Source organism: Emydura macquarii, unplaced genomic scaffold, assembly GCF_026122565.2.
Source record: "Emydura macquarii macquarii isolate MOO-44397 ecotype Brisbane River unplaced genomic scaffold, CSIRO-AGI_Emac_v2 contig_1353, whole genome shotgun sequence".
Classification (NCBI taxonomy): domain Eukaryota; kingdom Metazoa; phylum Chordata; order Testudines; family Chelidae; genus Emydura; species Emydura macquarii.
Genome location: NW_027131490.1, coordinates 2,236,719 through 2,354,245, shown reverse-complemented (window position 1 = coordinate 2,354,245; position 117,527 = coordinate 2,236,719). Strand labels below are relative to the sequence as shown.

At 40.2% G+C, this 117,527-nt stretch overlaps 3 protein-coding genes across 11 annotated transcripts; 2 read left to right on the top strand and 1 right to left on the bottom strand.

Moving 5' to 3' along the window:
• Window positions 1–1,252: 1,252 nt before the first annotated feature.
• TMEM156 (transmembrane protein 156) lies at window positions 1,253–29,715 on the top strand. The gene is given in 9 exon segments (XM_067551561.1): window positions 1,253–1,352; window positions 6,747–7,016; window positions 8,667–8,702; window positions 8,705–8,734; window positions 8,737–8,928; window positions 10,937–11,047; window positions 14,686–14,784; window positions 20,871–20,959; window positions 28,479–29,715. Coding segments are annotated over 8 exon segments (924 nt in total). The 3' UTR covers window positions 20,957–20,959; window positions 28,479–29,715.
• Window positions 28,284–78,340, bottom strand: FAM114A1 (family with sequence similarity 114 member A1). Of its 4 annotated transcripts, none has more exons than XM_067551557.1 (15): window positions 78,318–78,340; window positions 73,883–74,226; window positions 71,426–71,513; window positions 70,657–70,776; window positions 70,384–70,490; window positions 66,206–66,340; window positions 63,670–63,822; window positions 59,255–59,378; window positions 50,037–50,122; window positions 48,364–48,543; window positions 46,923–47,062; window positions 45,533–45,605; window positions 42,815–42,868; window positions 28,732–28,799; window positions 28,284–28,342 (listed from the first exon to the last, which is right to left on the bottom strand). In XM_067551557.1, the coding sequence occupies exons 2-15, from the start codon at window positions 74,216–74,218 to the stop codon at window positions 28,303–28,305; spliced, it is 1,704 nt and encodes a 567-aa protein (XP_067407658.1). In that variant the 5' UTR covers window positions 74,219–74,226; window positions 78,318–78,340; the 3' UTR covers window positions 28,284–28,302. The 4 variants fall into 4 exon arrangements, with proteins under 4 accessions (XP_067407658.1, XP_067407659.1, XP_067407660.1 ...); XM_067551558.1 differs by having other exon boundaries at window positions 50,037–50,119; XM_067551559.1 differs by lacking the exons at window positions 28,284–28,342; window positions 28,732–28,799 and adding an exon at window positions 37,165–40,343.
• A 3,210-nt stretch (window positions 78,341–81,550) lies between these two features.
• On the top strand, window positions 81,551–90,881 carry LOC137155365 (toll-like receptor 6). Of its 6 annotated transcripts, XM_067551551.1 has the most exons (5): window positions 81,572–81,622; window positions 84,828–84,886; window positions 85,029–85,129; window positions 86,296–86,354; window positions 87,741–90,881. In XM_067551551.1, the coding sequence occupies exon 5, from the start codon at window positions 87,808–87,810 to the stop codon at window positions 89,779–89,781; it is 1,974 nt and encodes a 657-aa protein (XP_067407652.1). In that variant the 5' UTR covers window positions 81,572–81,622; window positions 84,828–84,886; window positions 85,029–85,129; window positions 86,296–86,354; window positions 87,741–87,807; the 3' UTR covers window positions 89,782–90,881. The 6 variants fall into 6 exon arrangements, with proteins under 6 accessions (XP_067407655.1, XP_067407652.1, XP_067407651.1 ...); XM_067551554.1 differs by lacking the exon at window positions 84,828–84,886 and having other exon boundaries at window positions 81,551–81,622; window positions 85,036–85,129; XM_067551550.1 differs by lacking the exons at window positions 81,572–81,622; window positions 84,828–84,886 and adding an exon at window positions 84,500–84,535.
• Window positions 90,882–117,527: the final 26,646 nt, after the last annotated feature.

The following is a 117,527-nucleotide window of genomic DNA, read 5'->3' as shown; positions in this document are numbered from 1 at the left end:
TTTCACCTTGGTAGCACTGTTAAAAAAACAGCACATGCTTTGGTTTGTAATCTTATTGCTTAAACTCAATAAACCAATAAACATATTTTATTTAAAAAGTTCTATTTGATAAACCTCTCTTAACAGAATCTTACCATACTAAGAATATCACTTAACTTCCTTCTCACTTGCTAAATTTCTGAGAAAACTAGATAGTGAGAAGGAAATTTCAGATCTCTTTCTGATTCTAACTTCAAGAGCATTGCTTCATTTTGACAATGTTCAATATTTAATTTGCTGTGGAAGAAGATCTGTATCAGAAGAGAGATTTCTGAGCTAATTAAGCCCTACGTACAGTATGTATTCTATGTTTAAGTCAAACTGCTTGTTTTTACATATGCATTTTTCAGAGGTATTTTTATGTAGGCTATCCATTTTATAATAATTTTTCTCATAGTCTCAGCTGTATTCTAGAAAGAAATTATGGAATCTCATTGTGGTTGTCATAATGAAAGATCTGTCTTTAACTGAAAGAGAAAGTTTATGCTGTAAAATGATCACTACAGTGTATAGAAATAATGGCAGTTTGTCCTATTTCTCTTTCTACACAAAAAGTAAGATAATACACACATAAAACACTGCATAAGGTGTTAACATACTTGTTAGCTTTTAAGGATAAAGTAGTGCTAATATTGCACTCAGCTCACACCTTAATTATGTTTACTACATCACTTGTTTGTTGTAAAACATAATATCATAATGACATTTTGTTTCATATAAAATTCTCTCTCCCCACTCCCATTCTCTAACAATCTATATGTAAATACATGCAATAGTAAAACTTCTGCACTAAGGGTATGCTTCATTTTCTTTTATCTTTTTGGGCAAATGAGAACAAGATCCCTTCACAGCTTGTACTCATTTAGATCATTTGTTTAGCTGGTATATGAAGTGGCCATTAGAGTTTGATGTTCTTAACAGAAAACTATCCTGAATAATGAAAAAGTTTCTAGGCATGATTCTCCTCTCACTTATACCATTTTATATATAGTTTACCTTCATTGTATTCAGTGGCCATACTCATTTACACTAGTGTAAGTAACCAGAGAATCTGGCTTTCTGACACTTAATTTAAAAAAAAATTAAAAAAAAAAAAAAAAAGCGGCAAGTCTTGCTAGAAAAAGGAAATGAGTAAGAAATATTTTGCATACGACCAACACTAAACCAGGAAGGAACTTCTAATCAGTATGCTAGTTGAGAACTCTTCAGTGACATGTGCTTGACTATGAAAAAAGCAGATCTCCTGAAATTATTAATAGCAATAATTATCATGTTCATTGTAAGTTTACCTGAATTTTTCAAAACCCATGAAGGTGAGTGATCAGCTTTAAAGAATGAGAGTTCGTCTTTATTTTAAGGTCAGATTGCAGTTAAAGAATTCACGTGTACTTTCCCAGAGGAGCTGATTGTGATGCAATTTTCTTACTGATAGTAAACTTTACAAAATGTATATGAAATATGTCACTTCAATTAACTTTTTGTTTATAATAGTTAATGATATGTATTAATTATGAGGAATATTTGTCAAACAATTACATATATCACAGTCAGAAATATTGTAGATATTTACATTTAATTGATGTAATTCTTGTCTTTGGCAGGGTTTTTCTATAGAAAGTAATTGCTTGTTAGAATTATAACTATTTGGAACTTATTGCACCCAAAAGACACAAAAATGTTTGTAACACTTGTAATATTATTGCATTCAGAGGACATGAAAAATATTTAATCCTGTTGAAGACATTATCACAGTAGTATGTATGTAATGGTGAACTGAAACAAAATAGTGCAGAATGGGCAGAACTGAGTGAAGTAAGTCTCTTAATATTAATCCAAATATAATTTGATGGGTATAGAGGTCAATACTGAGAGTTGAGAGAATGAGAAAATGTGTGAATAAGATATATATTAATTGTTGTACCATCATTTCAAAATCCATAGGTAGGTTAATATTAAATTTTACAGTTTTTTTATCAGTATTCCAAAGTAGGACCTTAAGGAGAAAAACACGATAACAAGAAAAGTGTCCATCTGATAAAGATGGTTCATGTCCCTGAAAGGCTTTGCATTAATTTTTATTGAAAAGTGGTAGTCAGTAAAAGCTCTGAAAGCTAAAAATATATCCAGGTTAGGAAAAGTTAATTTAATTTGAATTTACATTTTCATTTACCAAGCAAGAATTAATTTGATTCTAACTCAAGAATAAGGATGATAATCTGTACTTTACAAAATGACAAGATCAATGGGCTGCTTTACGTTTTCAGGTATGGTAGAAGGCATAAGCAAAGTTTGTAGGTTGCCATACCTAATGTTTTACCTCTATGTAAAAGTAGCTAAAGTGCTAAATAGTAATCAAATTGTATAACAGATTGCACAAATATACAGTGATAACATATATGACAACACAAGATAAAGTGTTGACATTACATCAGCATTATGTAATAACCTTATTTTCAGTTGATTTTTGCATATATCATTCCTGTTTAGATAACACTGCATGATATAACTGATGCAACCTCAAAAAATTTGTCATTTTGTAGATGCTGAATTTTAATGACAGTGTCTGTAAAATTAGAAGGCCCAGTTCTGCCTTAAGTTCTGCACAGAGGATTTCAGAGGAATTAGAGCAAAGTATATAAGAAGCAGAATGCACCACAAAAATCTATCTAGGAATTTTTAAACTACCTACCCCATGTTGTCTGGATGCTCTCTAAAGTATGTACCAAATGCTGAGCTCATGTAGGAGGGTGTAAATATATTGGAATCACCAGCCTGGAATACAGCATCTTTGAATTTGGCCCTGTGTGAGTACTCAGAGCTATATGGGCATTGTTAAAAATCTTTAGGAGACTGCTCTTGTTTTGAATTTTGTTATAAACCTGAACCATGCAGATGTTTGCCAAGGTTCAGTTGAACCTTTGGCAATTTCAAATTAGGTGTGTTAAGGTACAGAAATACTCAGTTAAAGCACCAAACAACCTTAACTCTGCCGTGTAGTGATACCATGAGGGAAGAAAAACAAGAAAAAAATCTAATGTGTCTTTAAAAATCGGTTTAATCTAGTCTCAGGTAAGGACTAATATGACCACAAAGACTAATATGCATCAATCATAATTGTATAGCTATTGCATGGCATCACTACAGGGCAGAGTAGCTTCTGTTTGGGTGCCTTAATTATGTATTTCTATATCTTACATGTTTGTATTTTTTTTAGTTTAACCTTAACTCTGAATTTCCTGGATCTGTAACACTTGTTTTGAGCATAATCACAACATCCATGTAATGTGTTTTACCTTAACTTATTAATATATATTCTCAACCTTAACTCTACCTTAATGTGTCTGAGACAGTGGAGCCTTCTTTCCTTAACTACAATATATTTCACTATCTTAAGAAAGCATCATGAACTAAAGGCATATCCTGTCACCACCCTTTTGTGGAAATGCAAGATCTAAATAAAGCAGCAACACCGTGCAGTTCTACTGCAAATCAGGGGGTCAGTTAGACTGTGGAAAGGTGATGCAGGAGACACAAGGCAAACTCCACGAGAGTGGAGGGAGGGCAGCAGAGACAGGGGGGCACATGTTACAATCTTGCCCAATACCCCACTGTTACCACTCTGTTGCAAGTGGACCTAGTCGCTGGGTCCTGTGAGCTTCTAAGCCAAATGGGTCTTGGATAAAGTCTAGTCACTGCTTTTCAGGTTAATCCCTCTAGTTTAACCCTGTCAGGGACTGTGTGGGAAGGAAACAAGGCACACTGGCAGAACTAAGTGAAATTTGGAATTTCCATCTGTGGGAAATTCTGACATTTCTACATTTGTTTTTTTTATTAAAGAGGATGAAAAGTTGAATTTTAGAAACTTTTCATGGAATGGAAAAATCTGAAAAATTTAAATGAACAAATGTCTGAACATTTCATTTTGACATTTTCAATCAAAACAAAATATTTCAACACTCACAAAATTGAAATGTTTCATTTTGGTTCGTTGATATTATCTCAAACGCTTCATGTCAAGCCATTTCCACATTAACCTGTGTTTCCTTATGGTGGCACATTGCATTATGGAAGATGTAACTCAGCAGTGAGCCTGGCCCAAAGGGGATAATAGGGATATCAGAGTCCCAAGCATCTCCCATAATGCATCCAGAGACATATGACTCCCATGATGAACCACACAGTTCTGCACCACTCAGAGGGAAATCAGTGCATAGGCTTATAGGAGGGATGAGGCCCCGCTCATAGAAGAGAATGGGGACCAGAACTACAACTCCCATGAGGTAATGCTACATAATATGAAAATATAGTTTAATGTTTTGTTGAACTTATTCAAAAAGAAACCCAACTAAAAATGATATATTTAATTGCAATTTTCTTGATGGAAAATTTAAATTTTTCAGCAAAATCAACATTTTCCTGAAGAAAATGTCAGTGTTGCACAAACTTCATTTTCCATTGGAAAATCATTCTGATGGAAAATTCCTGAACAACTCTAAACATAGGCTTAGCAAAAGAATTTCTTAACCACAGAAATTTTACTCTTAAAGCACTCAAGAGCTACAGATCTTAGAAAGCAAAATAAGAGTCCTAAGATACACCCGCCCCTGACCTGACCTCACCTCTTCTCATGAATCAAAAGTTTGTCAGTGATTTAAGTTAGGGAGAGTCTCTCCTGCTCTTTCTTGTCTGCCAATCCTTTTTATATGTAGTGATGGTTGCTCCCCCCTCCACTGCATACAGCAGCCTCAGTTCTTATGTAGGCCTCTGTCTCTCTGCAAAGTATTCCTCTAGGGACCTCCAATCTTCCTCCATGGTTGTCCTTCCCCACTCCTCGGACACTTTTGTGGAAAGTCAATTGTTCCAGGGGGATGGGTATGGGCTGGTAGTTGAGAAACAAAGTTGATGGCCGTAGATTGCAGTCTTGTTGGCTTCTCAGTAATAGTGCTTCAGTGAGGTGATAAGCCCCTTTCCCTGTTAGGGCAGCTACCTGGAATACATAAGAGGCTGCCCTCAGGTAAATGTAGTTGTATGTTCAGCACATAATACAAAATGGAGTTCATAATCTGATACAGACATATCTCACTCTGATATAGTACCACAAACTACGTGGACAGAATACCTATGTAAAAGATGTGTAGCAGAGAATAGCCATTAGTATAGCCTAAAAACTGAAGAAGTAGCTTTGAGGTGGCTGCACAGACGTTCAGCATCCTAGCTCCAGGATGGAAGGAATATCTAATTTTCTCCCCCTACACATTCTCACATAGATTCTCCTCACAAAGAATTTTTACTAGGCATTTACCTAGGCAGACAATAAGAATTTGTCTCCATGGGTCCACATCACTATGACTGTGAAATTGTGGAGAGATCATGGACATTTAGAAGAAAACCTTCAACTTGCCTAAGGAAAGGATAAGGCCCTAAATTTTGTATTTTTAAATTTTTTAATAGTATTATAACAAATCATTTTCTTATTTTATGTGCATACTATGGTATTTTAGAAATCACTTCATTTTGTTTTTATGAGATATTATTTACTCTCCAATCTACTGTCACTAAAGAAGTGAAGGTAATTGACTTTGCATTCACTGTAGGATGTCATTTCTTTATCCTGTCTGAAATCCTTCACTGAATTGATTCTGAGGCTAGTCCCCCTGGATGCTAGCACAGATGGCCTATTGCAACTGTCAGGCTACAATAAATGTTGGGCCAGTTAAGGGATGTATTTTCATCTCTATACATGAAAATTTATGAGCATATAACTCCCATTAGTGCTAATGGGAGTTAGATACTTAAATCCCTAATTCATGGAGATGAAAATATATATCTAAATTGGAAGGTGAGCTACTGTAGTGTGGGTTCCTGCATCATGATCACAAACAGAGTGATTATTTGGTTGCTTAAGAAGTTGGTGTTAGATACTAGTATTTTTTGCTCTTTAATTATTTTCAGATTTAAAAAAAATATTTTAAGATAAGTGCAAGTTCAAATATAAAAGCTGTACAAAAAGGCTTTAATGATTACTGTGGAAGAGAATAGAAAAAATAAAAGATTCATCGTATTCCTTAATAATATATATTAGAATAACTTTGTATCATTGTCCAAGTGGAACTCATGCACTCTAAGTAAAACCAGAGAATACCAGAAAAAAGGAGGTGAAATAGGAGATAAAATTGGTGGATGATTTTTATACGTGCTAGAGTACATAAAAGCTGTAGTGTGGAGGTTTCAGGTATATTGTATATAATCTTGCCTTATGAGAGCATTATCTTTGGAGACAAGTTTAAATTTGATTACTGCTGTTCTTCAACATAATCACAATGATTTATTGTAACCATGTAGGTTTCTGACAAACTTCCCCTCTGTAAATATTAAGGGCTTCATCTTTTTTCAAATATGATCAAATCCTAAGAGCCTTGGAAGAGGAATGTGTCCAAATACAATTATGAATGCAGGTTACTGTTAGAAGAGATTTAGTATTATTGAGCAATAAAATCCAACATGTAGGATGTGAGAGGCATTCTTCATTCACACTCTCCCATTATACAATATGTTCAATATGCTGCCAGAACTCTGAGAGAAAGTATGTGTTTCACAGTAGTATGCTGAAAGGATATCTTTCTTTATACTTATGCTACGTATTTTACTATGTGCTTCCAATATTAACATCCTTACAATATAGAACTGTCTTTATTTTTGTTTTACAGCAAGCACTATAATTATATCATGCATGGATGCTTGTTCATTAAATAAGGTTACCTTTCCACTCTGTGCTTTTAACAATTTTTCTGAAAGCTTCCTGCAACAAGGAAGTAAAAAACAGACTGTCTTTTTGAAGGTCTTTGTAAATCACTCTGATTTTCAAAATACAAGTATTTGCCAAGCCTCCAAGAGTGAAGTGCAACCATGTATTTTAAACTCAGCCTGTGAATCTGAGGACGACATGAATGTTGTTCACCAGGAACCAAGATCTGAAGGTAAAGAAAGAGAATAGGGGGGAAAAAGTTCTTAGTTAGAGGTAGTTAATTACACTTACATAAGAGTTATTCATTTTTTACCAGTTAAAAGGTCATGAAAATGTGAAACGCTTTATCCTGATTCTTTAATCATAAACTCCTGGAAAATGGTGTGAAACGGTGTGAATATTGTTTTTTGGCCTTAGCAACTTATTTTTGCATTGCTACAAAGTGCATAATTAGCGCCAAATTCTGCCCCCAGATACATAGAGTGTCATGAGTGCAGAATTTGGATTTAGAGCTAAAACTTGTCTTCTACTGTGTTGTGGCCTCATCAAAAGGCTACTGAAATCAAAAGGAGTCTTTCCATTGACTTCAGTGGGCTTTACATCAGGCCGGTGGTGTAGAAGGGAGAAGTTCTGGGAAAGTGCATAGAAATCCTCTTTTCCTCCTCCTATCTATTCCAGCAGCCAGGAAGAATACATGCATATGTTCTTAATTTATACCATGATATATTTCTAAAAGTTTACATCTGTCCATCCTCCCCAACTTCTGCTTAAATCCTTACTTTGCCCTTAAAGGGCTGTATCCAGTTTTCATGCAGAACTTCTTATTGATTTCAATATGGAGCTCTACTATGGAATACAATTAATCAAAAGATAGTTAAGATAGTTTTCCTATGGTGGAAGGGGACATTGAGAGGACATATCTGGAAAATGGCTTTGAAGATAGGATAATAAAACAAATAAAACAAAAAATGATTAATAATAATAGATCATGGTACAGTATAAGCCTCCTGCAAGACGCTGGCTTGGCTGGATTCACTAAAGGAAGCCATGGAGAGAGACAGCGATTTCTGGTGCTGACGGCCCAGTCTTTCTTTCCTCGGGGCCTGGGCGACTAAAGCAGCCATTCCCAGGAGACTGATTACAGGCTGGGGCATAGACCAGAACTTGTGACTCCATGACACAGGCAAAAGCCAGAATAGGACCCTGAATGAGCAAGTCCCAAGTCTAAGATATTGTTATCATTTTCAAACTGCATGTGTAAAATTGGATCCTCTACAAAGTAGTTCCTTGTACAGATGTGGAGAATCACTAAATAAAAGGATATGGGACAAATTCTGTTATCATATTCACTTGTGCACCCTACTTATTTTGACAGAGTTATGTGGATGTTATTGAGGGGAAAACTTGTTCTATGTTGTTGGCATTGAGGAAGCCCCATAGCTTGAATCACTTAAAATTGGACTGGGCAAAGATCTAGAAAATATTCTGAAATGGCCAGGAGATGGACTAGATGACCTAATATGCCATGTCCAAGCTCAAATCTCTATGACTTTCACATATTTTTTCCGAGTTTAATGTTGGTCTGTGTTATCTCTGATTATGACAGATACCAAAAAAACCGTGGCATCTGGTAAATAAATAAATAAATAAAGTAATTAGCATTTACAAGGAAAACACATTTTGTATAGCAAAATCAATACAACTTAGATCCATTCAGAATGCTTACCATGACATATCTTTTTGTCCATGTTACTTCTAGTCACTAATTATGAGTCTCTCTATTTATTTATAGGAATGGGGGGTTAGTAGTGAGCTATAGTACTTTTCTTTCAAAGTACAATGTGCTATATAGCAGATCTTAGTGTTTTTTATTTATTTGTAGTTCCAAAAATGAGAGGATCATTAAAAATGAAAGCAAAAATTTTATTTCTTTCCATAAACATTTCAATTTTATGTGACCTGTGTGAATGAAGAAAGTGAGCAGTATAACACCTACTATATACTGGAAGTCCACATTAGAAATTCTACAACCAGAAGAGGAAACACTACAGAAGAAAACATAAATCACTCATGTACAGCAGCAGTGATGGAAGATCAAAATGGCTGTATAAATATTTCACAGCAACTACAGACTTATGTTGAAAGTAAGTTATGAAAAGGAAATCAGATGGGAAATCAAACACTGAACCAATGTGAATCTTATGCTAAGGAAGGAAAACTTCCAATAGGCAACCTCAAGGATGTCCCATAGGCAACCATAAACAACTGTTTGAAAGTATTCCCCCAAGAATTGAGTGCAATTTTTATCAGCCTTTAGTGAAAGGCCATCTCTTTTAGGCAACTAATGGTCTTTACTTTAAGTAGTACCTTATCATAGATTTTGCTGTATATTTTTGGAAATAACCCAAGAACACTAACATCTGTGCATTTGATTAACATTTTTTGGCTTATGGTTCAGAGATGTATTGAATTTGTGTTTAACAAGAATTGATTTTTCTTATTTTTCGTTAGTTGTTTGTTTTTTCCTCTAAAGTTTTTGGCATAGTCCATCTCCCTTAGAAGTAAATGGCAAAATCCCTGTTGACTTCATGGGAAAAAGATCATATTGCAATGTCAGCATCATGATACAAGGTTTCATTTATACTCTAAGTCTACTGTACTCCAGGGAGAAATCTTAGGCCAGTTAATGAAGACAATCTCGTTGTGAAGACACTCTTTTCCCAGAGGGTAGCCTGTCAACCCTTTACATTTCTTTTTGTGCTGTATGGCCCTTTTAGGAGTCTTTCCTGTCTGATTGCCTGTCACTCTCAATGTCACAGAACATTTGCCAATAGGAAATTGGTGAACTAAAATATTGTGTTTATTATTTATTTAAGTATTGAAAATTCTAAATTGTAAGTTGGCTATGTCTTCATAGGGGAAAAATAGGTGTGTTTTTCACTTGAGTTAGCTAACTCAAATTAACTAATTTAGAGGTAAAATCCTAGTGAAGATAAGGCAACTTGTAGTTTTCACACAACTTAGCAGGTTGAGTTAAACACTAGGCTCCCTCACTGTCTTTAACTTGATGTGCTAACTTGTGTTAAAACTACAAACTGTTATATCTTCACTAGAACTTTACCTCAAGTTAATTAACTCATCTTGAGAACATTTTTTTTTCCTTGGGAGGACAAGGCATAAAGTTTGGGAGATGGCCAGAGCATCAGCGAAATAAAAATCAATAAATACATGGTAGCCAGGTGGGGAAGAGCCACAAAATACTGCCTTTTGGAAGGAGACAACCTAGGTGACTGCATAAGGCTGCCTCTCAGGAGCAGTTTATCCCAGAGAATTAGGGGCCATCAAAAAGAACCATCTTGTTACTGACTGGATTTCCCTATGGCTTCTCAGTTGTAGCTGAGTAGAGGATCCAGAGGGACTTAATATAACTCTAAGCTATTTTAGGTACTGAACCAATTTCCATATGGAACTGCAGTGGATTTTTGCAGCAGATATTTCCACACAAAACAGCCTCTCTCCCATGCTTGTCCTGTACCCAAGATGCTTTCTCCCAATAGAGCCCTAACAGATGGGATTCCCCAGGAGGTGGCTCTTGGAAGTGGCACTTGTATCCCTTTTTGCATAAGCAAGAGGATTTTCATAAGCAGCATGTTCCTCTCTCTCTTTTATATGCAGAAGGACTATCAGGTAGTGGCCACTAGCATAGGTATATGTTGTACATTGGGCAAGTTCCTTCTATTTCCCATCAAAATATATGCTTTTTTTTTTTTGTTTATTTAACACCCCCTCACATGTAGATATTGACTTGTGCAGCATCTTCTCATTGGCAGAGTCACATAGAATAATTTACACAATTTAGATGAGTTATTAATTCACATATTTTGCTTAACCATCTCCGACATGCACTGTGCTACATCCAGCTGAAGATGAAGCTTAATTCCAGACAAATCCTAATGCTTCTGAATGGCAGGGAGTATAGAACAGAGAGGAAAAGTGGGGGTTTTTTTGTTTTTGTTTTTGTTTTTTCTTTTGTAAGCCACTGAGATACACTGGTGATGGGCCTGGTGTAGATATCTAGACAGAATGATGGATGACTGAAAAATAATAATTTCTTGCTTTATTTTCTCTCTTCTCCTTTTTATTTTATAACAGATCCAATGTGTATGCCAAAGATCATTTGGCTTGTTCTGGTTCCATTTGTTTTTGTGCTTACAATCATTATGGTTACCTACAAAGTATTCCAAGAAAACAAAAAACACATCAGTAAGTAATGAAGGGTGAAGCTATATAAATTTAAATTCATATACATTTTAAAAGGTACATTCATCTTTGCAATAGGCCAACCCCTTATTTATTAAAGCAGTTTAAACAATTATGTTTTAGTTGTAATGTGCGATACAATTAAATAATTGCATACAGGGGATTGGAAGGCTCAGGGGCTTGATAATGTAATCTTTGATCACAGGTTCAAATCCAGCACAAACTGGCAGTGACTAAAATATGTTAGCATCTGACAGGTGCCTGGCGGCCTATGTGAAATGAGCTGGTGGTCTCAGTCCAGTTTTAGGAGATAGGAGACCGCAATTAACACCCTTTTTCAGAGTGTCAACAGAGAAGTCAAAGACTGAATAGACATAGAAATTTAAATATCCTCTTGCTCCTCAGGATGATCCCTGCAAGTCAGGATTGAGGCAAATTACTAGGTAGATATGATGAAGCATGCAGTGCAGCTACCTATTCTGAAGATTGGTAATCCAGATTCAACCATGGTACAGTGCCACAGAGGTCAACTGAGTTACATGTGCTTACACTGAAGTGGTATTTGGGCCAGATGGCACTTATTTTCAGTGCTGTTAATTCAGCACCTTGTGAGCATTTTGGGTGTTTAAGAAAGCATTTACTATGCTACAGAAGAATTTGTCTTGAGTTCAAAGATCAAAATAATTTTCTAAATAGTATCTTCAACACGATGGGCTAAATTCTGGCTGCTGCTGCTGCTCCCAGATGAGATCAGTTAGCGTAGAGGTTACATAGGCAACTACCTCCCTCCCAGTAACACAGCACTCCATTGAGAACTAGACTTTTGGGCAAGCAACACAATGCCTGCACCTACCAACACTCTTCTGTACTGAAGAGGTGTGGCCACAGGGCTCTGGTACCGACAGGCCTTTGTTCTCTGTGTGACTACCAGAACTCTGAGGCAAGCAGGTGCAGAGGGGAGAAAATACTGCTCCTTTCACCAGTATGTAAGGAGTGTTAGTGAGCATGCTTCCACCACACAGTGCTCACTGAGGTATCTGCCCAAAACAGGAAGGATGCCTCCGAGCACTAGCACTCAATTTTTATAGCTTTGTACTCCCCCAGTACTCCAGCACTTAGCAAAACCAAAATTTAGCCATAGGAATAATGAAAAAATTATATAATTTTTGTGCCGTTAGCCATCCTAACTCTGTGCTCAGTCAGCCATTTCTGGAATGAAGATACACTGTAGGATTCTGGCTTTAATCATAACAAGAGGAAGAAAAATACATGCATGGAAAATATTTCTATTTAAAGGTGAACTGAAAGATTATTTAAATAAATAAGCACAAGAGTTGTCTAATATCCTAAATCTGTAGCAAAAGACTTGGGCAAACTTACAAATCAGGAAAGACTATATTTTAAACTAAATACTTTAAAAATTATTTTATCTTTATTTCTTGCTAGAACCTGAGTCAGAGGTATTTTCTTCTTTTTTTTAAATACAAAAAAATACAACCCAGAACCCAGAACTCATGTCCTAGTTGGTAAACTAAAACTAGTATCTCCTGTAGTTTAATATTAAAATAATTTTAATTGTAATTTTAAGATTATTTATGCATTTTATGGATTTAAGAGTAAGGTTTTATAGCCTTTGGATCATAACCTATGATTTTAATGCATATATTTCTAAGGTAATTAAACAATTTTTTATATTTATTCTTAAACAACTCAGTCCATCTTTAATTATGAGTTTCTCAGAATTTTCAAGGACATAATCAGTGAAGAAAAATGTTATTTTTAAGTTTCTGAGCTTCCAATTACTGATTTGCTTCTAGAATATAATTTCCATGAACTGAGAATTATGATTTTAATTAGTTAAATCTGGTGTTGTATTTCATTTAAAAAAACTACATTAAAAGAATGTTAAGGTTGCAAAGTCAAGCACACAAAAGTTAGAAAATGCCAGAATAAGATTGCCTGTTCAATCTGAATTTCACCCTCTTGTGCATATGTCTTTAATTACATAATCATATACTATTCTTTCCACAAGATCCCTGCCTTATTCAGTGCACTGGAGGACAGTGCTCAGGGAATGAGGCAACTGTTCAATATTTTTATCCTCATAATTCAATTAGTGGTTTCTGTCTTATTACTGCATATCATCAAAAGCATGCAATTAATACAAAAGTATTCATTTCCTTAAGGGCTTTTCTTGGGTGCTCCTCACCATAATATTTAAGTGTCTCACAAACATTACAGAATTTATCTTCAAGCTGAGATATGAGTGTATTAGTATATTCACTTTATGGATGGCAAAATTGAGGCAAAGACTTTCCTGAGGCCATAAATGAATCAGTGGTAAAGCCAGGATTAGAAATCAGGACTTCAGGCTCTCAACATTCCAATCATTTCTCCAGACTGCTCTACCACTGTCAGCTGTGCAGTCACAGCTCCCAATTGACTTTAGTTGCTGTTATGAGTGCTCAGCACTTTTGCATATCAAACCTCGCATGTCTTTAGCTGGATATTCAGAAAATGAGGAACACACAATTAGAGGCTATCTGTCAAAATTTTGGCTTTAGTGCTTTCCTTACCATCACATAGGTGTACTGCAGCAAAAGCAGGGATAGAGCTGAATTTTTCTGTGGAGCATTCACCTGCCTTGACCTGAAGACAACCTTTTCTCTTCCTGTATTCTCTTTGCCTTCCTCTCTACATACCTTCAAATTTCTAGACTGAGCAAATGAGGCAGGGCTCATGCAAACAGCTTAGGTCACTATACAATCCTGAATCTCCCATTTCCCAACTTTGGAGTGCTTGATTTTGTAAATTAAGGTTAATTTAATTATGGATATAATTTCCAAGGGTTTTTTAAAAGGTAAAACCAAATTCTGTTAGGGAACCGTAACAACCACCCATAACACATCATCAGTAGGGATGAACGCTGAACCATCAGCATTGCAACATAGTTTGAACTACAGAACTAATCACGTCAGCCTATAGCAAAAGCAGGCCATCTACCTTGATAGGGCATAGGGAAGGATGATTGCTAAGACCAGGTGTTGGATCCAAAAGGTGGTCAAGGGGAGCTCTGCCCAGTTCTCTCTCTCCCCATCTCTCCCTGAGAGGGATGAGTTGTGTGGTTCCTTCTCCATGTGGTGCTCTCCTAGAAGGGAACAGGTTGCTGGGTTCATGAGGCAAGACTGCTACAGGAAGCTCAGCCTGACTCTTTCTCTTCTGCCCCCAGAACTCCCAGTGCAGTATGTGATCCTTCTGCTTTGACAGTGGTTTGGGCCTGCCCTTAGATTAGAATATTCATGTTCAATTATTATTTTGGCAGGCTGCCAAGGTTATCCTGAGGTACATATATGATTGAAAAGAAAAGATAATTTTCAAAAGTCAAACCTGACTGGAATTTCACTGGACAATGAAAAGTCTGGCACCAGGGTTTTCTCCTGGCCCATTTTCCCAGTCTTGCTGTAAACAATGGAGACATTAAAGCAACTCCAAAAAAAAAAAAAAAAAAAAAAGGCACAAGGCTCTTTTATAATAGAAAGTGTTAGGCAACCGAAATATAGGGGTTGCCATGAACTCTCCTAGTAATGAGTAATATATATGTAATAATGCAGCTGAAGATCAACTATTTTTGTTTTCATCAGTTAGCAAATATAGAGCAACAGCAGCTTCTGTTATCCAGCAAAAAGACTGCAAACACTCAAGAGAATCTACACCTGCTAACAGTATTCAACTCCTTTCGGGTGAGTAATATATAAGCAAAATAAAAACCTAACAAACTCTGAAACAGAGAAAGACCTTCCAAGACATTCTGTCTTAAACCGTGTATTTTGTAGAATTCTCACTACATCTTTCACAACGTCTCTTCTGTCCTGCTCTAGGATCTCAGCAACAATGATATCATGACCACTTCTTGTTCATTTGCTCCATTGCTCAGCTATGCTCATTGAAGTCCAGGGGATTTTTGCCATTGGCTTCAAAGAGAACAGGAGGAACATGTCCATTGTTAAGCATGTTTTCCTAATATGTAATCTAAATACTTCTTTCCTTTGTTTCAAACAATTTTTCCTTGTTCTACCATCTTCTGAGATTCTGAATAACTCCCTTTATGTATTTTATTTAATTTGTACAGTTTAACAGTCTGTAATCATATCCCTGCTGAATCACCTTTCCTAGATGATAAATATTTAGCTATCTCAAGTTCCTCATATATTCTAATCCTAATATGTTGCCCTCTTATCTATTTTTTCTAGATTTTGTATTTCCTTCTGGAACTGTGGGTAACTGAAACACACATCTGTGTTTTACATGTGATCATTCTATATATAAATCTAAGAAGGCCAATAACTTTGTTTAGCAACTGCATTGCACTGAGTGCTCTTATTTAGGACCAGATCTTCAGATTTCAATGGGAGTTAGGTGCCTAAATACCTTTGAGGATCTGAGCCTTAGTATCTTACTTCTGCCCTTAGGTCTTTCGTGGATTTCCTGCTTTCTAATTAGCAGCCTCCAAATGATATTTTTGCTGTTTATTTCCTATACCTGTCTTATTGTTCAGTGTTTGCACAGCGCCCAGCACAATAGGATACTGGTCCAGGATTGGGTTTCCTAGATGCTTTGATATTACAAATAATAATTATAATACCTACCAGTATTGCCTTGCATTTGTTAACATTGAATTGCAAGCCTGTTTGGTAAGAAGTGGGAGATGGCTTAAGGTTGGGGAACTGTTCCTTCCTATGCTGGGAGCTGGTTTTGGGGAAGGAAATAACACCGCCCTGACACACCAATATAGAGGAGTTGGTTCAGTGACAGGAATGAAGGAATTGGTTCCTGCATGGGAGTAGATTGGGAAGACGGGAAGAAATAACCAGTTTGGGTGAATGCCTGCAAAGAGACAAAAGGGGAGGGAAACAAGTCCTTGTTACCAGTGCTTCTATCACAGCAGTTTAAGGAGCTTGTGGTTAGGACTGTGAGGTTAGCACTGAAAGCTAGAGTCACAATCCTTATAGTGTTTGTAATGAAATCAAGCTGAAAGAAATCAATGTGAGCAGGCAGGCCAGGTATATAAACGTGGTTTAAGAAATTAAAACGCAATTGTATGACAGGCATAGATTCTGAGGATTCTCTACAAAAAGAGGAACATCATGTATATAAAAGCAGAATTTGTGTCATCCCCTGACTGATAAGCACTCTATCCTCAGCTCAGCAAACAAATTAATCCCCATGTCATGTGGAAATAACTCTGGGTCAAATCCTGCAGACTTCAGACGTGCCACAGAAGGCTTTACATTGATGTGACTTACTGTGAGGCATGTCCTAGGCATGGAAAGTCCACATAGGATGTCTCTACTCTTCTTTTGTGCCATTGAACAGGAGTTTGGGGCATACCTGTAAATGTCCCTCATGTCATGTGAAGGCATTCAGTTTAGTTCCAAAGTTACCTCATTCCCACACAAATTTGGCATCCTCTCACTTTTATTGTTGAAAATTATTTATATCAGAAAAAGAACTGTGAAACTGTGGTCATAGAATGACTTATGTATGCAAAGGGAATGCTGCTACAACTTTTAAATTTCCTGCATCAATAATTTGTTGTGTTCCTCATTTTGGGTCCCTCGTCATACATTGCATCCACATCTGGACCTTGGCAGATAAGATATTCTGGTCTGTGGCTCCATGACTTTGCAAACTCCCCTTGACAAAAGCACACATTAACGGATCGATTAGGAACTGTAGTAGCAACCATGAAACTGTGGGGCTGGTGTTCTGGAGTTTGGCAAAGGGGAAAGATTTCATTCCTTCCACCTGCACAAAACCCATTGATATGGCGTCAGGCAGGAATCAGTGTTTGACCTTCTGAAAGTACGTTATTATTGGCCCAGGGAGAGACTGGTGCATGGCTCAATTTAATGCAGGGTCACAACATACCAAACTGAGGGGGTTATTAAACTTGGTAAAAAATATTTGCTGCACAAAGGGAAAGTATTGCCCTTGGCTCTGAGTATTATTGATACTACTGGAAAAGCCATACCCTTTAATAAATTCCATGTAATTTGGTTTCCTTATCTTTTTTATAGATTACCACAAACCAGCAGTTCTCTGAAATAGCTGTAAATGGCAAAAAAACAAATGACAAAGTCAGCAAATGCGAAAGTAGTTTTTAACCTGTCTAGACTTGGGCACCTCACCATTCATTCAGCATATTAACAATAGCCTTGTCTTGTCAATTTCTTCAGCAGTTACAAAAGTCTCAATAATTTCTCCCTTTAATCCAGTAACTTGTGGCATTTCAATCTTACCTAGAAAAGAGTCGATAGCTTCCTGTCTGCCTGAGCACTCCTGGGAATACAATTTATACTCCCAAGTTGTAGAGAGCTGGCTAACTTTAGAAAATGTATTTATGAGCTCATTATTTTCATCCCTCAGGAAAGGAATCTGTCTCTGAAATCTTTTGTCTTAAGTAGCTCTCACTAAAAACGTTCTTGTTTTATCACCATACTCACAATAGCATTGTTTAGCTCTGTATGTCTAAGGGCTTTTTGGAATATTTTATGAAAATTCCAGTGTAGATGTATGATGTTGGAGAAGAAAGAACACAATATTGATCTTAATGTGATGCTCCTCCCACTCCAGGCTACCCATTTGACAGAAAAGTTTCATGCTATTGAACTGCTTTTACTAACACTATGGGACTGATTATGGAGCCATTCACAGGTTTCAAACCACATAATTCCATTGACTTGAGTGAAGTTACTCCTGGTTTGCACCTGAATAGCAAGCAGAATGAAGACCATATGGAAAGAAATGCTGTTTCTCTTAAGCACTAGATTTATGATCTGCCGTTGCCAGAATGGATTATAAATATCTACTATTGCCATTATCTCAGAGAGCCATGCTTTGACTCATTACATATTAGGATACATTCTCCAACTAGCTTGTTTTGCTCATGACAATGCAAAGTTAACTTTAATGAGTTTAGGACGTTTTGGTATGTTTTCTTTTAATGATGTTATGATGCTCCTGGCTTTCAACGTTATCAAATGAACATTCATGTCATAGAAACTGATGACAGACTATGAATAAATCCCAATAATGTCACTGAGTATAACAAAAACCATTACGTAGACACAAATATGTAACTGAGAATTCAATATCTTATGAATTGCAAGGTATTCATCCACATTTACACTGCTCATCTGAATTTTTGGGGCTATTTATCTAATTCTTTTATTAAAATAAACATAGCCCAGGACTAGACTGGAATAAGAATAGTACATACAGTAACCAAGTAAATCAATGAAATCCTGGCCCTTAAAATATAAAAGATTGAACTCTACATTTAAACAGTTAGAGACACTAATTCAAAATTGACTCCAAATTCAATTTTGTAAAATCAAAATTTTGCAAACCTAAGGCCAATAGAAGTTTTGCCTGTGATTTTTTTTATTCCAGTGGCAGCAGCTATTTTAAACAAATAAATATTAACCTTAAGTGTTTGCAAGCCAAGCAGCACAATATTAAGAAACTGATTATATAAAATAAAGGTAAAAGTGATTTAATTGACTTTCTTTGTTCAAACTGGAGGAAATGCAAAAGTAAACAAGCAATATGAATAGTGGAAAAGAAACTGGAATATTTAAAACTCTTTCCATTTTAATTTTAACAACCTATGACATTAGTAACATGGTAAATGAAATGACTTGTTTAATATTTGGGTACTGAATTAATAGTGACCCCTAATACAATGAAGGGCTGGATTATAACTTTACCAGCTAGCCTGAGTAAGGGGCAGCATGTCACTGCCTTGCACAATCTGGTCAGGAATCTGAGAATCAAAACCTGGTGCTTCCCCTTCTGTGCTGGCTTTGAGGCATTGGCTAGTGTATTGAGGAATAGACCCTGCCCACTCCCCACCTGTGTCCGTCCACATCCTGCCCATCTGTGTGAGAGAAGTAGCAGCCTGGCTACTCCTACATGTAGACTTTGAAGAGGTGGGTAGCCCATGAAAGCGCGTAAAGGGGCTCAGTGGCGACAATGTACGTAAATAACTGGACAAGACACATTACAGTCAATCATTAGAATTTCTGCATTGTTTCCCTTTTTGTCCTATTAAAAGGATAGTTCCTGATCTCTGACATTAGAGAAAATAGTCCAAATCCTCCCTAAGTTATACCTGTGTAACTTCATTTAAGTCAGTGTGGTGTAAATAAGAGCAGAATTTGGCTCAATGTATTGAACAGTATTGGCATTCCAGGGAACACGAAGTCCAGGCCTACCCGTCCTGTCTATTCTGCAGCATTCCTTCTCATTGAAGAAGGCAGGCAGGATGCAATCATTTGCAGTGTTAAATAGACGTGAGGACTAGTTAAAAAGGAATTTTTTTTTTTAATCTTGACCAAGTAGAGCACCATATATTTGATTCTGTTCCTCAGTTAATATTTGACATAGCTGAGTAGTTGTCTCTTCTTCTACAGGTAGGTGAGTAATACTGGGGAAAAAAGCAAATCTCGTCACAATCTTTACAACAGACCTCCCAGCTTCAAAGACATGACATTTAGGCAGAAAAGTGTGAAATCTAATGACTGCTTTGGGTTTATTATTGTGTTTTACAAGGCACGATAAAAAAATCTTTGGGTCCAAGGCAGTTTCAGATCAATTTCTTATATAGTCTACATGTGATTTCAGCTGCCCAGGTCTGACAGTTATAGCCACAGACAACAGGACCAGAACACTGGTCTAATGTACCTATCGGGTCATTTCTCCATTTGATATGCAGGCATAACAGTGGGTGTTACACTTAGACTCTGAAGGGAGAATGGACCTATATTCACATTTTCCCCCAGATCCCTTTGAGGATGAAATGAGATCTTAAATGGAATTCCATTGTGGTTTGTCTCACATCCCCAATTCTGTTTTAACCTTGCTTTTCGTATTCAATTACTTAGACGTGAGAGCTAAATTTACTTTCTAATTATATTCACAAAGAGGGGAGGCGTAATAAGTAGCGTGATTTATCCTCCTCCTTGGAATCTATAGAAGCCCCTTTGCAAATTTGGACGGGTTGTTGCTAGACAGGGTGTGGGTGGATCTGGAGTTAAGATACTATCTGCAACATCAGTCCAATTCAGATCGCCAGAAAATGTATCATATCAGATAATGCTAATCTCTTGAGTATTAGCTTATGTAGAGTTCCCAGGAAGCTCTAATTCTTTCATTTCCTAATGGCTCAGACTCCTTACATGGGCCCTATCAAGGTGTCTTGTCTATAGGGTAGCTCCAATGCCAGCCTGCTTGGGGTGTTCATGTACCCCTTCACTGCCTGCACCATTTGCAGATGTATGCATTTGATCTCGACAACTGTGTGATTCCTGGTAGCATCCCATGCTCCCCCTATGGCCTCAATAGCCTTTGAATATCATGCCTCTGGCCTCTGTGGGGTGGTTGCTCAATCCTCCCATATGGATGATGCTCTGGAAAGTTCCCAGATTGAAAGCTACAGAGTTTTCTGTTTACCTCTAGCTAATCTATGGCTTTATATGTAGGAGGGCTTGATTTAGCCCTGAATTTACTCTTACTAAATGTTTCTGTATTTTCATTCTGAATACAATTTTCAAGAGTTCCTAAGTGACTTAAGCATCTAAAATCCAGCTGACTTTCAATGGGATTTAGACCCCCTAATAATGGAGTTTTTTAAAAATGTGCTTAAGCAGATTAGGTGCCTAAATCCCATTGAAATCAAATGGGAGTTAGGTGCCTGAAGTGTAACATTCCTCAGATGTTTTTGCTAGTTATTAATAGGGATTAAAACTATTTTCTCTTTTAACAGAGATCACCCGACACCCCTCAGCTATCACATACCTAACAGAGAGACTGCCTGCAATTCCTGAACATGAGCATTCTCATCAGGTGTAGGAGGTAAACAAATACCTTAAACCTCTCAAATGATTCTGCTTTCCCATCTATTGTTAAAATCAACAGATTAACCACATGCAATATGTACTCTAAATAAATTACATCCTACTTCTGGCCAAGGTGCAGGTGGTGAACCTGAAAATATGTTACATGAGCGTTAGATGGCAGGAAAACAAAATCAATTTTTCTTTTGGCAACAAGACTGATCAATAAACTAATTTTTTAGTCTGTTAAACGCTGGTTGCCCCTGAAGACTTCAGCAGAAACCTTGGCATTATTTCTGTGATATGGAGCAGTGTGTCCTGGATTTCAGAATCAAGCCAACAGTTGTTTCTGACAAGGAGTGAGGCAATGGGAACCAATGAAAGCAGCAGGTGAAACAATTTGCTCATGAGTCCTGAAAAGAACCATGTGTTTGAAAAAAAAAAAAAATTTGCTGAAAAATTCAAACAGCAAAGAAATCCACCATTAATTCACTTTGACCATAATGCAGCAGTTAGCAGAAATGACTGAAGATGTGGGTTTCAATCAGAGGTGGGCCCAAAGAGTGGAGTTCAGAATCACTTTCAAACTTCCTCAAAGTTCAGAAGCATCTGGATTTAGGGTACTAATTCTAATCTCAATAGACATGGAAACAAACAGACAAGTCTGAAAAGATATACATACTGAAAGGTGTTTTTAATGTCTGAAAATGAAATGGATTGTATTTGAATAAGTAAAAACAAAATACTGATACAAAGTTGCATAGAAAAAAGGGCCTACAGATATTTCCGCAGAATTATGTCATTGTATATGGAAAATTTCTTAGGTTAAAAGCTTAAGAAGATCATTATTTATTTATGTACGTTAAGTCTGATGCAGTCCTACAGAAAGGATATACTTTTGATTTATCATATGGATTTATTAGAAAAATGTATTTACTAAAATACAATTTGACTTCAATAAGTTGAGGTGGACCCACAGACAAATCAGTTTGCGAATTGAAAACACTGTGAATTAGTTGCAGAAATAAATTTTTAAAGAACTATGGTAGGAGACAAATGAGCTAATGACATAACAAACTCACTGGAGAGCCCGATTATGCTTTGATTCTGAGTGAGACTAGCTGGGTCATTGGCCAGGATAATATAATACTTAAAAAATACTGTGCACTTATGTGATGCTTTTCATTCATCATGTGATTTATGAAGATGGAAAAAGTAACACTCTCACCAAATGGGGATACTGAGGTAGAGAAAGGTGAAGTAACGTGTTCAAAGACACACAAAGTTAATAGCAAAGATAAGACTAGATCTCAGGTCTTCTGAGTCCTAGACCATTGCCCACTAGATGCTATGATACCAGCATAGAACAAAATGTATTTGCCTTTTCCCCTGTGCAAATACTCCCCTCTTCAGAATCACACCCACCTTCTCTGTTCAGCATTTCCTTTCCCCTAGGGTCTGCTCCCAAATATACATGTCCTCAATGTTAGTTGTCTCGTTTTCAGATCCCCAGCCACACATTTGCTCCTTCAGAGAGACACTTTTCTCTCCTCTCTGCAGCGCGGGCACACACCGAGGTCTAGCATTTAGTTGTGGCTAGGAATTGTCCCTCTGGACTTTCCAAGGCTGCAGTAGTATCTATGAACTGAGGGGTAATACTCAGTTTCATATCACTGATCCAGAGACCACACTTTAGATCTGCTCTAGTGTCAGTTTTAAATGTGACTTCAGTATTATTGCTAATTGAACTCACCTCATGCTCCCTTGGCTTGCTAGAATAAAATGGGCTGGGAAAGAATGATTCAAGAAAGAATGATGAATTCTTGTGCCCTAACTTCTTTCTATTCCCCTATGTGTAGATAAAGAGCAAAATGGCTTGTCTTTTTGCACTTGCAAATTTTGGCAATCCAGGCTGAGCAGTTAGCTCTACATGTATGCCCTTTGGCACTGAGTGCTTTTAGGGCATCATTTCTGAATTTGGGGTGATTTATTGTGTTGTGATTTACTCTATTGGGGAGCAGATTGAAAATTTTATTGTGTGTCTGCTGCCAGTCCAGTTTTCAGACACTCTCCTCTCCCTATAACAGAGCAGCTATCCTGCCCCTATTTCCAGGTAGCAGAGGCCTCATTGCGTGTATATACATGGTGTAACTCGGGGTAAAAATTACTCACAGCAAACACCAACTGGTGTTCAGAGGGGAAGTGTGCCTATTCTCCATCCCCATAGCAACACCTTGGGGTGGGGAGGCTACTGTTGTTATCTGTGGTACCAGCTTAGAGGAACTTAGAGGAAAGAGATACAGATAAGTTCCTGGTTCTTGTCACAAAGCCCCGGTTCTTGTTGCTGAACTCAGATCTTGCTAATGCCTTAGTGTAAAGCATTTGTCTTGCTAATACTTAGGGACAAGTCAATAGCGAATGACACAAACTTATCCCATACACACTGGCAGTGTCTGCAGATATGAGATTTTTCCCTTCTAGGTAAGAGAGACCTGTTGGGTAAATGCTGTAGATATACTGCTAAAACTGTGCCCCTGCTCTTTTATATGTACTGTTCGTTACTTCTCATTTGTTACTGCCATTGGTAATATCCTTGCTTTCCCTTTTATTAAATTTATTCAGGGTGGAGTCTCTGATTTTATTTTATTACAAACGTCTGACTGTCACTTGCTAAATTTGTGTGCTCCACCTTAGCAAATCATGTTTTTTTTTAATTTTCCTAGAGCACACTACTTGTATGTCCAAGTCTGTGAGTGTTTGAGCTACATTTTTACTTAGTCAAGAAACACACCTAAAGTTTACCTGAAGCTGGCTTTTATTACTGTCCAAAACACCTAACAGAAGGGCTTGATCCAAAGCCCACTGAAGGCTATGGAGTCTTTCCATTGTCTTCAGAAGGCTTTGGATGAGTCCCATTATGCAGTGTTTATCTCTGCTGACATGCTGAATACAATCGGGCTGTCTCACTGAAGTTAACTCAACTGGTAACAAATGGTTTAATAAAGGTTCACCAGCTTCCAACACTGCAGCTTTCCTATATATATATATCTGTGTCCCAAGCAAACACTTCCTATTAGAGTTCATCCAATCTATCTATGGTATTTCAGGGCACTCATCACCATACTGTCTGAGTGCTGCAGTTGGGAGTCACCCCTACCTTTCATGTAATGTTGACACTATCCATTAAACTCCTTACCAGCACCCAGCCAGGAAAAATACAGGCCAAGCATCCCACATATTGAGGCAGTTCTCTTCACAACACCTCAATAGCTATTTATAAAAGGGCATTCCTGCCTTGTAGTGCTACCTTCTGACTGAGTATAGCAGTGCAGTCCTGCCTCAGTTTCCCCTGCTCTCTCAGGACCCTTTAAGAACTGTCCATGGTCTAAAATTATAAGGCAAAATTTCCCTTTCTAGGGTTCTACTTTATTAAGCCCAAATAAACTTGATATAAAGTCTCTTCTACCTTACATCAAAATAAGTCTCCATGGCCTGCAGTTTCTCCCCTTGGGTTCAGAGGTTGCATAGCCCTCCTTACTTTCAGCTTGTGATTCTGGGTCTTCAGCCACTCTACATGTAACACTTTCCCTTACCTCCCTGGACTAAGAGAGGTCTACAGATAGCAGTTGTTCCTCTGCTCCTGTTTCCTATTCCCTTCTGGATCTTTCTAGAGACCAGCTGCCCTCTGTCAGGCCCCATCAAGGCTATTTATTAATGAGGCACAGGTGGACTGGACCAGTTCCCTGTTAAAGGACCCAGTGCAACCTGTGACAGAAACTCTCCAATCCCATGGTTGCAGTATAAGTACCCAGATAGATACAAGCATGTGGCAGAACTGTTACAGCACCCTCTTCAGCACCTCCATCTCAAAGTGGGTTGGGCTTCTGTCCCATATAAGGGGAAGTAGCATCTTATTCTTAGAATCAAAAGGAATATTGAGACATTTAAGAGAGATCATGAAAAAGGCATATAAAAAAACCCAACTTTAAAAAAGAAAATATCATTTGGGAAATTAAAACCAGACATGGAACGGACAATTCATGAATGAAATCCTACAATTTACCTCTGAAAAGAGCAATATCCTAAGGACAGCTGGAAACAGAGATGTTTTTTTATAAAAAATGTGCCCATTCATTTTTCTTGCTGTTAGATTAAATTCACATCACATAAATCAGTATTACTGAAAATGTTTTATTTACTACATCTGTCTCTGCAATAAAAGCTCCAAGGGCAGGAGGGGATAAACTTAGTGTCCTGTCTAACATATGTTCTCTTAATAAAGTAGATTGTAATGTCCAAGGTTGTCTGAGGGCTATTGTGGGGGCACACAATATTTACTCTCTTTTCCTACATCATTCTGGCACCATCAGTACTTTACATTGCAAAGTGGTCTGAGATCCCTTAGATATGAACAGAGCTTCAATTTATTATTTCTACAGTGTCATGGTTGTTCATGGTGCTTCACAGTTAAATAAAACAGGTCACAATCAGGTCACAAGGAGTTACAATCTAAGTACCTGATAGTGATCAGTTTGTAGGACTGAGGTCTAAGATAGATTCAGCACAGTTAGGGATGATAAACAAAAAGAGGATATGGTTGTAAGAAAGATGAAACTTATTATAGCAAAGATAATCAGAAAAGAGAACCTGATTCTTTCCCTCATGTAAAATATAATGATAGCATGAGGGAGCAGAGCCTTGCAGGTGTGGTAGGGCAGAGATCAACTAGAATCATAGAATCTTAGGAATAGAAGGGACCTTGAGAGGTCATCTAGTCCAGTCCCCTGCACTTATGGCAGGACTAAGTATGACCTAGATCATCCCTGGAAGGTGTTTGTCTAACCTGCTTTTAAAAATTTCCAATGATGGAGATTCCACAACCACCCTAGGTAAGCAGTTTATTCCAGTGCTTACCTATCCTGACAGGAAGTTTTTCCTGATGTCCAACCTAAACCACCCTTGCTGCAATTTAAGCCCATTGCTTCTTGTCCTATCCTCAGATGCTAAGGAGAACAATTTTTTCCCCTCCTCCCTGTAACAACCTTTTATGTACTTCAGAAGTTCCACAGCCCTCCTTACTTCAGGCCTGTGGTTCTGGGCCTCCAGTTCTGGACAATTAACTGAGAGGAGTGAGTTATATAAAATCCCAAACCTTATTCTATTTAATTTTGATCGTCTTCTTCTTTGCCATCTTTTTTTAAAAGGAACACTAGCAATCTAGCTGTGTAGGGCCTGATCTAAAGCCCATTAAAATCAATGGGAGTCTTTTCATTGTCTTTAGTAGGCTTCAGATCAGGCCCCTCCTGCATTACTGGAAAGCATTCAGATACCATAGTTATAGATTTAGTATGAGAACATTAATAGAATAGGTAACTAACAATAAAATTAATTAATGTAGTTTCAAATAGACTCCTGCCTGCATTTCCCTGTCAGTTTTTGAGGTTGTGGTTTTAAAAGCACATCTTCCTATTAAAAATAAAATCTTTCTTTTCCTTGCCTCTGAGTAAAAGACTCACTCAAACAGCAAGATAAAATGATTAATTAATTATACAGGTAAAACAGTGAAGCTGACAAATCACAAGTGTACAAACTAAACATACTGGTGATAGGGGAGGAGATAAAAATAATCTTTAATGTCTGTTTTAGGAATCTTAAATGTTATTTGTAAAAAATGGTAGGCAAAATATTCAGACAAAAATATGATTTTTAGGTTGATGTCTCTTTGATTTTCATTTTGATCCCCTTAAAATATAAAGTGCCAGTTAAACTATATAAATTTTGTACTGTATTGCTATATTGGCATAATGCTATGGTTAAATGTTAAGGGTGTGTGAAGTGAGACTGAAAGCAGTGACTTTTAGTGTCTGTAGCATTGGATATGCCAATTAGCCATTTTTGCAAAGTGTTGCCTTTTTATGTTGCCCTCAATACCTGCATCCAACTCTCTGGACACAGATTCAAGTCAGCATATGGCCCCAAATATTGTAATGAAAGCATTACGGGCAAATAATTTACATATTTATTTTCTAAATATCAGAGGGACAAGTTATTTTCTGCCTCATTATGGATTTAACATGTAAATTAAGTTTTTAAACCCATTATGTCTGTCAGTGTAATATTGCTTGTAGCGTCACAGGTTGCTGAGTATGTTTCAGAATATTTTGCACAACTAGCAGCCTCTGTTCAAAACACACACAATACAATGTGCTTTCCTCCACATCTTAGGATCCATCAGAGATTTAGGAGCTTTTAAAAGAAGGATTAAGTCTTTAGATTGCTCTGGCTGCAGGACTGCCTGATTTGGCTGCAATGGGCACTACACAAACAGTTAAATTGTTGTCTTCCATTAGTTGGCACCAATTTTTGATGCATTCTGTCCTGCTTACATTTGTCATTTTTTAGCTCACCTCAGCAGCTGCTGCATCCAATATGAATTCCCACCCACAGAAATACTTTTAACAAAAGCTCCTATGGGATAATGTGAATGAGAAATAATGTCAGGGAGACAGATGCTCTAGCTGGGAGCCCAGCCAGGTTAACTGCCAGAATGGGAGGCAGACCGCCTTTTGCTTTGTCACACAAGGTGAGAATATGAGAGACAGAATTTTTGACCCTCCTTCTTGACCGTCATGCAAATGTCTCAAAACTAACGATGGGCTTGATTTAGCTCTGGACATTTTCAGAGCTTGGTGTTGTCAGATATGGGGTTCTCCTTTACCTCATTAGCAAAAAGATCTAGCTATCAGGTCTGGATCATTTTCTGCAGCCCAGCTTCCCAAAGTCTGGCAGTGTGACCTTGCTCATTGAATATTAGACGGACTTTCTTTCATTTGCGAATGAGGAAATGCCTGCCCTCATTTAATTATTGACAAGCCTGTTCCTTGGCATGCTGGTACACTAGATGAGGGTGGGATTTAATTCCTTCTTCAATCTTCCACTTGTTTGCTGCTCTTTTCCTCTCACTAGTTGATTTGGTCCCATTTTGCTATCATTTCCTCTTTCAAAAGGGTGTCGCAGGTTATACTCACTTATCTCCAGTAGGCACCTATTAATTCTCAAAAATATCCCCAGAATCCTCTGCACCAGCTGCAGTGATGCATCAAGGAACTGCCTTGGCAGTCAACATAAAGGATTCTGGTATTCACCTGAGTCATAAAAAAAACACAACTGAGCAGACACCTAGAAATCTTTTTTTAAATTTGGATGGGGGAAATATTCATACGCAGAATCTCTATAGTCAGGACAGAGCAGTTAGGGACTGGCTGCTGGTGGATAGTGATCACAGAACCATCAGGCCATCAGAATTCTCTGGTTATTGATTTTGCTTCTGTCTGAAGCACGTCCTCCATTTTGATTTTTTCATTAGAATTTTTTTTTCTTTTGTAATAAAAAGGAAAATTCCCTACAAGGAAGTTAGAAGAAAACTTACATTTATGAAATACTTTACCACGTGATTCACTAAACAAAGTAAAGTAAATAAGAAATGGCTCTCCTTTTTCTCCCACACCCTTTTTATCTGGTATTTTCTTCAATTTCAGGCATTCATGAAATATAATTGATATCCCACGAAAGAAGCCATCTTCATTTCCAATATATCCTTCATGGCTGCATTATCCACATTTTAACCCTGAGAATGCCAGGAGCTTCAGTTAACAGGATTTTTTAGTAATCATAACCACTTGGTTTTAAAATATGAACAATGGCTAAACTGATATAGTGTTGTAGTATCAACCTCAGTGGGAGACTATAAATTTCATATCTATTTTGGGTTCATTCAGGATTTATACTTACTCATAAAATTGAGAGATTATCCTTGCTGTAATTTCTTTCCAGCTGAGAAGAAACTCATTTTGTAGTCTCTATGTGATAAAAATCAGACTGTTTTAAATGGAAAAAAATGTATATTTTGATGCAACATGGACGTTAATTTGTGTAATGTATAGATCACAATGATCCTTAAAAGGTGTGGTCTCTGGCTGCTGACGAAGAAGCAGAAAGGGTCACATCAGTGGCTAAATCTTGAAGTTTAATGTGAACACAATGGAAATTTTGTAGTGAAGTCAATGAGAGTTTTGCAAGCACAAAAACTGCAGGATCTTAATGGGTTAAGGGAAAAATATTGATAAATACTGCAGATTTGGCTTCAAACTACAAAACCAATTTTTTTTAAACAACTCATTAGCAGCACTAAATGGATTTGGTACTGCTTGATAAATTGCAATCCTATTTTTGTACTAGCTTAGGTCATTAGTATTCAGACTCATTATCTCCTGAAACTTTTCCTTACTTTCCATTTATTACTGTTCCTCTGAGTGTAGTGGAGCTGTTTGGGCTGAGCAAGGTCCCAAACTCATTCTGTGCTTACACATTATTTGTGGGTACAATTTAGCCATAAATTACAAGCAAGAGACAGAAATTGCAGAGCCAGGGCTTCAAACTCCCTTGTGCTAAATCCATCAGGATGAACAGATTGTAAACTGCCCATTGCAAATATGATATACAGCAATTTAGCATCATGTTAATACTTCATAACCTCCATCTCTTACATTTTATATGGTTCTTCCCTCCAGAAGCTTTCTGAAATTGCTTTTCTAGTCATTATACTGTACCAAGCAGTTCAGATTTAATAGGAACAGTTGTGAACATTAGTTTTTGAATGGCTGAGCCAATATGAAAAATTTTATATCTAGATGGATAAACTTGAAATATTTATTTCTACTGTTTGTATCATTGTATTACAAAAATACAGGAAAAAATCTAGAGTTTTTGAGTCTTTGTGGGTTGATATGTTTAGTTGTAATAACGTTAAATTATTTAGAAATGGCTTCTTAAATATAGTATATAAAATAAACCTTTGCCTCAATTTGTTTTGGTTTTCTTTATTGAAAATGGGTAACTTACAGATGGAAGAGTGATGTTTAGCTCATCTTAAATCAATGACAGATTGGTAATGCTTTTCTAGTGAAGATTTAAATGCTTCAAGGTATGGCACTTTCACTGTTTTCTTTAGGAGACTACTCAGTAATCTTACTGTCAGGAATTTTTTCTTCATATAAGCCTATTTTTTCCATAATTTAATTCCATTACTTTTGCTTATACCCAATTATACCATCCTATACAATTCCTCCTCCTCCCTCCTTGGATGCCCATGGGCTAAACTATAATTTATGTAGATATTTGATTTCCTCGTCAATTCATCCATACCTTTTTATTGCTCTCCTCCAAATTGTCTGTATCTTTCTAATACTGAAGTGCTCATACTTGATCACATTATTGCAGGTGTGCTATCACCTGGCTTGTGATGAGGATGACTATTACCATCTTCCTCTGTGATGCCTCTGTGTAGGCATCTCAAAATCCATATCACATTGCAAATGCATATATAATATACAGGCTACTGTTATCTCTTTGTGTTGGGAATTCCTTTAAAAACACCAATATCAAACAGAAACTGAGAAGATCTAGTAACTTTCTATCGCAGGACTTCATCTCCCAGTGACTGAAATTTACCTATTTTACATCCTGGCATGTGAAAATTCCTCTTTCATGTGTGCCAAACTATAGGCAAGGACACCAGTGGAAGAATGGAGAGGCAGCAGGTTATCAGACGCAGCAAAAAATAACAAGAAAATAATGCAATTCTCTCAGAGCACACATGACATATTCTTAAGGAAGTGCAACGAAGGAGTGTGTGCAGGGATGTGCACAAGTTTGTTCAATCTGCTCTTCTTGATGGGAGGTACCTCCTGCCCAAGAGGTTCCTGCTCCTTTCACTTTTTCATCTTCATATTTAAAAATAACAGTTGGCTCTATTGCTGTTGGTCTGAGCACCAATGCTTTAGTCATCAAGGGGAAGTCACATGTGATCTCTTGAAAATAGGTAGGACCAGCTCTGTTTAGAGCTGTGCAAATAGCAGGTTTTTCAGTTCACTGGATGAACTGAAAAACTGGGAAAAAATTGTTTTGGGTTGATTTGAAATGAAATTTTTTGAAATTTTCAGCAAACTGAAAAAGTTGGGGGGAAAAATGTTTCAGATGAATGAAACATTTCATTCAAACTGAAATGAAATGATTCATTTTGTTTGACTATTTTACCCTTTTAAAATTAAAACAAAAATGAACCAGAAGTAAAATCTGAAAGGAAAAGTCATTTCCAGTTGAAAAATCCAAACATTTTTATATTTTCAAATTTTTGTTTTTGACCAAAACAGTTCAGTGATCAACATGCATTCTCAGCATGTTTCAGTCAACCTGAATCTGCATGTTTTGGTGGAAAAAAAGTTTTGCTTGAAAAATTTTGTCCAGCTCTACTTTTAATGTAACAGCCAATTTCTGAGTGCTAATGCTTCCTAAGCTACCCTTTGCATATGAGTTGTTGAAGAACAGGATCCAAAGAGATCTGAAGCACCCTGAGTAGAGTTGTGTGTTGACATGCTCAAAAATGAGATTGAGATGTCTCCACAAATGTTTAAAAATTCTAACTGAATTACACAGTGCCTTACTCTTTGGTGCTGGAGTTCAGCTCCACAGTTAGATTCCTTTTGTTGACCTCATCTTGACAGAAAAAGAGGAATTGATCACAGAACTAAAAATTAATGGTAGCTTAGGTACAAATGATGATGACTGGATCACATTTATAGTGTGCAACAGTCACACACACACACACACACACACACACACACACACACGGTGCTTTAAAAGGGCCACCTTCAAAAAGCTGAAAACAATTATGAGCCAAATCAGCTGGGAGAAAGAATTTAATCAGAAAAATGTGAACGGTAATTGGGAATTAGTTATGAACACTTTACTAAATGCCCTAAAAGCCACAATTGAGGAAGAAGACTATATTGCTTTAAAAAAAATGACCTGGCTTAGAGGGGACAGGAAGGCAGTTATAAAAAAATGTAACAAATGTAATAAAGAGGAAGCTGACAGTAATGAATATAAATCAGAAGCTAGGAACGATAGAAAATTGATAAGAAATGTAAATGGATACAAGGAGAAATCTATAGCCAGAAGAGTTAAGAACAATAAGGTGTCTTTAAAGTATATTAGGAACAAAAAGTTTCTTAACTATGGTATTGGTCCATTACTAGATGGCTATGGGAGAATTATCAACAATGCAGGAAAAGACAGAAGTGTCCAATAAATATTTCTGTTCTGTATCTGGGAAAAAATAGATGTAGTTTCATCATATGATAACAGTGTCCATTCCACTAGTATTTCAGGAGGATGTTAAACAGCAGCTACTAAAGGTAGACATTTTTAAACCAGAAGGCCCAGACAGCATGTATCCAAATGTTTTTAAAAAGCTGGCTGAGGAACTCACTGGATCATTAATGCTGATTTTCAATAAATCTTGGAAGACTAAAGAAGGTCCGGAATATGGGAAGAAAGTATATGTTGTGCTAATATTTAAAAGGGTTAAGCAGGATGACCCTGGTATTTATAGGCCTATCAGTGTGACATCAATCCCCGGCAAGATAATGGAACTGATATGGGACTCTGTTAATAAAGAATTAAAGGAAGCCAATCAATATCAGTATATGCAAAATTGCCTATCAAAATAACTGTCAAATTAACTGGATATTTATATATATATTTTAAATGAGATTACAAGTTTGGTTGATAAAGGTAATAATATTGACGTAAAAAACTTAGGCTTTTGTAAGTTGTTTTACTGGTACCACACAACATTTTCATTAAAAAAAAACTAGAATGATATAAAATTAACATGGCATTGTAACGGGGTTTACCAGGCCTTTTGAGGACCCCTGCTGGAGGTCTTGTGGTCCTACCACACCCTGCCCCAGAAAAGGATGGGGAAGGTGGGTCTTCCAGGCCAGTCTAGAAAAACTACAGAGAAGCAGCCAATCAGAGCACAGCAGGCTCAGTTAAAAGGAGCTGCAGGGCATGAGCAGGTCAGTTCCTGGCTGATAGGGGAGAGGAACTCTTCAGGCAAGGAGGTATGGGAGAGACCCTGCTCAAACAGGGAACAATCAGAGGGAACCCAATGGCTGTAACCTCTGAGGTAATGGGTGAACGTGATGGGACCATTGGGCAGCAGCAGCAGCAACTAGTATGGAAAGCAGTATGTGGCTGCTGTTTATAGTCCCTGGGTTGGGACCTGGAGTAGTGGGTGGGCCTGGGTCCTGCCATTGGGGAAGTGGCCTAAGCCCAGAGGAGTGGATAAGGCTCTTTTAGAAGCCCAAGCAAAGAGCTGGAATTTAATGGGCTCAAGGATGGGGCTGAGGACCCTGGGAAGGGCACAGATTGTCTGATGAATGCTTTGTTAAGCACCCACTGTAAAGGGACTAACCTTAGGAAGTGAGCTGGCTGGAGAGCTGGGATGACAGAGAACCACTGAGGACAAAGAATCTCCAAGGAGAAAGCCCTGGGAGCAGTGTGCTCTCTAAAAGGGCAGGGATGGATGTAAAGCTAGTCTGGAAGGGGATGAGAACTGAGTCCAGAGACAGGGCTGCTGATACCAACAAGGGTACAGCGATAGTCCTTGTTGGACCTTTGTTATCCTGGAAAGGGTTCATCCATTTTAGATGATGTGTGAGTTAGCTGGAGGACTGAGCCACTGAAGACCCATCTGATGAGGGTACGAACCCACTGAGGATGCCAGGAGAGAAGAGGGCAGGATTTCACCCGGCTGAGGAGGTGCTCATGAGAGGTAAGTGCATCCTGTCACAGACACACAATAAATGGATCAAAATCGGGCTGACAGGTCTCCTAATTCCCCATTTACAAATATATTATCACTAAACAGGTTTTTTTCTAGTGGGGTCCCATAGGGATCGATTTTTGGCCCTGTGCCTTTTAACCAATTTTATCAATGGCCTGGCAGAAAACATAAAATCATCTGTGATAAAGTTTGCAGACGATGCACACTGGAGGAGTGGTAAATAAAAAAGAGGACAGGTCATTGATACAGAGCAATTTGGACCGCTTGGCAAGCTGGGCACAAGCAAACTATGTGTGTGTTAATATGGCTAAATGTAAAGATATATGTGTAGGAATAAAGGTGGTAGGCCATACTTACATGATGGAGGACTGTATCCTGGGAAGCAGAGACCCTGAAAGATTTTGTGGTCATGATGGATAATTGGCTGAACATGAGCTTCCAGTATGGCTGAAAGGGCTCATGTGATCATGGTATGCATAAATAGGGGACTCTCAAGTAATAGTAGAGAGGTTATTTTACCTCTGTATTTGGCATTGGTGTGACTGCTGGTGGAATACTGTGTCCAGTTCTGGTGTCAACAATTCAAGAAGGATGTTGATAAATTGGAGAGGAGTCAGAGAAGAGCCATGAGAAGGGTTAAAGGATTAGAAAACCTGCCTTCTAGTGATAGATTTAAGGAGCTCAATATATTTAACTGAACAAAGAGAAAGTGAAGGGGTAACTTGATTAGTCTGTAAATACTTACATGGAAAACAAATATTTGATAATGGGCTCTTCAGTCTAGCAGAGAAAAGTATAGAATGCTCCAATGGCTGGAAGTCGAAACTAGACACATTCAGATTGGAAATAAAGTGTACATTTTTAACAGTGAGGATAATTAACCATTTGAACAATTTACCAAGGGTTGTGGTAGATTCTTTATCACAGGCAATTTTAAAATCAAGATTAGATGTTTTTCTAAAAGAGATGCGCTAGGAATTATTTTGGGAAAGTTCTATGGTCTGTGTTATGCAGGAGGTCAGACTAGATGATCACAATGATCCCTTCTGGCCTGGGAGTCTATGAACACTTTGCAGTCAAATGCACCTTCAGCCCATTGTGCACATGAGAAAGAACTGTCATTTATTTGGGAGTAGTGTCCTCATGCTTTTCTTTTTCAACAGCAGCAGCTTTCATTCATAGTTACAATTAGCCCTTGTTAAGGTTTCTTTACAGTTTATGCACTTTACTATGGGAATAGTCTCCTTAAGTTCATGGGGGGATGGGGATGACAATTGAAAACCAGAATAAATAGAGCTCAACTCCAATGCAGAATCTTCTCAAAAGATGGTAATGGGACATGATCCTAAGGAGATCGAAGTGGGAAAACTCCTCTATTGCTGAGATTTTTAGCAGATCTGCCCTTGGGCGCAGAGGGTTGGAGGTTAAATATGATAGGGTAAGACAGCACTGCAGATCAAGTTTGATCAGTTCCTTGAAAGTAACTGATAGGTTTGATTTCTTTGAATGTTCTGACCTTTGCCTCATTTTCTTCAAACTCATGCTTGATTTTTGTTTTTCATCAGAAAGACTGTGTCTCAGATCCTGCTGGAACTAATTAGATGTCGTCTCCATTATTTTGAACAATGTTGTTAAGCGCTTTAAAAAAAAAAGTCTCCTCTGGTACTGTCATCAAAAAAAAAATCTACCCTTTGCCACAGATCACGTCCTTTTTTCCTTCCTTCCCCACCCCTGGTCTTGTGAATACAGCTGAAATTATGGTTAGCTATTTTCATTTTAATTCCACATTTACACACAATCATCATCAACATCAATTATAGCAATATTATTGATTAGATATATTGAGTCAGCTATCAAAATAATGCAAATACCTCGGTCCTATGATAAGAATGTTATTTTAATGCTCATTCTCAGTAACAGTTTGATTTTTAGGTAAAAGGAATATATTTGTTTAAAGTCCAGAGGGCTTTCCAGTCAGATTGCAAACATTTCTAAGTAGGTCAGATTAATTGACAGTGTCACTTTAAGCCTTGCTCTGGAGATGGCTTTAAAAAGATCTCAGAAAAGTCCTTACCCAGGCTTTCCATTCCTTTGAGACCAATAGAAAAGACAGGGTTGTCGTTTTGAATTAAAAATAGAATGTCTAATAGATACTACTGCTAGTGAGTAACTGTTCATGTGATTAAAAAGTGCTTCTGTGAGTCAGGCAAAGGTAAAAGTTCTCTGTGTCAAACAGGACTCTTTTACCTTTCAGACTCATTAAAGTTGTTATGAAGTCTGACCTGCTGATGACACTGGCATTAATAGAACATCTAAAATGCTGTTGGCTGCAATCATTTATTACAAGTAAAAACGAAAGAGGTATGTTTTACAATTTAGAAAAAGATAATCAGTGGATAATCTCAGAGACTTCAAAAAAATGAAGGAGGCAGTTCCTTTGTTCAGTTGTCTTAAGCAGTGAATGCTGTAGTGTAGGAGTGAGTCATGAAGCAGAGCCATTCATAATTGAACAGCAAATAGCAGCAACAAATAAATTATACCTTTCTTTTTTCCATTTTGGAAAAAAAATTGCAAATACTTTTGATACAGACATACAAAGAATGCCCTGTCAACTAGTTTGAAACCCAATCAAAATTGAGTTGGAAGTAAACTTCAATCACCTGAAATTGTTGGAATTATCTGCAGGTTTGCAAATGTGCAGATATTCCAGCTCAACACTTTTTCAATCCAATACGTGTAAAAGCCTCTCATCCTGAAGCCTTCATCTCTGGATAGTAAAAGTGTGCATAAAAGTGAACCATTACTCAACTAAATATCATGTTCTACAACATGAAAAACTCGTATACCCATGAGTATAAGTGACTTTCAGATACAAGATATTTTTTTAATTAAATATTTAGGGTTTAGTAGTTTAAGATGCCAGAAACACACACACAGAATATTGGCCTTAAAGATTAAGGCAATAAAAGTAAGTACAGTCTTCCAAAAACTTTGAGCCAGTTCTACTTTTAGTTGCACATGTCTAATTTTCATTAAAGAAATGCCCCTCATTTCAAAGGTAAATCATAGGTCTTGTCCACCTTCTGCTTCTATCTGTTCAGCTAGCCCACTCTGTCAGTAGATTATTGTTCCCTATGTTATATTTTTGAGTGCTTTGTTTTAGTTCAATGTGTCATATGATGGGTTTTCCATTAGTTTGAACCTTACTGATAGAAGACAGTGTTGACTGCTTCTGTTTCACAAAGAATACAGACCACCATAGGCAAAACATTCTGATGTTGGTAAATCCAATATTTGTTTGAGGTTAAATCATGTCATTTAGTACGTTACTATTGAGATATTTACATAAAGTTCATTTTAAGAATGTTTTGTTCAGCTATTTATATGATAAAATGACTGTATCTTTATATGTATACTCTGCCCAGCATATTTCCTTCCCTAAAATCCAGTGAAGCAGTACTTAGGTCTTAAGAGGAAGTTTCCTTGTGCAGATTTTACTAGGAATTTCATATATGGTTTTCTTTTTTTGAAAAAAAAATCTTTTCTCTTAAGGGCAAAGCTCTGAGGCACTACATGCGTAATTTAAGCAATACAGTTAAACTTGTTCTAAGGACCACCTCAAATAAACAATCCCTTGTCTTAAACCTCAACAGCTCCTTACAGTATTCCCCAAAGTTTCCTATACAATTTTGTTCAATCTTTAGTTAAAAAGAACATTTTTATTAGACAATCAATTTTCGCTGTTCCCTTCAGTGTTTCTTTGTCAAGTTTAACTATATGTATCTTGCTCTGGATGCCAGAGGAAAACTTAGACACTTGCCCAATTTTAAATCCAAAAAGATTAAACTCAGCATAGGGGTAAAATGAAACTGCCATAACTGTTCCTTATAAATGATTTATTTGGCAGCAGTATCACATTTACATGTATCTGATGCACAATTCTGATATGTTTGGTTTGGACTGTGAGGCTTTTTCCAACTATAATTAATGGTCAGACTAATTTAAAGTCAATAACATATAAGATGTAATAACTGATAAATAAATACACTTTACTTTCTGTGATACTCTCCCTTTAAAATGTAAACAGGATTTGAATCATGCATTATATACTGGTTTGACAACACTGTGATTAAACAAAAACATTGCTTTAAACAATGAGGTACCTGTAACAGGGCACTAGGCCTTGCACCCATGAGCACATCCCAGTGCACCCACTGTGGACTTGTGCCCTTTAAAACTGGGAGTTGTAGGTGCACGGCACGTGATTAGGAGCAAACATGTGACCTGATTTAAGGAAACCTAGTTTAAAGCTTCTTCTCTCTGGGACAGGGGAGCAAAAAGGTGACCCAGGTTCTAAGAAACACTAGTGTGGGTCTCTGTAGTAGCTAGGCATGGCTATCAAAGGGAAAGGGTGTGTCCTCACCCTTCCCAACTGGTGGAGGCTGGGGAAACTTTGGGCAGTTAATACCTAATATTTTGAATGTATTTGCTTTTGTTTTTGAACTAGTATTTGAAAATAAAACAAGCCTTGAGAAAAGATGGCTGTTGGGAGCTTTATTCTACCTTCCTAGCCAGTAAGTTTGTCCACCAGTTTACAGTATTTTTTCTCTACTTTCCCAAGTGTCCCTCTTTGTTTCATGTTGAGCTATTTATTTCAAGATGGTGTAAGTAATAATAAATGTCAGGTTTAGCTTTCCAAGTTTAGCTGCCTATGGTGGTGGTTGTTGGGTGTGTGTTAAATACACTTGCTCTCCCCCACTACCAGGAGAATGGATAATTCGCTCTGAGCAAGTTTAACCCTTCCCTCCCCCCACTTTTTGCAACTGACTTTGAAGACTGTAACCTCCCCACTTTGCCAATAAGGGGAAGAATTCCTTAAATATGTTACACTCCTGCATAGCAGAATAGAAATTGTGCATAATAAACCACAGAGCCACGTAATGAGCATCTTACATCTAAATGATGAAATATTAAACATAGTCACTACACAGGTGACAGCAGAATATGGACCTCATTATGTAAGGCAGAGACACAGACCTGGTTTCTGTCATCTGTTACGTAGGCTCCCTACAATTACCATGCCTACGCAGATAATACATGGCTTCTCATTTCTAACAAATACATTTATGTATCATTTCCTAGTATTCTATTCTGATTATTTTTATGATGTGTGAAACACTGCTTCAATGGTTAGACATAGTGAGATATCAGCTACAATTTTACGCTATTTAAATAGAGCCCATAACAAGATGACAAATTTCAGTGTAGCCTCAGGAGAACAGGGTATTTAAATAATTGAAGATTTCTACTGTCATGAGGTAATAATTTTAACCTGGGTAAAATAAATTTGCAGCTTTCAGCTTCAGAGTTTATTAAGCCCAAGATATGGATATCACCAAGTATAACACTAGAACTCTTAAATTACTATTGTTATACTGAAATGTGCTTTACACCCTCTCAAGTTAGCTCTTCGCAGAGAATTTCCCTTCCATGCGCCCACAAGTATGGCTGCTTCAACTTTTGACCTCCTGACCCTGTCACTCCATGCAGCTCAATCTTCTCATAGCTCCTTCTCCTTCTTTTTGACCCTTATAGAAAAATTTAGTTCCAATTCCTCCCTAGCAGTAATCCCCTTTTAGAAAAAAGTATTGTATTTTAAATCCAGATTTAAGTGAAATGATAGAGTGAGGAGAAGGCTGAGAAGCTGAGGCAATCTGTTGGTTATGAGCACATGGATAGGGAGTTCCAAGGGCAATTGCCAACCAAAGTGAAGGGATTTGCTTAATTACTGTGGTTGGGAAATAACTATATGATTACTGTGTAAATCGCATACTCTGACCTATGTTTTTCAGCCAATGAGAGTGAAGGGACTGGCATAAATACAATAAGTATACAATTATGGGTCAGCACATGTCCAGTTTTGCCTGTGCTCTAACTGGCTCAGACAATTTCATTTCAGTATAATGTTTGATATGCATATTTTCCATAGTTTTAATTAGCTGAAGTTTGCTTAATGTTGTACAACTCTTTGAACACAAAGTGCTGCATGAATGCTAAGGATTACTATCAGACTATCATTGAAGAAATAATATTGGAATGCTCAGAACAGAGTTCATTTGCTCAAGCTAACTTGAGAGTTAACAAAGGTTAAATACAGAAACTAGCTTTCAAAATTAAACATTTAAAACTGAGAATTAAAATTAGGAATTTTGAAATGGTGCATCTGGACTAAAATGTTTTAAAAACCATTGTTTTGAAATTTGCTTCACACATCATTGTTTAGAATAGAAAAGGTCAACATTAATAACTTGCTTCATATTTAAGTAAATACTAATTTCAATAAACACTTATTCAGTTTAAATTAAAGTGAAGAATATACAATTACTTGAAAAGAAATAACCTATTCTAGTAACTATATCTAGTTAAAGAACTTCTAATTGATTTTTCTCAAATGTTTTTCAGTACTGCATGTGCAAAACTGCTTTTAGTGTCCTCAAAAGGCCCCTCAGTGGCCAAACATATTTTGTGCTATCTTGTCAAATTGCAAACATTAAAGAGATTAGGTTTGTGGTTTCTTTTAAACACTGTGATGACAACTGCTGGGAAACTGTCACTGTTGTGCTTTCAAACAATTGGTCTGGATATATGAAATCTGAAGAACTGGAAGCAATAGCTGGAAAGCATCCTGAATATAAGTAGTGCTGTTGCAGCCCTAATGAGAGAAAAATGTGATTCAGTAACATATTTGTCTTATATCTCAGTTACTCTATCCATATTCAGTCTGATTCATACTACATCAGCATCACAAATTCATGTGAGATTTTAGAAGCTCTGTGCAAGTACACTGAAAATCACAGTAACATACTCAGCCATAGTGAGTCAGACCAATGCTCCATTTAGCCACTATCCTGTATCCTATAGTGGGCAGTGCAAGATGCTTCAGAGTCAATGAACTGAAAAGGGAAATTATCCAATGACCCATCCATCTCTTGTCCTCCAGTCCCAGCTTCTGGCAGTTGAAGGTTTAGGGACACCCAGAGCATGAGTTGCATCCCTGACCATCTTGGTAATAGCCATTGATGAACTTAAATTCACAGAAGATATCATATTCTTTTTTGAACACAGTTATACTTTTGGGTTTCACAACATACCCTGGTAATGAGTTTGACTTTGTGCATTGGGTGAAGAAATACTTCCTTGTGTTTGTGTTAAACCTGCTGCCTATTAATTTCGAGTGACATTTTGTATTATATGAAGGGGTAAATAATACTTTCCTATTCACTTTCTTCATAGCATTCATGATTTTATAGACCTCTTTCAGTCCCCTTTTACCTGTCTCTTTTCTCAGATGAACACACCCAGTCTTCTTAATCACTCCTCTTATGGAAGTTGTTTCGTACTCCTAATAATTTTTGTTGCCCTTCTCTGTACCTTTTCCAATTCTAATATATCTCTTTTGAGATGGGTTGACCAGAATTGCACGCAATATTCAAGATGATATATCATGGATTTATATAGTGGGATTATGATATCTTCTGTTTTATCATCTATCCTTTTCCTATTGGTCCCTAACATTCTGTTAGCTTTTCTGACTGCTGCTACTGCACATCGAGTGGATGTTTTTCAGAGAACTATCCACAATAATTCCAAGATCTCTTTCTTGAGAGGTAGGAGCTAATTTAGACACTATCATTTTGTATGTATAACTGGGACTGTGTTTTCCAATGTGCATTACTTTGCACTTAGCAAATGAAATTCAGTGTTGATATCTTGTTGGCAAGTCACCCAGTTTTGTGAGATCCCTTTGTAACTCTTTGCAGTCAGGTTTGGACTTAACTATCTTAATTTTGGATCGTCTGCAAATTTTGCCACCACACTGTTCATTCCCCTTTCCAGATCATTAATGAATATGTTGAACAGCAGAGGTACAAGTATAGATCCTTGGGGGACCCTGCTATTTACCTCTCTCCATTGTGAAATGTAAAACGTGTCAAATCAGATACCAGCAACTTTACTCTCTACGTAACAGTAAGAGGAAATATATATAAAAAATTACTTTATCTTAAAAGCTTTACAATAGTGTTTTTAAATGTATTGCTCATTTAATACAAAATAATCTATTTGCTACTGAATAGTCAGATAATAGCTCTTTTCTCTTTTTTAATTGGGTCCCAAGTATTAGGTTAAAGCTAAATAGTAACAATGTGCATTCTGTACTGTATGGATTTTTATGTTTAAAGAGAATGTGTGGCTAGTTGGCAGAGCAAAAGAGTGGGTGCCACAGATATATTAAACTTTAATCCCATCTGAGCCAATCACTCTCTGTTGATATTACTGTCTCTTGAACTGCTCATGTCTTAGTCAACGTGAGTGTAAAACTGAGTAAAAATCAGGGACTTATTGAGCATTCTTGGTTAAACTAGAGCTGAGTGAAAACGAGAAAAAATATTCATGAACATTTTGATGACTTCAACAGACTTGGTTTGACCAAGATTGCTCTTCTTTTTATGCACTTGAGAACATTTGTACAAGTGCAATTTAGTGTGGTTGTGTACGTATGTGTGTGTGAAAACAGATTTTTGGGATCAAAGGCAAGATTAATTTAATCACAAAATAAAACTTGATTTAGATCATTGCAGTTTTTAAAGATTAGGTCAACCAACGAGGGAAGAGAAACACTACTATGACTTAAGTACTCTCGCAGCTCAAACTGTGAATGTTGAAACCTGGAAGGAACAATCACAGTAAACTGTGCAAGCTAACCATAGGCTGAAATTATTTGTGCACATAAAACATTTGTCAAGTAATCTCAAATAATGCATTGAATTAATAATCCTAGTCTGTTCATAGGTAATATCTGAACAGGAAAAAGACTAAATTTACTGAATTGCACATTGTGAATTGTTCACCCAGCTTTGGTCTATACATTACAACCCACAGTAAGAAAAGCTCACTTCTATCAGAGTTTTCTTACGAATCCTGACAAAACTTAGTATAACACTTCTCATCCAGCATTTGGGGATGACTGTTGAACACAGAATGGTGCTGTTTATGAGTTGGCACAGAATTACAATGACATTACCATTACATTTTTAAGGTTCTTTATAGGGATATAAATGGGTTTCTTCATTTCCAGGTGAGTTTGTCAAAGTTCTTCCTAGTGTGAAGAAACTGAAATCTTACCTCTACTAGTACACTATTGACCATTGGGTTAAGAATCTCTGCCTTCTTGTTGCTCTGTAAAAAGGCAAATATTGACAAGATATAATGCCAAGGCTAAACACAGATATTTAACAGTAATATATTTGTTAGTAATGAATCAGTTCTGAGCGCTGGCTGTATGAATTCTGAGACGGCGTTGGCTCAGCTTGATTCTATTTGATAAAAACAAGGCTTTCAAGGAAATGAACATGTTAAAGACCATTTTAATACTATAGCATACTACTTTTGATAACATTTCACACTAACCTGTCTATAAGTCTTTATTTGCCTTGTACTGGTATCACAGTGTAAAAAGATGGGCTCATTGTTTTATCTACTTCTTTGGCTATGTCAAGTGCCATGGAGTTTGAGGCCATCTGTAAGAATACAGGACTGGCCAGTGGAAAGCATTTTTTTTTTAAATGGTAGATGTTGTTAGCTCCTCTTCTCTCTCTGAACTTTGCCTTGTCATCACATGATGACAGCAGAGATTTACAGAAAGAATTGCTTTCTTCTAACACTGAACAGGGAACTTTTATTAGAACAAAGAAAACACAGTATTGTTTCACTTCACTGTAGAGCTTCTGCTTAGAACTTTCTTCAGCCCCCATTCTGGATAAATATCTTCACACCTTGCAAGTAGTTTAAGCACTAAGTGTGTTTATGATGAGGTAACTAGTGTCTTTTAAAAGAACAGGAAGGGGAGAAGTGGTGGGAGTTTGGAGGGAGATGGAAGAACAAAAGAAAGTGTGGGGGGAGGGAAGAAAGGGAACAAGGGTAGAAAGAGAAATAGCAGAACAGTAGCTTTATTGTCTGGAACTAGAAAATCCATTCCATAGCCCCTTGTTTAGCTAATCACCAATAAACCTCTGAAACATAAAGAAAGCGGTGTCAATTAAACGCTATTGATTGTAAGAATCAATGGTAAGTGCAAGCAGTAGGAAAGAAATCTAGAGTGATAAACAAAGGAGATATTTCCTAGTTCTGAATAATTGCTGACTTTTAGGAACAAGGCCACAATTACATTATAATGACTAAATGCCTGAATTATATAGCACTGCTGTAGTGATGCTGTTATGATGATGAGCTCTTCCATTCTAAACCACTATCTCAGAGGCCTATGGGGTTCCCAGAAAATTACCTTTTGTCCAGAATCAATCCAGCTGGGTATCTGAGTTAGCCAAATATGTGTAAAATTGGGTTGGTCAACTCTGTGCGCATTATAATATTATCATGTTAGATGCATGTAATTTGGATTCTGTATTACTGCATGTAGTAAGGGCTGGATTGTGTTTACAGAGCACAGCCCTGTGATGGGAGAAGTGTAAAGATGCACTGTCCATAGGTGGGGGGAGCTCAAGGAGGGACTGGATTCTCTGTGACACCATTTTTCGCTGAGCTCCCACCCATGCAGGAAGGTGCACTACCTGTACAGTCCTGCTGGATGATGCTTCCTGCTTTCCCTAATGCCGATGTTGAGAGGGGACCTAGCATCATCTCTGGTCCCTCTGGTGTAATGTGCACTCCTGAAGGCACATATGGATAGGACAGTGATTCTTCTGTACCAAGCACAGGGTCTGAGGCTGTCCCCTGCATGGAACATACTGGGGCCGGGGGAGCTTCCTGTGCCCACCTTCTCACACATGCCCCTGCACAAATGCCAGTGACATCTGGCCCTGAATTCTGTGTGTTCCTGTAATGTAAAACCCTCCTGCAATGCCATACACCAAGTGGCAGAAATAAAGTTGCTGTGAGATCCTTGACTCTGAATATCCTGAGTTGGGTTTTTATTTCATGGTCAATTTTTTTCTGTGTGCATACGTTTATCAAAATTGCTGCACAAGAGATATGCTAAAACATGCTTAGAAAAGGCAGAAATAGACAGATTGCTTCCAGTTATTGTAGATGAATGCAAATTATTCAAAATAAAACAATCCATTAAATTATATTCGCTTTTAAATAACTTCGAAGACATATCCAGTGATGCCCTGGAGTAGCTTGCAGGAGTCTTGTCTTAAAATTCTAATCACCAACAGACCTGGGGAAACTTTTGTGTCTTTGATAAGAGTTCATCCTCTCTGGCTAATCCCTGCCAGAGATGGCTTCACAAAACTGTTTCTGAACAACAACTTTTTCCCTGTTGAACAGTGCCAGATCACTCAGTTGCCAGGTAAATTCAGAAATATTTTGTGGTGGAGTTTATCGCCTCTGCTCCCCTCACTCCCATAAAGGTCTTCACTCTTCTCCCATTTCACGTTATACAACCTGGGTAATACTATCAATATCCTCTGTACATTTTTCAGGAACAAAATATAAACATTCCCAGCCAGAGCACTTAATGGAAGCTTGTTTTACAAGTAGATTACCTTGCTATAGTGACAGAATGATTTTGTTTAAACAAAAAAAAAACAAAACCAAAAGAATAGATTCTGTCCAGGAACTGTGTGGATCCAGTGGCTACAAAACCAGTCTAAGGAAGGCTGTGCACACCACGGGATCTAGCAATAGCGGTGGATCTGTTGAAAGGTGTGTTCTGTGTTCTGGATCTGGCTGGCGTTGGAGACGACTCCAGCCCGCCCTACTCTTGTGCTTGTCTCACACAAAGCCAGTTTTCACAGGGGATAAAAGTTTTCTCTTAAAGAAATGTGTTTGTGTTTATACAAACAAACAAACAATAAAAAGGAAATGCTCTCATCTTACCCCGGCTGCAGTTAAAGAATCAGAAAACTTCTTAGATAAAGACAACACTTCATTGCACATGGCACTTGTTAAGCTGGTTTAAAAAAAAAAAAAAAAAGAGACAAATGTTAAAAATATACTCCTGTTTCATCTCAGAAGTCAAAAAATAGACATCTTAGAAGTCAGAAATTTCTACAGACAATCCTGTTTCTAGTCAATTAAATTTTATCTCAAAGTGTCCTTGGGGGATTTTGCTCAACTGCTAAGTAAAAGCATGATAGAGGCTTTATACTTTTCCTTTGAAAAATCCATCGCTGGCTACAGCTGGAGACAGGATACCAGACTAGATCAAACATTGATCTGTTTTGATAAGGCAGGGTTGGTGTGTGAGTGTGTGCACATGTGTGGTTTTTTCAAACCCTAGACCATTTAGCCTAATTATTGCTTTACATAAGGCTATACCAACCCAATGACTAAAAATACCAGTGGAAATAAATACTCCTGCCCCCAGCTAGAATGACTGTAATGAGGTGTTATTTCCCCTCCAAAGCAGTGGAGTGTATTAATAGAAGAAGCATTGTCTAGTGGTTAAAACACGGGCTTGTGAATAAGGAGATCTGGTTCTATTTCCAGCTCTGTCACTGATTTGCTGTGTAACCCTAGCTCATCTGGGGCTCACTCCTGGAAGGGGCAGAACATTCTGGCTCTAATCCAGCAGACAATTGAAGCATGTATTGAATTTTAAATAAAAGTACCCCCACTGACTTTAATGGGATTATTCACATGCTTAAAATTAAGCATGTGTTTAAGTCCTTTGCTAGATCAGGACCAGAATGCTCACCACCTTGTGGGGTCACGTGCTTAGGGAGTTTTTGTACTGCCTTCAGTGGGCTTTGGATTTGCTCCTTAGGTCCCAGTTTTGAGGCTGGGATTCTTGAAGTTAAGTGCCCACACCTGTGTGTTGGCAAAGAGTTGGTGATGAACATGGCATAATTACTTAGAAATACAGATAGATTTTTGTATCTTTTTGGAGAGTACAAAGGATGAGACTCTATTATGGACTGCAAAAACAAATTACGTGCATGTTGGTGTACTATCTTTGGTAGTGCTGGTGAAAAGTGCATCTAAAATGGATGTGCACATTTTATCACTAATATAGCAACAAAATGTCATCAACTCATGCATCTGTTGTGTTTTCGTAAAATGTATATGATGTGCATGTCAACAAATCACAGGCAGCATGTGATTTGAATGCTTTTGAAAATCAAGTGGCAGGAGCTCTAAAATCAGTCTTGTTTGTTGATCCATAGTGTGTAATGGTGTCTGCAAAAACTCTAGGGTCAATAAAACTGTACAAGTGTTAAGCAAGCTCATAGTGATGACAAAAATAAGAAATAAAAAATATATTCACTTTGTCATAACTTTTGCTTGGTCTTGGGCGGTCTTTTCCACTTCTTGCCCATGAAGAATTAACTCTGCTACTTTATGAAGCTGTTCGATACAACGAGCTGTTACCTCAGCAAGGCTTTCAATAGACAGCATGTAGACTTCCTTAAATGAAACAAGAAAGAAACAGTAACATCATAATTTTTATAGACTTAAAAAAAAGAGGCTTTGTAACATAGGATAGAGTGCAAATTGGGAGATATCCCTGCATACACAGCCAAGGAGTATCAGCTGTTACCCATCCTTGAGGAAAAGGAGTAATCTACAGATGGTAATGTAAGGAGCTCATGCTTGCACATCTCCAAGAAGGGAAAAAGCAAAACTGCCATTCGTTTCAATGGGAGCAGGGTCGAGCCTTAGGAATTCCTATGGTGAAGTTTTTGGTTCTGGTCCTGATAAGATGCTGAAATCGAGCCCTTAACTCTCATGGAATTTACATTGACTTATTACTGGGAGTTGAGAGGATCAGGCCATTCCCAAAGCACATTTCCATAGTGAAAATGAATTATACTCCAGATAAAGAATTCATTTACTAGCAACAAAATGACTATACATAAAATTCTTTCTAATCGCAACTCTCAGAAGTTTGGCAGTATCTGAAAATCTGCAATAACATCATAATCTACAATATACATAGCACAACTCTGTTTGCTACATTTTAAAGTCTTTGAATTTTTTTAAAAGGAAACATAATGGATTTTTTATTAGAGATCAGTAAAAAAAACAACACAACTGAACACTGTCATAACTTAAATTCAGAAATTCAACCACAGTTAACTATATCAACAGAAGGCAATAGCACCAGTGGATATATTTAGCCATAAGGAAGACCTTTTGTAAAAAAAAAAAAAAAAAAAAAAAGTCTTAACCTTTTGGTTTGATTAGTAAATAATATTGCTACTTTGTCCATCTGTGATTTTAAATATCCATGAGTTTAAATATAAGTTGATCTTTTTTTTTTATTTACTGGCATCTATAGAAAGAGCCACTGCCAAATGTTGAGACATGAGTTTAAATATGGGACATCACTATAGAAAAAACACCAGAGGATTTTCCCATCTCCTTGAATTGAATCTTTTGTGTAAAAGGTATATTTGGGGCTTTAATTTAAAAAAAAATTTAATTGGCAGAGGGCCTGATCCTGTTGATATTTATTCATTGGAATAATCTAACAGTGAAAATTACTTATATAAGTAAGGTTGCAGAAATAGGCTGATAGCTAATGATTACCATCTCTCTCTCTTTTTTTTTTTATAAAGATAAATAACTTCTCCCTCTGGAGTTATTAAAAAAAAACCCAGCACAACACAACACATAAGGATGAAGCAGCAATGCAGGTTTTGGCTGGATTCTCTAAATAGAGATTGACTTTGTTTATGAAACTTCTCCTTCAAGGACTACTTTACCTCCACAGATTTGTTTTTCTTCACTTCTGTTTTATCATCATCACCATCATCATCTCTTCCTCCTCCTTGTTCAGTCTTTTGTTCATCCTCTTTGTTAATTTTTTCCTCTGGCTTCTCTTCCAAGTCTAGTGATGTGGAGAAGTTGGTTTCTTCCAGCCAGTCATGAGCTTTTTTCCTAGCCTGCCAAACAACCCCCACAAAAGAAACCCCTTATTGTTCAACTGTGGAAGATCAAATAATGTTGCCGAGACACATGTTAACAATACATTTCTTTACTTAGTTTTATTGTTCCACTCAAACTTCTTATTTACATCAGGCATGTGGATGGTGTTTAAAGAAGTGTATGTTTCAAGTAAAAAATCACTGCATATAGACAGAAAATCTTTCTATCTCCTGAAGCATTGCTCACCTAGCGCCATATATGGAACTATATTATACTGCCCTTAATCTGCATGAAGAGTTGTCATTAAGACAACCGAAACATCAGCTTTATGCAGGATGTATCAAAGGAATAAAACCAAAAAGAAATCTAAGATCTGAGTGGAAAAGTGAAGCAGATTTTTTATCAAGAAAGGAAAAAAATAAGCAAATTCTCTGAATAAACTAAAGTAAATCCAAAATTAAGAAAGGAAATTAGAAAGAAAACAATTGGATTTTGAACTGCTTTGTACCAAGCAGGTAACTGGATCAAAGTGGAAACAGCATCAGTGATGTCTTTCCAGCCAACTAGTGTGGGATTTATCACTTATTTTTTTAAACCCAAGTCTAATTAGAAGTGACAACATTTTGTTTCAAGTTTAGAATGTTTGAAGTATTTCCCCCAGAAAAATGAACATGACCAATGCTAAATTTAGTTCTGAAGCAGAACTTTGTCACTGGCCAGTAAAGGTATATCTACACCACAGCTAAAAACCCATGGCTGGCCCATGCCAGCTGACTCAGGCATGGGTTAAAGAGCTGTTTAATTGCAGTGTAGATGTTTAGGCTTGGGTTGGAGCCAGGGCTCTAGGACCTTGCGAGGTGGGAAGGTCCCAGAGCTCAGGCTGCAGCCCAAGTCTGAACGTCTACACTGGAATTAAGCAGTGCCTTAGCCTCACCCCAAGTCAGCTGGAATGGGCCAGCCATAGGTTTTTAAGTGTGGTGTAGAAGTACCCTATAGCTACATCTACAAAGGCCATGGGAGTAAGCCTTGCAACCTGGATCGACAGACTCAGGCTCGTGGGACTTGCACTAGTGCTTTCAAAACAGCGAGGTAGCTGCAACTTCAAAGTGCTGTCTACACAGCGTTTTTTAGAGTGCTAGCCCAGCCCCCTGTCGACTTGCTGCAGGCTATATAGACAGATCATAATAGGCCAAACCAAATCCCCAGATGTGAAAATCCCTATTCATCTACTAAAGCTTTCCCCACTTTGAGATTTCTTAGTGTGGCCCATTGTTCTACTTGTCAGTGAGAGAGCAGCCAGCTAGCTAGCTAGCCCGCCCCTCCCTCCCCCCCGGTTCTGGTCTGACTCACCTAATCTCTTCTGCTCCGTCTACTTAACATCTCTGTTCCATCCACCCTTTGCTTTCTGATCCGCCACCCTAGACACTGCTCTACATCAAATTTTAGAGCAGTGCCCACTAGTTCTTCATTATACCAGGGAGTGGAGACAGGTTCTGTAACTTGCACCAACCTTATTAAGTTTGTCAGGAGTGGCAGCAACGTGCAATTCAAACAGCAACTCAGTAAGCATGCTAACAAACTCTTCTCCCATGTCTGCTGCAAAAGGAAATAAGATGATTTCTGTGACAGTTTTGTTATCGTAGCAACCAAAATCAATTCAGAAAGATCATATGCCCACACACTTCAAGCACTATAGAACCTTCATTGGTTAGGCCAACAAAATGATGGAATAAAGAATGGAGACATGCACAAAGGAAAAAAGGGAGAAGGCAGAGGCAAGAACTACACGTATATTTTAAAGAACAGGTTAGACAAACACATGTAAGGGATGATCTAGGTATACGTGGTCCTGCCTCAGCATGGGAGGATGGATTAGATGACCTCTTGAAGTCCCTTTCACCCCTTCATTTCTATGATTCTGTATAAGTTACAGGTCGTGGCTTAACTCCCCAGAATTGCAGTGGGTCAACAGAACACATGCAACCCCCAACAGATATGAGAGAATATACATTATAAGAGAGCTGGATATAACCAGAGAACATATTGTAAAGAGCGTTTCCTGCTTATTCATAGATTCCAAGGACAGGAGGGATCATTGTGATCATCTAGTCTGATCTCCTGTATAACTCAGGTCACAGAACTTCCCCAGAATAATTCTTTTCACTCTCTGGGACTACAGCTAAAGAGGGTCATTCCCTTTATATGGTTTAGTCTAAAAGGGCAGAACTTTCTCTCATTATAGCATGTTTGCTATAGATCCCCTGTGCTTCAACTCCATCTACAGATTACTTTGTCTGCCTGTGACAGCTCACACTGCACTGTCATCTCCCCAGGGCCTATTCTGTTGTTTCTGTGAGGTTTCCCAAGATGCATAATTTTTACTATCTTTTAGTTTATCTTTGGCTTCACAGATAATGCATTCCAAGAGGACAATTTCTGCCATGCAATCCTGCCATTTTATCTATCTAATCTCCTAAATTATCTTAGTTTGGTTCTGTTCAGTTACACCTACCTACAGTGTGTTTGGAATCCCTATTAGCACCTTTCTGGAGAAATATGCCTAAACACAGCTCTGTTAGAAACAGCTCTCTTGCTGTGACCATGCCCCAGATAAGGCCCCCAACAAAGCCTGACCAAGCTAGAAAAGCACATCAAGAGATGTTTTGTCTCCACTTCTGTCGGTTCATTTACTATCTAGGGTTATATTTTTCCATCCTTACCCTAAATCCTCAAAATCGAATTTAATGGGACTTAAGCAGTATTGTGCTAACCCCCTGCACAGGGTGATTTCCCCCCTAGCCCGCATTGAGAAGTAACATACCGTACTCAGCAATTAGTTTGATGGATTTTGATGGGATGATTTACAAAATAAGGTACTACTTAGCATGAGTAAAGATGGCAGAATCTGGCCCTCACATCATAATCCAGTGGTTCCCAATCTTTTTGGCTTGAGGGCCACAGATTTGATTTTTACAACCTTGAAGAGCCACCAGTCTCCGCCAGCAGCCCCTCACCCCACTGCAGCCAGACGGAAGGAGTTCAGCAAGGAGGCTGTCTCCTTGCTGATGTCCTGTCCCTCTGGCTGCAGCAGGGTAACTGCACGTGTCCTGTAGCCCCGTGCACTCCACCTGGGTCCCTAGGCAGTGGCTCCCTCCTGCAGCCAAGGGGATGGGAGATCAGTGCTCCCCTCCCTCTGGCTCCAGCAGGGACCCCAGTGCCTATGGAGCCAGGTGGACCACTTTACCGAGCTCCCTGCTACAGCCAGGGAGAGAGGAGCACTGATCTCCCATCCCCTTGGCTGCAGCAAGGAGCCTGCACTGATCTTGTAGCCCCGTGGCAATGTGCTCTGCCTGGTCCTTAGGCAGCGGCTCCCTTCTGCAGCCAGCGGGAGTGGAGTGGCAGGCCACTTTGAAAGACCCCGCAGGCCATGGGTTGGGAACCACTGTTATAATCTCTTTGAGGCAGGGATCCAACTCTACATGTAAAGAACCACACACATCTCTTGTGCCATATAAGTAAATATGAATAATTGATAACACCAGCTCTTTAACTGACCTGGCCTGCAGATTGAACTATCCTGTCACGCTTAGAGGTGGTCCGACCAGGTCAACGTTGAGATTAGTTTAGGCTCAAACAAAATATATATGCCAAAAAAAAAAAAAAAAAAAATACAAATCCAATTAAGAGAGCCAAAAAATTGCCCCTATGGCTAAACAGCAGAGTAAAAGAGACAATTAGAGGTGAAAAAGCATCCTTTAAAAATTGCAAATCAAATCCTAGTGAGGAAAATAGAAAGAAGCATAAACTCTGGCAAGTCAAGTGTAAAAGTATAATTAGGCAGGCCAAGAAAGAACTTGAGGAACAACTAGCTAAAGACAGAAAAACTAACAGCAAAATGTTTTTTTTAGTACATCAGAAGCAGGAAACCTGTCAAACAATCAGTTGTGCTACTAAGTGATTGAGTTGCTAAAAGAGCACTCAAGGAAGACAAGGCTGACATGGAGAAGCTAAATAAATTTTTGCATCGATGTTCATTGCAGAGAATGTGGAGGACATCCCCACACCCGAGTCATGCTTTTAAGGTGTCAAATCTGAGGCACTGTCCCAGATTGAGGTGTCAGTAGAGGAGGCTTTAGAACAAATTGATAAATTAAACAGTAATAAGGCACCAGGATAAAACAGTATTCTCCCAAGAATTCTAAAGGAACTCCAATATGAAATTGCAAACTATCTGTGGTATGTAACCTATCGCTTAAATCAGCCTCTGTATCAAATAAGAGGAGGACAGCTAATGTAACGTTGATTTTATAAAAGGTTAAAACAATAATCCTGGCAATTACAGGCTAATAAGTCTAACTTCAGTATCAAGCAAATTGATTGAAACTACAGTAAAGAACAGAATTTTCAAGACACATAGATAAAAACAGTATGATGGGGAGGAGTCAACACAGCTTTTGTAAAGGGAAATCATGTCTCACCAATCTATTAACATTCTTTAAGAGTGTCAACAAGCATGTGGACAAATGTGATCCAGTCAATATATTGTACTTGGACTTTTACAAAATCTTTGACAAGGCCCCCCTCACCAAAGGCTGTTAAGCATACTAAGCAGTCATGGGATAAGAGGGAAGGTCCTCTCATGGATTAGTAATTAGTTAAAAGCTAGGAAACAAAGCATAGTAATAAATTGTCAGTTTTCAATTTCAATTGTCAGGTAAATGGCAGGGTCCCCCAAGGAGCTGTACTGGGACCTGTGCTGTTCAATATATTCATTAGTGATCTGGAAAAGGAGTGAACAGTGAGGTGGCAAAATATGCAGATGATACAAAATTATTCAAAAAAGTTAAGTCCAAAACTGACTGCAAAGGGATCTCACAAAACTGGTTGACTGGGCAATAAAATGGCAGATGAAATTAAGTGTTGATAAATGCAAAGTAATGCACATTGGGGGAAAAATCCCAACTAAACGTACAAAATGATGGGGTAAAAATTAGCTGTTACCACTCAAGAAAGAAATCTTGGAGTCATCATGGATAATTCCCTGAAAACATCTGCTCAATGTGCAGCAGCAATCAGAAGAGCTAACAGAATGTTAAGAACCATTAGGAAAAGGATAGACAATAAATCAGAAAATATCATAAAGCCCTATCTAAATCCATAGTATGCTAGTATGCCCACACCTTGAATACTGCATGCAGTTCTGGTTGCCTCATCTCAAAAAAGATATATTAGAATTAGAAAAGGTACAGAGAAGGGCAACAAAAATGATTAGCGGTATGGAACAACTTCCATAAGAAGAAAGATTAAAAAGACTGCGAATATTCAGTTTAGGAAAGAGATGACTAAGAAGGGGATATGACTGGGGATATGATAATACAATCATGAATGATCTGGAGAAAGTGAATAGGAAAGTGTTATTTACCCCTTCACAAAACACAAGAATTAGGGTCACTTGACAAAATTAATAGGCAGCAGGTTTAAAACAAACACAGGGAAGTACTTCTTCACACAACATACATTCAACCTGTGGAAGTCGTTGTCAGGGGATGTTGTGAAGGCCAGAAATACAACTGGGTTCAAAAAAGAATTTGATAAGTTCATGGAGAATAGGTCCATAAATGACTACTAACCAAGATGGTCAGGGATGCAACCCCATGCTCTGCGTGTCTCTAATCCTTCAACTGCCAGAAGCTGGGACTGGAAGACAGGAGATGGATCACTCAAAATTCCCCTCTTCTGACAGTGCCAGATGCTTCAGAGGGAAAGAACGGAAGACAGGATGCTGGACTGGATAAGTTGTTAATCTGACCCAATATGGCCAATCTTACGACAGTGTTGAGCAAGTTTCCATGTCTTCAGGGTTATTAATTAAACATCTTTTACAAACACTGTGTTCACTTCATTTATTTTTAAAAGTCTATGCTGAACTCTCTCATTATTTGCAGCCTGCTAAAACTAGTTCACTGCCACATTGCACAAGTACCAGAATTTCTGATAACCTGTGACATATAAAATTTGACACACAATTCAGTTACCTTGTCTCTTAATGTCAAGTAGTGACATGTGTAGTCACTGGTAATAATTAAGTACAGTCACTTTTCAGGTATCCTCATCTTTTTGTTCGGCATGAATATTACCACAATTTGAAAGGAAATAGAAAACTACTGCAAAAACACATTAAGAAGATATCACTGAAATTATCTGCACAATCAATGACAGATGAAACATTAGCTAGAATATACAATTTGTAACGCTATTTTAGGACCAAATCTTGGCCGTTTGGAAGCAAGAAGTGCCCTTTCCCCTTATTCCTGTGGATGCTGATTGTACTGGTCTGAAAGATCCTAAAGAAGGCATGGAAATGGGCTACAAGCCCAATCCCAAAGTTGGCAAGAATGAGGTGTATGCAAATGAGCTTCCCCACATCTTCCTCCTTGTGCAGGACCCGCAGAGATTACCTCAGCTTAGAGCAGCAGCAAAGGGCGAGAAGTGGTCCAGGATGGACAAATAAACAAACCCTCCAATCAGTTTATTTGAAGGTAGGGAAGTGTTTTTCCTCCAGCTAAATCTCTTATCTTTTGTATATGTAGAGCACACACAAACAATACTGTAGCTCTGTGAAATACTGTGACCTTGTCTACAATGGGAAAACAAGATGTCTTTAGCAAGACAGTTAGCTAACATGTTAGTTAACATGTTTTTAGGTACTGCTGAGCACCTAGACAGGGTTTAGCATGTTCAAAAACATGTTAATTGGTTACTGTCTTCTCTAGGGGCATGTCTTCACTGGAATAAAAAGGTTCTAACTAGTTAACTTGAATTAAAATCCCACTGAAGACAAGGCAGTTGTAGTTTTAATACAAGTTAGTGGCTGAGTTAAAGGCTATATGGGAGTATGGGGTTTAACTCTACTTTCTAACTAGTGATAAAACTACAACTGCCTTGTCTTTTCTAGGATTTTAACCTGAATTATCTAACTCAAGTTAAGAACACACCTCTTATTTGCAGTGAAGACATGCCCTGGGTTTGACCATGACCATCTACCACATAGTTAAACAACACTGTCTTTGTTCATATGAGGTGCTCAGTGGTGTTGAAAAATATGTTAATTAACCTCATTTCCCCCCGTGTAGGTAAGGACTATGTCATGGCAATATGCCGAAGGGCCCTACACAAATTATTTTAGGTAAATAATTCAAATAAAAATGAAAAAAGACCAAGAATCTGCTTTTGGAAAGACACATCAGTGAAACCTAGGAAACTACATTTGGTTTGGAAATAAGAACAAAAACATCAACCACAAAAAACAGAGAATAGAAACCTAGATTAAATTATATAGACATTGGCAAAGAAGGCTGGCTGAATTAGAAACCTGCGAAAGTTAATAAAACTGTACTCTATTAGCAGGAACAAACATTTACATCATTAGCAGAACTAAATGTAAAGACAGCAAATATATTTATTTTAAAATGACAGATTATTGCACTTTATGGATTTATTAACTGAATTCTTTAAGTTTTATGGGGCTTTATGCATTGGCTGCACTCAATAGAGACACTTAGGAATGCATATGTTAAATTCAGGGGAAGGCCTGGTGTTCTTGTCTCACAGGGCCTCTCGAGGGTCATGAGGGTCTCACCCCTTCCCCCACTCTCCTGGTTTTTATACCCTTCCTGAAGATCCCACATTTTATCTTGTCTGAGAAAAGTAGGACTCTCTTAGGCACCACTTTCAGCTCAATGGGCTTTGGAGCAGGCCCATAAAAAGGATTACATTTCATGCTCTCCGAATTTCTAGTAAGTTTTAGAGTAATTTCTACAGAACTCTATTGATTTCATCCCTCTTCAATTATATAGAACTTTCCCATAAGGATTTATCTTATTCATCGTTTCACAGCGTTTAAGGCCAGAAGGCATCATTAGTCTGATATCTAGTATATCACAAGCCATTAATTTAATTTAGTTACCCCTATAATGAACCCAATAACTAGGGTTAGACTAAAGTATTTCAGCCCTCAGGAGACTAAGTCGTAGCTAAAAATCTAGCACAGCTACATGAAAGTTTTCTAGCTGAGCAGCAAAACACTGGGATGTATAAACCAAATTGCTGGCAACTTTGTCCCCAAGAGATTCAACACAGCTGCCTGTAAGCATGTTAGAAATATCTGAAAAGAAAATGGGTCTCCTCTCCTTTTCTCAAAGGTCAGATTTCTCTCTCCATGTACTTTAGTAACTCTGTCTAAGGCCAGATGTTAAACATTTAAACATTTTAACGGTTTTATGGTCTCCTTCAGTCTCTTGTATTAAAATAAAATTGGATATACCATCTAAAGGGTACACAATCAGAAAGTAAAAGTATTTGACATTAGTCAATAAAAATGCAAGTTGACATCATCCCTTAATTGTCTGTAAATATCTGTAAACATCATTATGATGGCCTCAAGATATGAAAGTCTCCTTGAGGGATTTCTGCTTATGCAGTATGGGGTGATATTCACCACTGTGCAGAAGGAGAGGACAAATCCTTTCCACTACTAAAGGGCTGTACAATGTACTGTATTATATTGCCTTTCATCTGTATGGAGAGCTATGTACATGTGTATATGGAATAATGGACCATGGGGCTTAAGTGGTGCATAGAAATTGCCTTGGTCTTCTGTGCAGCGGTGAATGTCACCAAATGTGTGCTTATTGTGGTTAAAGGAAATGAGTCACCTTGAACAGCAGTTGATCTTATTGAAGCCTGAAATAATTGTTGCACTTTCTGAAGACCATTCTCTCGTTTCAAGCTGCACTGAATGTGTCTGTGGTTATTATCTCCTCTGTCACAAAAGGGAGGATGTATTTTGGCTTTCTAAATAATTTGCTTTTGCAGAGCAAAATCTGCAATGCTTTTCGCTTCAGCCCTGGTCTACACATAGCTGGAGATTCGGCGGCAGTCGACGGGAGTTACGCAAGCTACGCAGAGAAGCTTGCATAACTCCTGTCGACTGCTGTGCTTCCCTTCTGCATGGTGTCTTCACTGCACCGTGCCGACGGGAACCATGTTCCCGTCAACGCAGTGCTACGTCACTTGAGGAGGTGGTTTTACAGTGTGACTTCTGGATTGATTGAGCGGGTCTTCACTGACTGCTCAATCAATCCAGAAAGGTCGATCTGACAGCAGTGACATTGCTGCCATCAGTGTAGACATACCCTCAGTCTTTATTTTCAAGGAACTCTATGGATTGGTCTTGGAATATCGAAAAGATTGCTTAGAACTTGAGGATGAAGATGTTGGTTGACAACTTCCCTCCTCAGCCACAACAGAACTTTCCACTTTACGGGTAAAGTCACCTGTGCTGGAGACAGAGCTTTCTTGAGGGCTGGTCTGAGACTGTGGAATGAACTCCCCCAGACACTAAGGACCATCACAGACCTCACCACTTTCCACTCCAAGTGCAAGCCCCATTTCTTGGACCTGCCATTTCTAATATAAACTCAAAGCAGTGTTTACATTAAAAAAAACCCAACACCCTACCAAACTGAAATACTCCATTGCACACACAGTTTTCCCCTTGGGCAGAGAATGAAAAGACAAATCACATGTGACAGATGCTTAATTGCTTAATAAACTACTGGAAGGTGCTTGGAGACCAGTGATGAGGGCAATATGTAGAATAGAACAGAACAGAATAGTAGTTGCTACTACCCCAGTGCTGTCAACACTGAAATATCTCTAGACACTTCTTTTATATATGGTTTTATTTTAGAGATCATTACTTTCAGATTCTTGGTCACACATCATTCAGTATTTTGCAAAACGTAGAGTTGTACGGGCCTGCATCCGTGAGCGTAGGAGGAGACCGTCATGTGTAAAAAAGGGTCTTAAGTTATTGAGGATGGAGCTTAAGGACCTGATCCAATGCCTATTTCCATTGATTTCAAGAGCTCAGTTCAGAATGCACAACCCAGGAGGAGCGCGGACTATGGTGGCTTTAAGCTACCTATGCAACTTTCTTATTCTGCCCTGGTTCAGGGGCTGCAGAGGCCTCTGGCACAATTTAAACAGCCCTGGGGGCCTCTCTAAATTATGGAAACCTCCTTAGGCTGCCCTCTGGACCACAGCATGGTCTGGAATCGCAACAGGGCTGTGTAATGCAGTCCCACCTCTGACACACCCTTGCTGCCTCCTCCCCTGTCCCCAGCACACCCCCTGTCCCCAGCACACCCCCCACACCCCTTGCATAGAGACTCTGTGGAGGGCAGCTTTATGGCTTTTTTCAATAGTGTCTGTATGAGAGGAATCCTCTCCCAGCAGGAACTGGGGCTTTTAGGCTCCTTTTATGCCACTCCAGCCCTTTTACCAAGTGTAAAGGTGCTGGAGCACTGGTAAGGATCTCACCCAGTGTGTACTGGATAAGGCCATTACAGTACAAAATCATTGCTGAACTCCCCTAAACTTTCAGCCTATGGTGCATGCACAATTTTATAAGCAGAGTCTATAAACTAGAACATCAATCAACTGGGTTTGAAATGAAGCATCTAACAATCCAATCTTCCCTAGTATTCATTTTACTTGCTTCTTTTGAAGAATATTAGGGTATCATAGAGAAATTCACACCAAATTGTCTGCTGTCAACACTCAGTTAACTAAACTAACATGCTCATTTGGGTTGAAGTATTTTTTTAATTAAACATATAGATTTAACAGCTCTCACGTGGGATATGCCAGTATTTCTTTAATTACCTTTTTTTTCTTGATCCTCTTTATTATTTGATTCCTTTGGAATGAAGATCTCTTTAATAGCAATTAAGTCATTTTTCACAGCTTCCAACTCCTCTCCATTAAGTGATGTTAAAAAGGACTGAATCTGAAAAAGGATATGACAGTGATCATTACTAACCCAAATAAAACTTCTCTTTACTGCAATTGCTAATTTTGAGCCTGACCCCAAGGTGTGTGGAGCAGTAGACAAAAACTCTCATTAGAAGATCAGGTCCTTTATCTAACCTATCTGCCTTATCTAGGTATTAATTATGTGCTCATCAACTTGGCACCGGAGTATCTTGCAAATATTACACTGGCCTTACAAGATCTTCAGGCCTCCTCCTACTCTCAGAGCACATTTTTTTGGATTTAAAAAAATAATTTTAATTAATTTTAATTAATTAATTAATTTTAAATAATTTTAATAAATTTAATTAATTTTAAAATGTTATAATTATTCTGGGAAGATTATGGTGAAGAGAGTGGGTAGGAAGAGCATAGGGGAAAGACTGAACACCTGTGAAGGGAATTCCAGAGTAGATGCTCCATTCCCTGCTGACAGTCCAATTGTTCTGAAGAACACAGTGGCCATGACAGATCATGATGCCTGAGAAAGTCTGATTCCAGCCCACTCAAAGTTTTGAAAATTAAGGCTCTGAACTTTGTGGGTGACTGTTAGGAGTTTGCTCTCCTCAAATGCAGCCTTAGGCCCACCAAATTCCCATAGGCTGTCTTTGGTGGACACTCACCAGTCTGTTTCCTACTTCAACTAGGAATCTCCTTCCAGAGTCCCCAAACTGCTGTCAATTTCCCCTGATGCAAGCTGCTAGATCCGCAGTTGATATCCAAGTGCTGAACACTTGCTTACAATAGATCGATCTCATTTCATTATAAAGAAGACGGTGAGCTCTGGTTAACATGAACTTAAATGGACTCAAGCTACGTTTTGGCTGTGATGAATGTGAAGGTCTTTTTTTTCCTGTTTACTGGTTTCTTTGTTTTTATAGGATCGGACTGTGATTTTTGTATTTACAATTTTGCACGAGAAATAGTTGAATGTAACAACTATATGGACATTAGGTATCAAAGGGCTATTGAAATGGGCCTGCAGTTATTTGTGCCAGAAAAATAGGACCATTTAAAAAAGCAGGACCATTATGTTTAAGAAATACTGTTCCTTATACTTCTATTTTTTAGGAGGGCAGGGGGAAATGGACTTTAAAATAAAAGGTAGAGGAAGATACTTTGAGAAATGTATTTGGAAAAATGTCACCACTGAGCATGCAACAAGGCTTTCCTGAACTGCTGCACAGCAGAGCCAATAAACTGACAGTTGAAAGCTAGATGTCACAGAGACCTTATGAACCTAAGCATTTGTCTCAGAGTAATCTTACACAGGTATGTCTACACAGCAATGTAAGCCCGGATTCGAGTCTGGGTCCAAGGCAACTCCCCCGTTGCATCCACACTGCAATTGTGCTAACCTAGGGCTCGGACCCAGGGTTCCAGGACCTGCAGGGCTGTAAGGTCCAAGCTTGAGTTAAGCCAGGATCTAGGGTCCAAGCCCTATTGCTTTCCTGTGTACACGTGGCCCTGGCTGGACTCGGGTCACGGGAGTCTTCTGGATGTATCCCACAGTTCCTGGCAGCAGAGTAGCAGCACTGCAGGTAGCCAGCACAGCAGGTCGGAAGCACCATTAATACATGGCTGAACCTGCTCCCCCTTCCTGTTCCTTCCGTGGTGGTGGCAGCTGACTCCTGCCCATTTTTGCTTCTGCATGGAGCTTGCCAGAAGCAGGGCGCAAAGTTTCCAGGTAGGAGGTGGCTCCTGGCTATTGGAGATCATTCCCCCCAGCCATGTTGACCTGGGAGCTTTGCCATTCTCTCTCTCTACAAGGTGGCGCTTTGCTCTCTGGCTCTTGCTTGTAGGCTCCTAGCCCTCCCTGGGGATGCATGTGCATGTGCTGTCAGGGCAGTGAGCGGGAGCCTCTCCCAAAATTTCCCCACAGCCTCCCGAGATGCAGTGGGGGCAGGGATATGGGATTCCAGAGGGTGCTAGAGCATCCCAAGCCCTGGGGACACACTCACCACTCCGCAGCCATGTTGGTTGCTTCTCAAGACTTGTTAGTAAAGTGACTAAGAAAGCACAAACACTGGAGGCTCCTTCTGCACCAGTGTTCAGCTGGGCCAGGGTCAGAAGACTTTAGATGGGGTGGTGACTCTGATGCAATGTATGAACCAGTGGGGGTGTTCCTAGTGATCTGTGGTTTGCACAAGCAACTAACAAACTTATTTTTCATCATGTCATTCTGACTTATACTGTATGGCAATCAAGAGCACCCCCTGCCCAGCCCTGTCCACCCCACTAAAAATGAGCCAGTTCCCCTCCCCCACAAGCACATTCATACAGGTACTGTTCTCCTTCTTCCATTGGGCCATGCAAGCACATGTGAGCTCACAAAGTATCCCTTACTTCTGCAGCCCAAATGCAATCAGCTCTGGTCGAGGTAGCTGTACTTTTTGGCTGAGCGTACTGATCTAGTGTCCCCTCACTATTATAGGTCCATTTAGAGGGAAATGGCTCATCTCTGGATTCATAAAAGTTGTGAACAGCACAGCAAGCAACAGTAATGGAGATAGCATTAATTACACCGACATCCAAATAGGTTTGTAAACACCTCCAACATGATTTTTATCTGCCAAAAGCACATTCAACAATCTTTCTACACCTGCTTAGAGTTTAATTAACCCTTTTTTCTTGGGCCTCTGAAATCAAAGTATGGTTTCATAAGTTAAAGCAAAAGAGGGTATGCAGGTTCCCCCCATAGTAACAGTGGGGACAGTAACACCATTTATGTCAATGTCATTTGGTGGCTATAGTGTCCCAGCCTATCCATGAATGTAGACTCTAGAGCAGCGGTTCTCAACCGGTGGTACGCGTACCACCAGTGGTACGCGGAAGACGGCTCGGTGGTACGCGAGGCAAACCTTGCCGCCGATTCCGCCGCTGAATCCCCCCCTGCCGCCGCCGAAAAACCCTGCCGCCGCCGAATTCCCCCCCTTGCCGCCGCCGAGAAAGCTCGCCGCCGCCGAATCTTCCCCCCTGCCGCCGCCGAAAAAGCTCTTTGCCGCCAAATCCCCCCCTCCGCTGCGAAACCCACTTGCCGCCGATTCCCCGCCATTTGCCACCGCCAAGAAACTGCGCCGCCGCTGACCACTCCCCCCTTGCCACCGAAAGTCCCATCCTCTCTGCCGCCGAAAACTGTGAAACGGCGGCAGGGCTTCGACGGAAGGCATCGATCCCTCCACGCAACCCCGCCATTTTACCGAGTTCTACTCGGGCCAGGTACAGTCAGGTGAAGCGGTACTTGACCTGACTGTAGCTGACCCGAGTGGTACTCTGTAAAAAAAGGTTGAGAACCGCTGCTCTAGAGCAGTGAAAAACTCTGGCATTGTTAACTTTTCTTGTACAGCCTGCACTGACATTCAGAAATTTGCCACTGTGGTCCAATAGTGCCTGCATAGCAATGGAGTAATACCCTTTGGGGTTTATGTACTCATGTGCTCCTTGAGAAGGGCCAATGTGAGTCGCATCAATAGCACGGCCACAGTTAGGAAACAGGGTGAGTGCGCAGTAGCGTTTTCCCACAATGCACCATGTTCCTAGGGCTAGAGTGTCAACATTGGTGGGGAGCACTAGGCATTCTGGGACATGGCTACTTTTGACTCAGGTCTGTGCAGTGCAGTGTGGATGCTAGAGCCCTAGGTTTGAACACAGGTCAGAAAATTCTTAACCAAGGCTTAAAATGCAATGTAGACGCTCAAGCCCAGGGTTCCCTGACACGGATCAGCTGACTCAAGTCCAAATAACCCTAGGCTTACATTGCTGTGTAAACATAGCTACAGAGACTGCATACATCTGATATTTATATCTTAGGCTAGTCAACTACATGATGATAACACAATGCAATAAAGAATAGTTAAAAGTTGAATAAATAATCTGGAATCGATTTTATTAATCTCTCGATGTAGTTGGTGTAAGGTTCCTGAATATAAATGTTACCACCTTTAACAAAAACAGAACACTTTAGTCTTCTGGCAAAGCTTGAAAGGACATTAGTATCTTGTAACAAGTTTAAAAATACAGAACACATTATGTTGTAACAACTAGAACTTTAAATGGCAGATTTCCTGGGTTTCTTTGGACTAAATCCTGGGCCTACTGACGTCACTAGGAAAACCCGCATTGACTTCATGAGACGAAGAATTGGCCCTGGGGACCCAATCAGCCCCCAGTGAAGTCAATGAAAAAACTCTTATTGACTCTTATTGTGTGGGGAGATTAATGCTTACAAAAAGTATTTTACTAAACATTGTGTTTTATGTATACTGTACCTTGGCTTCACTTTCATTTGACAGAATTTCCAGAGCTTCAAGATGGGACAAACCCTGGAACTCATCAAAAAGCAGCCCATAATGCGCTGTCCTTTCAACTGTAACTTGATGGCCTAATCTCTGTTTCTCTTTCTCTTTAGCTTCTCGCAACAGCTGCAAAAATATATATCATTCCTGTTGGTTTATTGATTGTACTGCAGATTTGACAGTTTTTATTACTTTCAGCCTCATCTCTGCTAGACAGTAATAATAAAATTTGGAACTATATTACACCTGCAGAGCTGAAATTTTAGTCATTCTGAAATGCCTCATCATTTTTTTGATAAACCTTTCTAATAAAATATTTAAGTAGTATTCTATATGTGGTTTTCCCTATGGTAATCATTAACTGCCTATAAAAAAAATAACAACTAATAACGTTTCTTGTATCGTCAAATGCAGTGTCGGAGTACCTCATAAATTTAGCTACCGTTTGCAAAGGAAGAAAAATTAAAAAGTCTTCGCTTCATCCAGTGCCTGATACAAGTCCTACAGTACATACCATAGAGCACCACCTCCACAGAATACTGTTGCCAGGGTTCCTACCCACATGAAGTATTTTCAACATCTAGTGAAACCTGTCTTAAATGACCTTGGACCCAGAAAAATCATTCGCTTAATGCAGGTACACTTTTGTAATAAAAGTGGATCAGAACTGTACTCCATACATTTGGGGATATTTTGGAGTGATTACTTAATACAGAAGGTTGCCTAAGAAGGAATGGCCTCTTGTACACATTTTCCATGGTATTTATGGATTAAATTTCACCCTATCCAAAGCCTATGCACCACTTACGCCTATTTTGACATTTTACTCCTAAGTGGCACTTCAGCCTTTTCCTGTCCCTCTGCACAAGGATGAAATATTGAGCTCCACCACGTTTACCTTATTTCCTATTTCCATTTGATATGGCATTCAGGTATTCATGAGACATACAAGATATATTGTGTCAAAGGTTCAAAGCAGTTCCATTTTCAATACCGCACCCCCAATCTACATATCCTAATTTTGCACGCACAAATTAGATAAAAAGGAAGCATTGTGCTATGGCTAAGGCAGTGGACTGGGACTCAGGAGAACTGGGTTCAATTATTGGTTGTGCCACAGACTTTCTGTGTGATCTTTGGCAATCAGTTTCTTTCTCTGTCTCAATTCCCCACCTCTTCTTTCCTTCGTTTAACACTTCCTTTCTCCCATCCTTTGTCTTCCTGGCCTATTTAAGCATCAACTCAGGAAGCATCCCTATTCAGTACCACACTTAAACACATGCTTAACTTTAAGTATGTGCTTAGGTGCAGTCCTGAATAGGATGGGACATGCCAACACTTAACAGAATGTATAAACATATACCTGCCCATGCGATTACATGTGGATGTGTATTTTTTTACAGGCACAGCTGAAGTCCAGTGCTTGAAAAATGGGTTCTTACAATCTACATGACTTTCTCCAGATCATACATTTTCAGTCAGATCAAATTAGTTTACACTACTTGAGACAGTCCCCTTTTATTACCAAAGTTGTAAAATTGTGAAGTGCCTTGGGATGCTTTACAAGAAATACAGTATCCAAAATTAAGCCCGGATCTTGCAATCAGATCCACTTTGAAACTAACTGCCGTACTGGGCCCATAGAGTGTTATGTCTATCCATATTTCTTGATGATCAGTAATAACCATTTGGAGCACTGCTGCAATAGATATAAGTAAAGTGTACAATTATGTAATTTGCTTAGCATGGATTACTTTGTTTTTGACCTACTATAACAGTATCAGTCTGTTCCTGCTTTCAGTAGTAGATGTTAAAAATGAAACATCTTATTGAGAGAAAAAGACCTTACTGCAATATTACATTCTACAAACAGGAAAATACTGTGGTAGTAAGCAGTTACTGAACACATGTACCTAGAGAGCTAAAGTAACCTGTACTGGAAATGATTATATTCAGATTATACTATTACAAGGTCTCTGAACCTTTAAAGACACAAATCATGACTTGACTTACATGATAAGGGTCTGGTGCATTACTGTTGAGTATGCATTAGATGACAGCATTAATTTAAAAGGATATAAGTAATAATTTTTCACTGCTTTAATTTTTTCCCAGTAAAATGAATGCTATATTTCACTATTACTCATTCCCAAGGAATGCACTACAGCTATGTATGTATTGGTGTGAATATAGATTTATAACATATAACTATAATTTATAGATTAAGGAAACATTAAGGGTTTGATCACTTCTCCAGAGCACAATGATTATCAACACAGAGTATCTTATGAAAATCACTAATTGCATATCCTTGCTTATATGCAAGTGCTGATTTTACATAATATCTTACTTTGCGGTCCTGCAGAGAACAAAGTGGAGCTGACACAATGCATAATTTTCATTTGTATAGCTCTAACTCTACTACATTAACCCTACTACTGATGCAAATGAAATTCTGGCTCAGTAATCTGCAACTGCATTAACAGAGCTGGGTTTGAAGCAATCTAACCTGAGATAAGGAAACTGTTCTTTCCATCAGTATTTTGGTTCTCTTAAATCCAGGATCACTTTCTGCCAGGACATTCATGGTTTTCTTGCCGATAAATTCCAAAGCATCTAGACCACCAGACAAGACACTTTTTCCCTGCACATAAAACAATGCAGTGTGGTTATTTTCTTTACACCTTATGTTAATATGAAATTGTAGAAAACATTGATTCTGCTGATGCTGTCTTTTAATGTTTAACTCTCTAAAGTTTCTCCACCCTTACTAATAATAGGATTTATGATTTCATCAATCATCTCACTTTGCTTTGAAAACATTTTCCAGAAGAAAAAGTACTATACAAAGGCTTTATAATTAACTAAACAAAGACTTATTTTGAATGAAATTTAATAGCTTGATGCCAATAAGAAATATGCCCACAGCAATTATCTTAATAAATTAAATAATAATAATCAGAGACTAAGGCCACATTAACTTTGTATATACAGATGGTTCATCTTTTCCTTTACATGATATGCAGTGGGTCAGTTCAAATCTTAGGTATGAAAGGTTCCTTTGAAGTTAAGAGCCTGTGATGGGGTGTACTTGCCCTGCACTGGAGATGAAGGGGTTAAGCCAATACTCCTGACAGCAGAAGCCATGCCCCCATGCTCCTGCTGGGCATGCTCCAACTGCTGCAGCAGCATAAATGGGGAGCAGCCCAGCTCACTTGGGATGGAATGCTGAGCAGGGAGGATGCATGACAGAGGCTCCAGCCTGAGAGCCAGAAGGCCCTGCAGCCACCCTGGCCAGCAGGCTGCTACGACTGCTGCAGGAGTTGGGCACCTGAGGGATTACGAGATGGAGGGTTCAGGAATCGGGGTAGGACGTGGCCCGGGGGGGAGGCTACTTAACAGCTCTTGAAGAAACTGGGTTTCGGACGGACTCCAGCTATCGCAGTGACCACCCCGTCATCAGTAGGGCCCTGGACCAGGGCCTGGTAAAGCATGGAGAGTCCCTGGGTGACGGCCCTCTCCCCTTTCCAGTACACTGGCCGCGAGGCCGCCCAGCCCTGAATGCAAGGGCCGCCACTGACTCTGGCTGCTAGGCCACCTGGCCCTGAATGCACGGGCCGCCACTGGCTTGGAGCCTAGGAGCCATTAGGGGAAGACTGCTAGACCCCACTGCTCTGAGGCTCCCCTCTCACCCCCTTCTGGAATGGGGAAGGGTCCATGTGCCTTGTGACAAATGGGATCTCTTATGAAAAGGGCTCACCTCACTTGTGTAACTGATTTTTTATTTCATTTGACATGTGGCATGAACTGCTACGTGGGAGATTCCCTCACATGAAACCATTGGTCCTATGTCCTCTCACCAGCTTTACCCATCTCTCTCACTGGTTCAGCTACATGGAAGAAGAATCTGCAAAGGCTAAACTGTTCTGTCTTTAGCCTAGACTCTGTCTGGCAGCTTCTCAGATGAGGAGCTGGACATGGAAAATTGTACAGAGGTCAGAAACCAAGATTGCCTCAGTTCTCAGTATTAGAACATGGAAGGAAAGTTTTTTCAACAAGAGGCAGGAGTCACTACATTACCGTAAGGAGCCTGAACTGCCCTTTTATTTCTTGAAACAATTTGTTACCTTGATATGATGGCTTTCCCCACCCACCTAAATAGCTCTAACTTTCCAGCTCACCCTTCTAATTCTCCCTCTTGCAGACTGGACTCCACATGGAGCTCAGGCAGTCTCAGCCAAACCCACCACCAGCAACCCCTAGGTAGCTACCGAATCTGTGACCCCAGTGCAGCCCTCAGCTAGTGGTCAATGGAAGTCCTTCCATGCTCCTAGAATCCTTGACATTAGAGCAGCATTTCTCACATGCGGTCACCAGTGGCTTTTTGTGCTGCCATGACAGCCTCCTGGGCAGTAATTGGAGAGAGGGGAAGCAGTGGCCCCTTCCTCTCCCTCCCTGTTACTCATGGATGCACTATCCTGCACTGCCTCTGCAGACAGATCGGGCACAAGACTGGAGAAGCAAGATGAGTTCTTGACCCACCTTGGGAGGGAGGGATGGGGAGGTTTGTGGGGCCCGGGCTTTGGCTCTGGGGTGGTTGGATGGTGGGCTTCAGCGGCAATCTGGCTGCAGGGGTTCAGGCTCTGGCCATGTGGCCCCAGGCTCCAGCTGGGGGGCTTCAGGTGCCGACCCCTGGTTCCAACCACATGGCAGTGGGTGCTGACCCCCCAGCTCCAGCGGCGCACCCCCCCAGGCTCCAACTCTGGCCCTGGGCTCCAGCCGCAGGGCTTCAGACTCTGACCCCCAGATCTTGCTGTGCAGCAGCAGGTGCTGAGTCATGACTCCAGCCATGGGGCTTTGGGCAACGACCCCCAGCTCTGGCCACGTGGTGGCAGGGCTCACCACCCCCACCATCACCTGTGGGCCCTGCTGCCTCCCCCCACCCTGCTTCCATCCCCCTATTGCCCCTGGCTCCCACTGCCTTCCCCTTGGCTCCTGCATACAGGGTTTAATTTGTCCCGGGCTTGCGGGGAAAAGTGTTATTAACAAATATACAAATATCACTTTTCACAGTATTGTTTTTATTATTGAGTCTGCAAAAAAAAAAAAAAACTACATAAATAAATTACAATGACTTGGATGTGTATATATATATTTTTAAAGTTAATTAAGTATTTTAGGGAAAAGTGTCAGTTCAGCCACCAGCAAGAGTTGGTGGCCCACTCTGAGGCCACAAAAAATTTTGTTATGAGAACCCGTGCATTAGAGCAAAGCTATTCATGGCATGCTTAGAGTGCTGGATACTCATTTAAAGGGAACATCACCCTCACCAGTTTTGCACAAAGGAAACCCTGCCAGTTATGCTTCCTAGCTGTTGCTTGCCATTTTCTGCAGTCCAATGCCAGAGCATCATGCAAAAAAGTTCACAGGAAAATGACTGTAGTGGCAGCATTTTGTATACACTGAAGGGGAACAAGGCAATGTGCGGATGGATATTGAAGCTGGTAAAATGGAAGAAGCAACAGGATTAGGCAAAAGCTGGGATATGGGGAGGAGAGAATAAACCACAATACTTAAGTTGTGAGCCTGGATGACAAAGAATATGGAGAGGACAGAGGTTATAATGGATAAGTTAGTTCATATTTTGCCATGTTGAGTTTGAGATGGCACCAGGATATCCAGAGAGCAGTGTCACATGGCCAGTTTGAGATATGAGACTAGGCAAAGAGGTCAGGGCTAGAGAAGACATGGAATCATTTAGTAAAAATTTTGAACCAAGCAAATATAGGATTGTCTTGTTTTATCTGCTTGCAAAAACATCAGAAACTCTCAGTGCTTAATTTGTGCCAGGGCTTGCCAGCTCTGAGCCCCGGCAACTCTAGGCTTGGCAATTCATAGCCCTGGCTCCTCTGGGCTTGCCGCATTAGTTATGAATGAAAAAAAATTACTTGAGCCCCAGCACCTAATTGCTTGAGCCTTGGCACTTCTTTCATTACAAATTAAGCACTGGAAACTCTCCTCTCAAAGTTAATCACGAAGGACTTGATTTTAATAAAAATCATGTGAGAGCACCACACCACCACACAACTCCCAAAAGTCTGCATAGACATACACAGTGCAGCAGCCAGAATTTTTTAAAAACTAAGTCTAGTCCCAAATGTTCACGCAAAGGCCATGTCTACCATACGAGCCAGCGGTGTGATTCCCAGATTGCATACACATTGAGCTAGCGCAAGTATAAATAGCAGTGTAGCCATGACAGCATGGGTAGCAGATACAGTGGCACAGCTTGAAGCCATGCCAAGTACAAACCTGCCTGAATTTTGTGGGTATGTCTCTGCATTACTAAATCATGCCTCTGCTGCCACTGCCCGTGCTATTGCAGCCATGCTACTGTTTATATGTGCAGCAGCTCTCATTGAGCTAGCATGAGTATGTGTACTCACACACTCCTAGCTCACAGTGTAGATGTAGCATAAATTGTTTACTTTCTTTGATGTACTTGAAACTTTGAATTGAACTAGTTATTTTTGTGTAAAAGTGTCATTGTAGATCTGTGGTTCAAAACCTGTTTTTCGAACAGTGACAACTCCCAAACCGTCGTCTTCAAATGTAACTTGTAATTAAGTTACAACTAGAAGGCTCGAGGGAGAACTTGAGAAGACAAGGCATGTTTGAGGTACTCACTGTGTTCTGCACAGCGTTAGTGATTGTTGACAGCATCCCACGAGATCCAGATGAAGGAGAAGAGGGTGAAACCTCAATGGAGCTCTGATCTGGGGCATCTTCTGTATCTGATAAAACAAAAAAAAAAAGTAAGGCACAACACATCTTCAACACTGCAAGTCATAAATCACAATGAACTGAATTCTATGACCAAAATCTTCAAATTTCCTAAATTGTATACATTTGACAATTTGTCAAAAGGTTTTGTCCAACTTGGACGAATAAGCCACTTACCAATCCCTGGTATTTTGCTCTCAGTTGTGGCAAGTTGTGCACCTTCTGAAGATGTTGAACTGGCATTATGAATTCTTAGGGTGGCCCCTGCTTTTTCCTTTACTGCTGTTAATCCATGACCTGTAATTGTGCAACCATATTTTAGATGTAATCATATGTCTGTGATTTGGAAACACGCTTATCACTATTAACAAGGCATAATATTTAACACTATGTAAGTACATCAATTCAAAATTAGGTGAAAATCACAAAATATTAAGCCTACTACATTTGCTTAACTTATTTTCTAGGTCAGAAAAGCCAGCTAGACCCTCATTTAGTTATATTAATAAATTTCAACTTGGTATCCTGTATGTTAATTGAGCAGAAATGATGAAACTGAAATAGAATACAAATGATACAGGCTATAGATCATTGTAAATCTTGTTACTGTGACAGGAAGAGCTAAATTTAATGCCCAGTCTTTCAAGGTACTGAGTGCTTTCAGTTAAGGGGAAGGAAGTTTATTGACTTCACTGACATTCAGGCAAAGCCGAAATGATTTACAAGAAGAAAATCCATTTTTCTTCCACATTACAAAGGTCATGATAGCCCAGTAATTTTGCCATTCAAATCAGGATAAGATTGCTTATAAATCTTACAAAGTTAAGCAATCACTTTGACATTAATTGTTGCCTTTAAGAGCATTTAACCATGCCAACATGCATTAAAATTCTGACTTAAAAGTACTTTTCAGTTAAGCCATAACCTTAAATGGTTGAAAACTTACCAACTTTGGCAGAGGCTGTTGACAGCAGAGATTTGCCCCATGATCCCCATGTACCCCATCCACTTTCTTTAGGAGAGGAGTCCAAATCCTACAGTGGAAAATATTCAGGCCACTGTCAGAAATTTATGTTACCCAAAGACAGGAGGCAAAAACAACCAACACTGGAAAACAGAATCCAGCATGTAATAAATGATGATACCAGGCAAAAAATATATTACAATTATGTTTGTAATCCAACAGTAATGCCATCAGGAAATCTGTGGGAAGATGAACCCCAAGAGAAGATACTGGCTTATATACAATGGTGATGTGGCAATGCTGCATTATTTTACATCTTGTCCACTGAACAGTACTTTAAACTGAGGTTTCTGGTGAAAGCTGAAGCTTCTGTGGTGGCATGTGCGGAGAAGAGAATAGCTCCTGTGGAATCACAAAAATTCAGACAGGATGCCTTAGACTGGAACTGTGATAGAAATGCTAAATTCAGGCAGGATGTCTTAGAACTACAATAGAAATGCAAAATCGTTGGCCTATGTTGTAAGACGTTAACTACCTTTGTAGTCGCACCCAGCCATACCCTGTCAGATAGATAACAAGTGACTGTATGTGACTTGGGACTCACTGGCACTGGGAGAATCACCGTGTCATGCTGGCACCATGAGACCCCCATTGTGTGTTATAAGTACCCTATGTGTGGTAAATGACCTGTTAAGTATCAGAAACTCCATTATATGATCTATATGTAAAAAGGAGTCTTAAAAACCTATATAAGCCATCTGTATTTTGTAACAAGGGGAAGTTCCAGAGATCAGCACAGGGACGTGCTGTCTGGGGTTCCCTATAGCTATAGCTTCCTGTGCATATGTCACAATTAAAGTTCTGCTCGATCCAACCCTAAAAGAGAAGCTGCGTGATCTTTTTCACGACACTCCGATGCACAGGCATACATTCCCTTTCCCAAGAAAATAAGTTACAAGATCTAACTTTATAGTATTGCATTAGACTATTTTCAGTATTTCACATTTTAATAAGGCTAAGAAACCAACAGCCTTGTTAGAACCCCTGTACCACTTTTTTGTAACCCAACTTCAACATGTACTGGACCTCTGGCCCGGAAAACAGGTTCATTAGAAAAGGTACATATCTTACGTGCTTGACCCTCTCCACTCATATTCAAAGGGACTCAGTAAATAACCACTTTCCTCCAGTCCTTGGTCTACAATTCCTTGTCTGTAATTGATCAGACACCCTCTCAGCTTATAGTATAACATGCAGAAGCTGCTGAGTGCCCTGACTGGACTGGACACGGGTTCTTTTCTGCTGACATTAAACAGGTTTAACAAACACTGTGTCCACAAGCAATAGCAATATTGCAACTAACATAAGCAGTTCTATGCACTCAGCTGAAGTAGAAAACAAAGATTAATGAACCCTTAACAGCCAGGGATACTTTAATTTCATATATCTCACCATTTTATTATGGCTAATTAACGATAATTTTCAGAATAGTGGGTAATAATAATATAAATAAAACAATAGTAGTAATAACTGAAAGAAACATTTCAAGATTCTTTAAATGAATTTAAATGACTGCCATCTGATAATGGTTAGACAGATGATGAATTGTGGCTATGGCTACCAATTAGCTAAGAATAGCAAATACAGCTAGTTTAGGTTAAAACATCCTATTTTTTTTTAGAACTTGTGTGTTTGTCCATCTGTCGTATCTTATCTTTAAAGGCCCTATTCAGCAAAGCATTTAAATGTGCTTAAATCTCAATGAACTCAATGGAATTTAAGCATATGCCTAAATTCTTTGCTGAATTGGGTTGGACTGACCTTAGACTATCATCTCTTTGGGGCAGGGATTGTCATTTCTATATGTTTATACAAGACACACAATGGGGCCTTGATCTGATTGAAGCCTCCAGGTGCTATCACAATATAAATGTGAAAATGAATACATCCCCTAGGTTAAAAAGACATTGTATAGGTTGCAAAGTTAAGCACTTAGAAGTTAGGAAGCACCAATTCATAGTTGCATATGTGACCCAATTCTGCCCACTTTTTGGTCCATCCTGTGCACTGAATAAACCAGGGTCTGGCAGAAAAAAACAGTATGTGATCATGTAATTAAAGACTATCATAATGCACACGCACAAGGGGGCTAAATTAATGTTATACAGGCAAATATAAATGTGACTTTTCCTAACTTTTGAATGCTTCACTGCAACCTAAACAGTATTATTTTAACACAGATTCTTTGGTGTGATTTCCAAGGTTTTTGTAAAAAAATTGCCCATGATTATTTTATAGCAAGATGCTAGTGCAATGAATATATTATTTTTACAGAATCCTGTCCTTCGTCCAAAGTGGGGAAACATGCTCGTGATTCTGTCGTACAGAAAGCTAATTACCATCAAGGTAATGTCTTGAAAGAAAGAGAAGATTACTTACTGGACTGCTTTCTTCACTCAGTGTTCCTTCTGTTCCAGGTTCAGGATCAAGGCTCACTAACTCGCTGCAGTCAGTAGGCATATTTTCAGTCACCTCTCTATTGGAAAGCTGATTTGCAATTACTTCTGCAGTCAAAGGATTTTCATTGATAGCCATGTCCCCTTCCTGTCCATTACTAGTATTGTGAGAAACTTGTTTGTCTTGGGAAGACCCATGCAAGATCCCAGCTATTTCATAATGTAATGCTACATCATTAGGCAATACATCACTGCTAGGCATTGCCATTACTTCAGGTTTTTCTTCAGTAGGTACTGCATCACTCGTGTCATCAGACATTTTTATTTCTGTTTAAATAAGGGGAAAAAAATGAGTATATTTATATTAGCTAATCAAAGTAATCTCAAATCCCATAAACGCTTATACAGACAAAGGCACTGAAATGTATAGCCTTCCTCACCATCCAACTGCAGATACACAGTATGTTAATAATTAAACAGAAGACTACATAAGTCTGAGTTGTGTTTCTGTGTTTCATCTACAGAAATCATCAGGGTTCATTTGTGTAGGCTAGTTATAGCCCTTGATCTTGGATGAACTCCCACTGATGTCAATGAGAGATGCGGGGGGGAGATCAAGGACAGTATATATAGTCCATATAATGAACACTGATTACTTCATCTAAAGAAATTTTTCAGATTTAAAACCCTACATAATTTTGTCCCAGCCTTTTTCTTTTCTTTGCATTATAGACTAATAGACTTTAAGGTCAGAAGGCACCATCATGATCATCTAGTCTGATCTCTTGCACATTGCAGGTCATAGAACCTCACGTACCCATTCCTGTAGTAGGTCCATAGCCTCTACCTGAGTTATTGAAATTCTCTTTGCTTGATTAGCATTGGCTTATGCTAAGTACCATCCTATTATCTCACCATTGTGAGTGCAAGAAGAACAGCCTCTCTGTAATCTGTGCCATCCAGGACATTTCCAGTATCTGTCCTACATGCCATCCATTTTCTAATCTCATGTGAAAACAATTCTTCTCCTCTACAATAATTTTTTAACTTTGAACCAGAACTGTATTATTTAACCCTGTAAAGCATTTTGAAGTATTATTTGTATCAAAGTTGCTATAAAATATGCATTTTGATTTGTAAAGGTGTGCGGTTCAATAGCTGTGGTGGTGCAGTGCAGTCCATTCTTAAAAGTGTATTTGTGACTCTTCAGCTCTACCAAATCCCACTTACAATGGGTCTGATTGTGATTTCACTTATACTCATGAAAACTGGAGTAACTTCAGTAACTGGAGTAACTGAAGTCAATGGGCTGATTCCAGCATTTGTGACCCCTTTACACTGTATGGTAGTGGACCCTGAGGGGAATTTCTCTGAAAAGGTAGCATATGCAGTCCTCAAGCCTCCCCATAGGAGCCTACTGAGGGCATAGTTGGGACAGAGACTGCTCAGACAGGTCGGATTGGCTAATTGGGGTAATGCTGGGTAAAAGCAGGCACAGGTATAAAGCCATCTTTGCGCAACATTCCTCCTGAATTGCACTTTCTCTACTGCACTACTGAGAAGCCCCAATGCGATGGGATCAGAATCAGGTTTAGTGAGCCCTGGTCTATACTTACTTGGAAATTCGGCGGCAGTCGACGGGAGTTACGCAAGCTACACAAAGTAGCTTGCATAACTCCCGTCGACTGCTGTGCTTCCCTTCTGCGTGCCGTCTTCACTGCACTGCACCGACGGGAACCACTGACGTCTACACTGACCGCTCAATCAATCCAGAAAGATCAATCTGATGGTGGCGATTTTGAATGGTTATTTTTATCATTTGACATTTCTAATATCAGTAATTACAGTGAAAGAAAATTTTACATGGAATAAATAAGTGAATCCCACATTCAAGCTTTTTTGGTATTTTAAGTTGGTTATATCATTTAGGAATGTAATTCATTTTAACTGTTGGTAACTCACATTTTGGGTTTTGTCTTCTTGACTTCTAGAGAGACATATTTGCAATAAAGACTATATAAAGAATCTTTTTTATTTGATTTAAGCAGAGGTCCTATGCATGCTGTGCAGACAGTACAGTGAAAATCCAGGAGGGGAAAGGAGTGATTATTCAGCAACTGCTGCAGTGGAGGCAGGAGTGGCACTAGCAGGGTCCAAAGGGAGCACTGTACAGTGATCATAGTTATCTATTTATTGAGCACCAACAGTAGGCCTGGCACTGCACACAGAAGACATGAACCCTGCCACCAGGAACTTTCAGTCTTCATCTTGAATGGTCCCTTACGGTATGTCTATACTGCAATTAAAGACCCGTGGCTGGCCTGTGTGTTTAATTGTGGTGTACACATTCGGGGGGACCCTTCCACATGGCAAAATCTCAGAGCCTGGGCTGCAGCCTGAACCTAATGCCTACACTGCAATTAAACAGCCCCCTGGGTCAAAGCCCCCTAAGCCCAAGTCAGCTGACACAGGCCAGCCAGGGGTTTTTAATTGCAGTGTAGACATACCCTTAGAATGTGTGTTGATTACTTATGCTAAAAATCTGTTCCACCTTGTATTTAGCTGTGACATGCTGAGAACCTGACCTGAAGAAGAGCTCTGTGTAGCTCGAAATCTTGTCTCTTTCTCCAAAAGAAGTTGATCCAATAAAAGCTATTACCTCACCCACCTTGTCTATCCAAAACATTGCGATTTATTAAAGTTTATATTCAAAGTTGTAGCCACAGCAATACTCGTGGTGCTATAGGGATGGAGAGGAGAATTCAAATTCTGTTCAGTGAATTTAAGAGTCTGTAGTGTTTATCCAATGTACAGGGTAGCATCCTTGGGGCAGGGACTGAATCTTCTTCTGTGTTCTGAACAGTTCCATAAATACCATTGACATCCAATGAACAATAAGAGTCACAGATAAACAACAAGCTCTTCGTAACAACATTTTAGTTATTTGCTTATATTGCAATTTATCTTTGGAAAAAGATATTTACAACCTGCACTGGTTACATTTACCACAGTGTTTGCATTACGAGTATAGTAAATACTACAAATGCTGAAGTACGGATATAGTCTTTTAATGGTGCTCACTGGCTGATGATTTTGGTGGCATTACATGAAGAGAAATAGTTACAGGACAGATTCTATCCAGAGACGTTCACACACAACTTCCACTGAATTCAGTGGAACCTGCAGGTGCATGTATCTGATGGAATAATTTAGCACTCATATCTTAATTATGGGCCTGATCTGGCAAATACTTATATACACTTGTAAATTTTAGTGATACATACATACATTCATAAATCTTTGCAGGATTGGATCCTATATTTGGGAATTCACCCAAGTTCATTGTAAGTGCAGTTCAGTCAGTTAAACCCTTTTGGCAATGAACTAAGTAGGTATACAATATAATACTAGATAGGGGCTAAAAATAGCTTGCAGAATTAAAAAACAAAACAAAAATAGCAATGGAAATCCCTGTTTGAACCCAGTACAATGTGTATATTCAGATGGTCATGCATATGATCTTGGAAAAAAGCAATTGAATCAGTTCGCTCCTCCGTCTCTAAACTAAGTACATGGAACTATTCTTCTGTAGGTTTCAAGAAGAAAGATTCAGGGCTATGTTCAACAAGCTGTAAAGTGGGCACATCTCTGTTAGGGGAGCTGGAGCCACTTACACCAGTTTTAAGTTTGGCCTCAAAGTCCTGTGTGTGATTAGGAAAAGTTACAGGAAGCAGTAAGAAAACAAAGATAGCTCCGTGGCTGAGTGCATCCCAAATGCGATCTGTCCTCTCCTTGCAGCTGCTACCCTAAAGGCCACACCGCACTTCACTTCAGTGGCAGTAGTAGTAGCAGCAAGTAGAGGGCTAGCAGCTCATCTCCGGGATGAGCGTGCCCCCTGCTGGGTTCGAGTTTTACACCCATTACACACAGTAGTTTTAGCTGTTCCCGAAAACAAAGATGCGAACACAAGGGCAGGGCAGAGATGCATTTCAAAGGAAATCTCAGTGCACCGACGCAGGGGATTTTGTAAACGATCACGGCATGTTTTAAAGCAGCAGCTATTTCCCCTTTTGTTAGGTCCCTTAATTAACTCTACACTTGACCCTGATGGGGTTCTCAGGAACCCCATGGCCATGTCAACCGCACGGGGAGAAAGGAGGGAAAGATTTTGGGCGGTGCGGGCGAGGAGGGGTGCTCCTATTTCAGTTAAAAGCGCAACCGAGCCTGGAAAGCAAGCCGCCGAGTTACTATTATTGCCCTAGCGCTAAGCAGTGAGTGCCCCGCTCCGGCACGAAGCAGGAGCGCCAGGAACTCCAAAGCCGGTGGGACCCAGCTTCCCCCGAGCAGGAAAGTTCCTTTGCAATCTCTAGACAGGCTCAGAAGCAGGGGGAAGAAGGGGAAATCGCTTAGTTCCTTACCGCTTAGCAGCTGAGCTGTGCCCGGCCAGACGCGCCCCCCAGCTCCTTCCCCATCCCCGCCCCGCCACGTCGGCAGGCACTGGGGGGAGGAGGAAGCCGGCCGGGCAGCTGCCGGCCACCGGAGAGGGAGGGGCTTTGGCTCTGCTGCCTCCCTCCCTCCCAGTCACACTGGAGCTGCTGCCTATTGGCCTGCTCGGGCTCGAGCCTTCCAAGCTTCGCTTACATCATCGCGGGCGGGCGGCCGGGCGCGCGGGCTCGGCTGAAGGAAACACGGAATTCCCCAAGGGCTGCTCCGCGAGGCCGGCCGGCCGGGGCGCACCGCCTGCGGCCTCTAGCGCAGTGACTGCCCTGGGTTGCTGCTGCCGCCGGGTGCTCCCTTCCTCCTCCTCCTGGATCTGAACTTCTCCACTGAGCTGAAATCAGCCGTCTTGATTGGATCAGCCTTTAAAATAAATAACCTGCCCCACTCAGCTGCTTATTTGGCCCTGATGCTTTTTGTGCAGTTGCTTCAGGGATCTCCCCTCAAACCCCCCATCTTTCTCCTGGGTTTCTAACATTGACACATGGAGGGAGATTATTAAGCAATGAACGCTGAGATTTTCCAAGCAGCTCTTTGCAATGGGGCTTGGGCATCCAAATCCTGGCAACAGCTTTGAAGAACTCAGCTTTATGAGGTCAGGTGGTGATGACTCCTTTGGATGAAACCGCTCACTGCAAAGCCCTTCATCCTCAGAGGGAGCAAGGCTAAATGCTTTTACATGACCTTCCCCCCTCCAATGAGACAGTCCTGCAAACACTGAGGCTTGGTGGTTCTGTTTTTCAGTAAGGCCAACGCCAAAATGTTAAAAAATCATGAGTCAGGCTCACCAGAAATCACGAGATTGGCTTTACAATCATGAGATTATATAAAAATAATAGAGTTTTATTTGTATTCTGCTTTGCGAGCCTTTATGATGCACTGGGGTCACATGTTGAAGCTTTCTCCACAGTAGGGTGACCAAACATCCTGATATTTAACCCTTTGTCCTGTGTCCCGATTGATGTACGATTGCGATGCTATTTGTCCGGCTGTTCAGGTACAAATTCAGTTCATATCCACTTGACTCCAGGAGATGGGCCCAGGCTTTAAGGAAAACAATAATTATGACAAACTCATGGGAGTTGGCAACACTGGTTAGTACCTAAAGTTATGCTGGTAAATCATGAAAGTGATAACATTAGATCACAATCGTTGCAATATACTGGTATATAGTGGGGCAGTAGCTCCTCCTGTGTTAGTATATTTAAGTTGCAACTGTGTGTCTATTGCTATATAAGACATAAGAAGACCTGCCTTCTGCCCCAAGGAGCTTATAGTCTAAATAAATGGACAAGAAGACAAAATGCTGTGGGAATAGTGGAGGAAAGGTCTGTCCTCTCTCTTTGCATTTTAAATTATCACAGTAGGGTGTTTACTCTTTTACTAAAATGCGTTAATGTTAGAAATGGTCTGAAAATGGAAATCTTTTGCTCCTGAAGAAAAAGATGACTTTTTGTCAAAAAATGAAAATTTTTGGCCAAAACCTGAAAATTTGTGTGGGCTTGGTTTTCTGATGAAAAATCAAATTTTTTTGAGGAAAAGAGACACTTTCATTTAGTTAAAAACCCATTTTTCCCTTAAAAAAAAAAAAAAAAAAAAAGTATGGAAAGCTGTATGGCCAGCTCTAGTTAGTATGTGTGGGGTTTGCCAGGTTCTCAGGAAGGATTTGAAAATGGAGGCTTGCATATTGCAACAGGGAGGGAATTCTGTACATAAAGGAAGTGTAGCAGAAAGCAAGAAGACAGAGGGAAAAGTGAAGGGGGACGTGAGATAGGATTCACTGGCAGAGCAAATGGGCCAAAGGAGACTGGTGAGAATTGTGAGCAGAAATGCAGGCATAGGTGGAATTATAATTTATGTCAGGGTCTTGCTACAGACAATAAAATATTTAAGACCCAAAGATCTCTCTTCAAATATGTGCATGCAGCTTCTCTTGATATTAACTAGTGTACAGGCTTGTAACTCAGAAGGGAGAGAAAAGGCTTGAACTGAAGAGGATTCAGGCTAATGCAGGTCTCCTTGTTAAATGGATTTATCACTGTGCATATTCAACACAAAGAATAGCTGTACCAAAATGTTTAAATAAATAAATAGCTTTGTTAACAAGCTGTTTTTCAAGCTTTCACTAAATTTTAATATTTAGGCTAACACCAGGTGTTATATGACAGGACTGCAGGGCACTGCTTGCCCCAAACAATGTAATCTGTATTGATGCCTCACTCCCACAGGACAAATGTATACTTGCCAATATTTTCAATTATTATTATTTATGTGTTTGTATTGTGGTAGCATCTCGAAGCCATTGTAGATGATTGAATTATATAATCAAAGTGAGAAGAAACACATAGAAGCCTTGTAGAGCTCCGATACAATGGAGTTATGACAAAGAAGGATCTGGGAAACAGTTTCAGTCAGACCCTTGAGATAACTGGTTAGTTCTCATATTTTTATTGAGGCAGTGATGAAGCCGTTATGCAGTATTAGATGTACAACACTGGAAAATTACAGAACAGTAGCTAAATGCATCATCTTTCAGTATCAAAGAAAATTGACACATTGCAATTTCTTGCTTTTTATTTCTTTCCAATTTTTCTGATCCTTTAGTGAAATAAATGTGACTACTTATGTGCATAAAGTATGTCGAGTATTTGCAGGAGTATTTGCAGTATATAATACATAAGTATTTGCAGGATTGGGAGCCCTAGTTATTTTTTCTAATCTCTGCATTGAGTGAACCAGGACATAAAAAAAAATTCAGAACTGTGTATATTAATTTCCAGTAAGTTACCATTCACTTTAAGTAACAACAATGTTGTGAAACAAGTTCTGCATCATCTTTTGACTAAGAAGGTTGAGTGCAGGCTCTTGCCACACAGCTTGCAGTTCTTGTCTCCTCATACTTCCCCTTCCTTCCTCATTTTAGCTCTTCACTGTAAGACGGGACTCATTAGTTTCATTTTATGGACAGGCAGTATGCAGATTCAGTAGAGCTCTTTTCCACTAGTGTTCTTCCTCTGCTGGAGAAAAAGGAAAATAGTTACTCTTGTGTAGTGTTGCTATAGGAGCGTAAGGATATGTACGGATATGAGGAATTGTACTGTGAAGACGTAACAGAAAAGAGTCCCAATACTCATAAATATATTGTGGCGCTCATGAAGTGTCAGTAAAACCAGACAACTTTTTAATAAATTTTTCAAGGAAAGTGCTCTGCAGTTCCCATATTAAGGTAGGTGAGACCAGAATAAATATTTAGTAAACAAGTTTCTGGACATTTTAATAAGGATAAAAAAGCCAGTGCAGACCAATGATTATTACCAACATATTTTATATGATTTGATTGATTGTTTGAAATATAGTATGTATTGAAAATTAAATCTTGAAAAATACAGAGGCTTGTCCTCTGCTTTGTGGTAGATTTGGTGGATTTGTAAAAAACACTCTTTTGACTTGAGCTAAAGGGGATAAGGGAAGCACAAAAACTGGAGATCTATTTTATTCTTGATGGCTGGTGGCGTTTTGTATTGGCAGGGAAGCTGATCTTAGAGTGTCTGTTTTATAAATATTGTGGAAGCCTGTGCGTGGATCAGAAGCGTACAAATACAAAGTTACATGAAATTTTTAGCTAGGATGAATATATATTGAAAACGAATAAGCACTGCTGTTGAGTGTGATGATGTATTATGTTCTTAAGGACAGATATGTCTTTAACGGAATGTATTTTTCTATAGTTATGGTTTACATTTTTTTTTTTTGCATTTCTCTCACATTGGCTGATAAAAATACAGTCATTAATTCCACTTTTCGGTTCTCATGAATTAGAATGCTGAAATGTCTGGGTTGCAGTTTCCACAGAAAATTAACTATAAACAGAAAGTCATGGAAACATTTCTTTGGTTTTAGGTTTGATCAAAGTTTAAATTTGGGGTCAGATTTGACACCAGTGTCCTTTTAATGTGCACTTAATGGTTTCTAGGAAAGGTACTTGCTTTTTAATTCATGAATGAATACACTGCTGCAACCACATTTAAAAAAATGTTGAGAAGGTGATAGGGGCAAGAGGTGCATTAGTCCTGCTGCTGACACTCAGTGGGACATGAGGGTAGTTGCAAGTTGGGAGAACATACCTTCCTCAACATGGTCCAGTAAAGGGTTGCACCTATGAATGAGCATGGTGAAGTATAATGGTTAACAGTGCATTAGCAACAATGATAATGGCTTGTTTTGCTTTTCTAATTTATACTTTTTTTTAATATATGTTAATCAGATAATATATAGGCATGAGTACAGAATTCAAACTATATCAATGGCCAGCCAGTTTTGCCATATAATCAAAGAACTACCTCACCATAATCACTCTCTGCTATATGTCAATCTCCTTCAGATTAAACAAAGTGTATCGTGCCCCATGTTCACTAGGGCAATAGGCATTTTATAGCCAGACAGTTGGACTTTGCCTACCTCCTGAAGTTTATCTCCTGGAACAGAGAACACAGCTGACCGTAATTGACATAACAGAGGATAAATGATGATGTGGTTTGGATATAGCTGGTTCCTAGGCTTTACAGATGATGCACAACACTGATTTTTTTCTGGAAGCAAGAAGTGAACATTTTTGCCTATTTCATTTTTGCATATTTTGACTGCTCAGCTTTTAAAGCACATCGCCTCAACAGTGGAGGGCAGGGAGTTATCAGAGTGCTTGTCCATATTATGTTGTGTTTTCACTTGTATTATCTTTCCCCTCCTTTTCCTGAGCACCAGGCTTCACTTAAATATCAGAAATAAAACATGGCATGATTAATGACATTTAAGACAAAACCAACCACTTTTAAGGTTGTTTCTTTGGCTTTCTGGGCTATACCAATGTTGTATCATGAGTCATTGTCAGTTCATTATGTTGTGACACCCTAAACTAGAAGGATCTTCAGAAAGCCTATTGATTTCAGTTGGATGACTTACTAAGTAAGTGCTGCTCTATATGAATTAGGATGGCAGAGCCAGTCCCTGAATTAGATCTGGAGGCAAGTAAAGTTCTTAGGGACTGTTTTTGCTGGGGTTATGGAATTTTAAAATTAAGATATTGTTATCACAAGTTATCAAGTGGCACTGTCTTACAAGTTATAGTCTTATAAGTTTTTGTTGTTGTTGTTTTTAGCATGCAAGAAGTGTATAATCTTTGAAGAAATGCTGTGTTATTGGTTTTGTCATGTAGGTTCTTGGGGGAGCTGTGGCAAACAGCATGCGAGTTTGTTCTTTGTCTTAATCTCGCTAACAGAGTCAGTTTCTTGTGCAGAGTTGCTTCCTGGGAACTGGGCATGTGAGTTTGTGCTTAGATTTCAGAAAGATGGGTTTTCCTGTATGCTGTTTGTGACCACCTCTGTTCACAGACTATTGTGTATCATGTAAATAAACTAGTTATACTTAGAAGCTACGCAGACTGCATGTCACTGATTATTTCTCTAATAGGAAGCTGACCTCAGCATCTGCTACCACTTGACGGAGGGGTGACCATATAATAATTGGCCTATTTTTATCTCGACATCAATGTAACTAGCACTGTGATGATGCCTTTAAAGTAAGAGAACTATCTTTCTCCCTTTCACACCAAAATGCAATTAAAATGGGACAAAAAGTACTTTTAGAAACCATTTTATGATAAGAAGAGACAACTAAACTAGTACAACTGAAATGACAAATTGCTCAAAACTGGAATCAGAATCATGCATTATGACTTAGATTATTATTTAGTACCAGGAGAAGATATTTGGATGTCAATGTAAAACTTGTTCAATAGAAGAAATATTTAATTTATTTTAAAATAAATTTAGTAGAAAGGGAAAGCAATTGATAGATCGGCTGAAATGAGGATTAAAGAGTTTATCTTACTTAGGCTATTGCAAAGCATGAAGATCAATAATATAATTAAAGGGCAAAAAGTTGTATCAATAATGTCTGGAAAAATATCAGTTTGTGGAAAATACATGTGTAATTTCATAAGAAGTCAGTAGATGGCACAAACAATTTTTGGAAGGTTTGAGTGTTGTTAAATGTTGTTCTAGACATGGGCAGTTACAGGAAGTTTTGCTTTTTATCCTTTCCTGTATAACATTTCTGCTTATTTGCGGAACAAGACTTCCTGGTAAGAAAGAACTATTAATTAATATTTAAGTAGATTTCTGATTAACTTAAAGTGTTGTGTATGCTGCGTCTTATTCAGAAAATGAGTTATGTTTTGTAAATCGTTTGTGAACTAAAGATTATGATTTGCCTTCTAGTTTATGTGTGACTCGAGTAGCCTCATTTGAGTTCAGTAAATTCACTGAAATAAACAATAGTGATATAAATACCTTTATACTGGTATCACTATGTCTACACTAGTGGGGTTGCACCAACTCAACTAAATCTATTTTTGTGCACATTTGTATTTGCAGGGTTTGGGACAAAGCAACTATATATTTTACCTACATCAAATATACATATTTTACATCAGGTTTGTGCATTATATTGGTATCTTACAAAAAGAAAAAAACCATGGCCATGCTTATATGACTTTTCAATATATTCCATATATTTTGCATATTAATATAGAGTTCTAATCTTAAATATTTAAAATGTATTTCAATTATGACAAGGACTCAGGAGTGCCTGGAGCGCATCTGTGGAGAAAACAACAGCTTGCAGTGATGTTATACTGGTGTTGGTCCCAAGATATGAGCAAGACAAGGTGGCTGAGGTAATATCTTTTATTGGACAAACTTCTGTTGGTGAGAGAGACAAGCTTTTGAGCTAAAAAGAGCTCTCTGGAGCTTGAAAGCTTGTCTCTTTCAGCAAGCAGCAGCAACATTTGCTTTTTCTCTCTCTCTGCCTGCATTCCTCTGGGTTTAGCTAGCTGCCTGCTGATGATTGCTGTCCACTGTGTCAGTCATCAGTTTTCCTACCTGGGCAGTGCTGTTAGCCTGTCAATCATATTGGTCTGATCCACTTACCCTCTGTGCCAGGTTTACACCTGTTTTGGAGTCTGGTTCTGGGAAGGGCCGATCAGGTGCTGCCTAAACTCAGAGTGAGAAACGAACACATGGGACAAGAAGAGAGCACCTAACCTGTATGTGTTGACTTTAGTAGCCCAGATTCTGACCCTTTGTCAAATGAATAACATTTATTTCATACTAAGTGCAACAATTTTGGATTAAATAATAGTTGAAATTTTGCTTAAGGACACAAATAAAACTGAATATATTCTGATTTTAAACACCACACTCTCTCTAACCAAAATAGTATACAAAGCTCAGAATTGGTAAGGCTTATAGGCCTCACAGACTCTGTCTGGACGTACTCTACCAAAACCTCTGACTCATGTCTCTGGTGGGGAGGTAGGAGGGGGCTTTTCTTTGCCACTACATCTGGGTACTTCCTTGATGTGTTTACACCTTCAGTGTATTTATGGCTCATGTGACTGCCTGGGAGGGCATTGACTGCAATCCCTATTCAGCCATTGTAGATAACTTCAACCACAACAATCTGTAGTTAACAGTGGGTTCTGTTCAATTTACTTTGGTTTGGTGGTCTTTTGGATGAGATCTTAAAAATCAAGTTTTTGTCTGTTCTCTGTGTATAATAAGTATCCTATGGAACTTTAAACACAGTGGGGATTTGCCCCTGTGAATTTGGCTTAAATTCCTCACTACTACCACACATATGGGTTGCCTATCTGGTTGCAGCCTACCAGCTAGGAGGTGATAGCATTTTACTGGTGCTCTGCTTATCAAGTTTAAGTGCTTTAGATCCTTCAGATTGAAAAGTGCCATAACCATGACTCTGTCAAATATTAGTTCTCAATTATAGACCCCCAAAGATCACAGACCTTGTATTTTAACTCTTGTCAATTTCACTGTACTACAGGGTATTCTGACTCAAAAAGCAACTCTCAGCATGAGAAAGTGGACAAAGAACATATGAAGGTATGTCTACATAATTTGACTCTAATGATGAACATTCAGGAATAAAGAAGAGGATTTATTTTAATAAAGCATCTGGAAAATTCATAGTCTCCTTTTAGCTGATCCTTACATATAAAACATGGCTGAAATTATATCTTGGTTAATAAGGGCAGAGAAAGACAGTAAGCAGATGATTATCTACATTTCAGGGCCTTATTCAGCTGTGTTGTAGCATCATTTGTGTGAACAGGGGGGCACTTCACTTAAGGTTTGATCCTGCACAGCACAGGAGGAGTGTTGTCCAGGCAAGCACAAAGTAAGAAATTTATGAGCAAGGCAGGGAGTGTTATTTAGCTGAATCCTGTTGAGCTGCAGTATAGAGCAGCCAAGTTATTCATGCCTAGTAGCAGGAGTAAGTTCTAATATGGGGAAAACATAGCTAAGTGCCTCATGCCATGCTAAGGATTGCATTTATACTGCCATTCTCTGCCCATGCCCAAGTATCCACTAGGGATTACCATGATAAAAGCAAACTAAATTTAACTTGATACCTAAACCAAAACCTGAATCTAGTTCTCTAGAGGTGAGAGCCCCAAGATTTCTAATTTGTTTCTCATCCCGGCTCAACATATTATTTTTCAAAGGTGTAAGTCAATGAATTGATCTTCTGTTACTTAGTTACCTGCTAAAAGTTGTTAACGTAAGTAAAGCTTTGGCAAGGAATGTCTGTATGTTACGTCTAGTAAAGTATAATCGCAAGGAAGGTTTGTGGGATTGGCCTATTCCCCTCTGAGACCTTGTACCTCCAGCTAGCCTCTTACCTCCAGCTTAGGGTGGGTGGCAGTGACAGACAGGTATTACTTTCTGATAGCTCTTTGGTAAGCTATGTGAAATGAATTAGTTGTTTGTCTCAATCCAGCTCCTATTGGGCAGATGTTTATGTGACAAAACCTCCATCTACTGAGATGAACTGATGTCCTTGTAGGCCGCCTCAGCAAAGAATCCAAGGACTGGATAACCACAGAAACTCCTATTCCTAGGGTTGGTCCCTTCAGTTCAAAGGCGAGGTGCATTGTGTACAGTCTGGGGAAGCTTGTATTGTCCCTACTCATGTATAAACAGCAGATTTCAGTCTGTTGAACTGTCAATCAGACACATTTTACAATAATTATATTAATTAAGTAAGAATTTAAAAAGTAGTAATTTTGTTATTTTGCCCTTAAATAGACAGTAAATGAATGAACATCAACATGCTGTGCCTGTCCTGAATGGCAGAGTGCCCTCCCTTGCTGTCAAAATCAGTGAGGGAGAAGGACATGCATCATCTTTCAGGATTGAGCCCTAACACTTATATTGAACACTCACATAGTCATTACTGTAGAGATTTAATGTGAATTCTTTTTATAGGACTTGAACCAATATGGAGAAATGCTGAAGAAGGGCAATGAGCATCTATAAAGAATAACAACACAGTATGGCAGAAAACAGAAGATCTCTCACAAACTTTTTCTTTTGTAGTTGTGTCTTTGCATTAACTCTCTGGAACAATATCAAGCTGTCTGATGAAAATGAATATATTGCAAACTATTCCAGCAGCTTACTAGAAGACCATACTGTTTATGAAACAAAAGGTCTGCCGCTCTCACACACAAAGAGGCCTCAATTTGTATCAGCAGATAACAGAATAAACACTTGGGATGTGGTACGCAATACTTCGGACAGTTTAGAATTGTCAAATATCTCAGAAAACGAAATCAATGATTTAATACAGTTATTGTCAAAACTCAGCAAAACCTCAAGTTTACGAAATCTTACTCTGAACAATATTTCAGTAGCCTGGGAAAATTTTATAAGAATTCTAAAGCATGTGTGGCCTACATCCATTGAATATTTCAATATCTACAATGTAAGACTGTTGTCAAATATTGAACGGAAAAACTTCAGCTACTCTGGTACTTCAATGAAAGCACTGACAGTAAAGAATGCTTCAGTCGAAGTATTCTATTTTAATCAGAATAATCTATACATGATATTTTCAGAGATGAACATTGCAGCCTTGACAATATCTGATTCAAAGTTAATACATATGCTTTGCCCTTCCAAGCCAAGTCGATTTCACTTTTTAAACTTTTCAAACAATGATTTGACAGACCTGGTTTTTCAAGGCTGTAAAACCTTAGTTTTCCTGGAAACACTTATTCTACAGAGGAATCAATTTAAAAAAATGTCCAAAGTCTGCTCAATGACCCGTGAAATGAAATCACTGAAACATTTAGACATAAGTAGAAATTTACTGTATTACGATGAGGAGGAAAATGACTGCCACTGGGTTGGTACTCTGATGAAACTGAATTTGTCCTCAAACAAATTCACAGACTCAGTTTTTGAATGTTTGCCAATCAATGTTCAAATACTTGATCTACAAAATAACCAAATCAGAACTGTCCCCAAAAACATTACTGAACTGAAAGCTTTGAAAGAGCTAAATATTGCATTTAACAGGTTAACTGAGTTGCCTGGGTGTAATCCTTTTATAGGTCTGGAATTACTGAATATAGAAGCAAACTCAGTTCTAACCCCATCATCTGACTTCTTTCAGAGCTGTAAAAATATCAGAAAGCTAAGAGCAGGGCACAATCCATTCACATGTTCTTGTGAATTACGAGACTTTATTAATTTTGAAAAAATATCAGGTGGAAGGTTGGTTGGCTGGCCAGAATCTTATGTGTGCGAATATCCAGATGGCCTAAAAGGAACTCAGCTAAAGGACTTTCAGTTGTCTGAACTATCTTGCAATACAACTGTTTTGCTTGTTGTAGTTCTAGTTATTACAGTGGTCCTAGTAGCTGTGATATCCATTCTTTGTATGTATTTTGACATAATGTGGTATTTGAAGATGATGTGGCAATGGACACAGACAAAGCGCAGGGGTCGGAACAGTCACCCTGAAGATCCACAAAACATTTTACAATTTCATGCGTTTATTTCATACAGTGAACATGATTCCATATGGGTGAAGAATCATCTGATACCAAATCTGGAGAAGGAAGATGGATCCGTACAAATCTGTCTGCATGAGAGGAACTTCATTCCTGGCAAAAGTATCATTGAGAATATTATAAACTTCATTGAGAAAAGCCACAAATCAATCTTTGTTTTGTCTCCCAATTTTGTCCAGAGTGAATGGTGCCACTATGAGCTTTACTTTGCCCATCACAAATTATTTAGTGAAAATTCCAATAGCTTAATCCTCATTTTACTGGAACCAATCCCACAGTACCTCATTCCTGCCAGATATCACAAGCTGAAAGCGCTCATGGCAAAGAGAACATACTTGGAGTGGCCAAAGGAAAAAAGCAAACATGGACTTTTCTGGGCTAACCTCAGGGCAGCTATTAACATTAACCTGCCAGTATCTGCCAAAGTAAGTGGAGTACAAACAGACTAAGAATTATTTTTATTTAAATTGGCTTTTTATTCTGATAAAATAATTAACATTAGATTATAAAGATTAAGTGTCAATGTGTTTCCTTTATTACAGTAGAAGTCATTTAAAAAAAAATTGTCAACCTGTTTCCATGTAGTTATCAAAGCTGCCTCCTAAGTATAGGAAAAAAATGTCTTACTTAGAAATTGGGAAAGCATTAAAGATGAAGAACACCTATGGCTGTTAATTCACAGTAAATTAGATATGTGTTTCGAATGAGATATTGTTGCAATAAAAACCAATATAATTCTGGGTAATCTACTGTACTAAGAGGCATTATGCAACAGAGCATGATGTAAACAGCATGCCTACATGGCTTTAGTGTGACCACACTGGAATATTGTGTTCAGTTCTGGCCACCAGCTTACCTGGAAGACAATGACCAATTGGAAGGAGTTTTGAGCAATATAAGTGATCAGCATGCTGGAGGAATTGATTTATGAAGAAACATTAAAAGAGCTAAATTCACAGAGAGTGGCCAAGTGATTACTTTTTTCTCCTGATCAGATCTTGAATCACCTCATCAGGCATATCTTCATATTGAAAGATAATGATATGCTTTTAAGGTAGCAACATATCAGTCTGTAGATTCATCTAGTGTTCATGCACATTATAACTTTTGTATACAGCAGCACATTCATTCTGAAAGTTCTTTCAAGTTGAAAACACGGTAACATTCTGTTTATTAGGAAGAGGAAGTGTACACTGACCTCCAGCACCCAGACAGTGTATCAGCAAGCTTGGTTCCTAGCATCTGGGAGGTCCTTTCCATAAGCAGGAAAAAACCCCTAAACTTAAATTGTTAAAAGTGGCCAGTAATTGGGGTGTCTCTGTGTTCAGAGCCTTAGTGTTTAGTACTTTTTGAAGGTTTCTCAAGTTGGATACCCAAAAACTGAGGATCCAAAAATTTTGAAAATATAGGCCAGAGATTTTGAAACATTCAAAACCAATCAATAAGCAGTTGTACAGATTCACAAACCCAAGCCAGAAATGCATCAGAAAGTTTACATGGAAGAGTAGCTATTTCCGTCACTAAAACGTTATATGGTGTAGCCCTGATTTTTCAAACTCCAGTTCATTATAACTCTTGTTTAACACCAAGTTTATAACATGTTATTCAAGTCACCATTATTCCCCATCTGTTCACGTAATGATCTTGGGGGAATAACCATTTGGGCTCAAGGGATTTCCTCTGGAGCCTAATCCAAAATATTCTTTTCTCTGGTGAGAAAGAAATCCTTAATTCTGCTACAAAACAGGGCCTGAAGCTGCAATCCTCACTTAGCCACTGAACTGCATATGTCACAGGATCTGGCTCACAACAGGTAAAATAATAAAACGTTAACACCTTCTGACCTCCTTTACTGCCTGAAGCAGCATTACCCAACAAGTGGCTGTGCTCACTGAAGCAGACACCAGGTGTTAAATCTTTGGCCCCATTGAAGTGAATGGCAAAACTCCGATTGATATCAGTGGGGCCAGAATTTCACTCCACACCACAAGGCTTCAGATTTTACACATGGTATGTAGAAGCTTCATTCTAAATTTATTCCTTATTTCCTTAATTACATATACTAGTCAATACCAAGAAATGCTTGTCCTTTGCGCAGATGCCAATGCAAGCAATAAACATTTATACTAATAAAGAAACCAGATTTACATTATGAAGTGTGCAGTCTGTTCTAAAGATTTTACTTCCTGTTTTTTACATAACTACAGAGAGAAATCTGTAACTCTCCAAAATGTCTGAAGTGAATTCCACTAGCTGAATTATTAGGAAATAAACAACACTTACAAATCCCTCAAATCTTGTTAAAGAAACATTTCCATTTTTAACATTGTTTATTTTTTAAAAAAATATTACAATAAAAGGGTGGGCTTGTTTAAATAGTTACTTTTGAATTAACACTCTTCCTTCCCCCACAAATCCTGCATCCCTATTTGTATTCAAGCCACATTAATATGGCATCTACACACACATATGCTCCAGTACCATCTTCTGTAACTTCCTCCTAAGGTAACAAACAGCGTCACATATGTCCCACTTAAAATACTTAGTTCCCTTAACAGAAAAAATAGAGTTTTTCCATGGTAACTCTGTTAAATTGGTTATAGTCATACATATAGTTATGAATTAGACAAAATAACAGTTTCTAATATTAACACAGAATATTACAGAAAACACAACATGAATACAGCAAAGCAACCAGAGATGTCATGTATGCTTACAGTCTCTAATCAGATAAGATAATATGATCTCACATTATGGTAACTCGGGATAGCATCATTTTGCTAGAACACTTTTTGATGGTAAACAAATATTATACTGAAGTCGATCAAGAATTAGCTGCATGAATCTGCTGCTCTCGAATTACAGATGCAAGACATATAGGATTCCTTTTTTAAAAACCCACCCCAATGCCCACATATCAAACTCTCCCAAATCAAGCGAGGCAAGCGGCTAGCTGTGATTTCTTCTTTTCTGCTAAGCTCTGTTCACTTCATGATTCTTTTTCATTCTCCTAACCTACCCCCCAACCTGTTTCCCCATTTCATTCATTTATATTGTTTCCTACCTGACAGTTTGTGAGCTCTCTGAGGCAGGGGCTATCTTCTTTATCTTCCTATGCATATAACATCAAGGGGTTTTGATCCTTGAATGGGGTTCCTAGGCTCTACCCCATAATACAGATAATAAATAATTATTTCATATTTTCCCATCCAATATCATTAATTTGAATAAAAGAACTTTTCTATTCCACAGTCTTAAGCTGAATGCTAAACATAGATGGGCTAGGTTTTTTAAAAGAACACTGGGTTTACAAACTTTTATTTAAAAAAACCCTGATTTGTTCCATTTATTTTGATCTTGCTTTTGTCAGACTACGTCTTGTGCATTCTTTTGTGCTGTACCTTTTTATCAGACTTTGGGCCAAGCTATGGCTTTGCAAAGACAGTGGCACATTGGAAAAAGGGAGAGAAAGCACTGACCCCATAAAAGGCCTTGTAGGAGAATAATAAAATAATAATAATTAATAACAATTAGCGTTAGCATAAGTTTGGTTAAGAAAATAACATATTTGCTTTATAGTTTGTGACTACTGGGGAGAAGGCCCCAATCAGCAAGTAAACAAAGGCCTTGAGAATAATAAGTAGTGTTACTTCAAGTGTCATTATTCTCCTGCCTCTACTATGTGCCAGAAGCATGACAAAACAGCTAAAACACATGTTGCACTTTTGCCTCCAATTGGCTTGGATTTTGGTCTGGGGTCCTCTGAGCAATTATTTTAGCTTCTGTCACAGCAGAATCTTCTGGGGTAGCACTTATACAGCTTCTGTAAAGTTAATTTTGGTCCAAGGAGAAATTGCTCATATACATGTGGCCTGACTCTTTTCTCCATGGGCGGGTTGCTGATCATGTGTTCCAGTAGCGGCATTTATCCACAAGTTCTGAGAAAGCAGAAACATATTGATCAGCAGACTCACCCAATTTCTGTGCAGACTGAAGAAGTTTATATATACTACTGCATTGAAAGCTTCAACTACTGAAGCATGCTAGTTATCAGGAAGAGGAAGTTTATAAATACACACAGGCCTTCCGTAACCAGCCAGCATTATCATCAGACTTGATTCCTGGAGTCTAGATAGTCATCTTCATCAATAGCAATAATATAGTTTACAAACAAACAGAACCAGTCAGTGCATTAAAGGCATTAAAGACTCACAAACAGGAAAATAGGCAGAAGGAGGAGATCGCCATTCCGGTCATTAAAATATTATGCAGTGCAAGCCAGATTGCCTGAACTATAGCTGACTAAAGTTGTTGGTTTACCCTGGGGCTGCACTGTCTGAAACTCAGCTCTTTAGCTTCAATGCTATAGAACTCCCAAGCAATGCAGAAAGGAAGCTTGACTATCCAGCAGCAGAATCTGGGGACTCTACCGGAGTTTAGGCATTCTGCAGGGAAGAAATGTCAAGATCTTAGTAAAACTGGTGTTTTATTAATACTTTTAATAAGGAGATTAAAAACAGGCTGCATTTTCTTCACCCTCAGGGCTTCTAACAGAAGTTGTCCTGTAGCACTCATCTCTATCGGACAATAAGCCAACAGGAAGTGGTGGTGGTTCAATACATGGTACTTTCCTTTCAGACTCTAGGCCCTAGCACGGTGCTGCTGGAAGCGCAAGGGTTGATTCTCCCTAGTGTTGATTCTTGTGCAGACATTTAGCCCTGTGCAAGGCGGTGTAAAATACTACTACACTAGAGTTCTCTACCCACTTACATTCATGATGGCATTTTACACCCACTTTTCACACAGGTCTAAATGATAGCGATCAGCAAGGCTGTGGAGAAGTAAGCACACATTCTCATGGCTGTGATGTACAAGCCAATGCCCTAGCAACTTGCAATCATTAACAAATTGTATGGGCCTCGTCCCAAGTGTTTGGGTGAGTCCCACTGCTATGGTCAAATTCCAACTTGGTTAATGTTCTGCCCAGCATGGCAATGCAGCTACTTCACCTCCTTGGCCTCAGCATTTCTCCCTTGGGCAGTGTGTGTGTGTGAGAGAACCTGGAGTAAATCAGTCCTGCTCATGAGGTTTTTATTCTTCACTCTGGTTAATTTTTCAATATTTACAAAGTGGGACTCAGGGTAGGCCTAAGTAGTTCTCTTAAGCAAAAAAGGCCCCCCCAAAACTCACAACACAAAAGAAATATCTTTCCCTGCCCCCTCTCTGGGGCATTGCCTTACTATAATGCTTCTAGTTGCTTATCCTTCCCCAAACAGCAGTTAACCTGGTTGTTTTCCCTGTAGAGAGGAGACCAGCCTTCCACCCAAGAGAAGCCTTTTCTCCCAGCTGCCTCTAATGTCTAGTCTACACTAGAGAGTTTTGTCGATCAAAGTCAGCTTTTGTCGACAAAACACTGCTGGTGTACACACTGCAATCACCCCCCTGCCGATGCAACTGCCCTGTTTTTTCAACAAAATAAAACCACCTCCATGAGAGCTTTTATCAACAAACTTTATCAACAAAGCATCTCTGTAGACACCACAGTTGGGTATACTGCAGAAAATGGCTTCCAGGAAGTGTTTCACAATGCCCTTCCTGACTGCTCTGGCCATCCGTTTGAACTCTGCTGCCCTTCCGCCACTTGCCATTCCCCCTTTAAAGTCCTGGGAATTTTTGAAATTCCACTTCTTGCTTGGTCGGTGTGGAGAGCTAACATAGCCTCTTCCCTGCTGACCCTCCATGCACCAAACGCTCTCACACTTGGCGCACACTGGAGCTGCTGGACCTGATCAGCATTTGGGGAGAGTCGACCGGGCAGTCCCAGCTCCGCTCTCACCATAGGAACTATGATACTGATGGCCAGATTTCTGGAGCCATGGTGGAGAAGGGCTATGAATGGGACACACTGCAGTGCTGAGCGAAAATCAAGGAGCTGCAGCAGAGCTGCCAGAAGGCTAATGAGGCAAACCATCACTCTGCTGCGGAGCCGAAGAGCTGCCACTTCTATAAAGAGCTGAAAGCCATCCTCAGCAGCAACCCAACCTCCACCCCCAAGACACCTGTGGATACCTCTGTGGCCCTGGGGCCAGCGGACACCAGAATCAACCCTGACAAAGACTGGAGAGCAGTGCAGGATCCATGCTTTCAGACAGAGATAGCAGGTGCGATGTTTACAGGGGTTGTTGAAAAGCGGCGTGAAACGTAGTTGGAAGCCCATAGAATGATGGGATGGAGAAAACTGCATCATAGGACAGTGAGCCTGCCTCCATGTTACACTGCAATCTCTTCCCAGAACCCCAGCAGCAGATGATGGTGAGTTTCACAGTGGACTAGCTACTCACAGTGCACTGCTCTTTCTATTGATGCAAGAGCACCAACTGTGGACATGCTCCACCGTCACGAGGAGTACTGTGTGGACGTATAAAAGTGGTTTAATTACAGCAGTGGATGATCAGCAACATAACTTAAGTTGACTTAATTTTGTAGCGTAGACATGGCCTCAGTGTCATAGCTAAATACAAGGTAGAACAGATAATTTAGCACAAGTTGTTAGCACATATTCTAAGGGACCATTCAAGGTGAATTGGCCAGTTAACATCCCGATAGTCATAGGAGAAAAAGACAAAAATACCGTATCACCTGTAGGAGAACAATTTACACAAAGCAATCACTCTATAGCTGATCTATCAGTCCTCATTCTCAAGGGAAACCTGCACAACACTTTTAAAAGATGTGCCTGGAAGTTTAAATTCATAACTTTGCTAGGCATTAAAAATCATGGTCTTAATAAAGACACTTGATTTATGACTTTTTACAACAAGCTGTAACTCACTAACCCCCCTTATGCTAAACTAACTGTTTGACCTTATATTGAGCTGTGACACTAAGTATATTTCTCAGACCCAAAAAAGAGCTCTGTGTAGCTCAAAAGCTGGTCTCTCTCTCCAACAGAAGATGGTCCAATCAAGATATTACCTCAGCCACATTGTCTCTCTAACATCCTGGTACCAACACAGCTACAATAGCACTGTATATAGAGAACTATTCTATAGACCTACCACCCCAATCCTGTCGGGGAAGAGATGGGTGTGATGGGTGGTCTAGGCCCAGAGGCCCCCTACTGGAGGCCTGTAGGGTCCTGTCACACCTATCTCAGGAAAGGAGCAGTGGAGTTAAGTCCTCCAAGCAGCCTAGAGTGGCTGCAGGGGAAGCAGTGAATCAAAAAGGCTGCCAGGAACAGCCAGTCAGGGCCCAGGGGAGCCATATAAAAAGAAGCTGCAGAGCCAGAAACACTCATTTGCTTGTGGGAGCCAGAGGAGTGCAGGTGGTGCTCCTGGTTGATCAAAGGGAACTGGGGCACCATGGACAACAGCTCAGTGCTGGCAGGGACCAGGGGAGCAAGAAGGCATGCGTGTCTGGCTGCTGAGCCTAAATGTAGAAGATCCCTGAGGAAAGGGTGAAATGTCTATGAAGGCTGGGGCTACAGGGAAATGGCCCAGAGAACTGACAGCAGTTTCATTAGAGACATGGTGGCACATGACTGCTATTCTTAGGGTCCCTGGGCTGGGACCTGAAGTAGTGAGCAGGCCTGGGTCCCCCTCACAGTGCATGGGGGAAGTAGCCTAAAATTGGACAGCAATAAACTCCCAGAAGGGGATCTGAACTACTTAGTGGCCCAGCTGAGGCCAAAAGGGCCCAGAGAGGGTAAAACCATTGCCGCCAGGGAGGAAGCTTTGGGGGAATGGCCCAATACCAGGACTGGGACTGTTTAAAGATTGCAGAGACACCAGACCAGAAGGGGCATTCGCAAGAAGTGGGTGCCATGCCGTTACAGGCTATTTTTAATTAGACCCTCAGCATTGTTAATCCCTTGGGTTCAAACCAATTACTGCAAAAGTCTATAAATCTTGTAAACTTATTAAAGTTTGTGCTGATCTGCAGATGTTATAAAAGAGAATTTAAGTAGAAGCAAATGCTGCATTTTGACATGCACATTGCAAAGCAATGCAGCTTTCTCAGGACCAGCCATATACGTGGTGTTTCCCTTCCACTGATGGTAAATAGCAGTGCTGCATGTCCTCCTAGTTTGCCATTGCCTCTTTGAACATTGAACATTGCTCTTCTCTGCCTCTCGTGAATGTATCTCAGCATCACATCCTCCAGCACAAGGACAGCCGGCTGAGGTGCACATGCAGTTACTAACCCAGGGGTGGCCAACCAGTCAAAGACTAAGAGCCAAAAAATAGCTAGATACCACAAAGAGCCACATTTATCTTTTATGTGTGTGTATATATATATATATATATATATATATATATACACAGTGCAGTATAAACACACACATACATACTGGACGCACATACATTGAAACAATAATTTACAATAAGACAAAACAATCAAAATGTTTATTTATTACCTTGTATGTTGCAATTTTTGACTCAGTGGGACTTTTGGCAATCCTTGCTTTCAACTTTCCTTGCTCCAGCAGCATCCTGGCACCTAAAGCATTGAGTGCGAGTATTCTGGGGACAGCCCCAGGGTACTACTACTACTATTACCACACACCCCACAGACCCTGCCCAGGGGCTGCACAAACAAACAGAGGCCAGGCCCACTCTCTGCCTCAGACAGCCCCCCATACAAAGGGGTGGAAGACACTAACATAGAAATGTGGCTACGACACAAGGGTATATCAGCTTCGCCTGTCCCATGCCCTCACTGCCTCCAGCCATCGCTTGACCCCCTGGGCAGGGGGAGCCAGGACAGTGCGCACCCCTCCGCCTCTTCCTGCCTAGGTCAGGTGCCCCCCATCAGGCCCGGGGGCGGGGGGGATGCTCTCCCCTGGAATCCCCTTTGCAAGACACAGCTGGGATGGGGGAGGGGAGTGAGAATTTCCCATTTCCCCAGCGGCAGCCTCACAGATGAAAGTTAAAGTCCCTCTGGGGGGGGACAGATCACACCATGGGGTGCCAGGCTTCCCTGCCCCAGCGGTGTCCGGGGAGGGGCTGCTCAGTCGCGCCCAGCCCCGGGGCTGGCTGGGGACCGGTTGCCTGTGCCAGCCCCACCTGCACTCACTCGATCACATAGGCCAGGATGGCCAGCTGCACTGCCCAGTTTACCAGCCCCACTTTGCAGCTCCGGATCAGCATGATGTGGGGGGTGTCGTACTCGAAGAGGAAGCTGCGCAGGGCCCCAGAGGCCATGGCGGTGGCTGGGGCTGCAGCAGCAGTGCGGCGGTGGCTGGGCTCAGCTGGGCGCAGGCCGAGCCGGGCAGCTGCTGCACGTGCCACCAGGGATGGGAACTCCCTCCATCTTCCGCATAAGAGCTGCATTTGTATGAGCAAAGAGCCACGTGCGGCTCGAGAGCCGCGGGTTGGCCACTCCTGTACTTACCTTTCCCCTGCTACCGCCTCACCAACCCTCAGCCCCCGCAGTAACCCCACAGCTCATCACCCACCCAGCGCTGGTACAGGGGTCCTAAAGAAAGGGGAAGTAAGGTGGAAAATGTCTTACTATCATCAAGTGCACCCCAGACTGGGAAGAGCAGATGGCAACAGCATTCCAAAACTGCGGAAAAAAATCAACATTTTATCATTGTTGGCATGGAGATCAGTATGGGCCAATAACTACTTGTGCTGGTTCTCTGTTACTCTGCAGCTGAAATGCCATGACCATGACTTTCACAGGTAGGGGCCTTATTGGCTGCTGAGTGTTTGAAAAATCTCTGAAGGAAGCTCAAGAGAATGAGGAGGAGCTGTTGGCTGACAGTGTGAGTGCATCATAGCAGAAGGCCAAGAAAGCAGAACAGTGGATGGAATGTTTCCTGCAGTAATCTGGTGGTGTGTCTACACTGCAATAAAAAACCTACCACCCTGAGTCTCAGAGCCCACGTCAATTGACTCAGGTTCACGGGTCTTGGGCTGTGGGGCTAAAAGTTGCAGTGTAGACTTTTGGAGTCAGGTTGGAGCCCAGACTGTGAGACCCACCCCTTCGAGGGGTTTCAGAGCCCAGGCACCAGCCTGAGCCCAAATGTCTACACTGCAGCTTTTAGCTCCAGAGCCTGAGCCCCTAGAGTCGGAGTCAGCAGACCTGGGCCAGCTATGGCTGTGCCCCAGATCTTTTTTTTTGCAGTGTAGATGTATCCTGAGAGACTTTCAGTGGAGCACCTAGACACAGAACTGGAGCCCTTGGAGAAAGATGAAAGGACATACAAGAAAGTCTGCTGGAGATGATACAGAAGCAAACTGTTCTGCTGGAGAATGCTCGGACACTATGTTCAAACCAGCACCTTAACCTAGCCATGTCCTGCACCCTGGGGAGAGCACAAGATGCTAGACACCCTATTTCAGTTCCATATATATTAGGCCCTTCCCATATCATTCTACTCCACTGGACAAGGGGAACAGTTTTGACCCCACAGCCCCTCCCCACCATTTTGTAAACCCATGTGAGCACTTGAACATTTGAGGCATATTCTGAGACAAGCCTCACAGTGTTCTCCATAGGTTTTACCTTTCTGCTTGTTATATTGAATCAAAGTTTTTTGTGATGAAAACTCAGCTGAAAAATGTCACTGAGGTACAGCTTCCCCCATTAAATTATTTACACAAACACATTTAATTAATGTCCTGATTACAGTACATTCATTTACCATCCACTGCACCATGGCCTCAAAATCAAAGCACAACACATCCCTCAACCTGTTTCTCTAACAAGATGTAGCATCTTATAGAGGCACCTCTCTGGCTATTCATCCAGAAAGTCTCTCCACCTCCCAACCATCAGAGAGCATCTCTCCCTTGCTTTCACAGATATTATGCAAAACACAGCACACACCTATCACGTGATACATGTAAGTGTTCTGCTGCTGCAACTCCAGGGTGAGTGCTGCACAGATTTCTAGGGAAGTAGCCTTCATCATTCTGAAGTTCTGCTACCACTACTGGTCATCTGAGGTCTGCAACAATATCCTATCCCACCAGTCAGGGCTAGTTGGCTGAGCTCAGAAGCTGCTCCAGGAAAACATCCTGTAGAAGTACCTGCTTTATTTCCTCCTCCTCCTCACTCCATGTTGCTGCAGCATCACTCTGGCAGTCCCCCAGCCAGTCCAAAATCATGACTGAATGACCACCAATATGAGCGGAGCAGCTTTTTGGATTAATGTCTGCAGTGGTGTTGTACCTGTGTTAGTCCCAGGATATGAGAGCGACAAACTGAGTAAGGTAATATCAGAAGTTGGTCCAATAAAAGATAATACCTCACCCACCTTGTTTGTATTAATAACAGTCAGATTGCAGTGCTCAGTGGTGTTCCCTCCATGCTGTTTGACAGCTATATGAAAATGATGCTGACTTGCAAAAAACCCCAGATGAAATATGGGATGCCAGGAAAGGAATCATAGGAATTGTTTAGTTTGAGCCCAAATCCCAGAATTCTAGTAAAGGTTAAGTATCCCACAATTCACCAAGAGAAAAATCCCCAAGTGCATAGAGCATAGTGGCTGAACATTTCACCATGGAATATCTGCCCAGGATGCTGTGCAGTTATTTCAAAAAAGCACACAGCTGTGTGGACGACTCAGTAATTCACAAGGCAAATATCTTAAGCTGGCACAAACATAGCATGTAAATGCACTCTTTTGCTAGAAGTATCTTATATTACTTGCAGTGGAAAAACATATTAAAAGAGCAAACAATCAAAAGCTCTTTCTTGTCCAGACAAGGTCTCAGGTGATCAGGAAACTTCTCAGATTTCTCTCTGTTAGACACAAAATTCCCAAAGAAATAAAATCTCTACAAAAAAGATCACTGAGTATTTATAGTGTAGCTACCCTTGATCAGGAATCAACCCTTCAGGTGCCAAGCACTCAGCTCCCATTCAAGTCAATGGAATTTTCAGAGATGAATGCTTGAATGCTACTGAGGTCAAACTAACAGGCCTGTAATTACCCAGATCACTTTTTTTCCCTTTCTTAAAAATAGGAACTATGTTAGCAATTCTCCAGTCATACAGTACAACCCCTGAGTTTACAGATTCATTAAAAATCCTTGTTAGTGGGCTTGCAATTTCATGTGCCAGTTCCTTTAATATTCTTGGATGGAGATTATCCGGATCTCCCGATTTAGTCCCATTAAGGTGTTCAAATTTGGCTTCTACCTCGGATGTAGTAATTTCTACCTCCATATCCTCATTCCCATTAGCCACCCTGCCATTATCTCTAAGCTCTTCATTAGCCTCATTAAAAACTCAGGCAAAGTATTTATTTAGACATTGGGCCATGCCTAGATTATCCTTAACCTCGACCCCATCCTCAGTGCTTAGCAGTTCCACTTCTTCTTTTGTTGTTTTCTTCCTATTTATATGGCTATAGTACCTTTTACTATTGGTTTTAATTCCCTTTGCAAGGTCCAACTCTACTTGGTTTTTGGCATTTCTCACTTTATCCCTACAAAGCTAACAAAAGGTAGCTTTCCTTGCTGATCCCTCCCATCTTCCACTCCTTGTAGGCTTTCTGTTTTCTCTTAATCACCTGTCTGAGATGCTTGCTCATCCATCTTAGTCTACAACTTTTGCCTATGAATTTTTCCCCTTTCTTGGGATGTAGGCTTCAGATAGTTTCTGCAACTTTGACTTGAAGTAATTTCAAGACTCCTCCACCTTTAGATCCATGAGTTCTTCAGTCCAGTCCACTTCCCTAACTAATTCCCTTATGCTTCAGAAGGAATGAACAGAAAAGGGCAATTATCCATTCCATGCCAGCTTCTGGCAGTCAAAGGTGTGGGGATACTCAGAGCTTGTGGTTGCATCCCTGACCATCCTGGCTAATAGCTACTGATGGACCTATCCTCCATTAACTTATCTAATTCTTTTTTGAACCCAATTGTACTTTTGGCCCTCATGACATCTCCAGGCAACTAGTTCCACAGGTTGAATGGGAGTTATGTGAAGAAGTACTTCCTCATGTTTGTTTTATTATTATTTTAATTGGGTGACCTCTGGTTCTTGTGTTATGTGAAGGGGTAAATAACATTTCCCTATTCAGTTTCTCCATGCCAGTCCTGATTTTATAGACCTCTATCATATCCCCCCTTAGCTGTTTCTTTTCTAAGATGAACAGCATGATGTACTCACAAACATTGCTATCAATGGGACTATTAATGTACTAAATGCCAAGCACATACTAAAGGGACTGATTCAAAGCCCATTTAAGTCAATCAGAACCTTTCCCCTAATCCATGAAGGAGCTTTCCTGTGTAAGGACTGCAGGATTTGGCCCTATATTCCTCTTTTAATGCTTCTTTCTTAGGTGCATTTAAGCATTCCGGATGGCCTAGATCTGCTTACAAAGGGGGTACAGAATTTCTCAGAAATCTCCATTAATTATTTACCGTATATTAATTAATACTTGAAGTTATGAAAAAAATAATATTTGACATTAGACTTAACATAGTAATGCTCAAAATTGCTACAATCTACAAGGATCATATCAGTCAATAACAGCTCACTTTTCTATGTCTTATTTTTGATGAAAAGAAGTTACTATATATTTTGATAAAGTAACATGTTTTCTATTAGGAACTGACAAAGGTACAACAGAACAAATGAGTCCTTCACTCTTTTAACTTACCACTTTATTGATCAAATTTCCCTTACTTGGAAACACCACAACTGACCTGCTTATTTATAAAACACATTTTATTTTATTTTATTATAGCCAGTTATCTCCTTCAGCAGCTAATGAGCAATCTACATTACTCTTCAATATTTTTAGTTGATTTTTGTATATACTAAGAAAGAATACACATAGTTTTGCAGATATTTGGAAAGTGTATTACATAAAATGTATTAAAGGAAAGTCCCTTTTAGTTATAGATCAGTAATAAAGCAAAATATGCATTAAGAAAGGGAACTCCCATATGTCCTAGTTAGCAGGATATTTGCATTAGCAGAAGTGATACTGAATTAAGCAATCTGTTTGATATTTAGATGTAGAAGTATCACATCTTTTGGTAGTTCTCCTTTCAGCTCCAGACAGTGTATTTTAATTCTAATAGCCAGTTCCCTTCGCATGTGCGGTAAACCCACAATGGATTTAGCCAGACTCCCCTCTGAGTAAGTCCCCAAACTCTGACACAATTGTAAATTAGTGTGCAACAGAAGTGAAAAGCTGCTGACCTCTGAGGTAGCTGCACTAACCCCAGGGGGGAAGGGGCTATGATATTGAGGGGAATGTCCAGGTTGCTGGGGTTAGTGCAGCTATCTCAGAGGTCAGCAGCTTTATTGATCAATTGACAGACTGGAGTCTGTCACAGTGTAGCTGTTTCCCTAGGTAGACCAAGCCAAGTGTCCCTGGACCTGAGCAGGTGAGTCCAATCCAGCCAATTAAAGAGAGCTGGGCTACACCTGGGCCTATAAAGGGCTACTGGTGGGCTGTTGGAGGGGAAGGAAATGAGACAGGTTAGGCCCTGAGGGGAGAAAGTTGTATGGGAGTGGTGTGAGTTCCTGGAGGGATGCATTCCTGGAGCAAGGGGCACAGGCACAGAGAAAAAACTCTGGGGCTGTTGCTCTAGGAAGGGAAGGGAAGGGAAGGGAAGGGAGTGGAGCAGACTGAAAATGGGAAACTACCAGGAGCAGGTGTGCCAGAGACTCCTGGGATGGATGCCCCTGAGGCTAAGTAATGAGTTAATCAGTGCTTTCCTGGTTGTTTGCTAACCTCTGCTAAGAAAATAAACCTTCTTGTGAAAGACTGGGAGTGGCAAGGCGTATAATGAAGGGGGAGAGAGAGGGAAGGAAGAGAGAAAGAAGCTTAGTGGGATGATGGTGTCATTAATGCAGGGGTAGGAGAGGAAAAATTCAGCCAGTTCCTCAGACAGGGAATGTTGATTTGTGTGATGACAGATTTGCTCTTCAGGGGTCCAAGTGGTCTTGGGACATTGAGGGTTCCTTCCATACAGGTTAGTTGGGAACATAGTTATGCAGGAGCCTCACTCTCAGTGGGAGTTCATCTTCCCTCTAGTCCTGCAGATAAGATGTTGAGAGCTGAAAAACAGATATTTTATCAGGGAAGCTGTGACAGACAAGTAAGATGGGACAGGACAAGCCAAGCAATGACAAGCTAAGTGTCCAAGGGTGGCTAGAACCTGGGAAAACTGGGAAGCAGCTTTTTAAATCTACGCAGGTGTCCTTTCAGAACAATTGCTGGGAAAAAGCTTGGATATAATCAGGAGTGCATATAATACATCTGGAGACCTGGTTTGGTTTAACTATGAGAAGCAATGTGAGAGTTAGACTGAGAGCTGTGACTCAGGCTAGGATTAGATGGGACATCTGGCATCATATGCTGGGGTTGGAGTGAATGACACCATGGGGGCCACACTGATAGTGGCCAGTTTATGACTCAGCATGTCCACCAGAGACCCCATTCTCTGAATGACATTTGCTGTGCTTTTAATGAGGGTGGGTGTCTTTTGGAACATCTACAAATTTAAACATGGCTACAAGATGTGCTTTGGGGCCTATGCAGCCCACAATTGCTATAGCTTTTAGGGAAGGCCCCAATATGGTAGAAGACTGGGGGGAGGGGGCAAACCTACCACCCGCTGCTTGCCCCAGGATCTAGAGACTGGAGACGGAGGTCAGGGAACACGAAAGAGGAACTGGCAGGGGGCGGTACTGGATAAAGCTTGTCTCTGGTTCAGCTCAGAGTGTTTCGGGCATTCCATTGGGGTTACCCTAACAAGAAGTTGTAGCATATTTATAGGAAGGGTTTAATTTTATCTTTGTCCAGACAGTGAGCCCTCTGGACCATGCCAAGATGCCTGGTCAACTCCTCCAGAGGACAAAGTCCGCTTATTAGCAATGGAGGAGAGGAGGGGACTGATACCTGATAAGCCCTCAGATACATTGAGGGCTGTTATAAAGAGGGCAAGGATCAAATGTTCTCCATGTCCATTGAAGGCAGGACAAATAGTAATGGACTTAATCTGCAGCAAGGAAGGTTTAGGTTTGCTATTAGGAAAAACTTTCTAACTACATAGGTAGTAAAGCCCTGAATAGGCTTCCAAGGGAGGTTGTGGAATCCCTGTCACTGGAGATTTTAAAGAATAGGTTGGACAAAGATCTGTCAGGGATGGCCTAGAGTTACTTGGTCCTGCCACAGCACAGTGGGCTGAACTTGATGACTTGTCGAGGTCCCTTCCAGCCCTACATTTCTATGATTCTATGACAGGTGGTATACCCAGAAATGGTCCTCAAATTGGATATAAACAGGTATAATAAAGGATGTAATGTTCCTGAAATTTCCTCCCCGGCTTGGTAGCAGTAAGTAGTTGGGGAATGGATTTTGCAAATAAAATGATGTTTTTTGAAGTGACAACATGATGGTGGTACATGTTGTCAATTGCCAGGCCTCTAGATCACAACAGGTTGAGTTTTGTAAGGGCATTTGTATTAGTGCTTAAATCTTAACATACGTTTCTCTGCCAAGCATCTGCTTGAGATTGATAATGCAATAGCCAGTGAATTGTCTTGATTTCAGATGGGTAGATTTTGGGACCTGGACCAACAAAGAACCAGAGCGCATGTCGGTAGCACTCTGGAACCTTGGTGTATGTTGGCTCTCGGGGTAGTATACTGTGGAGATGGGTATCAAGGAGATATGATATGGAGATGGGTATTAGGGCTTACAAAAAAAGTTTTAAAAATTGTGTGCAATTTCAGAGGAGGGAAGGCCTGGCAATGATATTGCCAATTCTGAAAGATTAGATACTCAATACATGGTGTCTATGGCAGCCTGGAGGCTGGCTGCATCTACCATCTCCATTTGCCCTTAGGCCTTACATTTGCTGATAGCATGAGGGAATTACCCAGATCCTTGTAATGGGTTCTTAGTTTGAAAGATTTTAGTGGAGTGGTCTTGGGATGTGGGCCGTAGAGGAGATCCACGCCACCTCAGCACTGTTCAAATGCGTAAGGGCAAGTTCTCAATCAAATACGCAGAAGCAGATAGGAGGCAGCCTTATTCAAGGCTGCATTCCCAGTAGTGTATTTTGGAGCTTGTAGGGTCAACAAATTCGTGCCTGGGTCAGCGAGGGATATTTCAGGAAGGGCTTTGAGTGGAGGGATTTACAATGGGAAAAGCAACTGGTCATTTTAACTGTGAGGTTCTCTAAAACCAATGGGGGAGGCGAGGTGAATACGTAATGCTACGGGGGGAAGGGGGAGGGCAAGGATTTGCCCTGTAAAGGCACTAAGGGCTTACTCAGCAATGGTACCCACTGAGGAGGAGTCTCTCCTTATTCATGATGATGGAAAGCCTCTCACAACATACCACTTGTTATGGTTTTCAAACAAAGTCTTACAGAGTTCATGCTATCAGTCAATCTGGTTCCCACCCTTTCTGGATAAGGGCTTCTATGACTGCAGCCTAGCCAGAACTAGGGGCCACCGCGATTCAGGCAATTGGGCGATAGCATTCAAGCGCATATAGGATATATATAAGATAATTCTCTTGTATTACTTTCAGGATCATGCAAATAGGCCAAGTGAGCGGTAGTGTGGACTTGCAGGCACAGTATTGCATCCTGGGTGTGTAAGTGGGGCCTCCAACTGATTGGGCAGTGGACATCTGGGCCTAGGGAGTGAGGCAACCCTGAGTGGGCATGGAAGAAGGGGCATGCTATAGGACCAGCCGATGCACCTTGTACACGTTTTTCAGCTTGGGAATGGACACAAGATGCAAATACAGTTCACCTCAGTTTAAAACAACAACAACAACAAAAAGAAGGAATCTATGTATAGCTGAGTAGTAGGTGGGAATGAGAGAGGGAGCCAAGAATTTTGCTGGTGCCTTAATGTGGCTGATATCTAGGGCAGATACTTGGCTGGGAAGGGATACGGTGATCAGAGAAAATGATGGGAAAAGGATTTGGAGCAACACATCCCTTATGGGAATGGAATAGGAGGGTTTTGGGCTCCTACATCTTGTTAGTGGGGAGCTGATCCCCCTCCTTTTCCCGGCCCTCTTTAAGGAAGCTGAGGAAGGGTGTTTGGGGCTCCTACATCTGGATCAGTGGGGGCCAATCACCCTGCACTGTATAACTTGTTGCTTGGTAATCCCAGATACTGTAAGTGAATAAAGTTGTGGCCTAATTAAACCAATCCATGGCCAGTCTTTTTTCCGGCTTAGATGGACAATTAAAGGTGGCCTGATTTTTCAGGTATTCTGAGAACCCACTGCTTTCTGACTTCAGTGGCATACAGCATCTTTGAAAATGAGGGCATTTAATTAGGTGCCTAAGTATGAATTTAGATGCCTAGTTATAAACAGGTAGGTTTGAAAATGCTGGCCATAGACTTTTATCAAGTCTTCTCTGAAAGAGGATATTGTATGCTTGTTTTGAATCTGTGCATGTAAAGGCATGTGGTAGAGTTCACTCCTGAACAGAGGGCTAGCATCAAGCTGATGCAGTAGTTAAGCATCACACACCACTTTAACCGTAAGACTTCAGTGGGAATTGCTGGGTGAATATTTCAATGGGCTGGGTGCTCAATACTTAAAATTCAGGGCACTTTAGGGGAGATATTTACAGGCAGAAAGGGAGTTTAGTGCTGTTGGTGAGTACGTTGGTGTATCAATGTGGCACTGTTCTCTTTGAGTGATTACTCAATCAATGCCCCTGAAGGTGATTAGAGAAGAGGGGTAAAACTAATGTCCTGATCACTCCTAGTTATTAAAAATTGGATGGAATTTTTTACAGGAATGGCAGTGACACCAGAGGTAACATTGCTAAATTCCAGCTGGGGCAGTTTAGATATTCCCACCTAATTTCTCCCCCACCCCTGCAATGTCTGTTTGGATAGAGAATTCTTAATTTACTATTCTAAACCGCTGTGTAATATTGCTGTATGCTGTTAAACAGCTGCCAGGCTAAACTTCAGAGGTGGCTGCATTTCAGCACTGGATGGAGTGACAACTATCTATAAATTGCAGTATGTAAAGTGATGTGTCATGAAAGGTGCTGTACAATGTTCAGATATACAAATGAGACCAGGCTGGTGAGGTAATATCTTTTATTGGATCAATTTCTGTTGGGGGAAGGGACAATCTTTTGAGTTGCATGGAGTTCTTCCAGACCTGAGGAAGAGCTCTGTGTAGCTCGGAAGCTTATCCCTTCCCCCTACAGAAATTGATCCAATAAAAGATATTACCTCACCTGCCTTCTCTTATATCCTCAGTTCAACACAGTTACAATAGTACCACAAACAGATGTACTAATAGTTATTAACATAGGCCAGCCATCTGCCTCTACCTATATAGGACTTTTTGCTGTATAATTTAATACTCACAAGAAAACTATCAATCTGTCAAATAAATATTCTTCAAAGTTGGGGGAAAAAAATAAACATGATTATAATTAAATGTTGAAAATATTGAGATGAAATTTAGCACTTATTCTAGCTCATTTACAAGATATGAAAAGAAGAAGTGAAACATCTTAAATTAGATTTCCTTATTATGTAAAGCAGTAAAATCAATAGGCCACTTCTTCCTGTTAGCTAATTCCTGGTTTATTGAAGTTCTCAAACTTAGTTTTGTTGGGAAACATGATTTTTTATTTCTTTCTAATTTGTATGTTGCTGGGAATGAGAGAATTTGTTTCCTAAACTTCTCTAAATATGAGTATTAACCAGTAACCTTCTCCTATACTTTTTTCTTACAAAAAAATCCCACTCAAAGGCAAAGTGTTAATTTCATTTATTACATAGCATACTATGCCCTCCTGGTACTTACAATACAGTGCAGAGTCCCTCTTAAGGAGCAAACAACATTTATTTCTTTTTTATTTGTGGTTGGGAATGTTTCCTATAACTTTGGAAATGTTTGTTTTTCGGAAATTGAATAGGACAGTGAGCTTCTGGCCAGAGGATACACAAAATGTAGGTTCCTTTTGGCTTAGCTAAATGCCACAAGAATTTTCTTTTCTTCATAGGTTAAGTGAGGAAATGTGCTACTGTCAAGAGTTTTAAAAAATGGATGTCTAAAGTTAGGCTCCTAGGGGGAAACTTTCAAAGGCACAAAGGGGATTTAGGCATCCAGATCTCAGTGACTTTTCAACAGGCATTGGGTGCCTAAATGCCCTTCATTCCATTGAAATGCTCTCCTTAAAGGCCTGATTTCCCCTCTCCCCCTCCCCCTCAAGAATTGAGCACCAAGCAGTTCCCACTAAATCACAGGCAGTAGTGTGCCATAACATTTTTAGTCAGGCATATACTTGCATGCAAAATGGTGTCCTCCATGTGGTGTGACCTTGCATGTACAGAGTGTGTGAGGTCACCCTGTGCAGCAAATGTTTTTGTTCTACAAAATAGTGTCCTCCAGGTGCATTGGGGTCCAGACAGAATTGTCCTGCTGTTACAGGTCATGAGGGCATGCAATGCATACAAAGACCGCATACCACTGGTCAGATCTTAAGTGGTACGTGATATTTAAGTGGTGCATTCGCTTTGTGCTGGCCCTCTGCATGGCGGTGAATTTCAACATCAGAGAATGTGGTAGGTGTATTTTATAAACAAAAAATAAATATTTAACAGATTGGGAGTCCGGTCTTTAAAACATTAGGATATTTGGGTGTGCAAAGACCGCACGATCAGCCTCTCTGGGAGAAGGCTAGATGTACTTGCTGATTGATTTTTATTTTTAAATGACCAATGAAATTTTTTAATTGTCATTAATTCACTTGTTTGCCATTTTCTGTGTTAATCTGTAATCGTATGGAGTAAGGGCGACATCCAGTGGCCTATTTAATCATTGAGTATTTCCTGTGTCTGTCTTAAAGGATAGCTCATATTAGAATTGATAAAGCACACACTTCTGCTGATTAAAATATCACAATAAAACGATAATGAATTACTTATCCACTTCAACCCATTCAGGAACATCTCCCATGTATATATTCACGTACAGCAGATAACATAACATTCTGCTTGGAGCATGGGACTCAGGATGCATAGGTTCTAGTCCTAGTTCTACCAGTGATTCACTGCTTGCCTTTTGGAAAGTCCGTTACCTCTTAGTGCTTCAGTTTTCCAACTTGTAAAATACAGATCATATCTACTCATTTTTGCCAAATGCTGTGATCTGCTGATGAACAGCATTGTATAAGCACTAAATAATATCATATATGCCACTAGCAGGTGGTTCATGGGAACTATTAGGAACTGGTGCTAAAGATATGCTTTTATTCTCATTTATTCCATATTTTAGTTATTGTTTATATGGACTTATTGCCAGTGCACTTTTTTCTTCTGTAATTTATCCAATACCATATTTTTGACAATTTTAAAAAATAAAGTGCCCATGATTTTGATTTGCTGGGATGCAGTCTCCTCTACCAATCACTTCAGGCGGGTGGGAGGTGTGTGCATGCACGCGCAGGAACTAAGAATGCGAAGGAACAAGAGTATGTCATACTGTTTATACTATGGGGCTTAAGTGGAAGAAATTTTCTTTTTTTTTTCTTAGCTTGTAGCTCAGATGATTAGCAACTTGGCATGATTTTTAAGGTTGGCATAAAACAAAATCAATCTGTTAGCTCAGTTAATGCCAAAATGTTTCCTAGCGGCCTCACTTTTGTCATGACCTCTAAATGAAATATGAGTGTGCCAGAAAAATTAACTCGGTAATGTGAGTTACAAACTTCCTAATTGCAGCTAGTCTGTAGCTTGAAGCTGATATTGTAATGAACTGTCTAGTGTGTAGGCAGATCATGGCTCAGCTGTGTAGCTTAAACCCTATACTTCTAACAGCTAAAGTAGATTCTCCTTTAGCTCAAACAATAGGGACCAGTGCATCGGGGTATTCTCCTTTCTGCTATAGTGAATGGCCCTGGTGTACAGCATGGTGATGATGGCTGAGTCCTAGTTTGCCACAGATTTGTTACAACAATTTAGATTTTTACTGACAAACTCTCAGTGAGCCTTGCTGTCAGTGCAGGATTCTGGCCTCTGTGTGTTTATTAAAGCCGGGTCTAGTTACTGGTTTTAATTCAGTATTTTATTTTTCCAACCAGCAGATGGTTGAAAGTATTTTTTAAAAGGATTTTAACATGTAAGTAACTTGTGTGTGAAGTTAATCATTGGCTGCCTCTGGTAATATTGATTCAGAATATGCTTGTTTTCAGTGTGCTTGTGCACAAAAGGCTTTGTACAAATTTCTGGCCCTTGCTTTGATTCCTTCACATGCCTCCAGTGATGCAAAATTGCCATAATGCCAGCTTAACTAGCTACCTCAGGGTACCCCAGTGTAGGGAAATCCCAAAGTGGGGTTGGTCCAACACAGCAAATCTTATGCCATTGCCCTTCCCCCAGCCTATGGGATCAGGCTGCAAGGCTGCTGGATTGTCTGTTTGGGGCCACAGATAGCTGGGAGTAAGAAATACTGGCCACAGGCCATCCCCAGGATCAGGGGAGGTGCAAAGATGGCTTAAAGGCACCAATTCCCTTCCTGGCCTAGAAGATCCTGTGCTGAGTGCACATCAGCTGGAACATACTCACCACCCATGCTGCTTATTATCACAGGCCTGGGAAGGCTTAACCTTTCCAAACAGTCAGGTGACAGGTTAGGCCTCATCCATGCTCTCCCCTAGGCCCCGCCTCCTGCTGCATCCATTTCTTCCCCCATGGCCCCAGCCCAGGGAGGTAGGCACTGCAGCAGCTCTTCCTGCCCTTCCTCAGCCTCTCCCCCCGGCGGGCCAGCCGTTGGTCTGGGCCTTGGAGCGGATGGGGCTGTGTGGGGGTGGTGGTAGAGGGGAAGCGGTGGCTCGGGTTGCCCGGCACTTGGGGCAGGCTGGGACTTGGGCTTTCTGGGGTGAAGGTGGGGCTCCTCCAGCCATGGTACGGAGATTGGGGAGTGGATAGAAGGGGTGTGGCCTCTGGCAGAAGTGGCGGAGCCATGGGCTAGCCTCTCCAAATGGGGGGTTCATGCACGGCCCGTGATAAGCAGGGTTGATGAGGCCACAAGGAGGATGCATCTTAGCCCTTTGGTTTTTAAGGAAGATGCTCTGAAGCAGCTTTTTGCTATTGTAACTACATATTTCTTTCTGTAAAGCACAGTAAATGCACACACAGCATGCATAACTGAGCAACACGTAGGTCACTGCACCCTCAGGCTACAGTAAAATCCACACCACTTGTCAAAATTTCTTAATTCTCCACCCCACCCCCAGTCACTGGATTTAATGTTTAAATACTTAGTCCAACCTCCCTGAGGCCTTAAATAACCCTTCTGAGGGTATGTCTACACTGCGGAGTGAAGCCAATTTTATTTTAAATCGATTTTCACCCACTGAATTTTAGAAGTCGCAGGAGCATGATCACATCACGCTCATTGCGTTGGGGTCTTGCGTCCCCACTAATCGCGCTTGGGTCAACAATCAAAGCAGTGCATCGTGGGTAGCTATCCCACAGTGCAATTAGATGCAAAGGCTTTTGGGAAAGTTGTTGTCCTCCCATGATGCAATGTGTTTCCTCCCCCTCCCTTCTTGTCCCAAGCAAATGCTTTTTTGCGCTGTTTTTCTCTGCCACACGCATGCTGTTGCTGGAAAGGCATGGAGCCTGCTCAGCTCTGCACTATCATTGTGAGTGTCACAAATACCTCTCGACTTATCCTGCAGCAATTTCAAGGGCGAGACAGGAGCCACAGCGTGGAAAATTAGGATGTTACTGAGGTTGCCCTGCTACAAGCCATAGAGCAAAACCATTCCTGTTGGCTGAAGGTTGCCACGCACCATCTGCAGTCGGTGGAGCACCGGCTCTGGTTCCAAAAAACAAGCACAGACCGGTGGGATCGCACCATTATGAAAGTGTGGGATGATGAGCAGTGGCTGCAGAATGTTCGTATGTGAAAGGTCACTTTCCTTGAACATCACGTGGAGCTGTCCCCAGCCCTGAAGCGCATGAATACTCACTTGAGACCTGCTCTGACAGTGGAGAAGTGAGTGGCCATCACTCTGTGGAAGCTAGCAACCCAGACTACTACCGGTCAGTGGGGAATCAATTCAGAGTTGGGAACTCCACTGTGGGAGCTGTTGTGATGCAAGTGTGCCAGGCCATTAATAGACTTCTGCTACGAAGGGTAGTGACTTTGGGAAACGTGCAGGACACAGTGGATGGGTTTGCTGCAATGGGGTTCCCAAACATTGGGGAGGAGGTAGATGTCATGTATATCCCTATCTTAGCACTGGACCGCCTTGCCACAGACTACATAAACCAGAAGGGATACTTCTCAATGGTGTTGCAGGCCCTTGTGGATCACATGGGACGTATCACCACCATCAGTGTGGGATGGCTTGGAAAGGTTCATGACATACGCATCTTTAGGAACTCTGGTCTGTTCAATAAGATGCAGTCAGGCACTTTCTTCCCTGACCAAAATATAAATATTGGGGATATTAAAATGCCAATAGTGATCCTGTGAGATCCTACCTACCCCTTGCTCCCTTGGTTAATGAAGCTCTACACTGGGCACCTGGACAGCGAGAAGGAGTGTTTCAATAATAGGCTCAGAAGTGCAGAATGGTGGTGGAATGTGCATTTGGCCATTTAAAAGCAAGCTAGGCTTGACCTCAGTGAAAAAAACATCCTAGCAGTGTGTGCTCCATAATGTGTGTGAAACATGGGGGAAAAGTTCCCCCAGGATTGGGTCATGGAGGCTGATAGGCTGCCCGCAAATTTTGAGCAGCCAGATTCCAGTTCTACGCTGAGAGCCAACTGTGGAGTACTGTGCCTCAGGGAAGCATTGAAATTCCATTTTTGGAATGAACTGCAGTAATGTATGTCTCTGTCAGTCCTGTGCCTTTCTTTTCCTATTCCCCGCCTTTGCACCCTCATCCCCATCCCCTTCATTCCCCACCCACAATCCCCAAGCTACAAATGAATAAAGACATATTTTTTAAAGTAGAAGAGTTTTATATGTGACCCATTTCAGTGGGGGGAAAGGAAGATAAGTTAACATTGTCATCAGGCTGCTTGGCCATCCAGAGCAAAGTGTGACTGTGCAAACAGCAATGGTTGCATGCAGTTCTTAAAACGGCTGTTGCCTCTTTCTGCTCGCCTCCAGCAGTGTGGAGTGGAGCACATACTGCACCCTGCTCAACCTCCTTCTAGAGCTCTTGGGGCTGGGGGCTGGTAAGAAATAGCTTGTTGGTTGAGCGTTTTGGAGGGCCTGCAGAGGGAGTCTATTGTGCCGCTTTTCCTGGTGCTCTACCAGATGCCTCAGCATGTCAGACTGATCCCTAATAATATGCAACATCTCCTGTTGTGTTGTGTGCTCCTGCACTGATTTTCAGTGCTCCATGTTCATGTCTAGTTTTTCTGACAAGGACATCCTCCAGGTTCTGAGAGCTGTCAGCAGCCACGGAGGCATTCATTGAACGTCATCCCAAGTCCCTCCCCACCCCCACTTCCTAATCTAGGCAAGGTGCTCTGTGGGAATACAAGAAGGCGTGAAGGCCAAGGTGTCCACTGTAAGGCAAGCACAGCACAAAGTTGCCATTGTTAGGTGACCCCATGGAGTAAAAAAATGTTACATGTAAAAAGAACTCCCTTTCATATTCACAAGGTGAGGCCAGACCCACATTCCAATCTGTATGTATTGCAGATTGTTCCAGACGTGGTAACGGTCCCTTGAATCCATTTATAATGAGGTCCTAATAGCCCTAAATTCCAAAACCACACTTATTTAAGGAAGGAGAAGGATCATTGGGCTCCCCTTTACCATCCCAAAGACCAGGTTGGGAGGAGGTGGTCAAAATGATTAGAGGAGGCTGTGGGTGAAGCATAGCTGGAGAAAAGATAGGGCAACCAGTTCTCAGACCCATAATGCCCATGTCAACAATACCATGACTAGGGAATTATCTCTGTCGGGGGCCAGGGACACCATCCACGGCAGGGGAATAAGATGCAGTGACCATAGTGGTCAGCTAATGTAAACTTGCGCCATCTTCCTGAGGTGACCATGTGTGATATCCGTCTCCTAAGGGTAATGCAGGTGGAAAGGAAAGGTTTGCTGCAAGCATTGGGGTACAGGCTTGGCCCTTATGCTGTGTTCTGCACTGATGCCTGCCCATTTAATAGCAGAGTGGTGGGGTAAAGTTTCCTACTGTGGCAGAAGAAATAAGGCTGCCCTCCCAAGAAACCTTCTGAAAAGGATTGCGCAGTACCTACATGAAAGTTTCCTCAAGCTACTGATGGAAGATTCTCAGAGTATCCCTGTGCACATAAATAGGCTGCCCTGGAGTAACAAACAGGTCCTGGCTCTCAGGGAGACTGGATACTCCGCTCTCCTGACCCCGTTCACTGCCTCCTCCTCGTCCACAGAATCCTAATTTGTCTTGAACTGGAATTCTTCAGAGGTATCAATGCTGAATGGTGGCACAGTGGTGGAGTCACCGCCGAGCATCACATACAGGCCCTCATAAAAGTGGCATGTCTTTGGTGACGAGCCAGAACGACTGTTTGGCTCCCTAGTTTTCTGATATGACTGCCTCACCTCTTTGATTTTAACGCGGCACTGCTGCGTGTCCCTGTTGTGGCCCTTCTCCATCATACCATGCGATATCTTCTCGTAGATATCTAAATTTATTTTGCTGGCTCGGAGCTGAGCCCAAAAAGACTCTTCATCCCATAGGCTGATGAGATCCAAGACCTCAGGTCGATTCCATGCTGGAGCGCGTTTGGGGCGTGCAGTCACCATGAGCAGTTCAGCTATAAAGCTCTCTCTATGCTGACCAAACAAGATGCCATGGTGCAGCAGAGTGCGAATGTCCAGAGCAGTCACAACAAAGCATTATGGGATACCTCCTGGAGGCCAATGACGTCGATTTATGTTGTGCTCTGCCTATACTGATGCTGATTTGACCCATAGACTTCGACTTCAGTGCTATGTCACTTGCGGAGGTGGATTTTATTCAGTCGAATTTAGGCTGGCAGAACTGATGTGCCAATGGAGATGCATACTTTAGGGGGTTGCCAATAAGCGGCGTTATGTCAACCTCCATTGTCAGTATACACCAGGCTTGAGGGGAGCAGAATTGCATTCTTCAGACTTAAAGGGCTTTGAGTAAATAGTGTAGCAGTGAAATTGTTGATGCTTTTTCTTCAGTTTCAGTAATGATGATGCTTTATAGATGGGCAGAAATCTGCTGCAGGTTCTATATGCTTCTGTGCCGATTGCTGTGCACAGCAATTATTGACAAGCCAGATCTGTAGATTACAGTGATTCTACATAAAGGTTCTTAGTGTAGCCTCTTGCAGAAAACTCCACAGGGAGGAGAGAGGGCCTAAGACACTCAATGACGTAGACTTTTCTTTGTATTCTTCCCTCAGAGACAGAGGCGTGCACAAAGGGCGGGGGCAAGCAGGGGCATGGACCCCCAATAATCAGTTGGGGGGTGGGTCGGGGGGAAACAGAGCTCCTGGGGCCCAGGCAGGAGGAGATGAGGCACAGCTCATGCACCTCCAAAAGTGTTGGAATTTAAATTCCTGTGCATACCTCTGTCTTTGAGACACGGACTCATAAGCACAATGAGCCTGGGACTTCTAGGTGCTACTGTCATACAGATAAAATATACACTATTGTAAGAAAGCTGTAGCTACCTCCACTATGCTGTGAACCATGGCCACTCAGAACTTAATAGCAATGGATAGGGATAAAACTCCGATCCTACTCTTCCAGAGCACATATTCTCATCAGTTGAGTCAACAGCAAGATTTTGGGAAAAAATTAATATAAGCCAGACAGTAAAAGAAGAAAGGGATTAGAATAGGAAAGGAGTTAAGGGAAGAAAAGCTGGTTGCTTTTGGCATTTGGAATTGGAGCCACAAAAAAATGGGGGTGCTATAAAGATGGCTTTGGTCTTGAATATTATAACTATGTCATATAAGAAGTGCAAAATCTTTCATCCAGACTTGGTTGTGAAACCAGAATGTAATTGTTTTTACCAATATATTTGAGCTTTGATTTCTCACAGACTGTTCAGAGCAAGTCAGTGATTCGATGTTTGGAATTAATATGTCCAAATGTCATATAGTCTTGTTTCTGTTCCACGATTGGATGACTGACACTTTACTATAATGTGTGAAGCAGATGTAATTTTTTTATTCACTTATTAAACTAAGCTTCACTGTGAACCTGAAA

What these genes read in the sequence shown, in the direction of transcription:
- FAM114A1 (XM_067551557.1), bottom strand. Translation starts at nt 74,218, where the DNA reads ATGTCTGATGACACGAGTGATGCAGTACCTACTGAAGAAAAACCTGAA. An exon ending in CAAATGAAAGTGAAGCCAAG is followed by an intron (nt 59,379 to 63,669) that starts GTACAGTATACA and finishes ATCCTTTTTCAG; the next exon opens with ATTCAGTCCTTTTTAACATC. An exon ending in TCAATAGTGTACTAGTAGAG is followed by an intron (nt 28,800 to 42,814) that starts GTAAGATTTCAG and finishes TTTATCACATAG; the next exon opens with AGACTACAAAATGAGTTTCT.
- LOC137155365 (XM_067551554.1), top strand. Translation starts at nt 87,808, where the DNA reads ATGGCAGAAAACAGAAGATCTCTCACAAACTTTTTCTTTTGTAGTTGT.